This window comes from Schistocerca serialis, chromosome 2 (genome assembly GCF_023864345.2).
Source record: "Schistocerca serialis cubense isolate TAMUIC-IGC-003099 chromosome 2, iqSchSeri2.2, whole genome shotgun sequence".
Taxonomy (NCBI): Eukaryota; Metazoa; Arthropoda; class Insecta; order Orthoptera; family Acrididae; genus Schistocerca; species Schistocerca serialis.
The window spans coordinates 1,121,261,245-1,121,405,423 of record NC_064639.1 but is presented as its reverse complement, the minus strand read 5'-3'; positions in this window follow the sequence as shown (position 1 = coordinate 1,121,405,423).

Sequence of the window (144,179 nt, the reverse complement as noted above, 5' to 3'; positions counted from 1 at the left end):
CTGAATAATGACTGCTTTCAGAATTGGTCACACGCACACACTTAGAAAGTTCTGGTCCATGAAAACAACATAGGAACGACAATAATGCCAACTTACGTTTCTGAAGGTAAGATCAGCAACAATGACTCTGAAAACATGTATTATACACAAGAAATATTTTTACGATACTTTCTTTAGTATCGAAATGATTGCAAATGGTTTTGTACTTGGTTTTTCTCAGTTTTATTTAAATAGTTACTTTACGTAATTTCTTGGACAGAAGGTCCCAATAACTAAGTTCACACACCAGGTAGAATTGTTATTTACTTTACGTACTTTCAATGTAATCTACAATTCTCCACATTTACTTTAATTGTTGCACTTGGGTGATAATTTAAATTTACTTTGAGAGAAAACACTTAGTTACGCAATAATGTTTCACACAAATGGCTTCTCGGTTTCATTCTCTTTAGTATAGGAAAGGATCTCTACTTGGAAAACTTTAGGTTAAATGAGAAATTTTGCGTAAAAAAACACTTAAATGATTATTGAACAAAACACGCAAAAACTTGTGAACACAGCTCGTATGCAGAACTGTGGACGGTTAATTTCAGTAGTGTCGTCGTGAACACAATTGCTGGAGATTTAGGTGCTTCGAAGGCACGCACCGTTTTGCAGCGGCGGAGATTTTTTCTTGTCTTCGTGTCGTTGAATTATGCGACTTATACCAGCGCAAATATGAGTTTAGCTTTCCTGGGGATCTGCGTCAGTCTAAGTAATGGATGCCATTTCACATCCAGGAACCAACACTCATTGCAGACGTAATTTTATATCGCCTCTAAAGCGTTGCAAACCTGCACCTTAGCACTTCCCCTTCACTCACATCTATTAAGCAGTTAAACTTTACCTTTGTTTAAACAATACTGCGGAGTACAGCGCGCGTCAGCTTTCGTCACCTGCCTCAACAGTGTCTTGCGCCTGTCTGACCAGCTCCATTACTCCCCTTTCCTACTCTCCTACCTGCTTCCGTTATCAGCAAAAAATCTCCACCTTTTCCGTTCTCCCAGAACGTCGGTAGATCCCTACTGGTTTTCACCTATATTTAACTTTACTCCAGAGCTGGTGTTGACTGCACTCTACAAACAATTATAAATAGTTCAATAAAAGATACTTATTGTTACTTACATAACTTTATAAACATGTGTTAATTACAGATAAACATTAAGCTTCACACAGTCAAAGAATATTGTCTTCTGCAGACCCTCTTATACACCGCATACTGTACAAATCTGATTCTTTGCTTCATTAGTGCAAAGTCTCTCGACTCTAAAAAGGTCGACAGTGTTGCACTACCCCTGGCCCACGGTTTATGAAGGGTCAAAAGCGATATTAGTTCGGTTTTACAGTTACGCAATAGTAGCTGACTGTAGCTCAATTTTTAAACTCTCAATGTTGCTTGTGTGCTTGGAACTTATTGGCCTATTCTCTGTGTCTAGACCTATTCTCTGTGTCTAGTCTTACAAAGACAGCACTACCAAATTGTTCATGGGGGCGTTGTACTACCAACGTCATCAGAGCAATGGTTGCCAACAGCAAACAGCTTTAAGTGGACATAGGATGCCGAAGTTGCACGGAGACGAAGAAACTTGCAGAGAATAGGCTAGCGCGTGGAGTGCTGTTTCAGACAACAACAACAACAGCAGCAGCAACTACTACAGCAAGCAACAAAATGTTTCAAATGTATCTGAGCACTATGGGACTTAACTGCTGAGGTCATCAGTTCCCTAGAACTTAGAACTACTTAAGAGGGGTAGGACGTCAAACGGGCCGACTTGGAGCAGGAGAGGCACCACAGGACATTTTAATTTCCACTGTCTATACTTTTACAAATAAATTCATAAAACTTTGTCAGCATGAACAGGAAGGATTCAGAATTCATACTCATAGGAGTGGAACTTCGAAAACATAACGAAGTAATTTTTTGTACATCTGAAATTTCATCATTTTTTTCACATACTAATGGCAGCATTTGTTGCTATAGGTACACTTTTCTTCATATGTAAGAGAGATGGTTAGATGAATTTTGCACAGCATAGAAACCATACTTAATGGTGTATGAAACTCTAGAATTTTCCAAATCTATTAAAAACTGTGGTAAAAATTGAGGTAATTAACTACAAGATTTGTGTTTCTTCTAAACGTGAAGTTTAAAATAGAACAGATCATTCGCTTTTTCATAAATTAAATAAATTCTAGAGTTTCATAGACCTGTAAGTATGGTATGTATGCTGTGCTAAATTCATCGAAGAATCTCTCTAACTTATGAAGAAAAGTGTACCTATAGCAACAAATGCAGCCATTAGTAAGTGAAAAAATGTTGAAATTCAACACGTAAATAAAAATTATTTTGCTATGTTTTCGAACTTCCACTGCAATGGGTGTGAATCCTGAATCCTTCCTGGTGATGCTGACAAAGTTTTATGAATTTATTTGTAAAAGTATAGACAGTGGAAATTAAAATGTCCTGTGATGTCTCTCCTGCTCCAAGTCGGCCAGTTTGACGTCCTACCCCCCTTAAACCTAACTAACCTAAGGACATCACACACATCCATGCCCGAGGCAGGATTCGAACCTGCGACCGTAGCGGTCGCGCGTTTCCATACTGTAGCGCCTAGAACCGCTCGGTCACTCCGGCCGGCACAGCAGCAACAACATTTAGGGGCTTACGATAGTTTTTTTTTTTTCAAGGGAACCGTGTGTGAATGGAACAGAGCAGAAAGCGGGGAAAATTATTCCGCTCTGTGACTGCCGGTATACGTATGTGGACGCGGAAACCAGCAGCACTTTCCCCAGCTGTTGCCACTCCACGTGTTGTGTGTGAATAGACTGGAGTGCTGTCTCCGGTACGTCGCTGCACGGCACAGCCCGGAGCGCGTTGGCCCAGCCTGCGAGTCGCGCAGCGGCGTCTTTGTGCTCGCCGGCGCTGACGTCGCCCGCGGATGCCTTCAGGTTACCCGCGCAACCACTGATACCGATTTGCAATTCAAACCGTTCGCTCGTTCCTCCAGACGTAAACTTTATTCTCATACATATGTAGGTCGGCTACAGCAAAGCGTCACTTGGAACAATGCGCAGTCGATATCTTACGCGCCCAGATTCCTAGCTTTCGTGATCAACTTCAACGCACGATCCTCTCGTGTGCTGCTTATTCCCGAAAGTCGAGACCGTGAACCCTGTCTTACTTACACGAACTTAGAAGCATCTCGCCAATGTAAGAGAGGAGACTTACACGTGATACCGTGTCCTTTTATTTGCTCCATATTGAGCATAGCCGTAAATTTCTCTTACACAACGAGCCACAAATCAGCATTATCATATTCCGAAAATGCTTTACTGATTTATTTGTATACCATTACTCATGAGAATAAGACAGCCAAAGTAAATCTACCAAATAAAGCGTGATTCAGCGGCGCAGAAACACTACTTTTACAAACGTCGGGCAGTTATCAGTGAAAGTCGCGAGCTCTATCTTCTTATCTCGTGTATTCTACTGAAAATCTCGCGCTTGTACTCTTGTTAACTTTACTATTACAGAGATCGCCAAAACTTAATTTTTTTATTGGTCCTGGGCGCAACAAATAACGCACTTGGTCTTTCTGCTGCCACTGCTTGGTCTGTTGCATTCCATTATTTAACAAAAACATAAAAAAACCTATTATTCATGATGAGTGCAATGCATGTTCTGTATGGCGACTCCTGCTGTTGCTGCGGCTGCTGCTGCTTACTACAACTACATATAATTCAAGAGAAAGGGTTTGGTCAAATCTAAACTCGATAAATGATAACCCAAAATAAAAAACTATATTCTGAAAGCGATTCTTTCTCATTCAATTAACAAAACGCTAGAAGCCCTTTGAACAATCTCTTCGTTTGTAAATCTGCCTCCAGTGGCATTAAAGCAATATTACAAATTAATGACACTCTTGAGACAGACTGAAATACTTCTCAATTGAATACATAGTGAAACAATTCCCCGACAATTACAAAAGACATCAATGACAAAAAACAATACTTCAAAAATGGTTCAAATGGCTCTGAGCACTATGGGACTCAACTGCTGTGGTCATAAGTCCCCTAGAACTTAGAACTACTTAAACCTAACTAACCTAAGGACAGCACACAACACCCAGCCATCACGAGGCAGAGAAAATCCCTGACCCCGCCGGGAATCGAACGCGGGAACCCGGGCAAAAAAAAAAAAAAAAAAAAAAAAACAATACTTAATCTAACAATGGTTTCCCCTTAAGAATTCAACTCCTATCATTATCAAAATTACCGTCTGCTGCTACGCACATACACAAACCCTTTCCATTAAATTAATAAGCGCGCTGCAAATTATAAAAAATATCAACTAAATACCAAATCCTGTGCCGCTGCTGGCGGACACGGCAGTACGGCAGCTCGGCGACGACCCCTCGCCCAACACACGTGCGCACCACAGCAGGCGGGCTCCTACACTGGCTTCCAAACTGCCACTAGTTAATCCGTGCGCTGCGAGGCGCGACAACAATATCTTAGATTCCAGAGCTTGTGTATGCGCGCTGTAGCCAACCTTTACATCCTAAGAGAGTATTGCCAACTCTCAATAGAATACACAAGATAAAACACATTAAATAAAAAAAATAATTCGCTTTATCGATGTTCACCAAGCGTTACTTATTTAGCGCCACATAGCTTTTCGGCTGCTTAGGTCGTTCTCAGAAAAGAACTGATTGTTACAACCATACATAAAATGACGTTCGACTTATATTACCTGCGGGTTGAGATTTCAGTTCCCACCTGACAGTGGTATCAGAAACCGAAACCTTACTTCCAATAAATAGTATTGCTGAACATAACGGAAGTGTTTTGCTGTCGATATACTTTTACTGTTCTGACAAGCACTGACGGAGAACTCATTTAAAATACGTTTACGTAAGAAAGTAGGGGCTGCAAACGGCAACTTCTTTATAGGGAAGTAATTTTTGAAAGAAACTGCAGTAATAATGCTAGACGTCAGTTCCAAATACTTTTCGTTACTGTAACACTGACTCTTATAACTCTTCTTCGTCTTCATAAATCAAGAACGAAATGCATCTGCTAAAAGTGGAATGTGAAGTTCAGTCACGAGAGCCTTGACATTAGGCAGACAGTTTCAAAAACTACCCAAAGTTTTGCCCATATTAAATGGTGTGAAGCTGTGAAAGTATGTCGTGAGTCGTGGGTGCACAGGTCAGCGTGAAGTGCACTGCCTGCGAGAGATCAAGTCCATGTTCGACAAAGAGTTTTAACGTCTGAAGTATCAAAGCAGTGCGCACTATGACATTGTGGGAAACATTCATTCTACTCCACTACTGACAAATATGTCCACATGCCCTGCTGCTCTAACCTACTTCAGCTGGTTTACTCGCAGGTGCACTCAAGGGATGCTATTAAGTTAGGCTAGAGTTTCATCGAGTAAATGCTGCAACAAAATCCGTTCATCTATATGAAATTAGACGTCTTTAAAAAACTGCAGTAACATTTGCTGCAGAAAAATTAGGTCGTTCCTTTCAGTTAGCTCGGAAACAAAGAAGTAACAGCCGCTCAAAGTATTTCGGGGAAATCGCGTGTACTTTTCCTTGCCGCCCAGAGGCATTTCAGCTGTCTTTGAAATAAGCATATCTGTCTACCTCAGCAAACAATGAAATCCTCGCAGTGACCTAGTTGTATAAATGTCATGATAAATTCTTGTCACCTGAAGTGAATTGCCTCTTGTAACAAAGAAGTGCAAAGTACACAACTCCCAAATAACACCGAGTCTGATAGCGGAAAAGTAATACTGAGTGTAGCTTAATAAAGGTGAGTGTCAATTGTCGGAATGCACCATACGTTAATTCACGGGAAACTATATGAAACTGTTTACCTGTCTGAAGAAGACAAGTAGTGATCACAATTTATAGTCTTATGCATTCCGTATCATACTACTTTGCAGCTGAGGAGTACAATAAATCAAGAAATGTAAATTCCTAGGGCTTAAAGCATCTAAGGTAGTTACGTAATGACAATTTCGATTGGCAGACCAATAACGAAAAGTTCCGTAGGATACTAATCTCAGAATTTCGACAGTGATAAACTGATGTAGGTGTGTTCTTCTTTGCTACACTAGTGAAGAGGGTGTCACATGTTCAGTTGAGTAATAAAAAACGTACAATTCGCCCTTTCATGTGCACACATAAGCCGATTTCCGACTTTTCTGTATGTGTGTGAGAGAAAGAGAGGGGAGAGAGAGAGAGAGAGAGAGAGAGAGAGAGAGAGAGAGAGAGAGAGAGAGAACGGAAACACGTATTTCACACGGATCCGATTCCCAATCGCCAGTCGTTGTGGCCGAGCGGTTCTAGACGTTTCATTCTGGAACCGCACGACCGCTACGGTCGTAGGTTCGAATCCTGCCTCGGGCATGGATGTGTGTGATGTGCTTAGGTTAGTTAGGTTTAAGTAGTACTATGTTCTAGGGGACTGATGACCTCAGATGTTAAGTCCCATAGTGCTCAGAGCCATTTGAACCACTTGAATCCCAATTCTACATTGTAACATTCACTGCTCGTGTTATTTTCGTATAGTCTTTCACTAACTGTGTCAAAAAATGGCTCTGAGCACTGTGGGACTTAACATCTGTGGTTATCAGTCCCCTAGAACTTAGAACTACTTAAACCTAAGGACATCACACACATCCATGCCCGAGGCAGGATTCGAACCTGCGACCGTAGCGGTCACACGGTTCCAGACTGTAGCGCCTAGAACCGCACGGCCACACTGGCCGGCTTAACAGTGTCAACACTTCTGTGTAACATCATATATTGTGTGTTTTATTTTTAATTTTTTTTAAACTTTTGCGAAATCTGTGAAAAACACGTACAATATCTACACACGATGTCTGGACACGTCTCAAAGAACAGACATCAGTGGTCCTGCAGCCTTATAAGACAGTTTATCAAAGGAATAATGATTTTACATGAGTAACGAAATAAATAAAAGAGAGAGAAGTTGAAAATTTGTGCCGGTCAGGAAATCAGATTCATATTTTCCACTTTTTGCGAGCGGTCTCCTTGACCGCTTCGGCTATCCGGACACTGTCCCTGTCTGACTCAAATTTCCCTATTTACATACATGACAGAAAGAACAGACCCCACAAGTATGTAACTACTGCTAGATGACCAAAGTTCCTTTTAGTGCAAATGTACAAACAAATTCGAACTATTACAGGAATTAGCGATCGCTGCGAGAAGGGAGGATAATGGGTCGGAGCACTACGCCAGTGGCGTGAAGTAGGAGGGAGTTCTGGATCCGTCACAAACCGTATCCAGATAGCCGTGGAAGTTTGGCTCGAGGAGCCGTGCGGCGCGAACGTTCTGTTTACGTTTCTGCCGCGAAGCGCGCGCTCGGTATTTGTCTACTTCCTTCGGTCATTTCGCGACCTAGTGTTTTCACCGTTTAGGATGGCAACGCTTACAGAGAATGGATGCTGAAATTCAGTTCCAGGAGTGAATATGCTCGACCAGAAGCTCTGGAAGCAGAACGCTTTCTTCGAGACGAAATAAAGATCCCGATTGAAGTACTAGTTGGTCTACACCCGTTCATAGTGAGCAATGTTGTGTATGTCATGCTTCTCAACGACGCAGTCTGCGACAGGATCCTTCGAGAGACCAAAAACAGGCTCGAAATCTGCCACTCGGGTGGTAATGTGGGTGCTGTGGACATCTATCATGGTGGGTTCGGATTGCGAGCGATCCGAATTCTCGAATTCCCTTTTGCAGTGCCCGCTGACGGCTCTGTGTCTGCATTTTGCCCTTACGGGACGGTGCACGGACGTGTTGTGGAGAAATGGGTTAATTTCAGCACATCTTTAATGGCGGTCGTCAGATACGCATTATGCGCGTTCCATCCTATTTATACCGAGTGATCAAAAAGTCAGTATAAATTTGAAAAATTAATAAACCACGTGTGGGGCGGCGGTTGTATAAGTTCGTAATAATAATTAATCTATTGCTGTATAAATGCTTCCTTGTTTGAATGTAGAAATCAGTTTCTAGCTTTTAGAATGTTGTTATGGCTGTCTTTTGCCGTTCTCAACACTGGCTCTCTATTTACTCCGTGACCCCCAGAAAGTGATTTAATAAAACTTGGAGCCAGTAAATAGATATCCTAGTGCCCACTTTACCTGAGAATGTTCTTATAGCTGCAGCTTATAGCTCTGAGGAATTAGGAGATTGTCCGGGATTTCTAATCAAAAACGGTTTTCCAAAATAGTTGAGTATATTCTGAAATTCACTAATAAAAACACAAGTATCCCTACAACCTAACTAACAGAACAGTTCAGAGTCTAATGCGCTGATGCAACTATAAATGTCCGAATCAATTGTTAAAAAGAATGCTCGCCATAATTTGATGAAAATACTTCATCAAACGCCACGCTAAATATTTGGTAGAATGACAGTCCCGCGACGGCACGTGAAAATACGACAATACGCAAACTGAAGCTAGATAATGAAAATCATTCCAGAATTAACACTTCACATGAAATGTTTTCATGGTTCCGCATATCTCTAGTCACTTAATACGGCACCCGAGGCTGTTTGTAGCAGATACACTGATGCGACGCGACTACCGACACAGATGGCGTGTCATTCAGCGTCTGGAGAGAACTGGGGCCTTGCTTCCTCGCGCAGTGTTCTTATATACACTCCTGGAAATTGAAATAAGAACACCATGAATTCATTGTCCCAGGAAGGGGAAACTTTATTGACACATTCCTGGGGTCAGATACATCACATGATCACACTGACAGAACCACAGGCACATAGACACAGGCAACAGAGCACGCACAATGTCGGCACTAGTACAGTGTATATCCACTTTTGCAGCAATGCAAGCTGCTATTCTCCCATGGAGACGATCGTAGAGATGCTGGATGTAGTCCTGTGGAACGGCTTGCCATGCCATTTCCACCTAGCGCATCAGTTGGACCAGCGTTCGTGCTGGACGTGAAGACCGCGTGAGACGACGCTTCATCCAGTCCCAGACATGCTCAATGGGGGACAGATCCGGAGATCTTGCTGGCCAGGGTAGTTGACTTACACCTTCTAGAGCACGTTGGGTGGCACGGGATACATGCGGACGTGCATTGTCCTGTTGGAACAGCAAGTTCCCTTGCCGGTCTAGGAATGGTAGAACCATGGGTTCGATGACGGTTTGGATGTACCGTGCACTATTCAGTGTCCCCTCGACGATCACCAGTGGTGTACGGCCAGTGTAGGAGATCGCTCCCCACACCATGATGCCGGGTGTTGGCCCTGTGTGCCTCGGTCGTATGCAGTCCTGATTGTGGCGCTCACCTGCACGGCGCCAAACACGCATACGACCATCATTGGCACCAAGGCAGAGGCGACTCTCATCGCTGAAGACGTCACGTCTCCATTCGTCCCTCCATTCACGCCTGTCGCGACACCACTGGAGGCGGGCTGCACGATGTTGGGGCGTGAGCGGAAGACGGCCTAACGGTGTGCGGGACCGTAGCTCAGCTTCATGGAGACGGTTGCGAATGGTCCTCGCCGATACCCCAGGAGCAACAGTGTCCCTAATTTGCTGGGAAGTGGCGGTGCGGTCCCCTACGGCACTGCGTAGGATCCTACGGTCTTGGCCTGCATCCGTGCGTCGCTGCGGTCCGGTCCCAGGTCGACGGGCACGTGCACCTTCCGCCGACCACTGGCGACAACATCGATGTACTGTGGAGACCTCACGCCCCACGTGTTGAGCAAATCGGCGGTACGTTCACCCGGCCTCCCGCATGCCCACTATATGCCCTCGCTCAAAGTCCGTCAACTGCACATACGGTTCACGTCCACGCTGTCGCGGCATGCTACCAGTGTTAAAGACTGCGATGGAGCTCCGTATGCCACGGCAAACTGGCTAACACTGACGGCGGCGGTGCCCAAATGCTGCGCAGCTAGCGCCATTCGACGGCCAACACCGCGGTTCCTGGTGTGTCCGCTGTGCCGTGCGTGTGATCATTGCTTGTACAGCCCTCTCGCAGTGTCCGGAGCAAGTATGGTTGGTCTGACACACCGGTGTCAATGTGTTCTTTTTTCCATTTCCAGGAGTGTATAAAGCCGCGGTGCGGACGGCTGAGGGAACGCCTGATTAAATCCGCTCTCCCGACTAGCCGCTGGGCTAGTAACGCACCACTTCAAGTTACATAATAATTTATAGCTTCTTTGGCTGATGGCCGAAGAATCTCTTAATTTAAACGTGCATTCAGCACGCAGGTAAGTATTGATAATAAAATTTTGACGTGGCTAAGTTAAATACTTTAGGCGAGAGAATTAATTTAATTGCCCTGCACGCACTAGATGAGCTCTGAACTGGCCCTGTTGAGATCCGTTATCGCTATAATTTTATAGGTATTAAAAAGAAACTTTACACATCTTCATAATCATAGCGGACCTCCAACCTATTTAAATCTAAACATCCTAGCCTTATTTACTAGCCTACTTAATCTATCTTGCTTCCTTCAGTTTTGAGACGAAAACCAGAAAATCATGAATTTCCACTAAAGTCTTAATTTGTGAAATCCAAAGTACTGTTTTTATTAAATCATTATGAAAGATGAATCTAAATATAAATTTTGAAGTCTCTAGCTCTGTTCTGTTGCGCCAATGATTTTTCCAGAAAAACGTCCAAATCTCGGAAATGGCTGAAGTTATCGAACTGATATTTAACACACATTAATTTAGTATTATTTCTGACATGCTAGAAAAGTTTTAGGTTCTTTGCTTGATTTTTAAAGTATTGCGCAACATTTATGACGTCAGAGCTAGTTACAGCAGACTGGCTTGCACATAATGGAAACTGATGTGAATTTACTATAGCGTGAGTAGGCTGCTTCCCTACATCACCCTCTACTTAAATTTTTTTGTTTATGAATGTTAATGAATGAAAAAAAAATGTAATTACAAAAAGGGAAGCAAGAGTACAGTTTAACTCCCTATGAAAAATCAAAATTGAAATATAAACCTGTAGAAACATTTAAAAAAAACTGATTACCTACATTAATTATTTAAATTGTAGGCGTGTTCACTGCCTTTTAACCAATGTCATTACTCAAAATTTTAAGCAAAGTCAACGAAATATTTTGGCATACACATTGCCTTAGACAAACAAACACATATAAATTGAAAAATTATGAAAATCTTAACTACATTAAATACATTTTTACATACACAAATTCAAAGAAATAACATGATACATAAACAGATATATATATCTCTTAGCAGTCTTTTCTAAACCTGAAAGAAAAAGTTCACAAATAATTTTTACACACGTGGTTGTAGCCGCTTTGGCTGGCGTCCTACACTTCCAATCACAAGGGTAGAGGAGGGGAAGTTGCTATGGTGTGCGTCCTTCACGTTCTCTCTAAATTACATGGGGGAAAGGGGAGGGGTCACTGTGAGTTGTGTCCAAGTCACTCCACGCTTTCACGCAGCTACCAGGCTGCCATTATCTGGTTTGTCCTGTAGAACAAACAAAAAGAGTGCCTCAGACTCTGTTCACTTAAAATCTAAGGGAGGGTCACAATGAAATGGGGATATATACATTTTATCCTTCAGTATGTTGCTGGAACAAAGTTAACAGAACCTTTCTCAATTTTACTCTTACTGTTACTTAACTGTCATAAAATCGGTCAACAATTGGCTCAAAACGCCGTTAGTCACGTACTGGAGAAAATTTATGCTCCTAAGGCATACAATCATAAATCATATTTAATCTGAATTTCTTATTTGTGGGCCGGAACACTGAACCAATGCTCGGTACATTCCTGATACATTTGTATTTTAAGCACTTAACTGACTCATCTTTGATTACCTTATTCTTAGAGATAGTATGAGTATGATTAGTGGTTGTTTTCTCAGCTTCTTTGTACATGTGAGTAACTTTTGGTAACAGTACAATTGTGAGTGTTCAAAACACACTACGTTTAGTTGACTACAAAATCCACTTATTGGTCCTCTGCTGTTGCCAGTTCCACATCTGCAATTAGGTACTTACTTACTTTGAAGTGTATTTATGCGGAGCTAAAATAATGTTTTACGTCTGTCATTATGTACTTACTTACTTTGCTAGTGTATGAACTTAGGTAATACTCACTCCATTTAAATTTAAAGCATAGGAAAGCACATTTATTTCATATTCATAGTGTATTGCAGCTGATTATTTTGCTCACGTGGCAATCCATTTCCACTCGATCGGACGCTGAAACCTCAGGTAGTCTCTCTCAGACCTACCACTAAAGTGCATCAAGTAATTATGGACGAGCGTAATGCTAAATTCCTTAAACCTATAGGACACCATGAGCTACTCTGTCTCATCTAACGTAAGGGTACCTATGGTCGCATTCACGCCTCCAACTCATAACCTCAATACATGTAGGTGTATCCTGTCACACACTACACTAAAATAATGGCCAGCTCCAACCTTATAAATACTTCAGGGACGTGTCCTTCACGTCTCAACCACAAACACTGCTCAATTCTATTACACTGCCTTTCCTTGCTACACCAGGTGAGTTCATCCTTACAACTTATCTGCATATTTTTCATAACACTAAGCAATCTCTTTCTTACTATTTATTAGTTAGCTCTAATGCATACACTAGGTTTCACTACCACTTCAGATCCTGCTTGTACATGAATTCATACATCTTTTTAAATTATTGTTGGTGGATCATTTCCAATAAAACAACACTTTGTACTTACTATATTACCAAGGTACTATACATAATTGTTACTCAAGTACATTTTATATCTTAATTACGTCATACTTCTCTATTGTTTGTCACTATTAGGTTTGTCACATTACGTATTTTTTTTTCACTAATCGGTAGATAGAATGGTTACATAACTCATGGCTTGATAGCCATGACAGAAAATTTTCATGTCTGGAAAGAAGAGGTCGAAGTTTTTGAGGACAGAAAAGAGGAAGAATGAGTGAGACCTGAAAGGGAAAGAAGATCTCACACAGCTGGGACTGCACAGCTGCCACACTGTGTAGAGGTTAAAGAACAACCTCCCCCCTACAGCATTCATTGGTTTAATGCTGTCTTGTTAACCATAACGGAACATTTTATGTGTTGGAAGAAGAGGTCGAAATTTTTTGTGGATAGGAAAGATGAAGGATGAGTGAGACCTGAAAGGGAAAGAAGATCTCACACAGCTGGGACTGCACAGCTGCCACACTGTGTAGAGGTTACAGAACAACCTCCTCCCTACAGCATTCATTGGCTTATTGTTGACGTGATAATCATACCGGAAAATTTTGTGTTGGAAAGTAGAGGTCGAAATTTTTGGGGATAGGAAAGATGAAGATTGAGTGAGACCTGAAATGGGAAAGAAGATCTCACACAGCTGGGACTGCACAGCTGCCACACTGTGTAGAGGTTAAAGAACAACCTCCTCCCTACAGCATTCATTAGCTTAATGCTGTAAAGAAGAGTTAGAAATTTTAGGTGGATAGAAAAGATGAAGAGTGAGTGAGACCTGAAAAGGAAAGAAGATCTCACACAGCTGGGACTGCACAGCTGCCACACTGTGTAGAGGTTACAGAACAACCTCCTCCCTACAGCATTCATTGGTTTAATTGTTGGCTTGGTAACCATAACGGAAAATTTTAGTATGAAAGAAGGGGTCGAAATTTTTGAGGACAGGAAAGAGGAAGAATGAGTGAGACCTGAAAAGGAAAGAAGATCTCACACAGCCGGGACTGCACAGCTGCCACACTGTGTAGAGGTTAAAGAACAACCTCCTCCCTACAGTAGTCATTCACTACCTTTGACCACGCCACGTCGATCTGAAAATACTTTATGATGCCTTTTCAGAACCTGTCTCAGTTCTTCCTTCTGATTAGCTGAAATCTTATCGATTTCCTGCAATTTAGTTTCTATTTTGTCTAAGATAATTGCTTCTTCTTCTTCTTCTGTGTTCAACTTATTGTTATTAAGATTAACATCCTCGTCCCAATACCTCCTGTTTTTTCAGAACTCGTATAGGCAGCTCCCAAGTTTCATGATCAGTTACTACATGTTTATCACTAAAAGGTACTATAATTACTCCGGTTATTGGCAAGACCATTTTTAACTGGCTTCTTTCAAAGTCAACAACACTCTGATATTTTGACAAGAAATCTATGCCAATTAAAACCTCAATACTGAGATTATTTACAATTAAACATGGATGATCAATTAAATTACCACTTATGTTAAAAGGTAGCAAAGCTTCTTGCTTTACTGTTTTTGACACCTTGCCAGTAGCACCAATTAATCTTAGTCCCGATACCCTCATTACAGTAAGCTTGTCTTTACCAGGTAATGCATCAAAGAAGGACTGAGATATTGCACTCACCTCACTTCCATTGTCTAAGAGACAACGTACATTGATACCCAACATATTCACTATTATTATAGGGTGGCTTATTCTAGGTTGTACAGGTGGTTCCTCACATTCATCTAGTAGTTCCTTTTGGATTTGTCTCCAACTAAAGTGATCGACATCTGCCTTCATTACATTTAGGTCACAGGGTGTGTGGGTTTCCTGAATTACATTTTCAGCTGCCTTTTCCAGTCGGTCTATTAATTTTAAATCGAAACACCGCACGACTTCATTACATTTAGTTTGCTGAACATAACCCAAATTACTGTATTCTGAGCGATTCTGCGCCTCCAGACTGGGCATAACATTAGTTACAGCTAAACCACTCTCACCATTATCGTCGGTTTCCTTCTCAAGTGACAACTGGTCACAGCTACTGGGTTCATCGACCCCAAACAGCCTACCCTCTACATTCCCACTTACCTCCTGTCCTAAATCTATTAGTACATTGTCAACATCCTGCACAGGCACTTTAGATAAGAGCACATCATCCTCATCGTAAATATAAGCATGAATTTCTTCTGCTTCTTCACCTGACAATTTAGTATTTTGTAGCTCATCCCTACTGTTACACTGCTGCGCCTTCTCTTTCTCTTCCCACTTAGAAAGCGTCTCTAACACGGTATCTATCAAATACTGTGAGTGATCTAATATTTCTGTTGTATCCTTAGATGCTACCGACACTTCATCCACATGTTCAGTTTGAGTATTCTGATCTGTCTTACCAATTCTCTTAACTACTGGCATAGGAAAAGTAACCGCCTGGTGAGCGCCAGTGTCCTCATAGACGGGAACTAGTTTTCCTGCCTCGGCATACTACTGTTTCCTTTAGTTTCATTATAGTTAGCTGGCACAGCATTACTTTCCGTACTGTTGTTTACATGCATATTTCTGTTTGGAACAAAATTATTATCCCTTGAACGCCATTGTTGGTTCTGATAATTATTTCCCCAATTCCTACCTCTCTTAGAATGGCGAACACCTACTGTTCTGATGTTTACATTGCCATTTTGCTCGTTCCTAAAATTACTACTATTGTTATTGGCATTCCTGTTATTACGTGCTTGCTCCTCATTGGCAGCAACACGTTCTACACGTTCCAAATACTCAATGAAACGATCCAGATTGTCTCTAGGGGCTGATATAATTCTAGTTTGCCAATACCATGGCAGTTTGGCTTCAAGACCCAGTATTATCATTTCAGGTTTCAGCTTTTCCGCCAAATGTGACAAACGTGAGATCCATGACCTAGCAAACTCTTTAATTGATTCCTTGCCTGCATTGAAGCGTTTTCCACTCCAAAATTCTCTCAACACTTCATTTTGCTTATTGCTAGACCAATATTCATTAATAAAAGCTGTTTTAAATTCCGCTAATGTTTTACATTTCAACATAACATCAGCTGACCAACGCATGGCGTCACCTGCTAAATGGCTTCTAATAAATGAGATTTTCTCTCGCTCAGACCAAGTTGGTGGAATCACATCTTCAAAATCGTTCCAGAAATCTAGCGGGTGGATATTTTTATCTGGATCAAATCGCAAGAACTGCCGACACCCGATAAAAGCGGCGTTTGCAGCTACAACTTGTTGTATACTACCATTACCAGAAGTTACTGAAGCTACTTTACGTTCAATGTTAGCAATGTTAGTACTGATATTTTCTACTTTCATTTCAACATTATCTACTCTTTGCACAATATGAGTAGTATCACTTTTGATTGCATCTACGTCTGCTTGACATATGTTTACTTTTATATTAACATCTTTAAATCTATCTGAGCACAGTTCAGATTCCGCCTCGATCTTTTCTGTTAACTTGTGCTCCAGCTTCGCATCTTCCATTTGGAAGTCTTTGCGAACCTCAGCAACTTCGGATTTAACTGTTTTATACATTTCAGAAAACTGTTGAGCAACCTTTTTCTTAATATCCTCATGATTGCAATCAATTTTATAGTTCAAACTGTCTAGATCCTCTTTCAACTTATTGCAACCAGCCTTGAAGGTATCGTCCATTACCTCTAACCGCTTATTAAAACTTGTTTGGCTGGCCACAATCTCAGACTTTAATTCAGCTGTCATTCTAGCATTACTGGCTGACATTATTGCATTACTGGCAGCTATTGCTTGTAATATAACATTTAGATCAACAGCCCCAGCATCTTTGGTTTGCTCACTAGCTGGCTTTTTATCACACTCAGGCGACGAAAAACTAGCTCCAATACCAGAATCATCAAAACTAAATGAAACTTCTGATTGATTAGTCATATCTAACTGCTCCTTCTTAAACTCTACCATCTCTGATGACTGTTTCATTTTTAATTCATCAGAGAAACTATCATCCAATAAATTTACAATTTCTACTTTCTGCTTTACTACAGGGGTCTCTATTATTGAATCATTGCCCCTTCGCACACTACTGTCAGGAGACAATACTTCATATTTCACTTTAACATTACTACTTTCATGCATATTTACACTCGAACCGTTGTCTGGATTTACAGTTCCCTCAACAGACATAGGTTCTGATATAAGTTTAACCTCAGTTTCTTTTGGCGGTTCCATCGCCGACAGTCTTTTAGTGCAGGTTAGTAAAATTTTTAACAGCTTTTCACTTAACTTAGTTCCTTCTGCACGACGTATGGCGTTGCCGGCGCGGCGTACCAGGATTCCTGATGCGACGTGGCACGTTGAACTGCAGACGGCTCTCCGACGGCTGTTGTGTGTTTGCGTGGCCCGCAATTGCAGGCTCTGCGCCGGCTGCTCCAGGGGACGACTGCGGTGCGGCGAGACTGGCTTCTCGCGATGCCGGCAGCACCGCTAGACTCAGTGCCAGCTCCGTCAATCCAGATGCGTTGTTAATCCAATTGCGTCGTCCACATGCACACATAACACATTCACTGTTCTATACTCAGTTGCGTGTCGCATTTCACTCGCGAATCCGAATAGTTAAAAATCACTTTCACTTAGTTGATTTTTCCCGGCCGATGCACCATATGTGGGGCGGCGGTTGTATAAGTTTGTAATAATAATTAATCTATTGCTGTATAAATGCTTCCTTGTTTGAATGTAGAAATCAGTTTCTAGCTTTTAGAATGTTGTTATGGCTGTCTTTTGCCGTTCTCAACACTGGCTCTCTATTTACTCCGTGACCCCCAGAAAGTGATTTAATAAAACTTGGAGCCAGTAAATAGATATCCTAGTGCCCACTTTACCTGAGAATGTTCTTATAGCTGCAGCTTATAGCTCTGAGGAATTAGGAGATTGTCCGGGATTTCTAATCAAAAACGGTTTTCCAAAATAGTTGAGTATATTCTGAAATTCACTAATAAAAACACAAGTATCCCTACAACCTAACTAACAGAACAGTTCAGAGTCTAATGCGCTGATGCAACTATAAATGTCCGAATCAATTGTTAAAAAGAATGCTCGCCATAATTTGATGAAAATACTTCATCAAACGCCACGCTAAATATTTGGTAGAATGACTGTCCCGCGACGGCACGTGAAAATACGACAATACGCAAACTGAAGCTAGATAATGAAAATCATTCCAGAATTAACACTTCACATGAAATGTTTTCATGGTTCCGCATATCTCTAGTCACTTAATACGGCACCCGAGGCTGTTTGTAGCAGATACACTGATGCGACGCGACTACCGACACAGATGGCGTGTCATTCAGCGTCTGGAGAGAACTGGGGCCTTGCTTCCTCGCGCAGTGTTCTTATATATAAAGCCGCGGTGCGGACGGCTGAGGGAACGCCTGATTAAATCCGCTCTCCCGACTAGCCGCTGGGCTAGTAACGCACCACTTCAAGTTACATAATAATTTATAGCTTCTTTGGCTGATGGCCGAAGAATCTCTTAATTTAAACGTGCATTCAGCACGCAGGTAAGTATTGATAATAAAATTTTGACGTGGCTAAGTTAAATACTTTAGGCGAGAGAATTAATTTAATTGCCCTGCACGCACTAGATGAGCTCTGAACTGGCCCTGTTGAGATCCGTTATCGCTATAATTTTATAGGTATTAAAAAGAAACTTTACACATCTTCATAATCATAGCGGACCTCCAACCTATTTAAATCTAAACATCCTAGCCTTATTTACTAGCCTACTTAATCTATCTTGCTTCCTTCAGTTTTGAGACGAAAACCAGAAAATCATGAATTTCCACTAAAGTCTTAATTTGTGAAATCCAAAGTACTGTTTTTATTAAATCATTATGAAAGATGAATCTAAATATAAATTTTGAAGTCTCTAGCTCTGTTCTGTTGCGCCAATGATTTTTCCAGAAAAACGTCCAAATCTCGGAAATGGCTGAAGTTATCGAACTGATATTTAACACACATTAATTTAGTATTATTTCTGACATGCTAGAAAAGTTTTAGGTTCTTTGCTTGATTTTTAAAGTATTGCGCAACATTTATGACGTCAGAGCTAGTTACAGCAGACTGGCTTGCACATAATGGAAACTGATGTGAATTTACTATAGCGTGAGTAGGCTGCTTCCCTACACACGGAATAATGTAATAATGTGTATAGAGAGGTAAAAATTGACACACATGCTTGGAATGACATGGGGTTTTATTAGAACCGAAAAAAGTATTGCTAGACGCGTGAAAGATCTCTTGTGCGCTCAGCCGCTACTTTCATCATGCTTGGCCTCCCAGATCCCCAGACCTCAGTCCGTGCGATTATTGGCTTCGGGGTTACCTGAAGTCGCAAGTGTATCGTGATCGACTGACATCTCTAGGGATGCTGAGAGACAACATCCGACGCCAATGCCTCACCATAACTCCGGACATGCTTTACAGTGCTTTTCACAACATTATTCCTCGACTACAACTATTGTTGAGGAATGATGGGGGACATATTGAGCATTTCCTGTAAAGATCATCGTCTTTGCTTTGTTTTTCTTTGTTATGCTAATTATTGGTATTCTGATCAGGTGAAGCGCCATCTGTCGGACATTTATGGAACGTTTCTATTTTTTTAATTCTAATAAAACACCGTGTCATTCCAAGCATGTGTGTCAATTTGTAACTCTCTATCTACATTATTCCGTGATTTATTCAGTTTTCAAATTTATACTGACTTTTTGATCACCTGGTACATTGTCGGAAGCAGAGACGTTATTATTTATGTCGGACTGTCGAAGACGGGCTTAAGATGCGGCAAAGAAGGCCACGAGCAGTCCGAATGTCTGCGGAGGAGGTTACCACAATTGCCATCAGCAGACCCGATCCCTCCCCCGTTGTCGACATCTCTACGTATGACATACGTGGCACTGATCAAGAACGATGTCGGGATATTGCTTCCGCTGATAAGCCATAGCAACGCTCTGCAGATGGCTAGGACACTGCAGAGGAAAGAGGAGACTGCCACGCCCACTACAGCCCCTTCTCCTGTCTCTATAGCCATGTCGACGGATGATCAAACTTCCGGTGGAGGCATAGATGTTGGCGCCTTGATAGTGCCCAGGGCAGCGTTTGTGCAAGACTGACGGCACTGTTTGCCGTCGTGTGACATGGAGGCCAACTCACGTAAACAATGATCGCTGAAGAAGAACAAGAGAAGCTGATGACCCGACCGCACTGTCGCAGACAGATGGTGTGTCACTTCACCCAGACAATAATGGGCTGACAGAGGCCGTGGATACATGCAGTCTATAACTGCACACTCGAACGGTCACTGATGCACCCTTGCCGGCAGTAGCACCATCTCATGTTCGCTGGGCTGAACAGTGCTGCCCACCATCACCGACGCTGAGACCCTCAGAGATTCTAAAGGCTGATGCCGCCACCCGTCCATCTCTGTGGGCAGATTACGAAGACGACGATCCTGCGATTGAGGTTTTGCCGGCGCCCGAGGCCTTGGCGGCCCATGGTTAGTAAATTTCTGTTGACGTGGAAACAGATGCTTGCATAGATACTGAAGAAACACTTCATTCACCTGTTGCCGTGAGAGATGAGCAATGGAACACACACGTGCAGAAACAGCTCCAAACCAGTATATGTGGAGGGGGGCCCTTCCAAACACAAACGGAGCGTCTAAAGACACCATTAGTCTTAGCAACGCTGAAGCCAAATGACGGTACCATAGCAGAGGGACGCAGAAGTTTTGTGGAATTCCTGCTAAACAAACTCCTTCCCAATGACAAGCAACAGTCGGATGAACAGATTCATACTGGACACCGGACCTTAATGAACTCTTGCTATAAAAATGGTACTGTCATTATTTCTTTTGTGAGGACGTCGCGTTTGCTACTGCAAACTAAAGAAGGAAAAGACTTCGGGACCAGATGGTATCTATTTACAGACACTGGAAATTGTCGTTCCACAGATTGTTCCATATCTGACTGACCTACTCAACGAAGCCCTACTGCTGGGACGGGTACCTGCATTCTTATAGACATCTTGGGGGCCTTCGATAATCTCTGGTGGGTCGCAATGTTGGCAAGACTCAGAGAGACGCGGGTACCAAAGGCCCTCCATGATAGTCTCTCGGACTGCTGTAGAAACAGAGTGATTGAATGGCCAGCGGAAGTCAGAAAGGGATTGAAAGAATCAGCAAAGATTGCCTGCTGGCGTTGCTCTCCGTGGACTCAAGAGTGCAGCTAGAACACCGGTCAACACAGCTACCCACAACCATCAGCCAGCGGTGCAAACACAATAAACTTCAGATAGCTCTACACAAAATAGTTGATATACTACATAAAACTACACGAAACTGGAATACGCAGACAACGGAAGACACTATAACTTGGCGTGCAGCTCGACGAACTACTGTTCTTTGTCGAATACATCAAAAGAACGACTGACAGGGCTGCCAAGATCGCGCACAAGCTGATCAGACTCAACATAAAACACTTCAAGGTAGCAATATACACAGTGATAACTTACCATTGTGTCCTCTTTGAGTCTGTGATCTGTTTTGCACCCAGTGTATGGGCCCGTCGAGTACGTCTATTGACAAATATGAACATCGTGGGAGAGGGCGGGGAAGTGCCCTGATAAGGCAGTCAGGGGCTTCCAACTGCACGTCAGCGGAACCACTGTACATGGTGCTTGGAACGTTTCCTATCGACATAACCATTCGGTTTCGGGCTGCAATGTACTGGCTGAGGTGGTGGAGTCAGGATAAGGTAATCGAGTTTACCGGACAGGACATCACAGAGCAGTGCCAACGCCTTAAATTTTGGGTTGATTGCTAGCAAAGGGAATGGGAGTCAAGTGATAAGGGCCGCAGGGTATATCATTTCTCCCCGGACATCAGGGAACGTCTGAGCCTGAGCCGCGTGAATCCCAGCCGGGCTATGATTTGCTTTCTGACTGGTTGCTGCCCTTAGCCCACGCACTTATACGGCATAGTCGGCAGCCAGAGTGAAACTTGTACCTGTGGGGAACGTGGATCCCCAGGACACGTACTTTTTTTATTGTCACAGATACAGAACAACACAGTACGACAATGGCGTGATACCGGCAATAAGAGTCAAATACGAGTGGGAGATAATAAATAAAATCACTGATGATGTCTCAAGGACGTTACATGCTGAATAAAGACAGACACGTTCGTATAAGAGAACACTACTACACACACGAAGCACGTAAGTCAGCAGTTCCAAATCGTACACCAACGCAGACAGCAGTACCGAAACCCACACTCACTCAAGCTGCGTACGTTTTCACCAACACGAACCGCAGACAACCCTACACAATATATAGAATAATTCAACTGTATTAGGATAAACAATGTAATGCAGTCAACCCTGTGAACTTTTCTTAGCTTAGGCACAAACAGCAGGCACATCCAAGCCGCGGTTATTATATCGCTGTCGGGATGTAACACTTCTAACTTAACAACTGTTGCATAAGCAACATACTAGGTAAAATTCAAGACGCATAAAACAGGAACTGAAGGTTGACTAATAACCTCAAGAAATAACATACTTTACACTCACACACCATTGAGCTTTCCACAATGTGTATAAGAGTCAGTGTTTTTGTAAACAGTGTTGAGAAATACACAAATCAAAAGAAGTTTTGCGTCACCTCGGTTCCGAGAGTTCCACAACAGGTGGAGAAAACTGGAATAGAAATCAACATAAACATCATTTCTGCCCTTTTTCTTGCTCATGAAAACCACACATTGCATGTTGTACCACCATACAGGTTGTGATCCAGGTTGCTGTACACACCAGTACCTCTAATACCCAGTAGCACATCCTCTTGCATTGATGCACGTCTGTATTCGTCATGGCATATTATTCACAAGTGCATCAAGGCACTGTTGGTTAAAATTGCTCCACTCCTCAACGGCGATTCGGCGTGGATCCCTCAGAGTGGTTGGTGGGTCACGTCGTCCATAAACAGCCCTTTTCACTCTACCCCAAGCATGTTCGATAGAGTTCATGTCTGGAGAACATGCTGGCCACTCTAGCCGAGCGATGTCGTTACTGTGAAGGAAGTCATTCGTAAGACGTGCATGACGGAGGCGCGAATTTTTTCCATGAAGACGAATGCCTCGCCAATATGCTGCCCACATGGTTGCACTATCGGTCGGAGAATGACATTCACGTATCGTACAGCCATTACCGCGCCTTCCATGACCACCAGCGGCGTACGTCGGCCCCACATAATGCCACCCCGAAACAGCAGCGAACCTCCACCTTGCTGGACAGTGTGTCTAAGGCGTTCTGCCTGACGGGGTTGCCTTCAAACACATCTCCGACGATTGTCTGGTTGAAGGCATACGCGATACTCATCGGTGAAGAGAACGTGATGCGAATCATGGGCGGTCGATTCGGAATGTTGTTGGGCTCATCTGTACCGTGCTGCATGTGTCGTGGTTTGCAAAGATGGATCTTGCCATGGACGTCGGGAGTGAAATTGCGCATTATGCAGCCGATTGCGCACAGTTTGAGTCGTAACACGACGTCCTGTGGATGCACGAAAAGCGTTATTCAACATGGTGGCGTTGTTGTCGGGGTTCCGCCGAGCCCTAATCTGTAGGTATCAGTCATCCATTGCAGTAGTAGCCCATGGGTGGCCTGAGCGAGGCATGTCATCACACTTCCTGTCTGTCTGTATCTCCTCCATGTCCGAACAACATCGCTTTGGTTCACTCGGAGACGCCTGAACACTTCCCTTGCAGAGAGCCCTTCCTGGCACAAAGTAACAATGTGGACGCTATCGGACAGCGGTATTGACCGTCTAGGCGTGGTTGAACTACAGACAACACGAGTCGTGTACCTCTTTCCTGGTGGAATGACTGGAACAGATCGGCTGTCGGACCGCCTCCGTCTAATAGGCGCTGCACGTGCATGGTTGTTTACATCTTTCGGCATTTTAGTGACGTCACTGAACAGTCAAAGGGACTATGTCTGTGATACAATATCCACAGTCAAAGTCTATCTTCAGGGGTTCCTGGAACAGGGGTGATGTAAAACCTCTTCTGATGTGAGTATTAATCCATAATTTAAACTGTAGCGAACCGGGACTGCAAGGCTCGAAATAGTGTCGAGGATTTCAGACCAGCCTGGCACACGGGGTGCGGGACTGAGTATTACCACCTCCCGACATTGCGCTACAAGGGCATTAGGAACTTCACAAGGCTTCTGCCAGCGCGCATTAAGAGCGTCTTGCCTCAAGTACGTTGTACAGAAAATACGTCCGTGGGAGGAGTTAAAATATTCAGACGGCGCTTAGTGACTATCCGGATGTGACAGCCCTCGTCTTGGCTTTTCGCCTTGGAGATGCACTGACCACTGTGGACTTTGACCATGTTTTTGAGAGGGTGGGCTCTTGATGCCTTCCTTCCCCTCCGCCCCCCCCCCCCCTCCCACCCGCACACATCTTTATCAGTGTTACCCTGAGACTTCTCCGTGTTACATCATCCAAAGTCCCCTGTCAGCTTCGCGAACAATCCTGCGGATTGAAACGTTGTCTGTTAGGGATAACTCTGCGGGAGCAGACATTTCACCGCAGGGCATATGCGACAGATCTATCTTCCTGTCCCGATCGGGCAGTGAGGTCATGCCGGCAATGAAATATATCTCGTATTACGACACAGCAATGGGTAGTATGAACACTGACGAGTCTGTGGCGATGAAAATTGGTAAAGGCCCCTAGCAGGGCAGTGTACCGCCCCTGCAATCTATGGACACGCTTAAATGACTGGGCATTCTCTTCACCCGCGATGTCTGAAGTATGGCAGCGATTAATTATCGACCCCTTCTACAGGCGTCCGAATGGGCTTCAAGAGGCGATCGTTGCGAGCACTGGATATGGCTCAACGAGTAACCTTTATCAACACCCACGTGGGTGCCCTGATGGCACAACGACTACTGGCTGCATTTGGTTATTTTGTCACCGGTGGACATATTTTCAAGATACCGTACGACACTCCCACTCTCCAAACGCACGACGGTGGGGTGCGGCTTTTTAACGTTCGTGTTAGGGCGGCGGCACTTTATGTCAGCACAATGGTTAAGCTGTGGGCACATCGTTATAGTAATGTCACTGGTCTCCTGATTGAAGAACCGAAGCCTGCTTCCCGCCTTCCGCTCATTGGCGTTGCACATATCGCTCCAGCTCTCTCCCATATTAAGACCTTTTTCCTTGAATGCGGCTATGTGTAAATTGACTTCCCTAGCACCATCGGTGAAGGACATATTATTTAATGATAAGAAACCATGAGCGGAATGTTATGCATTGTACAGCGCGCCATCTGACGTGGCTCTTTTGGTACTACAGTACGAGCCTCCAGGTGCCTTGTCGTTAATGGGAAACTCGAGACGCTTATTCGACTGCACAATATCGATATGGTTGACTGCCCCCTCCCCGCATCTCGCCTCAAGGATACGAATGAAGATTTACAAATGTGCCAACTCATCCGCTACGTTCCCAGTGGGGCAGGATTAGGCCTGTGGCAATATTTTACAGAGGTCTAAATAAATAAGTTAAAAGTAAACTTCTTTTCATTTACGGGTCTGATAGGCTACAAATACTACCAGTAGCCTCTTTAGAACTGAAACGATTAACAGCCAAAACGAAATATCTATTCTGACAACAGAAAAACTTTTTAAATATTTAACATTTCTTTAAAGCGTTTTTCCAGACGTGGTCGCTAACAAACTCAACAACAGCGTTATTTTTCGATAACTGCAGAAAACGTACACCCCTGTTAGAGGAAAGAACTAATGTGAAACAATATATTAGTTATTTACAGTAACTGTAAGTCACAAATGCCATTTTAGCAAGAAATAGATTATGCACAACACTCAAAATGCGTTTTCAAGCGTCCAATGGTTCTGAAAGATACACCGTTTTTCACGGAAATCGGTAATGAAATTTTGGAAAGGTTGCTTTTGAACGAGCACACTATGGAAAAAAGTATATAGAAAGCACAAATTTCGTTTGCGATTGACAATATTGTACGATTAATCTAAGAAATAACAACATTATCTGCTAGTGGACGTTGAAATAACTGACTGGGGGAAATTGAAAATTTGTGCCGGACCGGGACTCGTTGCCGGGTTTATTGTTTCTCGCGAAAGGTCGCCCAGACACGCCTTTTCTTTCTTTACTTTTAGGTTTTTATCGCGAGTGGTCATCTTAACAGATTTCTTATTCTTTATATTTCCTTTTTTCCTTTTATTTTGTTTCTTTTTATTTTATCCAGGTCTCTCCACATCGAAAGCAGCGAAGCTAACCATTTTATCTTTTAATGCAGAAGAGCGGTCAGCTGGTGGAGACAGGGTGGGCAGCGGTTGAAATCCAAGACCTGGCCACGATGCCTCTCACTTCACGTCCCTGCACAGCCCCTCCGGAAACTGTCTTCTCTTTTTGTTTTATGGGACACGTGTATAACATGGCGTGCATAACAGTTATTGCCGTTTTACATCATAACCACTAAGAAAATATGTCTATTTGCTGCTCCTCTATAATAATCAATTATGCTCTAGACGGGCAATAACTAAGAAGAAGAACAACGTTAAATAATTAAGTCTCTGAGATGCTGTTACATAACTGTGTGTTTTCATTAAAATGGATGGAGCCGAACAAGAAAAGAAGGAAACCGTTTTATACGACCACAGAACAATGGAACGAAAAGAAAACGAGTAGTAGATCCCCGGCATACGGATGAGGCGGGGATGGCCTTGTCTTCTCGGTGAACATATTCGTATTGCCGTGGTCCATGTCAAATTCCGTAACAAAAGCAACATCACGTCATCTTACCCTGCCCGGTAGGTCCGAACTCCAATTGCCGGGATAGGGTGACAGGGAAATCCCTGAAAACATACCCAAACAATTGGAAACATGTTACCGGTGTCGTGCAAGTTTCATCAAAGAGTCGTGTCGCTTCTGTAGGAATGTCCAATAATCGAGCACATCCTTTCTAAAGTCTCGGAAAACATAGTCAACTGACACATCGTTTTTCCTGTCTCGGTAAATGATGGTTAACTGATAGCCTCTGAAACACGTCAGAGCGTGGTATACAGGGTTTTCATAGGACGTTTCACAGGACGTGGAGGACGCATAAATTGGCCAGCCCGTTCTCCTCATCTTACACCTCTGGACTTCTTTCTGTGGGGTACGTTAAAGGAGAATGTGTACCGTGATGTGCCTACAACTCCAGAGGATATGAAATAACGTATTGTGGCAGCCTGCGGCGACATTACACCAGAAGTACTGCGGCGTGTACGACATTCATTACGCCAGAGATTGCAATTGTGTGCAGCAAATGATGGCCACCGCATTGAACATCTATTGTCCTCACATGTCAGGACACACTCTATTCCACTCCGTAATTGAAAACGGAAACCACGTGTGTTCGTCTACCTCACCTCTCATGGTAATGTACATGTGCGTCACTGAAAAAGACCAATAAAAAGGTGTTAGCATGTGGACGTAATGTGCTGTTCCAGTCTCTTCTGTACCTAAAGTCCATCACCGTTCCCTTTGGATCCCTAAGTAATTCGGTGCACTCCGATACACACGATCGAACAGCGGAGGAGTAGTAGTCAAGCGTCAACTTTAGGTTACAATATCTCCGGATGTAAGTAACATTTTACAATGCAACAAACGGCACTGATTACGTATTTGTTTATATGTTCAGATGTGCTAACAAACCTAACGGGGTTCCATTTAAAAAAAACGTAGGTTTGTGTTAAAAAACTTACTTCCGTGCATTTTTTAATGGTTTGTATTAACCAATTACACTAGCCCCTCTCCCCACGTTCGGTCTGTGGAATCGATTCGTCAGTATTTGATGTGGTTTACGAAATATATCCATCGGTAACGTTAGGTGACTCACCCTGTATAACAGATGGAAAGTGCGTGTCACCCGTGCAGATTAACATTCCTGGGTCGATCGTGTGTGGTACATTCCGAAGATAAAATGCGAGGATCTCCTGTAGCAGCAGTCTCCTCTGACTAGCTGGAAATAGCCGTGGCTATTGTCAGACGATTGGAAGCTGCTGCAAATGAGTGCGATGTGTGGCTTACCGAAAGTAATGTAACGGTGGTACCAAAGGGACCTCAAAGTACTCTCCTTTTCTATGGCTAATGTCTCTTCTACAGGAAATACAGGATCTATCAGTACTCGTCCACTCGACTGTCGATGGCTTGTCAGTGAAAGACTTAGACATTCTACACGGGTAACGCAGGGACTAGGGGGAGAACTTAGGATACATAAATCGTACTAACTACCAAATTCAAGGTGCTGTCTTTCACAGAATTGGAAAACAAGATAGTGAGACTCACTTCACCTCTGGGCCAATGTGGTCAATCCTCTACCATAGGGAGGCCAACATAAAAGTGCTGGGGTATGGTAATCGTCGGAAGTTGAAATGCACAGCGAATAATGGTATCTCTTAGGGAAATGGCAGTAACGAACGGGAAGGAGCATCATGTGCAACTGAATGTGTATGCCTCGGGCCTCATTCATTATGCTGAAGAGTATATTCTTGCAGCCATTGAGGAAACAGGGTCAATAAATTGCAGAGTATGGCATACTTTGGGACCAGCCATGTTTTTCGTCTGGGCTCCGATGTCATACTTTGATTGTTCCAGCGACTGACAGATATGGATGCGGATATCAGCCTTCCTCATGGAATTTACGAAGCTCACAATCTGCAGCACTGACCCAAAACAGACCGTGGCGCCCTGGTTCTGAGTCAAGTGGAGGACTTGAACCAGAGACTGCGTAACTGTATGGTCCTCCTAAATGGGTCAGGTGTGCACTGCACATCGGAGGCTCAACCCAGGTAGCTGACTGTATGTGGGGTGCACACAAGGTTATTTTTATGTTAGATGACTGTCCTTCAAGTCCAGATAATGATAGCTGTGGGAGATCCGGAAGTAGCAATGTAAGAAGCAAACAAATACACTCCACAGGCGAGAGTATTATAGTTCTGGTGGTTAACTAACAAATCATTCGCAACGAAGTACCAGAGTTTGTAGCTTTCTTGAAAAGGAAGTGAAGCACTAGGTACGGAAACCTGTTAAAATCCGAAAAGTATTGCAGTTTTCGGGAAAAATTTAAGCGTATGTAGAAACGGTAGACTAATACAAACAGAAATAGATGTGTTAGTCGCAGGAGACAAAAAACTGGAGTGTAGCGAGTTAGAGACTGAAGCTGCATGCGAGTTTCTTGGGGCAGGACTCAGTGTCAGTATAAAACTGTAACTGGATCCTTCTACTGGGCACGTGACTCAGCTCCTGATGTAACTGAAAACTTTAGTGGAAATCAATGTTCACTAGTACGTAATTTCCACATTCACGCTGTCATCGTTGGAGGAGGCTTTAATCATTCAGCAATCAATTGGGATAATTATAGTTCTGTTAATGGCGAGTGTGGCAAAATATCCTGTGCAACATTACTAAATGGTTTTTCTAAAAAGTGCTGTCAGCGACCACGATAAAGTTTTAGCAAGAATGATTATCAAAGTACAAAGGGCTAATAAAACAATTAGAAAGATTTATATGTTCGGCAAACTAGATAAATAAGAAGTGGGGTCGTATCTGAAATTGGAGCTTGATACTTTCAATTGTGGATAAGAGTAGGTGGCACAACTGCGGCTCAAGCTTAAGAGAATAGTTCCCCATTGCACTGGATATTATATACCCATGAGAACAGTTCATGATTGATGGATCCTCCATGGTATACAGTGACTGTGAAGAAACTTCTAAAGGAACAGAGTACACTGCATGTAAAACAATTATTGGGCTATAGATGCAGGGTTGTTGAATGAAACGCGTTTGGCTGTGAAGGGAGCAAAGTGTGAAGCCTTCAATGACTACCACAAGCAAATTTTGTCGAGAAATCTTTCACAAAACCAAAAGGAACTCTGCTCGTATCTAAAGCCTGTTAGTAGCACTAAAGTTGGCATGTGGTCACTCAGAGAAGAGACAAAACTAAACCTGAGGGTACCAAAGCATAAGCAGAGAAACTTAATCCAGCTTTCAAATGCTCCTTTTCAATAGACTTCTTGTACCGCTGGAAAAACATCTGAGACAGGTGTTAATATTAGTGGCGCTGAGAAACAACTGGAAATGTTAAAACTGAACAGAGCTCTGGAGCCAGATGGACTCCTCCCCAGATTTCGGCTGAGTTAACCGATCTTTTATTGGATTCTTGGAACACAGCTCTTATAAGATGAGATGGAATACTTATGTTTTTTTTAATATTTCCCGCAGTTTGTCTCGATTTATTTTATCAAACTCCTTATCGTAGTCAATGAAGGCAACAACAGTTGCTAAATTGAATTCACGATGTTCTTCTAATAGTTGAGTCATGATGAAGACACCGTCTGAGCATGACCTGCCACTTCGAAAACCATGTTCGACATCACACAATACAGGTTCAGCGATTGGCAGTAGTTGTTTTGTTAAAATAATATCATCCTATTTGTAACATGAATCCAGGCTATTTCCTATCTTATAAATTGGGCGTATCTGGGCTGTATTCCATTCTTCGGGTTTATAACCACTTTGCCAGCACATATTCATAAAATTGAGTATTCTTATTTTATCATACATATGGTGCATATTTTATCTGTTCTAAATTGATTTTATCGCACCCAGAGTTTTCCTGTTCTTGCAAGACGTTATTGCATCTTGTAGTTCCTCCAACGTCATTAAGTCTACGTTTCTATCTGCTTCACACCGAACCATCTGTGAATCCTGCAAATCCATCCAGTATGTTTTACAGTATTTTAGCCAATTATATTCAGATATTGTGTTTATTTGCGGACTGTCCTTATGTTATCTGTATAACGCTTCATTATTTTGTGTGCTCAGTTTTCTCTTACTTTTACAACAAGGTTGAGGTTACGGATATGAAAGTAGCTAGGATGATTGCAGGTACTAGTAGATGGGAACAATGGAAGGAGGGTGCCCACAATGAGGAAATCAAAGAAAAACTGGGGATGAACTCTATAGATGTAGCAGTCAGGGCGAACACGCTTAGATGGTGGGGTCATGATACACGCATGGGAGAAGCAAGGTTACCCAAGAGACTCGTGGGTTCAGCGGTAGAAGGTAGGAGGAGTCGGGGCAGACCAAGGAGAAGGTACCTGGATTCGGTTAAGAATGATTTTGAAGTAATAGGTTTAACATCAGAAGAGGCACCAATGTTAGCACTGAATAGGGGATCATGGAGGAATTTCATAAGGGGGCTGTGCTCCAGACTGAACGCTGAAAGGCATAATCAGTCTTAAATGATGATGATGATGATGATGATATATATCGACGATGTAACTAAAACGATGATACAGATAATAACTAGTAAAAGATTTTAAAATAAACTATTTTCACGTTAGTACACAACTTTTTGCTGACGACCTCGTAAATGTTAGCAAGAATAAAAATGAGAAACAAGAAACTCTCTTTAATTTAAGCAAAACAGTCAGAGAACACAAACCCAAAATCTCCATCATAAAGATAGAATGAATCGTACTTTTTAGGACACCAGCCTATGTGAGGTAAGACTGACCAGCATATCGTAGAGAGTTAATGCATTTAAATATTTATGGTTCAGTATTACATAGAAGGGAAACAATGAATTTCTACGAGGCTATGGCTATACCATCACTGCTATATGGATGAACTGGACACCCAAGATGAGAGCTGAAAAGAGTATACAGACATGTGGAATGGATTTCCTTAGATACGTGGCTGGGTACATATCGATGGGTAAAAAGAGATACGATGACATCTGAGGTGAACTGAAAATGCTAAATATAATTGACAAAATAAAACAATATCAGTTATGATGGAAAGACCACATAGACCACGTGCCAGATGCAAGAGTCCCTAAAGCCATAAAAACAATAAAAACCAAAGGCAAAATACCTGTCGGAAGACCAATGAAGAGATACCCTGACCAGTTTTGAAACAGACAGAACAGACCATAAGGCCGAATCCTTCACATAGGTGATGATGATGATAGCAATGAATTTCTGAAATAAAACATATAAAGTATCTCGAACAGAATAAGCTCCTCCAAGCCGGCCAGCACTGACTGCGAAAACGTAAAGCATGTGACACCCAACTGGAACTTTTCGCACATGTGATACTAAAAGCAATGGATCAAGGCAGTCAGAAAGATGCAGTATACTTCGATTTCCGAAAATCTACTACCGCATCTAGGCTTATTATTAGAAGTACGATCATATGGGGTGTCAACCGAAAGTCGTGAATGGGTAGAGGATTTTTTAGCAGGAAGAACGCAGTTAGTTATCTTGGTGATATACAAATGTTGAAGTAACGACGGCACGGCTAAGGGAGGTGTTTTGGGACCATAGCCGTTCATATTGTACTCATATGTTTGTGACCTTGCGGACAGTACCAACAATAACTTCAGGCTTTCTGCAAACGATGCAGTTATCTACGAGATGACGAAATACTGTCTGAAAGGAGCTGCTCAAATATGTAATCTGATCTTGATAAGATTTAAAACGGTGCCAAGATTGGAAACTTTCTTTGAATGTTCAGAATTATAAAACTGTGCTGTTCACAAAACGAAAGACCATAGAATCCTATGACTGTAATATCAATGAGTCACAGCTGGAATCAGCAAAGTCACACAAATACTTGGATGCAGCAATTTAAGGGATGTGGAAGGGAACGCCCACTTAGTCTCACCCGTTGGTACGGCAAGCCGTAGGCTATGGTTCACTGGTAGAACGCTAGCGAAATGCTACCAGTCTACCATGGAGACTTGATATTTAGCACACGTTCAATGCATCATAGAATATTGCCCAAACACGTGGGGCCCATACCAAATAAGTCCAACGAGGGACATTGAACAGATACAAAGAAGGGAAACACAAATAGTCACAGGCGTCGGGTTCACGGGAGAACGTCATGAAGATGCTGAAAGAAGTTAACTGACAGGCAATGGAAGGTAGGCAGAAACTATCCCGAAATAACCTACTTAAAAGCTTTCTGGAAACACCCACGTATCTCTCCCACATGGATCTTGAAGACAGGATCTGACAGCATGTGGCACGCACAGAAGCATTTAAGCAACCATTCGTTGTACGATCCATACGAGAATAGGACATGACCCAGCCCTAATAACTGGAACAACAGGACGTACCCTTTGCCACGCACTTGACAGTCGTGTGCGGAATACAGATTTATATACAGACGTAGACGTATAAACGCTTTAATTAAACAATAGTAAGCCAAAGGAATTAGTGTACAATAAACCTAGTGTAGATATGCCCATATTTCAAATGTTACTGAGTTAAACCAACTACTGTCTCTACTTGATTAACTAACCGTTCCCATGCCATACTTCTTTATCGAAATAGATCATTTATGCATCCATCGCTGTCATTAAAAACTGTTGCTCAGAACCGTGTATGTGTCCTTGTAACGTCTGAAAAAAGTATTAAAAACTGTGAGTGGAGCACTTCACTATGAGTAATTCTTGAACTGCAACATTTCACTATGAAATATCAAATAAAGAGCAGAGGAGAATCCCACATCAAGTTTTTAGGAAATAGCTTAACAGTACACATGAAAAATATGTTTCTTCAACTTTTCAATTATTACACATTACATTTAATTCGTAGAAAAGAATGGGGAAGATCCACTCTTAAGCCAAGTTCCTGCAGATGGGACAACCAAAACTAAACAATGACTAAACATTGTGACAATAGTATGCTTTGATAGATTTCTTGATAGCTACATGTTACATGTATTGTATGGACGAGTCTTTTACCGAAGTAAAGTGGAGAGAGTCAATCTACAGGATAATTATGAGCCATATGTGTTAACATTAGTAAACACATTACTTTCTAGTTCTACTCATGCAATTGCACTTAACATATTTTCTTCTTTTGAAACAGGCTACCAGTTCTTAAACAGAAATTCGTCTATGTTACAGAAAGAGTTGTCCAGGAGAAACGATTTTAGGTTACATTTAAAATTTACTTTACTACCTGTTACACATTTTTCCTTATTGGGCAAATGATCAAAGATTTGTGTTTCTGCATATTAGACTCCTTTCTGAGGCACGAAAGCTTTAACAATGTGTTTTCTCCTCTATCGTTAAAGGTATGTACCTCACAGTTCTTCTAAACTGTGAAGAATTACTTGTGGCGAATTTAATTTAGCGTACATACGTATTTACTTAAAATGTCGACCTTATTGAAGAGGCATGTATATGACGTCAGTGGGTGAACTTCATATATTATTCTTACTGCTCGTTTTTTTCTGTCAAGAATATCGTTCTAAGTGGTGAGCTACCCCAGAAACCTAACCATAATACATTATTGAGTGAAAATACGAAAAATATGTCAGGAGTTTGATCCGCTGTTTTCCAAGATTAACAATTATACAAACAGCGGAAGTAATATTTGCTCCGTGGTAACATCAAGCACCGGCACGTCGGCCTGGAACGACACGAGAGAGAGGGCTGAGAGACGACATCAGCCAATAGAACGCTGACTAGGATGACACCACGACAGGAACAGACCGTATACCAGTAGAACACTAGGGCCGCCCCGCCAAGACTCGGCCGCACTAGAAGAGAAGCCGTGACTTGTGAACAACATTATTGACTTGCATGGAAATTGTATACATCGAAGGACATTGGTTATTTGCATGACGCCAATTGCTTGCGTCACCTCATTGTAAAAAGATAAAGTTAAGTATTGTCAATTTAATTTATTGCAATAAACTCAATTAATAAGGTTTAATTGAACTGTTGTCTAGTTATTCGAGAAGACAGCTTCCTAGGCACCCTGTATTAGACGAGTGGACTGGACACGAAAATACTGACCTGAATTGTTTGAGAATCTCAGCAATATTATCCTTCCAATTCAATCTTCCGTCAATGTGTACACCCAAAAGTCTTGAGCTTTATACCCTATTCACTGTCTATGTTCACGTGCCTGATAAATTGTTCGCATGTTTATATTTGTTGTAAAAAACTCAATATTGTGTTATTGAGGGTATTTTTTTGTCTGTCGTTGCAACTAGAAAAATGAGTGACATTTTCGCCAGATGCGTTTCGCTTTATCGAGGTAAAGCACCATCAGTGGTCTGTAATTAACTTATTTACATTTTGATTTGCTTTTAGATACAAAAACAGTTCGTTAAGGAAAGGTTGGTTTGTCCTTATGGTGATTATTCGGCTGTTTTCTCACCTACATCAGGAAATGCGGTCTGCTGGCCCATCGATGTTTTTCTGTTTTTGACACTTAATTTTCGTCTAATTTTTAGATGTTCTGCAGCACAATGCATTTCGCACACCACACTTTTATGAGCACCACTGTTTTCTGTTTCTTTTTGCGCTTCAAGCATGTGGTGTTGTTTGTGTTTTATAGTGTTGCCAACATAACAATTCCACTACTCTGTCTTTCATCTATATTATTTTTGATCTACATTCTTGTATGTGTGTAATTCCATTCAGAGACTTTTATGTGTATGTTCTGCGTATTTATGTACTGTGTAGAGCAGAGAAACAATAGCGATGTAGAGCTCTTCTTTTTTCTTTAGGGAGGGGGAATCTATGATGAGTGGACATAAGCTTATAGCAGTGTGATGGAGTGTGAGTTAGAGGAGAAGGTGAGGAGTGAGAAGGGAAATGAAACTTCTCGCTCCTCACATTCTTCTCTAACACTTACTTCATCACACTGCTATATGCTTATGTCCAATCATCATAGTTTCCACTGCCCTAAAAAAAAACCTCTGCATCGCTATTGCTTCTCTACAAAGTACATAAATACATAGAAACATAATTAAATAGAATTACACATGCAACAATCTAAATAAAAAAAAGTTGTAGGTCAAAGACAGAGTAGTGAAAGGTTATGTTGGCAACACTACAAAACGCAAACAACAACAGATATTTGAAGTACAAAAAGGAACAGAATACAGTGGTGTACATAGAAGTGTGGTGTGCGAAATGCATAGTGCTGCAGAACATATAAAAATTATACGAAAATATGAGTGTCAAAAACAGAAAAACATCGATGTGCTAGCAGACAGCATTTTCCGATGTAAGCGAGAAATCAGCCGAAAAACCACCCTAAGTATAAGACTATTCTTAACGAACTGTTTTTCGATCTAAAAAGCAAATCAGAATGCAAATAATTTAATTGCAGACCATTGGTGATGTTTTACCGCAATAAAGCGAAACGTGTATGGTGAAAAAGTCACGCATTTTTCTGGTTGCAACGGCAGACTAAAAATACCCTCAAGAATTATAAAGCAACTACGGACACTAAGGCCACACAAATGCAGAGTTCAATATTGTGTGTTTGTCAAAATTTTGGGACAGTGATGTTTGAGTGCCTGCCATAAGCTGTTTGTGTTGTGAACACGACCTCTTGCTCATCAGGTGCTCCATGGGTATGGAGATTAGACTGATGCTGAAAATCTTAATAGCCTAAAATATCAAAATTACATTGTACTTCAAATATTGTGCCAATGTTTTGTAACAATATATTTTATATTCACACTTTAGTTTTTGGGTTGTGGATATATCCTGTGCCCATTCAGAATACGAGAAAGTTGAATGTAGAACATTACTGGTTTCCACAGTTGCAGCAGAAATATCATTCCAGATCTTTTTTAAGACCTAGTCACGATTAGCGAGTGTGTACTCCACCTTCACTTGAATATGCATTCAACATGAATATTAAACAAACCTCTTCCTCCCTCTCGCTGTGAAAGCCTTGCCTTCTATTTGTCTGATGTCCAACTGATCCTCCCAGTGGCAACAGGTAGCAGAAGGAACAGGCCTAGAACTAAGTCTGACAGTTTTGTGGTGAATGTCAAAAATAAGTTTGACCTGTTGCTTCAGTTAGAAACTGATGAGCCGCAAGCAGAGGTAGGTGTAGACAGGACACAACAAACTTTCAATAGGAAATTGAAAAAGAATGTAGGAAAGTCATTGAAAAGGAAGAAAGTTTTGTTGTTAGGCAGTTCTCATGCCAGAGGTGTAGGCCAACTTCTGCAGGAGGAATTAGGACCAGAATACCAGGTCACAAATTTTTTCAAACCAAGTGCTAGTCTGGATCAGGTGACAGAGGATTTAGGTTCACTCTGTAAAGGATTTACCAGGGAAGACACCGTGGTTATTGTGGGAGGGCCAGGGAACAGCATCGACAGAGATCCTGGGTACAGTATAGAGTGTGACCTGGTAAAGATTGCGTCGGCATCGAGACACACCAATGTTGAATTTGTATCTGTCCTGAGACGCCATGACCGGCCTCATTTGAACTCTTCTGTTAGGAGAGTTAATTTGGAGTTGGAACGGCTGCTTGGGTCAGGTGCGGGGGCTCATATTGGTGTGGTTCCTGTTGATGATCTCAGTAGGTGGGACTATACCAGGCACGGCCTACATCTCAACAGGAAAGGGAAGGGGAAACTGGCTGGGGTAATAGCAGGAAATTTAAGGTGGGGAGGCACTGCCATGAATGGTAAAATACCAGTGGTTACAGGTGTTGGAGCAGCACCTTTTTTAGGATAGGTAAGACAGAAAGATGTCAAGTTCTACGAGAGGTCAGGATTGAAACAAATCTTCAGTTTAGGAAAGAAATTAAACAGCACAATTCTAGCACATTGGATCACCAATCACAGCTATCAATTATAAATTTTCACCAATCACCAGAAATTTTATCTCCACCAAGTTGTATCTCAGTCCTAGGTAACTGCATTGATGAATTAAAGTCACCCAACCCAGTTGACATAATCTGCCTCTCTGAACACCATGTGACCACTGGTATAGGAACTAGGCCTGAGCGCAATGAGAAACTCAGACAGGAGAGTACTGCAAATGTTAGAATAAGGAAAGGTTCTCAGAAAAGTATAATTAAAAATAATGTAAGTATATTTCATCAAAATATTGGGAGTTTAAAGAATAAAGTAGATGAGCTTCTGGTTTGTTTAGAAGATTTAGAAGCTGAGAATGAAATAGATGTACTATGCCTGTCTGAGCATCACATTGTTACTGATATGGATAAGGTAAATGTAAGTGGATATAAGCTCTCTGCACATGTAATGAGAGAAAATATGGAGAAAGGAGGAAATGCCATATATGTCAAAAGTTATCATTGTGCAAAAAGTATAGAAACAAAAAAGTTTTGTGTAGAGAAACATATAGAAGCATGTGCCTGTGAGCTTAAATTAAATAAAGGCACATTTATAATTGTAACTGTATATAGGTCCCCATCAGGAAATTTTCATCTATTTCTGAAAAATTTGGACTCCTTGTTGTGCTATCTGTCAGACAGGGGGAAGCAGATTATTATTTGTGGGGACTTCAATGTAGATTCTCTGAAAGAGGGTAATAGGAAAAATGACCTTTAAGTATTACTCGGTTCTTTCAATTTGACACCCGTTATTGATTTTCCTACTCGGGTGGTAAAGGATAGCAGCTCACTGATAGATAACTTCTTTATAGACCAAGATAAGTTTAACCAGATAAATGCTCAGCCTGTTGAGAATGGTCTTTCTGATCATGGTGCACAGCTAGTTACAATATATGACATAGCTCCATTCATCAATACTAAACAGTCCTCCAAAGTAGTACGTTCAGTCAATGATTTAACAATTGCAAATTTCAGGGAAAGCCTACAGCAGATAGACTGGGATGAGGTGTACCATGAACCTGATGCAAATTTAAAATATAATTTATTTCATGACATTTTTGTAAATGCATTTGAAAACTGCTTCCCCAAGAAAATAGTTAAATATACTCGTAAGAAACCTTGTAACAAACCATGGCTTACTAAGGGTATAAAAATATCTTGTAACCGGAAAAGGGAAATGTATCCGACAGCAAGAAAGAGTAGTGACCCGGAAACTATCAAAAATTATAAAAACTACTGTGTTATATTAAGAAAAGTTATTAAAAAATCCAGGAGTATGTGCATCATGTCTGAAATCAGCAACTCTGATAATAAAATTAAAACAATTTGGAATATTATTAAAAGAGAAACAGGTCAACCAAGAGCAGAGGAAGACAGTATTACCATCAAATTGAATGAAAACTTTACGAACAAAAAGTCAGAAGTTGAAAATATTTTTAATAATCATTTTCTAAATGTTGTGGATATAGTAGGATCCAGGTGTTCATTAGAAGATGCTAGGCTGTTAATGGAAGAGGCCATACCTATGCAATTTGATACAATTGAAATCTCACCCACTTCTCCCTCTGAAATTAGGAAAATAATAAACTTGCTTAAAAGCAAAAACTCACATGGAATTGATGGCATTTCCAGCAAAATACTAAAAGCTTGTTCTCAACAGATAAGTAAGATTCTCAGCCACCTGTGTAATAGCTCTCTGGAACAGGGCATTTTCCCTGATAGACTGAAATATGCTATTGTTATACCTTTGCATAAAAAGGGGGATAGATCTGATGTCAACAATTACCGTCCAATCTCCCTTCTAACAGCTTTATCCAAAATTTTTGAGAAAGTAATGTATTCAAGAGTAGCTTCACATATCTGTAAAAATGAAGTACTAACAAAATGTCAGTTTGGTTTCCAGAAAGGTTTTTCAACAGAAAATGCCATATATGCTTTCACCAGTCAAATTTTGAATGATCTGAATAACCGAACACCCCCCATTGGGATTTTTTGTGATCTCTCAAAGGCTCTTGATTGTGTAAATCATGAAATTCTGCTAGACAAGCTCAAGTATTGTGGCATGAGTGGGACAGTGCACAAATGGTTTAATTCGTACCTAACTGGAAGAGTGCAGAAAGTTGAAATAAGTAGTTCTCGTAACATGCAAAGATCAGCACATTCCTCAAACTGGGGAACTATCAAGAATGGGGTTCCACAAGGGTCAGTCTTGGGTCCTTTGTTGTTCTTATTATATATTAATGACTTGCCATTCTATATTCATGAAGAGGCAAAGTTAGTTCTCTTTGCTGATGATACAAGTATAGTAATCACGCCTGACAAACAAGAATTAACTGATGAAATTGTCAATACTGTCTTTCAGAAAATTACTAAGTGGTTCCTTGTAAACGGACTCTCACTGAATTTTGATAAGACACAGTACATACAGTTCTGTACAGTGAATGGTATGACGCCATTAATAAATATAGACCTTAATCAGAAGCATATAGCTAAGGTAGAATATTCCAAATTTTGATGAGAGATTAAATTGGAAGAAACACATTGATGATCTGCTGAAACGTTTGAGTTCAGCTACTTATGCAATAAGGGTCATTGCAAATTTTGGTGATAAACATCTTAGTAAATTAGCTTACTACGCCTATTTTCACTCATTGCTTTCATATGGCATCATATTTTGGGGTAATTCATCACTGAGGAATAAAGTATTTATTGCACAAAAGCATGTAATCAGAATAATAGCTGGAGTCCAACCAAGATCATCCTGCAGACATTTATTTAAGGATCTAGGGATATTCACAGTAGCTTCTCAGTATATATATTCTCTTATGAAATTTGTTATTAACAACCAAACCCAATTCAAAAGTAATAGCAGTGTGCATAACTACAATACTAGGAGAAAGGATGATCTTCACTATTCAAGATTAAATCTAACTTTGGCACAGAAAGGGGTGAATTATACTGGCACTGAAGTCTTTGGTCACTTACCAAATAGTATCAAAAGTCTGACAGATAACCAACAAGTATTTAAGAAGAAATTAAAAGAATTTCTGAATGACAACTCCTTCTACTCCATAGAGGAATTTTTAGATATAAATTAAGGAAAAAAAAAAAAGAAAAAAAATATTTAAAAAAATAAAAAAAAAAATAAAGTTGTTATATTAACTTAAGTATGTTGTTAAATTAACCTAATTATGTCATGTATTGGAAAATTTGACTCGTTCCACATCATTACGAAATATCGTATTCATGATCCATGGAACTAGTATTAATCTAATCTAATCTAATCTAATCTAACCTCCTCCCTATGCTCTACATTTCTTCATCTCCTCCTCAACCTCTCTTTGCCCATTTCCTCCACCCCCTTTCTCTCTCCATATATTGCCCCTCACTCTCACCATATCTTCCACCTCTCTCTCTTGCTTTCCCATCTACCCACTACATCTCTACAGTTTCCATCTGCCTCATGCCTCTACCCCTCCTCCCCTCTCTCTTTTTCATTTCTTCCTTCCCTTCACTCTATCCATCGCAATCTCTGTCCATCCCAGCCTGTCCACAGCAATACTCATCAGAAGGTGTAGGTCTAGCCAGAAAATAATTTACTGCTCCTGATGTACAAGCTACTGTGCAAAGAGGTTGATAAAGCAGGCCAATATTACTCCAACACAATACACCTGTCATCCACGGTAGCCTACAGATTGCGCCAATTAAACCGTTTCTTTCACCTGAAAGGAAGGCTGTACTGTAAAGCAAGTTGAACTGGCGGCCTGATACAGTTGCCCCCCACCATTCCTGACATGTAGGGTGACCTGTATGCCAGGGGCCGGAAAACGCGCGTTTCTGCCTGTATCACCATTCGCATTGGAGCTAGGAGGCTGCATACACTGATGTGCTGATACTTTTGAGGCCTGCTATTTCTGTGCAAAATTTTGTTGAAACCAATCCAGGTTTGGAAGGAGATCCCAGATATACATGTATACATACAAACTCCCTTACTCTGTTCTTCATTTACGTAACAGATATATCAAATTTCAGTTTGACATGAACCAGCATTTGATAAAAAGTGATATGGTATTGAATTATCAGTTGTGGGTCTCTCCTCACACACTAAGTAGCCCTCTCGATCTTCAATGTCTTTTGTATCTTGCTTAGAGAACTTACGTGTTACTGATCGGAAGTGATATATGCATTCTTCTCCATCTTAAAACCACTGTCACTTAAAACTGGAGCAAATAATTCTCTCTTTATTTTCACTGTTTGTATGTAGGCTTTAATTCTTAACTGATCCTACAAAGAACTGATGTATACTTGGATGTGGGACCTTTGGAAAAAGTACTCCAACGCTGAAATCCCCATGTTGGCCCTTTGTTTCCTCAGCCTGCCCTGCCTTATTGGAGAATGTAAACCGGTCATTAAATAAATACAAGAAAGTTTGCTGTTGCAATGGTCTTCCTAACTAGGAGGCTAATTTATAGTTGCAAGAGTTCAGGTCTAACTAAGCAACTGAACGAGGTAAACTTTAATTTTGAAAAAAATAATTTACATAGAAATTAGGTATGTTGGTTTAGCACAAGGTGACACGGAATCTTCTGAGAGGTACACACAGAGGTTCGATTATGGTTCAGCCACCAAACCCAATTATCTTATTAATCTTTTAATAAATACTACTCTTCATCATCATCATCTGCGGAACCAAACACGTTGTTGAGTGATCGTTTCATTTAGATTTCTTGATACATTGCGGTTTGTTGCGATACAAATTCATCGTGGTCTTGCACATCTTTCTACGACATGTACCTGCCTTCATTAGTTCGTGGTCTAGGTCTTTACTAAGTACTTCGAATCAGCTGGTTTCTACTAACGCCAGTCTTGTTACTTCTTGTTATTTCTCCATTGTTTTCTGGACAATGCTCAGTTTTTCGTTTTCGTATCAAACGTCCATGTGCCGCAGTACCACAAATCGTAAAAAATGATTAAAATCTCGGTTCATTAATCATTGACCCTGCCATCGTTGACAGGTAAAAGCAGAGTCGAAACCATCGGGCAGTCCATTTCGGCAGTCTGTCTCTGAGAGCTACGTATCATTCTGTCAGCCAGCACTGCACTTGATTGTTATCAGGCTGTAAAGGGGAATTATGGCCATTCTAATACTTACTTTGTACATTCTTCAACAGCCTCCTGAACGTATCGGACGTGGCTGCTGATAAATACTTTTGTTTGTAAAACTTTTGCGTTGGGCAGGAATATTGCAATCCAACACTGAAGAAGAGGCTCTTGTTTGGTTAACATCTTGATACAACCGTAAGTAAACGTTTAGTGTTCGTTAAATTATAGACTGAAATATTACTCTCGTAATTAAGATGAAAATACCATTTCCTTGGTGTTTGTGTTTTACCACTTAGACAACTTGCAAAATTCCTGTTTTTAAGGATACGATTCTATTTACACATTACTGTGAAAGTTCTTCCCCGTTTTTTTTTAAATAATATCGTTACGCTACTAACAAAAATTCCATTACCCTCCGATCTAAAACATAACATTGTCACTTATATAAGTTCGCAGCCTTTGTTTATTTCATCTCCGTGCTGTTCCTTCGCAGAGTGCACCGTTAGCCTTCAACTTCTCTGAATCCGGCGTTTCGTGATGTATTCATCGTCTGCGCATCAGAGCTGCCCTCAGTCGACAAAAAAAATTTGGAAATTTTGGAAATTTATGGTAAGTTCCTACGGGATCAACCTGCTAAGTCATCGATCCCTAGGCTTACACACTAATTAATCTAACATGAACTAACTTAGGCTAAGGACAACACACACACACACCCATGCCCGAGGGAGGACTCATACCTCGGACGGGGGGAGCTGTTCGGGCCGTGGCAAGGCGCCTAAGATTACACGGAAAGTCGACAAATATGGTAAATGTGTTTCGACACCGTTCAGAGTACACAGATTTTGCTCAGATCCGCATTCTTCTTTTAAAAGAAAAATGTTTTAGATTCTTAATTGCAGCCGGCCCGACTGGCCGAGCGGTTCTAGGCGTTACAGTCTGGAACCGCGTGACCGCTACGGTCGCAGGTTCTAATCCTGCCTCGGGCATGGATGTGTGTGATGTCCTTAGGTTAGTTAGGTTTAAGTAGTTCTAAGTTCTAGGGGAGTTATGACCTCAGAAGTTAAGTCCCATAGTGCTCAGAGCCATTTGAACTATTTTTTTTCTTAATTGCGCACTGACATACATTCGTTACTTCTTCTAAAGAGAGATAAAAAGTGGAAAAAAACAAAAGGAACGAAAATTTTTACATAATAGTTACGCGCGTCAGGAAAAATCATGACCTGATAACAGCCGTAAGTTAAAACTGATAATCACTCTGATTGAGCTCTTTCAAATTTAGACGTACAGGAAACTTTGTTTTGAAAAGTCTTCTTAGGTAACCAATAGCACTCGAATGTCGAATCATTTTTATCCTTTCTTTTGGTCATCATAATTCCATTTCATTAGCTATTAATTTTGTGATTTGTAAAGTTGATGAGTAACTGTAAGTTTTCAGAGATAATTTCTGTGATCGAAGAAATTATTTCAGACAAGGAAAACAGGACAAGGTATAATTTCATGGGTTATGGTACAACAGAAACGGCTACATTTTGGGAAGAGGTTGATGGCAGAAAAGCAGTGATTCAATGCGCTACGAGTTGTAGGTGTGAAAGACTGTTCTCGATTGAGGTAGTAGTTAAGTCAAGATCAAGTTACGCATAAACATTGTCAAGCGTCCCATTGACACGACAAAATATTGTCTTATAAAATTTTACAAATAATTGTGTTACCTTCTTGGTAGTTACATGCTAAATATTGTTTTAGGGAACTGACTTCATGGATAACGGTGTCAGAAAGCCTGGGAACCACAATTCTAAAACAACTTGTTCACTCTGCCTTGCGAAGTAGGTATCTTAAAAAAACACTCATTCGACCGATATCGAATATTTCTCCTCACTCTGGTGCCAGTAGGTACCACAAGGGATTCAATGAGAAAAGAGTGAATATTCAAGTAAGAATATGGCATATCCTCACATGTTCGTGAAGTAACTGCGAACGTGTGACGGAGATGCTGTTGCATTTCCTGTGGTAGACAGGGGCTGTGCATCACGGTGTGGTTTTCAGTTCAAATCCTGTGAGCGTACTTTCCTAGAAGAGCAACCAGTTCATTAATTTTTCTTGGTAAAGGACCATCGTAAGATCTGAGTTCACTTGGGAAGTTTACCGTTATACTCATTGTTCCAGTACACCATTCGCGATTGTAAAGGGACGAAGGGAAGTGACAGTGGAGCACAAATTACCCTCCATTACATACGGTTACGCAGGTTGTGGAATACAGATGAAGGTGCACAACATGAGTCACGCTGATTCTCCAACGCTTTTTGTGTATAAGAGAGTGTAACTGAAGTTTCATAAACTTTTTTATTCCATTTTGAAATGATAGCATTGTGTTTATGTGTACTGTAGTCTTTTTCTGGAATTTCAAAAACAAAAAAACTATAGAAAACTAAAGTTAGAGGAAATGTGAGAAAGTGTTGTAAGCTACAACATGGTCTGATGGTTCTGGCTAATATCGCTGATATCAGCAGTTTCTGGGGTCAGCGTAAGCAGCGTATCACCAGGAAGTCAAACCCGCATATTGGCCAATTTTTAGGATAGGACGTAAACTGGTCTGCAAAATTGGCAGGACAAGCCGTGAAATTGACAAATTGGTGGATGAGACAAAGACACAGGTCTACCAGTGAAAAAGAAATTGAACACTATATGCAGATGTGTACCTGTCTGCTGTGTAAATGCGTTCATTCTTGCAGAAAAAGATGTGGCAGATGTAACCACAAATTGTAAATGATTAGCTGGCTGAGGATAAGTGTAAGTCTTCCCGAGCAAGAGCCAATCACAATGGAGCCAATCATAGTTTAGCCCGTACTCAAAAGTATCCGAACCTTCTGAACTACTTATCAACCGTGCACAGTAGCTTCCGGCCAATAGCCACTGGGCTCCACTACTCTTGTGCTTTAACTCCCCATTCTAGACCTGTGCTCTGCAGTGAAAAGATTAGGGCGTATTACAAATTACTTATATTTTTCTGTGTCAGTTACATGAGTTTTGTCTCTCGTTATAGTGACAAGACAATTAGCAGCAAAGTTTAATATTGTTGCAGATATTACGAGACAGGACACTTTGACAGTATAAATTAATGACGCTAAAATATCATCTTCTGCAAACTGTGGTAAATATGAACGTAAGATACCTTGAAATTTCCGAATAAGACGTTATGGTAAAGCCCGCAAAAAATGTTAGAAACCTAGGCAAATTGTCTATGTGTGAGACAGCGTGCTATTCCTCTTAAAATGATAACAAGTATTGACGTAATTAGTAGTTGCCTTCAGAATCTGAATCTTAATTAACGCAATCAGCTGCAAAGTCTGGGAATTTTCCATAATTTGCTATAACTTCAGCTGATTTCTTACACAAATTTTCACTCTAAGCACGAGACCGAAATCATTGCTACGAAGAAACACGGCTTGCACAGCGTTCATTGCGCTTTTACATGTTTTCATTAAATATTAAAGTAAACTTGCATTTTTTGGAAGTCTTAGCCTATCCCGAGAAAAGAGCACACACATTTCTACCGATTCGATAATTGTGAAAGTATTGGCTCTGTGACCAAGTACTCTTTCAGTCCCCAACTTATCGAGGCAATGGAATATGAAATGGCAGCTGGATCCCACATTTACACACTGATGAGTAGGGGAAGAACCTACAGCTGCACAATAGATTCTACTCAGCGAAACTTGATACCTTGAGTATGCATGTGTTAACGTGCTGTACGGTTTCAAGCAAATGTCTAGCATTTTCCAAATATTGTCTCATTTATTACTCTTGGTAGTCATCTGGAAGTATCTATCTGTTACATGGTATTTTCTGCTCAGTATCTCGTTCTTCTGAGGTCTTCTATACCCAGTAAGATGTTAACAACATCATATTGGGGTTGAAGCTCTTTTTTCCATGTTTGCTTTAACAGTACGTATGTTTTTGGTTAGGGTCCGCCTTTAGCAAAACACAATTTTGTTTTTTAACCCAAAACATGTTTCACTGCAGTGGCAGCATCTTCAGTGGGTTTTTATTTTTCATCTTTTTACCATATGGTGTAGTTTTTCTGGTGTGTTCTGTTTGTACAGTGACTGTTTTGTTCGGCAGTTTGTCATCTGCAACCACTTACTTGTTGTGAAGGGGGTTCGATGCACCTTCTGCCAGACACTTAAGAGTGACAGATATGGATGTACGCCGGCCGGTGTGGCCGAGCGGTTCTAGGCGCTTCAGTTCGGAACCGCGCGACTGCTACGGTCGCAGGTTCGAACCCTGCCTCGGGCATGGATGTGTGTGATGTCCTTAGGTTAGTTAGGTTCAAGTAGTTCTACGTTCTAGGGGACTGATGACCTCAGAAGTTAAGTCCCATAGTGCTCAGAGCCATTTGAACCATATGGATGTACATGTGTAATTTATATTAATTAAGATACGAAACTAGAAGGCAGACATTAATTATGGTAGTACTGGCTACCATTTTTAGGTGGCATAGCATCGTATCACAGATACAGTTCGCCTAGAGGACTAGCATTTTTGTAGGATGTGCCATGACATTCACTGAAATGGCAAAGAATCTTACGTTAATGTCTCCGACCACTGCGCAGAGTGTATGATGTCATTAATTCTTACTGACTAAGTGTCTTACCATATAATACATGAAACCATTTTTTGAACTCTGTACATTTTTAACGCTCTCTTCTCTCTACAGCAAATAACAAAAATCACCTAATTGATATAATAATGTGATCAATTTGTTGTAACTAATGCTCCCTCCTGATCCCCTCCCTAGAGAACACAGGCCTAGAATGGAGAACAAAATGCCTCAGAGCGGTGGACCCCATTAGATATTGGCTGAGAGCAACAGTGTTTGATAAGTAATTTAGTATTTTCGGATCCTTTTGAGTACACAGATACACTGTGATTGACGTTTACTCTAGAGTGGTGGTAGGGGCGAAGGGCAGGATTAGACCTAAACTTAACGTCTGGCATTTAGTTCTTCATAATGTATGCTTACATCTTCGTAGCACACACAGTGCAAGAATGAACGCATTTAAACAGCAGGCTGATACATATCTGCATGAAGTGTTCAAATACTTTTGTGAGGTAGATGTGAATTTTGAAATGTCTTACCAGTTTGCTAATTTCATGGCCTGTCCTGCCAATCTGAAAATTTTATGGCAATTTCACGACTTATCCTGCTAGCTTGCCAATTTGACAGCCATTTGCCTGTTTCTGGATTTAATGTTCTACCAACTTGCTGATTTCACAGGCAGTTTTACCAATTTCTGGATTTGATGTCCCATTAAATTTCCAAGCCCCTACCAATTTTACAAATTTAGGTACTTCATGTCTAACCGTCTCACCAATTTTTACAACCAATACGCCAATTTTATAATTTTCCAGAATAATTGTTCCACCAGTTTGCTAATTGTAAAGTGAACACTTGTTCACCCGCTGCTTGAATACTGCTCACCGGTGTGGGATCCGTACCAGATAGGGTTGATAGAAGAGATGATCCAACGGAGAACAGCGCGTTTCGTTACAGGACCATTCAGTAATCACGAAAGTGTTACGGAGATTACAGATAAACTCCAGTGGAAGGCACTGCAAGAGAGACGCTCAGTAGCTCGGTAAGGGCTGTTGAAGTTTCGAGAACATACCTTCACCGGGGAGTCAAGCAGTATATTGCTCCCTCCTATGTATATCTCGCGAAGAGACCGTGAGGATAAAATCAGAGAGATTAGAGCCCACACAGAGGCATACTTACAATCTTTCTTTCTACTAACAACACGAGACTGGAGTGGAAGGGAGAACCGATAGAGGTACTCAAAATACACTCCGTCACACACCGTCAGGTGGCTTGCGGAGTACGGATGTAGATGTAGACGAATAGTGATTATTTCCTACCAATCTGCCAATTTCCAGTCTCCAGATCTGCCGTCACTGAGCATTCATAAGCTTTCATAGGCTCATGTGAATTAACTAAATTGATCACAATGGATGATTCTATTTAAGAAACTGGCCTGAATGAAATATGAAACTTGTTTTGGCCATCTAGTAATATATTTCACTAGTTGCATGGAAGTTACCAAATCAAACAGGATTCCAAATAAGATTAATTTATTACAAATTGCATTTAAAAAACACTGACATCAGTTTTATTATACCATCTGATTCTGGATCAGGTGCCGTGAGTACACAAGTTAAGTCGGTGTTGAACATGAATAACAACAAACTTTTGGCAAAGAATGGAGTAAAATTTGGAGCGTGGAGATTTCGTCTCGTAAATCTTCTACACAAAATATGAACTAGTCTTGTTTAGTGATTGTGTGATCACGCTAAAAAGTTGACTATCTGATGCATGTGTGCCACATCAAGAAAAAAACAGAAAGTTCCTGTCTACGAAATAATAAGATTCGATACTTTTGCTCAAATCAAACATTGCACCTACAGATAACTTCTCAGTCTCCTCAGTCATTTGCCTAAGCCAATATCTTCTTACCAAACTTTGCGTCTAACAGAGTTTAGGGCATTATATTCGGCTGAATATTACTGGTGGAGAGATCTGCCCTTAGGAGGATGCCATACCTGCTGGAGAAGAAATACAGAATTTTTGACTGCTGGGTAAGTTGTTTGCACAAGGAGGACATGTAGCGTTCTGTTCGCTCACCAGACGAACTCTCCGGTCTGTGTCTTGCGCCTTTAGGTGCACCAATCAGATTATCTTACAAAACTCTGCCCAACGGCATGACACAAGAAAACCAACAACATCCGAGTTTGCGATATAAACCTATGGAAAAACTCAGTTCTGGATCTTCACTGTGTTCCAACATTGTTATTGACTTCTCTCTCTACGCAGTCTTCTGGCTGCACGTTTTGGATTTTCTGGAAGCCAGCAGTTGGCTCCACCCATCCTTACTGTTGACCAGTAAGGACACTAACTTTTCATTAAAACGGTTGAGCTGACCCATGTGAGGACTTGGTCCTTACAGTTTCTCAGAGGCCTACAGGATACTCACACCAGTAGCTTCTGAAAAGCACTTCGTAACTTAAAAATAAATTTCTTTTGTCAAACAGTTACACCACGCAGCGCTATCTCGCTAGGCTTGGCGGGTCAGCCGAACGATTTTCCCGCTGCTTTACATTATTTACCCGGAAGCCACCGGACCACTCCTAGTGTGAAATACTGCTTGGCGACCACTCTGTCATTCACCATGGCTGTTATGCAAGACTTCGAAAACGGTGTGATTAGTGGCTCATACACTCGGTAGCATGAGACTTTCTGCTCCTTGGCTCTCAAGCCACAAAGGGTAGTTGTTCTTAAGTACTGAAACAGGATGTCACACTGCTGAGAAAAGCAACACCTTCAGACAGTGTTTTCGGGAATTCTCCATTAACGAAACACGTAAACGAAAGAAATATTGATGTGCAGGTGTGTGTGTGTGTGTGTGTGTGTGTGTGTGTGTGTGGGTCGGTGAGAGAGAGAGAGGGGGGGGGGGCGAAGCATCAGCTAGCGTTAATGGAACTTAAACCGAATGAATTAACGTGCGTTATGACAAGAAGACTCGAGATGTGTCGCCCAAGAGACATGCTATTGGCTGTCAAAGTATCTTACCTCATAGCACTTACATGTGTGATAACTCTGCAGTCAAAGCTCTTCTACTACAGTGAATGACGAGACACACGTAATAGGAACAATATAAATGATATTAATTTGTAACATGCATCCATAATGTGATCCTCTCACTACAGAGCATGGACGTCAAATGGAGAGCACAGTGCCGAAAAGCCTTGTCCTCGCCCCCCTTTCCCTGACGACTGGTGAAGAACGTGATGACATTGCAGAATGACATTGCAGAAATCAGTGCTCCCTGGAGACTGGCTGATATCATGATGACGTTAATAGGGAGGGGCAGTCAGTGACCTTGAATGATACAAGCACAACCGCCTCAGCCTGAGCATCGCAAACGCTGATTCCAGAATGTACAATTCCTTGAATATTGACAGCAAAAATCTGCTGATATCAGCAGTTTGGGCCAGAACAGACAGTGAAACCCTGCTGATGTACCTAGGAATAAATACTTCACTCAGATTTAATAGTGCTGCAATATTTTTAACAGCCAACTGTAACGTTATTATTCTACTACACACTAGCAATCGTAACTGAAATCAAATTAGGAATAAGTTTTATTAAAAACTAGTATAAAGCTAAACAATTTTGAAATATGTTCTGTTGGCAACTAACAAAAATTTCAGTTTTCAAGGCAGGGAAGTTGTTAACAGATTAAATAAACAGTACATATGTCAGTATCACGTATTTCACGGTAGAAAACCCTCTTCGGTTTCAAGGTATAAATTGGTGCATAGCCAACGACATATGGCGTAATCGTCCATCTCTTATGTTTCTAGTTTCAAAAATATACAGAATTTTACTCACCATAAAACTCTCTAAGTGAAGGAATAAAAATATCGCCCAAACAGCTTTAATGTATTCTTTCTTTCTTCCTTTTGCTTTTGCCATTTTTCCCGCGGATACGCAGGGTCGGCATGGTTAATCGGATGTGGCAGTTTGAGTTGAAGGGATGGCCGGATGCCCTTCCTGTCACCACCCCATACCCCCCCCCCCCCCCCCCCCCCCCCTAGGACGGAATCAGTGTACCCCAACTGTCTGCAACTAGTGTAATCCATGGAATAGTGCGAAAGTGTTCAGATGTCTGCGAGCCGTGTAACAGAGGCGGGACGTGGGGACCAGACCGGTATTCATCTAGGGGGATGTGAAAAACCGCCTAAAAACCACATCCAGGCTGGCCGGCACACCGGCCCTTGTCGTTAATCCACCGGGCGGATTCGATCCGGTGCAGGCGCGCCTACCCGAGTTCAGGAAGCAGTGCGTTAGCGCGCTCGGCTAACCTGGCGGGTAAACAGCTTGAATGTATTATCTAGAACGAAATAGGTAGAACTCTTAATATTTACAAAAGGTAAACAAAACGCACCCTTATGTCACACAACTACATCTAAAACCGAAGGAAACTGCTGTGGCGATATGTAGTGCGCATTCCTTTATGTGATTTTAAAATCAGTTACTAGATTCGAATAGAAACGAGGAACTTCACGTGTTCCTACGCACCCTATCCTCCACGTTCAGCAGTGTCTCGTAGGGTATACGCAAGCAGAAAAAGGAAACTAAACACACAGGAAGCCTCTATAACAAACACTTTCTACATGTAGCTGAGAAGCTCAGTACTGTCAGCTCAAGAAGTCAGTATCTTAAGCATTCAGTAAATTCCAGATCAATGCAGGTGCTTCCAGGGAAAATAGGAAAGTACTCTACTATTTTTAAAAACAAAAGATCCTCGAGGACGTTTCAAGCAAAATATTACAGGCAGTTACTTCCAATATAGCTACAGTACTCATCCACATATGTAATGCATCACTTTCACCGTACATATTTCCAGACGGACCAACATATGTCATATTAGACCCATCAATACGAAGTGAAGTACGAGAGATGTTTTCTAACTATCGATCTACGTCGGTATTAAATTCCTATTCAGAACTTTTGAACCGGGTAATATGCTTAAGATAGGTTGAGCATATTAACGAGTGTAAGAGTCTCAGCCAGTCAAAATTTAGATTCCGTAAGAGCCTCTCCACTGAACATGCCACCAACCACCCCACTGACCACATTTTAGGACATCTAAATCGCACAATACCACTAACTGAGATATTATGTGCCATGCTTAAAGCTTTTGACTATGCAAATCACAAGACTGATTTACAGAAAATGTTCATAACTTTCGAGGTACAGTAAGAACGTGTTTTACTTCATAAGTTATAGGAAGGAAAGGTTGCTATTAGATAATTTATACGGCTCTCATGATTGATCTCATTCTGAATGGGGACAAATTATTACTGATATTGTACAGAGTTCAATTCTTGGGCCGTCCATGTTCTTTCTCTATACTAGTGATCTCCCATCTTACGCTGACAAACTAGACTTAGGGCACTTGCCCGCGAAAGGCAAAGGTCCCGAGTTCGAGTCTCGGTCGGGCACACAGTTTTAATCTGCCAGGAAGTTTCATATCAGCGCACACTCCGCTGCAGAGTGAAGATCTCATTCTAGACTTAGGGCACTGTACTGATTATACAAGCATCAAAAAATCAAGCTCAATAGAAGAAGGAATAAATGAAACGCACAAAAGTATTATTTATTTGTTCTCCGTAAATGGTTACCAGTTTAGAAAAAAGAGAAAAAGTAACTCAATCAGTTTCGTACTAGGTAAAATATACCATCATCAATAACAAGTAGGGAAGGGGAAAGGAAATATGTGGAACTGCTTGTTCGAAATCCCTGTCTGCATGTATTTCTCCAAACTTGTAAGGACCTTCTCAAACCTCTGAGTTCAGCAGTATTTGCACTACGTGTAACTGGCGATACTGATTTTGAAAGTGTTAGAGAATTAACCTATTTCGAGAACTTCCATTTACTTCTCTGGGGGATTTGTCCACATAGACAAGATATTCGTCATATAGAGACATGCCGTAGTGATAATATTAAATATCCGTCTTCGAACGTCATGTAGGCAAATGTTCAAAACAAGAATTCAGCTAAACCAGCATCACAATACATATACTCCGATATGAAGTTTGTTCGAAGAAATCACGCGCAGCTTGAGAATAATAGCAGCGTTCATAAATGTAACGGAACAAAGATAACACCACATCTTCAACTTAGTGTTGCACAGAATGGAGAATTGTATGCAGTCATAAAAGTATTTGATCACTTGTCTTCCGAATTTGATGTTAGATACTACATGTTTCAAATAGAAATTGAAACGATTCTGCAACATAAAAAAATAACTAGTTACGTAAATGACGGGCCTTTAGTCATGTTTTCACAGATACAACCTTATTCGCAAAACCTGCTGACACGTTGCTCATCCCACTGAGTTATCGCGAATACGGTGGATGCAAAATGCAAAATGTAGACTCTCTACTCTGAAACTTTTTCAGCGATTTTTTCAGGCAATTAATATACGTTAAACACACGTGTAAAACTATAATGATGGAATTGATACGTAAATTCCACTGCATCCATACATTTAAAAAAAAGAATTTTTCAGAATTAATCTCAACACGTATCGCAGGCAGGTGAAATGTAATTACGTGGGAGCGAATTTAGTCCATTAAAATTTACGCTATTCACGAGACACCAGTACAGCCGCGTTTAATGAGAGGTCTTTTATTCCTGCTGAAATAACGTGTCGCATTAATTCTGTTTATATTTGAGGGATGACACCTACGTGATTTTATACCCGGGACACGTACACGCCAGTTGGACGTGCGATTGCATTCATTAAACGGCTCCAAAAACAACATAATCCGCTTATTCGCCTCTGTTCACAAGTGCTACAAAAAGTTGAGCCGTTATGGAAATTGTTTTATCCTTATTCATTGGGAGAAAGAACTGTTGAAACTTCATTTGCAATGAAAATCGTTGCATGAATTCATGCTAACTTCGGTCTCTGGTATTAAATGGCCTGAGTTTGTGCAGAAGACTTTATTGCTACATGTGGTTGAATATGATGACGTCTATCGTGAATAGATTTTAAACTTGTCACAATCTAGTAATGTTTTGAGTCAGAAGAATCAAATACCAATTATCGTTTGGTAGAAGCTAAGGGATTAACTTTTTTTTGTGAAACGTGTGGTTCATTGGACAAAGGCAAAGGTTCCACACGGTATACCCATTGAAAGAGGGTGCATTTACCACGCTTGTCGTTTATTATACTCAGTCGTTCGATTGGTACGTGTTATTTAGCTTTTCCTCTATTGTATTTAAATTCGTATTTTCAGCGCCACTTCTCCTAAAAGTCAGATTAACATATTTTAATATCTCCTGTCGATTTACTTTTTTCTCTTTATTGCTACACCCAATGTCCTGTTAGCTATTAATTGACGTCGCAGCAATGTCCTACAGAATTGTCCCTCAATCTGACAACTGTCTTCTCTATCTTTATTGACTTCTCGGCTCTTCCTAAGACGTCTAGATTTAGTGCATTACATGATTTATTTTACACAAACTATTTAAAAAATCTTTCAATTCCCACCGTCATTGTTTCATTTCCTCATATCAACCTATGAACGTTCAAAATCTTTGATCTGTGATTCCCAGAGGCCTCGATTACACTGTTGGGCAAATTAATGTATAGTGTATTTCATTAATGTTCAATACTAGAAATATGTGTTATGTATAAATGTTAGATAAACTTAATTCTGCAATAAAACCTATTTCTCATCCAATAGTTAAACGTTGTTGAAGCTAAAAAAGGTGGCAATGTGTGTAACTTCTAGCCACAGCTTAAGTCGATTTAGAAATACAGCTCTAAATTTACTGTTCTTGTCAAAAACAGGACATCTTAATCATTACGAAAAGGATTAGTACTAACCGTCTACACGGAATAACGCAGTGGACGATCAAATCAGTAGTTTCGTTATGTCAAAGAGTTTATCACAATATCTGTCCATAGATGACACAAAATGTGGATTTCAAATGATTGCTGACTCCTTTAAGCTGCTTTAAAACATAATTTCTCTTTGTAAACTACAGGCTCTTCATTTGACATCAGTATCTGTAGCTGAATGGAAGAAGAAACAGGAAAAGAATGGAATACAAAAAATATTTAGTTTTCGTCCCTGAAGAATTTCATAGATGCTTTGTGGTAAATTTATGGGGTCTTTCACTCTGTAAAACTGGGTATCCGATTCTCACCTTTCGATACCTATGGTCGTCCATCAATGAATATTACTTACCGATGAATCGATTGTTGCTATCCTGCTTGAGGATCGAGTGAGTTCGCTACAGATTGTGTATGATGTTTATAATGGAATAATAAGAATCATGCAGTGCTTTTCCTGTTGTTTTTAGATATATTTGCAGTCTTAGCTATGTACCTGTTAGATTACATTACAAACATCATTCGTCCCATGCACCCCCTACTAAAAAGCTGAGTGAGGTGAAGCTCGCCTCAAAACCCCTTCCGATTGCCCAGATTTAAGTTCTTGACGATTTTCGTAATTCAATTAAGGCAAACTGTCGCTTTACTTCCTCACCTGTCCCTAATAACCTCCTCGTTACGATGTTGTTGTTGTTGTGGTCTTCAATCCTGAGACTGGTTTGATGCAGCTCTCCATGCTACTCTATCCTGTGCGAGCTTCTTCATCTCCCAGTACTTACTGCACCCTACATCCTTCTGAATCTGGTTAGTGTTTTCATCTCTTGGTCTCCCTCTACGATTTTTGCGCTCCACGCTGCCCTCCAATGCTAAATTTGTGATCCCTTGATGCCTCGAAACATGTCCTACCAACCGGTCCATTCTTTTTGTCAAGTTGTGCCACAAACTCCTCTTCTCCAGAAGTCTATTCAATACCTCCTCATTAGTTATGTTATCTACCCATCTAATCTTCAGCATTCTTCTGTAGCACCACATTTCAAAAGCATCTATTCTCTTCTTGTCCAAACTATTTATCGTCCATGTTTCACTTCCATACGTGGCTACACTCCATACAAATATTTTCAGAAATGACTTCCTGACACTTCCGATGTTAATACTTAATCTTCCTTCTTTCCGTCCTTCGAGTTATCAACTGCAAACGCGTTATCCTCTGTATTCCTGAAAATCGTATACTCTTATGAAACGAATAAAATTTACCTTACACCCTCAGCCCTCTTACTATCGGGAAATACTGTACTTGTTTTTTCGTACACAAAATCATGTGTCCTGGAGCATAGATGCCAACCTAGCTTAGAACAGTGACGGAGTACGGCATGACTGAAAAGAGAACGTATGAAGACAAAACCTGTAATTCGGCTGCTTCACTGTGCTGAGGCTATATTCTCAATAAATCAAATGAAATCGGCTTCGAGAATCTTTATATGACAGGTGAACCAAAACCTCATATTTAAGCAAGATATGGGATAGATCCAGAATGAGATTTCCACTCTGCAGCGGAGTGTGCGATGATCTGAAACTTCCTGGCAGATTAAAACTGTGTGCCAGACCGAGACTCGAACTCGGGACCTTTGCCTTTCGCGGGCAAGTGCTCTACCAATTGAGCTACCCAAGCACGACTCTCGCCCCGTCCTCACAACTGGTACTGGGAGAAGTAAAGTTGTGAGGACGGGGCGTGAGTCGTGCTTGGGTAGCTCAGTTGGTAGAGCACTTGCCAGCGAAAAGTAAAGGTCCCGAGTTCGAGTCTCGGTCCAGAACACAGTTTAAATCTGCCAGGAAGTTTCAAGATATGGGATAGTTTTTAATTGGAGTGTTTCGTTCTCGGTTTTCCAATCTTGTTGTTTCCTCTTGGTTTTCGTGCATATTGTATGCAACCCATCTGTATCTATAGCTCCCACCTACATTTCTGAGAATTTGCAGTGTTTTACACCATTTCACCTTCAACAAAAACAAAGAGGAAACAATAAATTAGGAAACCATGAACGAAGCGATCGGGTAAAAAGGAACTGAGACGAAGTTGCAGTCTTTAGCCAGTCTGCACGTCGAAGAAGCGATGACAGATGGATGAAAGAAACATATGGGGTACCCTGACAAGAAAAAAGATCAGAAGGGTGAGACACGCGTTAAAACAACGTAAAAAGTGGAGCCCCGTACTTACATCCATCGAAACACTGGAGGCCTTCGGTTGACAATGCGGGATTTCAAATAACTACGCACTCTACGACTCAGAGTTGCAATATTAACAGTTTTGGCTGGTTTCGTTGTCTAGGGGCTTGGATACGTAGTTGGCGCATTACAGGCCAAATACTGCTGAGTCTGCAGTATACGATAAGAGTACACACATGAATCGAATGGTCGAAGGTTCCTATCGCCGGCAATTGCGAATTTTATATGAATAGACAGTTATAAATGAAAGATTGCAATTAAATAAAATCTGCAGGTACTATTCTTAACGACTTTAAATGATGAGTACGATAGTAGAAGTACTTTTGAGAATGCGGTATATTTGTGCCTAACACTTACTGGTTTCGATGGTCCAGCAATTAAATAAAACATGAGTTAAATAACAGGGAAACAATAGATTCCTATTTCACGTAATTAGTTACGAACAACAACATAGCTCGCGAGATATTTACTTCCAAACGCGTGCTACGTCTTCACTGTAGAAACCACGGAAATCTCACAAGTTCGCAAGTCGGCACTCCGAAGTATTTCTATCACTCGCGACCACGCGCAAACCTCTCCACTCTCCAAGTCCTTCCGCCGGCCCCGCGTCACTCTCGCCGTCGCCTCCCGCTCTTGCCGAGTCCTGTCCGTACTGTCCAGCACTGCACTCCTCACCCGAACTCGCTTCCATTCAGTCCCTCCATTCACGAGCGCTGTGACTGGCTAGAGCACTCGCGCCATGTCTTCATGCCAACACACCCACACAAACATAATGAAACACATTCGAAGTACTGGATTTACGTATAAATAACTTGAAATTATATCAATATTCCTATGGCTGGACCTTAAACACGCTCCAACAAACATTATTAAATACATAAACAAATTATATAAAGATGTATCAAAGGAATAGAACAAAAGGTAGGCCAGTAGCCCAATGTCTCTGTGCTTTCTATAACATAGTAAATATTTAACCAATTTCTTCATGAATAGTATACATCGGATATAAAAAAGACATAGATGAATAAATATATTTACAAGCATGCTGCTACCGTTTTTTAGGCATAAGAATGAGTAATATTATTGTTGAAGAAAGTAGGTATGAGTAACTTCAACGGACTAACATAACCTATACTTTGTCACACGTGAGTGCAATGACCCCTTGCACCTGCATATGTTAACTTTAAGGTTGGAGCTGACGGAACAGAACAAAGTATTTGCATAAATATAACAGATGACGATACACACTACTATCTTCAGGGCTTAGACTGAATGGTCTCAATAATATTACTATCAATATTCACTGTAGAATCATAAAATGGACATAGGTTGAGTATTTCTTTTACCAATTACTTTTCAAACTGACATGAAAAAAAATTCACTAGCGCATTATTTCTCACTGTCCTCTGAATAATAGACGTTACTGTTTTCATAGAAAGTGGACTTTCTGTCAATTGTTATCTATCACGAGCAGAATATACAAACTGTGGATCCTGTTACACTAATAATATATACTTTTAATACACCGGAGAAACAAGTACTTAGCAAGCATGAGTATATAACTTTCCACAATCGTACTTTTCAACTTTTACTTCAGTGACACACAAAATTGACTTATCTGTAAGATACTGACTCACCTTTTGATATTTACAACAGGCAGCACTACGATCTTTTACTAAGTAAAACTTTCATAAGCCTCAGTTTTAAGAACTTTTAATTTTGAAGTTGACAGCAAAATGTTATATTACCTGTTTGTACTACTTTATTACTTTAAACTCTATTTTTCACTTTAGTTTCTTTTTAGCAAGCCCACAAACTTTTAATAAACAGTTTTAATTGCAAAATTACTTTCAGCAAACATTATTTACTTTAGCTCACTCTTTTGCACCAATAACTTTAACTTTCTTTTTACAATGTTCAAGAGACATTAATTAGTAAAACACTAGACTTTAATGTTCTTTCAATAAGGACACTCGGTAATCACTTTAGCTTGGGAAGGATCCTAAGTGAAAAAGTGACAGAGGATAAATCAAGGTAAGTTTCCATAAATAGCCTTTTCGTTTGCCTTATAATTGAAAACAAGTAAATCATCCACATGAGCTGCTCCTTCACTGTACATTTCTACAATTCCTTGGTTCCTTTACAGTGATTGCGCAACGTGGTGACGAGTGCGTGTTGGTGGGTGGATTTGCAGGTGGAATTGCTGGACTCTGTCATTTCTTGGTGGCGATGATAGATACCAATTCCAGAATAGTTCCAGCTCTTTATCCATCCATCCGAGGCATTGGCACATTGGAAAACGGCACGAAAAGCCTCTCTCGGCACCAATACAATACACAACTTTTACACGAGAAGTTGATAGTTAGGTAGCTCGTCCCCAACTGAATCGTAATCCACCTCTTCTACCTATGACAACTACAACGTCTGCGCGCTACAAAGTTCTGTTCCACAGGGGAGACACACCACCTTTTACATATAAAATAACTAAGAACCCTAAGTGAAGGTCAGCAGTTTACATAACAGCAAACAATCACTTTAAACAAAACATATCGTTTACATATTTTTGTAGTTCTACACAAAATTATTTAAATAAAATTATTCAATTTAAAGATAACAAAAGACATTATATGAGAAAGACAAAACATATAATTTTCTCATATTATACATATTACAGAGATTACACTTCCAACACTCTAGAAGACATGAAAGTATTTAACAGAGAAAAGAATAAACACTCGCATGGTATCGATTCAATCCAACAACATTTACAGAAACTCAACGTTATAACATTAAATAAAACAAAAGGCAAATTAAATCAGTACAGCATTAGAGCTATGGTGTTAGAAGTAGACTTCTCTTAGCAAAGAATTAAGATTTTACCAGAGGTAGGCCGCTACGTATGTCCTCCTTGCTCCGTCCGTCGTGGGTTATTTTGCTGCCTAGAGAGTAGAATTGATTAACTTCATCTACTTTGTGATCACCAATATTGATGTTAAGTTTCTCGCTATTCTCATTTCCCCTACTTCTCATTACTTTCGTCTTCCTTCGATTTGCAGTGAATCCGTATTGTGTGCTCATTAGGCTGTTCATTCCAGTCAACTAATGCCGTAATTCTTCCTCACCTTCACTGAGAATAGCAATGTCTTCAGTGAATCTTACCATAGATATATTTTCACTTCAATTTTAATGTCTCTCTTGATACCTTCCTTTATTTCTGTCATTGCTTCCTTGATGTATAGACAGAACAGAAAGGGCGAATGGTTACATTTCCGACTTAGACCCTTTTTAATCCGAGCACCTCGTTCTTGGTTCTCCAGTTTCATTGTTTCTTTTTGGTGCATGTAGTGTATTACTGGCCTCTCCCTATAGCTTACCCATATTTTCCTCCTGAGTTCGAAAATCTTGCATCATTTGAAATTTGCTTTTTCCAGACCGACATATCCTATGTATATGTCTGTTTTTCTGCGGTCTTGCTTCCATTATCAACCGCAAAGTCAGAAGTGCCTCCCTGGTGCCATTACTCTTCGTAAAGCCAAAATGATAGTCATTTAACAGAACCTGCGTTTTTTCCATTCATCACTACATTATTCTGTCAGCTGCTAAGCTGACTGTGTGATAATTCTTGCAGTTGTCGTCTCTTGCTGTTTTCGGAATTATGTGAACGATGTATTTTCCGAAACTTTGATGGTATATCGCCATTCTCATACAGCCTACACTCAAACGTAAGCATTCGGTTTGTTTCCACCCACCCACATACCTCCTGACGTGTAGTGTGACCGTTACAAAAGTTGTACAGAAGTGGGCCTTTCGACACCCGTCACCACACCAACTGGTAGTGGAAAGTGGTCTTTATGACACCCGGAATCGTGACAACTGGCCGGCATCGCTGCCGTCAGCTTCGCTCGCCCAGTAGTCTGAACTTCAAAACGCAGAGTGGTGAGTGAAAGTTGTTTTGTTACCTTGTGACCGGCCTTTTTCTTCCATTGTGTAATTTGTTGGCCATGATAGATGCCGGAAACGCTCGTTTCAGTCAGGTAGTAACTCTGGTACAGCATTACGTGAACCTTTTGACCTGGTCAATGGTCGCGAAACGAGTTCGACATAAGTCACGTGTGCACTTTATGATCTTCTGCGCATGAGCTTCAGTGCATCTAGGCTGTGCTAACCAGATGTTTCACTTACATATGTAGGGATCTTTTGGCATTGGACGGTAATGAGTCTAGATGAGCTATGATTCGCCGTGAGAATTAGAGTAACTGTTTTCGTACTTTCTACAATCGGAGGCGCGCACGGAAAATCGGGTTACATCTCAAATGTAAAAGTTTAGAGATGAGTGTTGCCATCTGTTGCTGGGTACGGGAAGTATCAAAACTAACACTGGCTCCACCCCTGATACTTGAAAATATCAGTTAGTGGTGAGACCAATGTCAGTTTCGTTTGTTCCCGTATCCAGCAATCAATGGCAACACTTATCTCTTAAGTTTTTGCATTTGAGGTTTAGTCCATTTTTCCGCGCATGTCTTCTATTTGAACTTGGTTTCTGCTTCTCTCGTATATTTGGTTTTTGAGGCTGTAGCAGAGTATGCAGTATGCTGATGGAAACACGCTCTACTAATACGAGTGAGTCTCTAGCTACTGCCACGGAACAGAGTGTTAGATTACAAGCTGCACGTGGTCAGTAGAAGGGGAATCAGAAAATTACCGAAATCAGGCAAAAACTCTGCTGGCCGACGAGGAACAGATACCGGGACACGTTCAGGAAGTTAAGGCCACACTGAGTGTACTCTCTTCTGTTATCGATCCTGCTATATAGCAAATTTAAAAATTCGTTTTTCTGGCAAGGAAACAGAACAAATAACTGTATTTCTCAAGAGGTTTCAACTTCAGCCAAGCCGGGTGGTTGGTCTGACAAATTACGCTTTCTTATCACCTACTTACAACTGACTGGCGAATCTAAAGTATGTTTCGTTTATAATGAAACCATGAGGGATGCACAAGCATTCGAACAGTTGGCTGGGATGTTACGGCAGAGGCCCCAGAAAACTAAAGGTCCTCGCTTCTTAAGGGAAAAACAAAATGCTTTAACTAAGAAGCGCAAGAATTCGGTTGAGTCGTAAGACTCAACCATCAGATGTATGAGCTGACACGAAATGAAGAACTGAATGTGGTGTTATGCCGAGAAACTGAAAATGGGTTCTTGATGTGTTTTTACTTGGAATCCACGCCGAAATGTCGCATAGGGCTAGAATGGAGAATCCTTCGGACCTCGCAGATAGAGGATAGCGAACAAGGGTAGTGGTGACAGTCCTGTGTTTACCAAGGCTTGGTCCGTAAAGCTGACCGTCCTTCACACCTGCCATCACATGAGATCCTAGTAGAGTGGTCTGATGCCATGCGTAAACAGTAAGAACTAGTATTATTTATCGTAATACATGTTATCAGATTATAGTCATTGAGATTAAATTTAAATTTTAAGGAATTAGTTAGTCTCTCAACCGGTAGGGGTAAAACCCAATGGGACTCGGGGCAAGTAAGGCTAGCATCCTGCTTCCCTGGTACTATAAATATGATGCTGGCAACAATCAGAGCAAAGTACCTCGGACCTATGGAGGTGATGGAGTCCCACCTCTAACTGACAAACCAGGGACTCCTAAGATACGACTTGGCAAACAAATGGTAATGAGATGGGGAGCTATTAATATCAATTGGGGGTACTCTGGGAAGAAGGTAGAGCTGGCAGAGGCTGCAAATAAGATGGGGCTGGACGTTATAGCTGTTAGTGACTTTCGGGTAAGGGGTGAGAAAGAAGAGAAAGTGGGAGAATACAAGGTCTACCTGTCAGGAGTCAAAGCAGGAATAGCACAATGGGGTGTAGGGCTTTACATCAGGAAAGAAATGGAACCAAGCGTAGTTGCAATAAGGTATGTAAACGAACGACTGATGTGGATACATTTGACAGTATATAGCAAGAAAATTAGGATTGTGTCAGTATATTCGCATTGTGAAGGGCAGATCAAGATAATATGGATAGTTTTTATGATGCACTCAGTGATGTAGTTGTTAGAGTAAAGGACAAGGACAGTGTTCTGCTCATGGGTGATTTTAACGCCAGGATTGGAAATCGAACAGAAGGGTATGAAAAGGTTATGGGTAAATTTGGAGAGGATATGGAGGCCAACAGGAACGGGAAACAACTCTTGGATTTCTGTGCCAGTATGGGCTTAGTAATCACAAACTCCTTTTTTAAACATAAGAACATTCACCGGTATACTTGGGAAGGCAGGGGAACCAGATCTGTCATTGACTATATAATAACAGATCAGGAATTCAGGAAGGCTGTGAGGGACACACGTGTATTCAGGGGATTCTTTGATGACACTGATCATTATTTATTCTGCATTGAAATTGGGATTGTGAGGCCGAAAGTGCAGGAGGTCAGGTCCATATGTAGGAGGATAAGAGTGGAGAAACTTCAGGATAAGGAAATCAGGCACAAGTACATAACAGCGATCTCAGAAAGGTACCAGTTAGTTGAATGTAGTCAATTACAGTCATTGGAAAAGGAATGGACAAGGTACAGGGACACAGTACTAGAAGTGGCTAAAGAATGTCTTGGAACAGTAGTGTGTAACAGTAGGATGAAGCAAACAGCTTGATGGAATGACAGAGTTAAGGCAGCCTGTAAAAGGAAAAAGAAGGCGTATCAAAAAGGCTACACACTAGAACTCAGGTAGACAGAGAGAGTTATGTTGAAGAAAGAAACAAAGCCAAACAGATCATTGCAGCATCCAAGAAGAAATCTTGGGACGACTTTGGAAACAGGTTGGAGACTATGGGTCAAGCTGCTGGAAAACCATTCTGAAGTGTAATTAGCAGTCTTTGAAAGGGAGGTAAGAAGGAAATGACAAGTATTTTGGACAGGTCAGGAAAACTGCTGGTAAATCCTGTGGATGCCTTGGGCAGATGGAGGGAATATTTTGAAGAGTTGCTGAATGTAGGAGAAAATACGATCAGTAATGTTTCAGAACGGGATATGAATGATGATGGAAACAACATCACATTTGAGGAAGTGGAGAAAATGGTCAATAGATTGCAGTGCAACAAAGCAGCTGCGGTGGATGAAATTAAGTCGGAACTCATCAAATACAGTGGAATGTCAGGTCTTAAATGGCTACACAGGATAATTGAAATGGCCTGGGAGTCGGGACAGGTTCCATCAGACTGGACAAAAGCAGTAATCACACTAATCTTTAAACACGGAAACAGAAAAGATTGTAACAACTACAGAGGTATCTCTTTAATCAGCGTTGTGGGTAAAATCTTCTCAGGTATTGTTGAAAGGAAAGTGCGAGTATTAGTTGAGGACCAATTGGATGAAAATCAGTGTGAGTTTAGGCCTCTTAGAGGTTGTCAGGACCAGATCTTTAGCTTACGGCAAATAATGGAGAAGTGTTATGAGTGGAACAGGGAATTGTATCTATGCTTTATAGATCTAGAAAAGGCATATGACCGGGTTCCTTGGAGGAAGTTATTGTGTGTTCTACCAGATTATAGAATAGGAGGCAAACTTTTGCAAGCAATTAAAGGTCTTTATATGGATAGTCAGGCACCAGTTAGAGTTGATGGTAAATTGAGTTCATGGTTCAGAGTAGTTTCAGGGGTAAGACAAGGCTGCAACCTGTCTCCACTGTTGTTCATATTATTTATGGATCATATGTTGAAAACAATAGACTGGCTGGGTGAGATTAAGATATGTGAACACAATATAAGCAGTCTTGCATATGCAGATGACTTAGTTGTGATGGCAGATTCGATTGAAAGTTTGCAGAGCAATATTTCAGAGCTAGATCAGAAATGTAACGACTATGGTATGAAGATTAGCATCTCCAAAACGAAAGTAATGTCAGTGGGAAAGAAATATAAACGGATTGAGTGCCAAATAGGAGGAACAAAGTTAGAACAGGTGGACGGTTTCAAGTACTTAGGATGCATATTCTCACAGGATGGCAACATAGTGAAAGAACTGGAAGCGAGGTGTAGCAAAGCTAATGCAGTGAGCGCTCAGCTACGATCTACTCTCTTCTGCAAGAAAGAAGTCGGTACCAAGACTAAGTTATCTGTGCACCGTTCAATCTTTCGACCAACTTTGTTGTATGGGAGTGAAAGCTGGGTGGATTCAGGTTACCTTATCAACAAGGTTGAGGTTACGGATATGAAAGTAGCTAGGATGACTGCAGGTACTAGTAGATGGGAACAATGACAGGAGGGTGTCCACAATGAGGAAATCAAAGAAAAACTGGGAATGAACTCTATAGATGTAGCAGTCAGGGCGAACAGGCTTAGATGGTGGGGTCATGTTACACGCATAGGAGAAGCAAGGTTACCCAAGAGACTCATGGGTTCAGCAGTGGAGGGTAGGAGGAGTCGGGGCAGACCAAGGAGAAGGTACCTGGATTCGATTAAGAATGATTTTGAGGTAATAGGTTTAACATCAGAAGAGGCACCGATGTTAGCACTGAATAGGGGATCATGGAGGAATTTTATAAAGGGGCTATGCTCCGGACTGAACGCTGAAAGGCATAATCAGTCTTAAATGATGATGATGATGATGATGATGATGAGGAACAGAGTGATAATGAGCAGTAAAGCCCACTCTCGTTATCTATAAAACAATAATTGCTAAATGTAAACCATTGTAAAGATAACCTATGTACATGAAGTCGTTGTAAGGTGACACCAATTCAAATTTGGAGACGAATTTTTGATGGGAGGATGTTGCACCGCAACTCTGATGCCTAGTGCCGTTATAAATATTCGAAGCTGTTTCCAGACACAGACGGTAAAGGAACCGAGTTCGATTCACAGCGTGTGCCACACTCGTAAACTAGAGCGCTCGAATTGTGCCGACCAACTCTCAAAAAGAAATTTGGCACAAAGTAAGAACTTCATCTCTCCACCCTGCCCCTACCGGCGTGTGACAGTCCTGAGTGACAGACGTGGAATGACTACGCCCACCTCCAGTGAAGCGCCAAACTAACTGCCATCTAATGTCTGCTGGCTGGACACCTGAGTGCATCCCTCAGGATGTACGTGTATCATCTTGCTGGCCACATGCTGTGTTTGCTGAGGGAGGCCTGGACTTCCACCTTCATGACACCCGCTGTCCGGAATGTCAAAGCGCGCATCCACCTCCGAGAGTGTTGAGGCCTATCGTGTACACAAAGGAGCGCCTGCAGTCCTGCTCGCCGGCGCCAGCTTCCGCACCCCGCGCCGCCTCGGTGTTAGGCTGTGTGCCTGACCTGCCGCAATCGCTACGTGAGCCGCCGGAGTGCTGTGTCTATCATTCCTCGGCAACGCCTGATTGAGTAGGCAAGCCGTCCTCCTTTTTTTCACGTAATACAGTATTCATTACAGCAACCACGTTAGTAAAAATGTTCTTACAGATGCAGTTTCTTCACTGGCGCCTTCTGACGTCAGACTGGTAAATCTGCAACCCTCAGAGTTTAGCATCCAACACCGGCAACGCCACGGCCTCATCTGTCCACTGAAGTTCTGGTCTGTGGGGCGACAGATACATTTCCATGGTATATTTTAGCTCTCTTTCCCCTTTGCTCTAAACTGATAAGTCTGAAAATCTTAATGTCTTATATCTCTTACATCGGGCCATACTAATATCTGTATGTAGTCTGACAGACATTGTGTCAGCAGCTATTATATTTATGTGTAATAATTATAATACCTTCACCTGCGCGTATTAGATTCGGTTTATTTGCGACTAATTTCGGTATTACAGTCCATCAGCTTCAGGTCTCCAGATACGGTCCAGAAATCGTGTATCATACTGCACCAAAGTCACGATCGTTATATCTATATTTACCTTCGTAACTGATGAAATATTAACTATACTAGAGTTAACCAATCTTCGTTTCATATGTACATATGACAACTATAGTATTAAAACTGTATAGCTATCAACTATATAGTCTCTCAACTGTAACACAATTATAACAATTGTTGGAAAATTAAACACAGTATACTGTAGGCAGATAGAGTTGATCAACAGCGTCTAAAACCTACTGTCTATAATAACCTTAGGTGGAGGACTGCATTCCCCTTGTGTCAGCCATATAAACTCAGGGGTGGCTGGATGCCCTTCCTGCTGCCCCCCTGTAACGCCCCCCCCCCCCCCCTAGGGACAGAATCAGTATACCCCAGCTGTCTGCATCCAGTGTAAATCATTAAATAGTGCGACCATGTTTCAAATATCTGCGAGTCGTGTAACTGAGGTGGGACGTGGGGACTAGCCCAATAGTCACCTATTGGGGCGTGGAAAACTGTCTAAAAACCACTTCAAGGCTGGACGGCACACCGGTCCTTGTCGTTAATCCGCCAGGCGGATTCTATCTGGGGCCAAGTCCAGTAAGCAGCACGTGAGCACTCTCGGCTAGCCTGGCGGGTCCTTAGGGCTATAGGTAACTGTCTGTAGTTAAATAATTCTTAGACATGATACATTATCCCTCATTACACGAGATGACTTCCGACTCCAAAGTTTCATATCAGCGCACACTCCGCTGCAGAGTGAAAATCTCATTCTGGAAACATTCCCCAGGCTGTGGCTAAGCCATGTCTCCGCAATATCCTTTCTTTCAGGAGTGCTAGTTCTGCAAGGTTCGCAGGAGAGCTTCTGTAAAGTGTGGAAGGTAGGAGACGAGGTACTGGCAGAAGTAAAGCTGTGAGTACCGGGCGTGAGTCGTGCTTCGGTAGCTCAGATGGTAGAGCACTTGCCCGCGAAAGGCAAAGGTCCCGAGTTCGAGTCTCGGTCGGGCACACAGTTTTAATCTGCCAGGAAGTTTCATATCAGCGCACACTCCGCAGCAGAGTGAAAATCTCATTCTGGAAACATCCCCCAGGCTGTGGCTAAGCCATGTCTCCGCAATATCCTTTCTTTCAGGAGTGCTAGTTCTGCAAGGTTCGCAGGAGAGCTTCTGTAAAGTTTGGAAGGTAGGAGACGAGGTACTGGCAGAAGTAAAGCTGTGAGTACCGGGCGTGAGTCGTGCTTCGGTAGCTCAGATGGTAGAGCACTTGCCCGCGAAAGGCAAAGGTCCCGAGTTCGAGTCTCGGTCGGGCACACAGTTTTAATCTGCCAGGAAGTTTCAAAACGAGGATAATGGAATGTAGTCGAATTAAGTCGGGTGATGCTGAGGGTATTAGATTAGGAAATTAGACACTTAAAGTACTAAAGGAGTTTTGCTATTTGGGGAACAAAATAACTGATGATGGTCGAAGTAGAGATTATAAAAAATGTAGACTGGCAATGGCAAGGAAAGCGTTTCTGAAGAAGGGGAATTTGTTAACATCGAGTATAGATTTGTCAGGAAGTCGTTTCTGAAAGTATTTGTATGGAGTGTAATCATGTGTGGAAGGAAACATGGACGATAAATAGTTTGGACAAGAAGAGAATAGAAGCTTTCGAAATGTGGTGCTACAGAAGAATGCTGAAGATTAGATGGGTAGATCACATAACAAACGAGCAGGTATTGAACAGAATTGAGGAGAAGAGGAGTTTGTGGCACAACTTGACTAGAAGAAGGGACCGGTTGGTAGGACATGTTCTGAGGCATCAAGGGATCACAAATTTAGCATTGGATGGCAGCGTGGACGGTAAAAATCGTAGAGGGAGACCAAGAGATGAATACACTAAGCAGATTCAGAAGGATGTAGGTTGCAGTAGGTAATGGGAGATGAAGGAGCTTACACAGGATAGAGCAGCATGGAGAGCTGCATCAAACCAGTCTCAGGACTGAAAACCAGAACAACAACAATTTACAAACAAGAGGACGGTTTGTTGATAGTGAGCTGGCTTCCTGGCCGACGCCTTTGTGAACCACGTAGAACCTGAGTTTTTCAAAGGATGGTCTCCTATTAGCAAGCAGATGATCCCATATAAAAGAGATATTGATGATATTTTCATTGTCTTCAAGTGTAACGAAGATTATATAAACCTTTTCACTGAACAGTATAAGCGCCTGCATCCAAAACAATATTTACGCACGAAGTCATGAACTCCGAGGGGATCTTAATCTATTTAGATCTTCCTTTGCTACCCATAGAAAATCGGATTATCTTCGGTATCTTAAGTAAAGCAATCACCAGTGTGTCTGCTACACTTTCCACCTCCTGTCATCTTAGACGCTACAGGTTTAGTTATTTTAGAGCTGCCGCTGTAAGAATTTGTGAGCTCCCCCTTTCTGACGAAGCTATTAGAAAAGATTTGAATAATCTGTGTTATGTACAACAGACAAAATGGATACAGCCCATCGTTGGTACACCACTTACATTCCATAAGCAAAAATGCCTTGCAAACAAACACAGGCCATTGCTCCTCCTCCCCCTCCCCCCCGCCCCCTTCCGAAGTATGTGTTGCGTTTCCGTTTTTAGACCCATTTTCTTATAATTTAGCAAATTTATTTAACCAACAACGCAGTAATCATTTATTGTTGAAATCAGTGGTTCATAAAATTACACGCCCAGAATGTCCGACTGAAAATATCGAACAGAAGGGCAGGTCATTTATTGTTAGATTCAGCAAATACATGTTAAAGAAAAAAGGACAAATTAAAAATTATTCATCTTTCGCCGAACATCTAAGAGCTTTATGGCATCAGTCCCCTAATTCGGAAAATCTTATAGTCCTACACGTAGAAAATAAAGGGCGAAAAATGAATTTGCTTGAGGAATTCGAAAAAGAAGCGTTAGAACACCTTGTGTATAGGTTTAATTGCATTTAAGTCTTAAACAGTAATGGCTTAGGGACTAGTATCTGGTGGGCGCCTTTGGTTCAAAATTGCAGAAGGTGTATTGAATTTGCTTATGGAGGAAGAAGTTAATGTTAGACTCCTGCCACTTGGCTTAACAATTTTTGTTTCGGTTATTTGAACGTTAGACCTTGTGCTAGGAAAGGAGCTTCTAAACAAAATATCGGTTTATATAGATGACTTATTAATTGCTGTAAAGAACTGGAAATAAATATGATGAAATACTGGAATAATGAGATACAGGAACAATGTTTCTATATTTCAAGAGAACAATATTGTCGCAAACCTAGACAAAACAAGAAATTAAATGTGTGAGACACATCATATTGGCTGTTGGCATCTGACTAGATCCCAATAAATTAGAAGCAATCAGGAGTTTCCTGTAGCCCAAGAACTACACTGAAGAGCCAAAGAAAATGATACACCTGTCTAATTTCGTGTAGGGCCCCCGTGAGCAAGCAGAAGTGCCGCAACACGACGTGGCATGGACTCCACTAATCTCTGAAGTAGTGCTGGAGGGAACTGACACCCCGAATCATGCAGAGCTGTCCAAAAATCCATAAGAGTACGAGGGGGAGGAGATCTCTTATGAAATTCACGTTGCAAGGCATCCCAGATATGCTAAAAATGTTTATGTCTTGGGGTTTGGTGGCCAGCAGAAGTATTTAAACCCAGAAGAGTGTTCCTGGAGCAACACTGTAGGAGTTGTGGAGGTGTGTAGTGTCACATTGTCTTGCTGGAATTGTCCAAGTTGGTCGGAATGCACAATGGACATGAAAGGATGCAGGTGATCAGACGGGATGCTTAGACATGTGTCACTTGTCGAAGTCATATCCAGACATATCAGGAGTCCAATATCACTCCAACTGCACACGCCCCATACCATTTCAGAGCCTCCACGAGCTTGAAAAGTCCCCTGCTGACATATAGGGTCAATGGATTCATGATGTTGTCTCCAGACCCGTACACGTCCATCCTCTCGATACAATTTGAAACGAGACTCGTCGGACCAGGCAACATGTTTCCAATCATCCGCAGTCCATTTGTGTCGTGCAGTCATCAAGGATACACGGGTGGGCCTTGGGCTGCCAAAGCCCATATCGATGATGTTTCGTTGAATGGTCCGCACGCTGACTGTTGCTAATGGCCCATCACTGAAATCTTCAGCAATTTGCTGAAGGCTTCCACTTCAGTCACTTTGAACGAGGTTCTGTTAGTAATCGGTGGTCTCTTGTTGCAGGATCTTTTTCCGGCCGCAGCGATGTGGGAGACTTGATATATTACCGCATTCCTGATATTCACGGTACAGTCGCGAAATGGTCGTACGGGAAAATCCCCAGTTCATCGCTACCTCGGAGATGCTGTGTCCCATCGCTCGTCCGTCGACTATAACACCACGTTCAAACCCACTTAAATCTTGATAACCTGCCATTGTAGCAGCAGTAACCGATCTAACGGCTGAGCCAGAGACTTGTTTTCTTATATAGGCTTTGCCTTATACAGGCGTTGCCTTCCGCAGCGCAGTATTCTGCCTGTTTACATATCTGTGTATTTAAATGCGAATGTCTATAAAAGTCTCTTTGGAGCTCCAGTGTGGAAGCTAATTAAAGACCTTTACAGTTCTGTCGCAATTTTATGGGTCATTACTACCTAAAATGGCGTTTTACTGGAGTTAATGAAGTAAACAGTCGCTAGGATATGTACTAATAAATGTGTGCAGGAATTTCAGATAATCAAAGAGGGGCTATGCAAAAGTGTCGATTTGGCACCTCCTCATTGGAATTTACCTATTTTTCTCAAAATTAACGTAAACATAGGCGATTTCTTTGAAATAAGGGTACAATGGAAAGAGAGACTATCATTTTTCCCACTGTCATACTGATTATGTAGGAAAGAAAATTCGCAATAATGGAAAAGGAACTCTGGCAATAGTATGTGCTTTAAGAAGTTTTGAGGAAGTCAGATAATACTATGTTACACATGTAGCAATACTTTACCGTAGAGCAAAGCCTAATAAATAGCGGTGGAAAGTGTACTGACCGGAACATTCAGTTGAAACACTAGTCCAATTCGTGTAGTTTAGCTACGTGCATTTTGCTGCAGAGAAATACAGTGACAAACTTGAAGAGAGCCCCTTTTAACAACTTGGAGAAAAAAGTGTGAAAAATTTTGGAATCCTGTCGCATCTGTCACAAAACTATGACGTTAGCACGAACAGTTAGCTGGAAATTCAAAGCATTATAGTAACAAAAGTATTTTAAAGGGTCCCCGTTATGTGATACGGCTCCCCTTCAACAACACAGAGGGGGAACAAGTGCATATTTGTAGTTTGGGAAATGTTGTCCAAGTATGCGAAATTATGAAACTTCCTGGCAGATTAAAACTGTGTGCCCGACCGAGACTCGAACTCGGGACCTTTGCCTTTCGCGGGCAAGTGCTCTACCAGAAGAGCTTCTGTAAAGTTTGGAAGGTAGGAGACGAGATACTGGCAGAAGTAAAGCTGTGAGTACCGGGCGTGAGTCGTGCTTCGGTAGCTCAGATGGTAGAGCACTTGCCCGCGAAAGGCAAAGCTCCCGAGTTCGAGCCTCGGTCGGGCACACAGTTTTAATCTGCCAGGAAGTTTCATATCAGCGCACACTCCGCTGCAGAGTGAAAATCTCATTCTGGAAACATCCTCCAGGCTGTGGCTAAGCCATGTCTCCGCAGTATCCTATCTTTCAGGAGTGCTAGTTCTGCAAGGTTCGCAGGAGAGCTTCTGTAAAGTTTGGAAGTTAGGAGACGAGGTACTGGCAGAAGGAAAGCTGTGAGTACCAGGCGTGAGTCGTGCTTCGGTAGCTCAGATGGTAGAGCACTTGCCCGCGAAAGGCAAAGGTCCCGCGTTCGAGTCTCGGTCGGGCACACAGTTTTAATCTGCCAGGAAGTTTCAAAACGAGGATAATGGAATGTAGTCGAATTAAGTCGGGTGATGCTGAGGGTATTAGATTAGGAAATGAGACACTTAAAGTAGTAAAGGAGTTTTGCTATTTGGGGAACAAAATAACTGATGATGGTCGAAGTAGAGATGATAAAAAATGTAGACTGGCAATGGCAAGGAAAGCGTTTCTGAAGAAGGGGAATTTGTTAACATCGAGTATAGATTTAAGTGTCAGGAAGTCGTTTCTGAAAGTATTTGTATGGAGTGTAATCATGTGTGGAAGTGAAACATGGACGATAAATAGTTTGGACAAGAAGAGAATAGAAGCTTTCGAAATGTGGTGCTACAGAAGAATGCTGAAGATTAGATGGGTAGATCACATAACAAACGAGCAGGTATTGAACAGAATTGAGGAGAAGAGGAGTTTGTGGCACAACTTGACTAGAAGAAGGGACCGGTTGGTAGGACATGTTCTGAGGCATCAAGGGATCACAAATTTAGCATTGGATGGCAGCGTGGACGGTAAAAATCGTAGAGGGAGACCAAGAGATGAATACACTAAGCAGATTCAGAAGGATGTAGGTTGCAGTAGGTAATGGGAGATGAAGGAGCTTACACAGGATAGAGCAGCATGGAGAGCTGCATCAAACCAGTCTCAGGACTGAAAACCAGAACAACAACAATTTACAAACAAGAGGACGGTTTGTTGATAGTGAGCTGGCTTCCTGGCCGACGCCTTTGTGAACCACGTAGAACCTGAGTTTTTCAAAGGATGGTCTCCTATTAGCAAGCAGATGATCCCATATAAAAGAGATATTGATGATATTTTCATTGTCTTCAAGTGTAACGAAGATTATATAAACCTTTTCACTGAACAGTATAAGCGCCTGCATCCAAAACAATATTTACGCACGAAGTCATGAACTCCGAGGGGATCTTAATCTATTTAGATCTTCCTTTGCTACCCATAGAAAATCGGCTTGTCTTCGGTATCTTAAGTAAAGCAATCACCAGTGCGTCTGCTACACTTTCCACCTCCTGTCATCTTAGACGCTACAGGTTTAGCTATTTTCGAGCTGCCGCTGTAAGAATTTGTGAGCTCCCCCTTTCTGACGAAGCTATTAGAAAAGATTTGAATAATCTGTGTTATGTACAACAGACAAAATGGATACAGCCCATCGTTGGTACACCACTTACATTCCAAAAGCAAAAATGCCTTGCAAACAAACACAGGCCATTGCTCCTCCTCCCCCTCCCCCCCCCCCTCCCCCCCGCCCCCTTCCGAAGTATGTGTTGCGTTTCCGTTTTTAGACCCATTTTCTTATAATTTAGCAAATTGATTTAACCAACAACGCAGTAATCATTTATTGTTGAAATCAGTGGTTCGTAAAATTACACGCCCAGAATGTCCGACTGAAAATATCGAACAGAAGGGCAGGTCATTTATTGTTAGATTCAGCAAATACATGTTAAAGAAAAAAGGATAAGTTAAAAATTATTCATCTTTCGCCGAACATCTAAGAGCTTTATGGCATCAGTCCCCTAATTCGGAAAATCTTACAGTCCTACACGTAGAAAATAAAGGGCGAAAAATGAATTTGCTTGAGGAATTCGAAAAAGAAGCGTTAGAACACCTTGTGTATAGGTTTAATTGCATTTAAGTCTTAAACAGTATTGGCTTAGAGACTAGTATCTGGTGGGCGCCTTTTCAAAACTGCAGAAGGTGTATTGAATTTGCTTATGGAGGAAGAAGTTAATGTTAGACTCCTGCCACTTGGCTTAACAATTTTAGTTTCGGTTATTTGAACGTTAGACCTTGTACTAGGAAAGGAGCTTCTAAACAAAATATCGGTTTATATAGATGACTTATTAATTGCTGTAAAGAACTGGAAATAAATATGATGAAATACTGGAATAATGAGATACAGGAGCAATGTTTCTATATTTCAAGAGAACAATATCGTCGCAAACCTAGACAAAACAAAAAATTAAATGTGTGAGTCACATGATATTAGCTGTTGGCATCTGACTAGATCCCAATAAATTAGAAGCAATCGGGAGTTTCCTGTAGCCTAAGAACTACACTGAAGAGCCAAAGAAAATGATACACCTGTCTAATTTCGTGTAGGGCCCCCGTGAGCAAGCAGAAGTGCCGCAACACGACGTGGCATGGACTCCACTAATCTCTGAAGTAGTGCTGGAGGAAACTGACAAACCGAATCATGCAGAGCTGTCCAAAAATCTATAAGAGTACGAGGGGGAGGAGATCTCTTATGAACTTCACGTTGCAAGGCATCCCAGATATGCTAAAAATGTTTATGTCTTGGGGGTTTGGTGGCCAGCAGAAGTATTTAAACTCAGAAGAGTGGAGCAACACTGTGGGAGTTGTGGAGGTGTGTAGTGTCACATTGTCTTGCTGGAATTGTCCAAGTTGGTCGGAATGTACAATGGACATGAAAGGATGCAGGTGATCAGACGGGATGCTTACACATGTGTCACTTGTCGAAGTCATATCCGGACATATCAGGAGTCCAATATCACTCCAACTGCACACGCCCCATACCATTTCAGAGCCTCCACGAGCTTGAAAAGTCCCCTGCTGACATATAGGGTCAATGGATTCATGATGTTGTCTCCAGACCCGTACACGTCCATCCTCTCGATACAATTTGAAACGAGACTCGTCGGACCAGGCAACATGTTTCCAATCATCCGCAGTCCATTTGTGTCGTGCAGTCATCAAGGATACACGGGTGGGCCTTCGCCTGCCAAAGCCCATATCGATGATGTTTCGTTGAATGGTCCGCACGCTGACTGTTGCTAATGGCCCATCACTGAAATCTTCAGCAATTTGCTGGTGTCCACTTCAGTCACTTTGAACGAGGTTCTGTTAAGAAATCGGTGGTCTCTTGTTGCAGGATCTTTTTCCGGCCGCAGCGATGTGGGAGATTTGATATTTTACCGCATTCCTGATATTCACGGTACAGTCGCGAAATGGTCGTACGGGAAAATCCCCAGTTCATCGCTACCTCGGAGATGCTGTGTTCCATCGCTCGTCGGCCGACTATAACACCACGTTCAAACTCACTTAAATCTTGATAACCTGCCATTGTAGCAGCAGTAACCGATCTAACGGCTGAGCCAGACACTTGTTTACTTATATAGGCTTTGCCTTATACAGGCGTTGCCTCCCGCAGCGCAGTATTCTGCCTGTTCACATATCTGTGTATTTAAATGCGAATGTCTATAAAAATCTCTTTGGAGCTCCAGTGTGGAAGGTAATTAAAGACCTTTACAGTTCTGTCGCAATTTTATGGGTCATTACTACCTAAAATGGCGTTTTACTGGAGTTAATGAAGTAAACAGTCGCTTGGATATGTACTAATGAATGTGTGCAGGAATTTCAGAAAATCAAAGAGGGCTATGCAAAAGTGTCGATTTGGCACCTCCTCATTGGAATTTACCTATTTTTCTCAAAATTAACGTAAACATAGGCGATTTCTTTGAAATAAGGGTGCAATGGAAAGAGAGACTATCATTTTTTCCACTGTCATACTGATTATGTAGGAAAGAAAATTCTCAATAATGGAAAAGGAACTCTGGCAATAGTATGAGCTTTAAGAAGTTTTGAGGAAGTCAGATAATACTATGTTACACATGTAGCAATACTTTACCGTAGAGCAAAGCCTAATAAACAGTGGTGGAAAATGTACTGACCGGAACATTCAGTTGAAACACTAGTCCAATTCGTGTAGTTTAGCTACGTGCATTTTGCTGCGGAGAAATGCAGTGGCAAACTTGAAAGAGAGCCTCTTTTTACAACTTGGAGAAAAAAGTGTGAAAAATTTTGGAATCCTGTCGCATCTGTCACAAAACTATGATGTTAGCACGAACAGTAAGCTGGAAATTCAAAGCATAATAGTAACAAACGTATTTTAAAGGGTCCCCATTATGTGATACGGCTCCCCTTCAACAACACAGAGGGGGAACAAGTGCATATTTGTAGTTTGGGAAATGTTGTCCAAGTATGTGAAATTATATTTACTAACGAGACGGATGGAAAGAGAGATTTCCGAAAAATTCAAGAAAGAGTGCATTACGAAAGTCAGAAAACCAGAGATGATTATGATACACAGTTTAAATCAGAGTGCTGTAATAACATGCCATGAGAACTGATCCAGTCACTGGAAAGGATCACGAGTGAATTGAATAGGCTGTTTGAAACTTATTAAAATTGCTTCAACAAACATCGTAGAGATGCACAAATAGTTGAGATCATGAATGAAAATAGCACTGAAACACCAGCACATGAATTGCTAACTGGTGGGATGGTACTCAGCGTCATTCAGTAGTTTATACATTTGCTGAATAGAAGTGATATATCATTTCTTGAAGAATGAGAACTAGCATTACATTAGATTACATTAGTACTTGTTCCATAGATCTTGAATATGATATCTCGTAATGATGTGGAATGTGACAGTTTAACCTAAGATTTCTTTATCGTATATATATATATATGTGTGTGTGTTGTCACGTAGAAGTCGGTGTAATTAGATGAATGACGAACACTAACTTCACTTAACGAACGTTTATTCAGCTCTCGTACATACAAGAGCGCAGAGCGAACTGCCTCCGATCAGAACACGCACAGTATATATACAGCTACAGAACATTCCAGTACAATGATGCTTGACATTTGGGGATACTTCTAGAGTGTACTCGAACCGAATATACACCACTGGCCATTAAAATTGCTACAAAAAGAAGAAATGCAGATGATAAACCGGTACTCATTGGACAAACATACTAGAACTGACGTGTGATTTCATTTTCACGCAATTTGGGAGCAAAGATCCTGAGAAATCAGTACCCAGAAAAACCACCTCTGGCCGTAATAACGGCCTTGATACGCCTGGGCATTACGTCAGACAGAGCTCGGATGGCGTGTACAGGTACAGAAGCCCATGCAGCTTCAACACGATACCACAGTTCATCAAGAGTAGTTACTGGCATACTGTGACGAGCCAATTACTCGGACACGATTGACCAGACGTTTTCGGAATGGAGAATGTGCTGGCAAGGGCAGCAATCGAACATTTTCTGCATCCAGAAAGGCCAGTACAGGACCTGCAACATGCGGTCCCGCATTATCCTGCTGAAATGTAGGGTTTCGCAGGGATCGAATGAACGGTAGAGCCACGGGTCGTCACACATCTGAAATGTAACGTCCACTGTTCAAAGTGCCGTCAATGCGAACAAGAGGTGACCGAGACGTATAACCATTGGCACCCAATACCATCACGCCAGGTGATATGTCAGTATGGCGATGGCGAATACATGCCGAATACATTCCCCCAATGTGCATTCACCGCGTTGTCCCCAAACACGGATGCGACCATCATGGTGGTGTAAACAGAACCTGGATTCATCCGAGAAAATGACGTTTTGCCATTCGTGCACCCAGGTTCGTCGTTGAGTACACCATCGCAAGGGCTCCTGTTTGTGATGCAGCATCAAGAGTAAGCGCAGCCATGGTCTCCGAACTGATAGTCCATGCTGCTGCAAACATCGTCGAAGTGTTCGTGAAGATGGTTGTTGTCTTGCAAACGTCCCCATCTGTTGGCTCAGGGATCGAGACGTGGCTGCACGATCAGTTACAGCCATGCAGCTAAGACGCCTGTCATGTCGACTGCTAGTGATACAAGGCCATTGTAATCCGGCACGGAGTTCCGTATTACCCTCCTGAACCCATCGATTCCATATTCCGCTAACAGTCGTTTGATTTCGACAAACGCGAGCAGCAATGTCGGGATACGATAAATCGTAGTCGCGATAGGCTACAATCCGACCTTTATCAAAGTCGGAAACGTGATGGTACGCATATCTCCTTCTTACACGAGTCATCACAACGTTCACCAGGCAACTCCCGTCAACTGCTATTTGTTTATGAGAAATCAATTGGAAACTTTCCTCATGTCAGCACATTTTAGGTGTCGCCACCGGCGCCAACCTTGTGTGAATGGTCTGTAAAGCCAATGATTTTCATATCACAGCATCTTCTTCCTGTCGGTGAAATTTCGTGTTTGTAGCACGTAATCGTCGTGATGTAGCAATTTTAATGGCCAGTAGTGTGGAAGTCGAACAACCAGGTGAGTTTTGAACTCAGGACCCTCCTAGCAACAGTTTAGTATCATAACCACTACACCACGGTGGTACTCAGCTTATGCTGCGACATTGCTCCCTCCTCAAGTGAACAGCGTCTCGGTGTTACGTCCTCCTAGTCCGGGAACGAATCATCGGTCCTGCATACTCCGACGCCCGATGACTGATGCTCGCCCTGGTGGTGATCTTCTTAGAACTTCGTTAAAATTGCGCTTGTTGCCTGTCGCTGGAGCTTCGAATTTACCATGGATTGCTGGATACTTGTAGGCTTCATGCGAAGGACGTGGACCGTATCTCTGATCTTTCGTCGTGTTATGTTGTGGTCGAAATATTTTGCTTTATACGTAACATCAGACATCTGTCTTACAACCTTATAAGGTCCAAAGTAGCGCCTGAGGAGCTTCTCAGACAGACCAATCTTCCCAACAGGAGTGAAGATCCAGACGAGGTCACCAGGCTGTAGGCGCTTCAGTCTGGAACCCCGAGACCGCTATGGTCGCAGGTTTGAATCCTGCCTCTTGCATGGATGTGTGTGATGTCCATAGGTTAGTTAGGTTTAAGTAGGTCTAAGTTCTAGGGGACTGATGACCTCAGATGTTAAGTCCCATAGTGCTCAGAGCATTTTGAACCGTTTTTTTCACCAGGCTGGTAAACAACCGGGCGGTGGCTCGCGTCATACCTTCGACGATCGGTTTCTTGAGCTTGCAGCGTGCGCATTCGAGCTAACTGCCGAGCTTCCTCAGCTCTGTTCAAATAACTTACGAGTTTGCCGCCGGGTGACGTCGTCGAACACCGCCGATATTTCGACAGGAGCACACCCTGCCATTCTCAAGGCACAAATGCAGGGAAGAAATAATGTGCAAGCAAATTTAATACCTCGGTTCACAGAAGAGAAACAAGGAAGACACCACACACAGAACAAGTGTCAACACAACCAAAGATAACCAACATCAGAAATATCGACAGTTGCTATTAATCAACAGGTGAGGTAGCACTAATTCTGTCCCTCTGTTTTTTGTTGAGAGACAGAGCCGGATTCCAAGCAGCATTTAAACAAAATCCACCATCTCTGTTAATAAGGTTGCTTGACAGTCTGATTTCAACAGCTTCCTTAATAACACTATCCCAATAGCTGGACGTGCAAGTCAGAATCTCCGTGTTGTTGTATTCCATAGGATGACTGGTGTCAAGGCAATGTTCTGCAATAGCGGATTTGCTCTGCTATTGTAAGCGTGTGTATCGCTTATGTTCAATACACCGGTGTTCCACAGTCCTGATTGTCTGACCAATATATGACATGCCACAACTGCAAGGAATGCGATAGACCCCAGCCTTATGCAAACCAAGATAATCTTTTACGGATGCCAACAGGACCTTAATCTTAGAAGGTGGTCAAAAAACACATTTCACATCATATTTCCGCTAAGTATGGCGAATCCTGTTGGAAATGATTACTGCGTAAGGCAAAAAGGCCGTAGACTTAGGTGCCACTTCGTTGCTATCGTCACTCACCCGTTGCACAGAAGGCTGAAGGCGCAACGCACGTTCGATCTGCCTCTCACTATAACCATTCTGACGAAGGGTAACTTCGAGATGTTTCAAACTTTCAGGGTCGGAGATAACGTGGGCCCTGTGAACCAAGGCGCGAAGTACTCCTTGACGCTGAGCTGGATGGTGACAACTATCAGCTCGCAGATACAAATCAGTGTGGGTGGGCTTTCTATAAACAGAATGTCCCAACGCACCATTAGTCTTCCTTTTGACCAACATATCAAGGAAGGGAAGGCATCCATTCTTTTCCACCTCAATAGTGAACTGAATATTCGGGTGGATTGAATTCAGATGTTCCAAACACCGGTTTAAATTCTCAGTACCATGAGGCCACACAACAAAAGTATCGTCTACATATCTGAAAAATCACGCAGGTTTCAAGGTCGCTGACTCCAATGCACGTTTCTCAAAGTCCTCCATAAACAAATTGGCCACAATAGGTGACAACGGGCTTCCCATTGCAACTCCATCAGTCTGTTCGTAGTACTGACCGTTGAATAAAAAGTAAGTTGAAGTCAGCACATGTCGAAACAAATTTGTTAATTCGACACCAAAGTTAACCTTAATTAGTTGCAGCGAATCAGTGTCTGACCACTTATACCCACACGAATGGTACATCTTCCTGTAGGTTTTACATATTTCTCATTAGCCATCTTCAGCAGAGATGTTTTGCTGTCGACGAATATGGTTTTCTGCAACTGGCGACTGTACATCTCTGAAATCACTGAATATGATGCTCCAGAGTCCACAAGAGCTTGGGCTGGTCGGCCATCCATGAGGATATCGACGTAGTTTGGTATCATTTTTGTAGTGATCGACGGCGGAGGATTTTTCTCTTCAGGGGCCTCACTTCCAAGGAAGGTCGCACCCTTTAGTTTTCCAGGTTGCAGCGGCTAGGTGATCGGCTGGAGCCTCTAAACGGCGATGAAGGCCTTGGTCGATGTGTTGGAAGCGTCCTCTCCAGCGGATAGCTTGCGGCGATGGTGACCTACGTCGTCCTGCACCCACATCTTCTTGTTCATTTTCGTCGTCCCGGAGACGGCGTCGGCTAAGATCGGTTTGCTGTCTTCTGGCGCGGGCGTCTTCAATCATCCGCCGCCTTTCTCGACGGTAGTGCAACACAAGCCCCGGTCGTCCGCAGTGTCAACACACTGGTTGGTTATCCTGGGTCCTCCAGACGTCAGTCTTCTTTGGTGCCCAAACAGGTTCCTCATGCAGCAATGTAGGAACGTAACTTAGCCTGGATCTCGACTTTTTCACTGTTTTAAATTGAAATGAAGGACGAGAGATTGGATTCAACGTCTCTTCCACTTCCTCCCTTATGACCTCTTGAAGCATCTCGGTTTTTTGCTCGTTGTGCAATCCAAGTGCCTTCTCAACTTCCTTTCTCACTCTCAGACGAAGAAAACTTGTGAAATCAGTTGTTTCCTCCATCACAGAAAACGATACGACGTTTGGATGCCGCTCAAACCTCTTGCGTGTAATTCTTTTTTGATGCATTGTCTCGACATACTGGCACCGTTTTATGTAGTCGTCTGTTGTCGAAACTTCCTTCAGGAGTAGTGCTTGATACATGTCCTCTGCAACACCGGTCATGAGTTGTGCAACCCTGTCTTCCTCCTTCATTCTGGGATCCACTATTTTACAAAATGGTTCAAATGGCTCTGAGCATAATGGGACTTAACATCTAAGGCCAGCAGTCCCCTAGACTTAGAACTACTTAAACCTAACTAACCTAAGGGCATCACACACATCCAATTCCGCGGCAGGATTCGAACCTGGGACCGTAGGAGCAGCGCGGTTCCGGACTGAATTTCTCCTCGTTGTTCTCATACCATTGCTTCGCATTGTCCTCTAAGTAGAGAAATACGTTAACCAAACACACGGTGTAATCCCATTTGTTAAATCTGGATATACATTCATATACCTTCAGCCACTTTTTTCGATCTTGGCCATTGTCACCAGAGAACCAGGAAGTATGCCTCAAGTGGTGGCACACCGTTGATATCATCGTAACGTTCTCTTCCTCTTCTGTCTCCGGTAGATTGCGATCTGTTGCATATGGCTCGAACTCGGGTTTCTCGACACGTAAACAGCGGCTCTGTCGTGGCCTGATGGGAGCCACTGTGTCATCGATAATGTGCGCTATCACAAGTTCCAATACCCGGCGTCTCCACCAGAATAATGTCACGTAGAAGACGGTGTCATTAGATGAATGACGAACACTATCTTCACTTTTATATATATTTTTTTCAATGGGTGAATATTTACATACGATGTAGCAATCTAATATTCATCTATCGAATAGAAGGGGCTGTCATTCACAAATTCTTTTAAAATGCTGGTGGTACTGTGTGTTTCGTGAGTTCCTTAAATAACTGCTTACAAGGTGATTTTGGGTGGGATCCAGCTATTATTCTGATTACATACTTGTGTGCAATGAATACTTTTCTCTTAATGATTAATTTCCCCAAAATATAATGCCATATGAAATCAGTGAATGAAATTAGGCACAGTAGGCCAATTTTCTGATATGTTTTTCACCAAAATTTGAGATAAATCTAACAGTATAAGTAGTTGAACCTAAATGTTTCAGCAGATCATCAATGTGTTCCTTCCAATTCGATTTCTTCCCAATGGACACAACAGGGTAATTTTGAATAATCTGCCTCAACAACACACTTCTGTTCCAAGTCTATGCCATTTACTGTACAGACCTGTATATACTGTGTTTTCTCAAAGTTTAGTGAGAGTCAACTTGCAGAGGAATGCCTAATAATTTTCTGAAAGACATTATTTACAGTTTCCTCAGCTAATTCTTGTTTATTAGGTGTGATTACTATACATGCATCATCAGTGGAGAGAACTAGCTTTGAATCTTCGTGAATATAGAGTGGCAATTCATTCATATTTATTAAGAACAATATAGGACTCAAGACTGAACCCTATGGGACACCATTCTTGAAACCTGGCCAGTTAGAGAACTCTGCTCTTTTTGCACCCCACCTGTATTCCTAATGTCAACCCTCTGCATTCTTAATGTTAAATATACTATTTCTGAACTAATTTACTTATGTGTTGGTTAATATTCATTTGTAAAAACAGAATGAACGTAAATTTCAGAGAGTACACTAAATGTTATTATTGGTTTATGGGTAAATTAAGAGTTAAAATATTTTATGTACACTATTGATGCTGCAATACATTGTGTTTACGAATTCATTGTTTTATTTATGTTATCCAGACTCGAATATATTATATTTGCCAACTGTAATGTTAGAATTGTTCATGAAAATGGTATTAATCGCAATGCGGACTCTCAGTCTGCGTGCGTGTAGTGGAAGTAAAACAATCGCACATGTAACGGGGGGTTAAGTCATTTCCGCACTGCCCCAGTCAACCACAATACTTAACCTTATCTAGTAGAATTAAATGATTTTTCACAGTCAAAATCCATTGAGAGATTACAATGAATCCTATCGGGTATGTTTAGTTTTTCACAGCATTTAATGCTTGATCAGCGAGAGCATATTTACCAATTTCTGTTGAAAAGCCTTTGCAAAAACCAAACTGACATTTTATTTGTACTTCATTTATACAAATATGTGGAGCTACTCATGAATACATTAGTTTATTCTGGATAAAGCTGTCAGGAGTGAGATTAGGCGGTAGTTGTTAGCATCAGGCCTATCCCTTTTGTTATGCAATGGTTTAACAATAGCATATTTCAGTCCATTCAGAAAAATGCCCTGTTTCACTGAGCTACTACATACGTGGCTGACAATCCTACTAATATGTTGGGAATATGCTTTTAGTACTGTATTGGAAATGCCATCAATTTCATGTAAGCTTTTACTTTTGAGTGAATTTATTATTTTTCTAATAGCAGTAGGAGAGGTGGTTTAAATTTCAAATTTATAGGTGTAGCCTCTTCCAAATACAGCCATGCATTTGCTAATGAAATCGCATTTTTGCTGCAACACTTAAGAAATTATTGTTAAAATATTTTCTACTTCTGAATTTTTTGTTTACACATTTTTCACTGACTTTGAAATAAAAAAAACACAGTCTTCCTGTGCTCTTGTCTGCCCTGTTTCTCTTTTAACAACATTCGAATTTGTTTTAATTTTATTATCGAAGGTGCTAACCTCAGAAATAATGCACATACTTCTGGATTTTAATAACTTTCCTTAATACAGTGCAGCAGTTTTTATAATGTTTGATTGGTTCTGGATCATTACTCCTTCTAGGTATAAAATAAATATCCCTTTTCTTGTTTACAAGATATTTTTATCCCTTCAGTACTCCATCGCTTTTTAGATGGTTTCTTACAGTTATGTTTCACTTTTTTCTTGGGGAACTGTTTCCAATCATACTCATAAGGGTATCACGAAATCGATTAAAACTTATTTTCGCATTAGGTTCCCTGCACACCTCTTCCCAGTCTATATGTTGAAAGCTTTCTCAAAAATTTGCAATTGCTAAAGCATTAAATGAACACACTCGTTTGGAGGACTGTTTTGTATTACTGTATATGTCATATATTGTAACTAACTATGCATCATGCTCATAAAGACCATTCTTAACTGGAAAATTTTTTATTTGATTAAATTAGTCTTGGACTATAAAAATATTATCAGTGTGTTGCTTTCTTGTACTACCTTAGTAGGAAAATCAATAACTGGTGTGAAATTGAAAGAACCAAGTAATACTTCAAAATTGCGCATTCTATCAGACTCTATCAGAAGATCTACATTGAAATCCCAACACACAATAATTTGCTTCTCACTCTCTGACACATAGCATAACAAAGAATACAAATTTCTCAGAAATAGATGAAAATACAGCTCTATACCGAGCTATAATTTATTATAAAAGTACCATTACTTAGTTTAAGTTCACAGACACATGCTTCTACATGTTCCTCTACACAAAATCTTTTTCGCTCCTAATTTTTCACACTACGATAAATTTTAACATACGTTTTCACTCTTCCTCTCTCTGTAGTCTCTCTATTTACATGTGCAGGAAACTTACATCCAGCTGCATTTACCTATTCCATACCTGTGGCTAGCAACGAAAATATCATGATGAAATAACGAAGCAATGAAGTAATAGTAATTTACAGATGTGTAAATGGAACATACGACAGCTAGTAGGTTATCTCATGGTCATCTTAAAGTAAAGGTTGTTGTAAGTACCAACAATAGTATGCTGTTTTAATGAGAGTTTAGTGGACAACATGAGTTCCTCGAGAATGTAATGTGCAGATGTTTGTAGTCAATAGATAGTACTGCCAATGATGTTTATGGTATACTTAGGAGATTTATTAGTCAACATGTAAATTGGTCAAATAAAGGAGTTGTGATTTTGGAGACTTTTGAGTCAGCCAATTAGTTAAGGGAGACTGAGTTACTGAAGTATAACATGATGTGATTTCTGTCAAAGTTTGTTGATATATTCGGGAGCAGGTACACAGCTGATTAGTTTGAGATACATCTTAGCAATGTCAAGAATATAGATGAGACACAAAATAATATACAAAATTTAAATGATGTTAAGGCCACATATTGATTAGAAGAAGTATCATACATTTAGCGTAATGCATGTTTGCATTAAAGAAAGGATAATGTAGGTGACAGAATATTTGCCTAGTCTCATGAGATGTAATGCATATTACAGGCAAAGGATCTTTATTGTAACTTAAAAATGATGGCATAGAGATTAGAATGTTTTGAAATATTCGTATTTTATAATAGGTAAAAAATTTTGAGTTGCAAACATTGATCCACATTTTTGAAACACAGGTTTGGAATAATAATTGTGGGTGACAGATAACACTTCAGCAAAACAGAATGTATATATGACTGTTTAGTGAGGGTAGTGACATATTTTGTCTGAACTTTTCTTTGCATCTAATGCAAGCATTCTGTCAGTGATTACTTGTCCTACAGACAAGTGTTCTCTCACAAACTGTGAATCACATTTGCACTTTCATACAATTTTTGAGATAACTATCTATTGTCAAAGCAAAACATATACACACTATATATTAAATGTATGCTGAAACTCAATAATGTATTGTCTCAGTAATGTAAAGTACGAAAAAATTTCTGAAAAAAAGACATTTAACATTTAGTAAAATTTGAATATTGTGAAGCTTTTCTGAAGGTATTTGCATGAAGGGTATGCTTGTACAGACGTGAAACATGGACGATAAGCACTTGAGACAAGAAGAGAATAGAAACTTTTCAATGTGGTGCTATAGAATAACTCTGAAGATTTGATGAGTGGCTCACGTAAATAATGAAGAGATATTAAGTAGAATTTGAGAAAGAAACTGAATTGGTGCAAAAGATGACTAAAACTAGAGATCTAGTGATCAAGGGGTGAATACAGTAAATCGATTCAATACATGTAGGTTACAATAGTTATTGCAGTATTTAGTTGGAGATGAAGAGGCTTGCACAGGAAAGAGGAGCATGGGGAACTTTATTCAAAATGGTCTTCAGACTGATGACCACAACAACAGTACATGGAAGAGAGAGTAAGACTACGTCGAAGTGGCAAGAGGTGACGAGTACGTATTTTTATCGGAGCCTAGACAGTGGTAATATATTTCTAGAACTGCACATAGATATTAAATTAAACTGTCGATCTATAGAGCGATCGACTGTCAGCATGGTGCATTGGTATGTGCCCCGCCCCCCCTCCTGCCCCCTACAGCACGCCATCAGAGAATTCCATGTTCAACAATCTTCCAGCCTTGCCGAAGCGTAGCCTGACACACGAGGTCGTCTGACAGTGATTTAGTTAAGAGATGAAAAAATTAAAGTTGAAAGCTGTGCCACAATTAGCTCAGTAGAAGGAAAAAACTGGAGTGGAAACTAAGAAGCAGATGGCGAAGCAAGCTTAAAACTTTGGAAAACTGATATGTTCATTAACAGTGTTAGACGAACAGCAAGTTTTAGACGTTGGGCGAGAACTTCACAATCCTGGGACAACGGATGTAGGTCGGTCAAGTGTGCCTTCACTTGGAGTTACTTGGAATGATTTAGGGAAAGTAGGATTAGGTAAGACAGTGTTCACTGGGAGGAGCCGTGCAAAAAACACGACGCGCGACGAAGAACTGGCCACAAACTGATATTCCGTGTACTCAGTTGGACAGTAACTACGCCTTGCAGCCAGGCGCGTAAACAGTATACGCAGATGTCAGTATTTTTTTGAGAGAGGCCGCGTAGTTGAGCAAAGAGGTGGTTGTGGTCAACGGCGAATCGATCGACATTTGAATAGGAGCGATGCCACTATTCTATGATGTTCGAAGGAATGGGTGACCCATGACGGAACACAGCGTCAAGAAGCGAGTGGTCCACCTAGAGAGACGATAGAATGAGAGGACCGATCATTCGTGAGAGAGGCACTCAGAGCCCCAGATTCTGTGACAAAAAGGACCATTACTAGGCGGCTCACAGAAAGGAGGCAGAGCTCACGGCGCCCCTGCGTCGGCACATCCAGCCTGGAATCTCATTGACTCGAATAGTATTGTCTTCGGTGATGTATACCGCTTCGAACAAGCTCCGATAACCAACAAAGACGTGTCTGGAGACACCCCAGGCAGCGGTCGGTCACCAACCTCACTGTTGTTTACCATACAGCGCGACAACAAGGAGTGATGGTCTTGGGTACCTTTCCGTTTCATAGCAGACCCCTTTCCTTGTCATCCGCTGCACCCTTACAGCACAGCGGTATGTGGACGGTATTTTAAACCCCGTTTGTTTGCCCTTCATGCCAATCCATCCTGGGCTTAGATTTCAGCAAGATAATGCCCGCCATCACACGCAGTTTCTCCTGCTTATCCTCGTGCTTGCCAAACCCTGTCTTGGCCAGCAAGGTCACCAGATCTGTCCCCAATCTACGTCTACATCTACACCCATACTCCGCAAGCCACCTGACGGTGTGTGGCGCAGGGTACCTTGTACCTATATCGATTCTCCTTTCTATTCCATTCTCATATTATTCGTGGAAAGAAAGATTATCGTTATGCATCTGTGTGGGCTCCAATCTCTCTGATTTTATCCTCATGGTCTCTTCGCGAGATATATCTAGAAGGGAACAATATATTTCTTGACTTCTCGGTGAAGATATGTTCTCGTAACTTCAACAAAAGCCCATACCGAGCTACTGAGCGTCTCTCCTGCAAACTCTTCCACTGGAGTTTATCTATCATCTCCGCAACGCTTTCGCGATTACTAAATGATCCTGTAACGAAGCGCGCTGCTCTCCGTTGGATCTTCTCTATCTCTTCTATCAACCCTATCTGGCACAGATCCCACACCGGTGAACAGTATTCAAGCAGTGGGCGAACAAATGTACTGTAACCTACTTCCTTTGTTTTCGGACTGCATTTCCTCAGGATTCTTCCAATGAATCTCACTCTGGCATCTGCTTTACCGACTATCAACTTTATATGATCATTCCATTTTAAATCACTCCTAATGCCTACTCCCAGATAAGTTATGGAATTAACTGCTTCCAGTTGCTGACCTGCTATATTGTAGCTAAATGATAAAGAATCTTTCTTTCTATGTATTCGCAGCATATTACACTTGTCTTCATTGAGATTCAATTGCCATTCCCTGCACCATGCGTCAATATGTTGCAGATCGTCCTGCATTTCAGTACAATTTTCCGTTGTTGCAACCTCTCGATATACTACAGCGTCATCCGCAAAAAGCCTCAGTGAACTTACGATGTTATCCACAAGGTCATTTATATGTATTGTGAATAGCAACGGTCCTACGACACTCCCCTGCGCTACACCTAAAATCACTCTTACTTCGGAAGACTTCTCTCCATTGAGAATGACATGCTGCGTTCTGTTATCTAGGAACTCTTCAATCCAATCACACAATTGGTCTGATAGTCCGTACGCCCTTACTTTGTTCATTAAACGACTGTGGGGAACTGTATCAAACTACTTACGGAAATCAAGAAACGCGTCATCTACCTGTGAACCCGTGTCTATGGCCCTCTGAGTCTCGTGGACGAATAGCGCGACCTAGGTTTCACACGATCGTCTTTTTCGAAACCCATGCTGATTCCTACAGAGCAGATTTCTAGTCTCCAGAAAAGTCATTATACTCGAACATAATACGTGTTCCAAAATTCTACAACTATTCGACGTTAGAGATATAGGTCTATAGTTCTGCACATCTGATCGACGTCCCTTCTTGAAGACTGGATGACCTGTGCCCTTTTCCAATCTTTTTGAAGTGTACGCACTTCTAGAGACCTACGATACACTGCTGCAAGAAGGGGGGCAAGTTCCTTCGTGTACTCTGTGTAAAATCGAACTGGTATGTCCATACACATCCAATCAGCAACAGGTTTTGACGATCTAAGTTGCCAATTGCACTGTATCTCTCAGGAGGTCACCCATCAACTCAATCCATGCGAAGCATAACGACTGCTTCAATAAAGGCCAGACGTTGACCATGGCGCTACTGACGTGCTCAGCTTGTGAAGCTCTCTCTCCTGAGTAAATCATCAAAGCTTTCTGAAATGTAACAATTTTTTTGGCTGTAGATCTACATCACAGCTACCGTCTTCCATCCCATTCGCATAATTTCTTCCGGGTGTTGCGGCGGCGCGGTTCTCTCCGTCCCTTTTACGACGGACCTGCTCCTACCTGTGAACATCGTCTCAGCAGATCATCAGAAGGAAAGCCGAGTGAAACCTACTGTACTTCGACATGAACCAGGCTGCAATGTAAGTCACTAATCTACGTTTCGGGAGAACCATGAAATGCAAGGTTGGAAATTTCGTCCTCAATTAATATATTCTGGAACTTAGGTGAACAATTATCACTGCCAAGCCCGTGCTGGTCTTAACACAGTCACTCACAATCCCTTTCACTCATGTTAGCAAGTTTATGGTGTTGCATTTCCTGGAAACGTAATAGCTACAAAAATACTGATTGTTTTTGTTTGAGAATGGCCGCCAAATATTAAGTCTGTCGGCACCAAATGGAGTCACAGTTTTTAGCCACCGACCTGCTCAATACTCCACGCGGAATATATGTCTTTTCTCGTCACAAAATTCATTTAAAAATTCCGAAATTTCTACACACACATCGGAATAATTATTCCGTCACTTTCCAACACTTTTGATGTATGAAACACTGCTAGATCCGGCAACTTATCGTTTCCATCGGAACTACAACTACACACGTCCGAACTGTTTCATGGCTAAGCTCTCACACTTCTCTAGAATACTCTGTCTTGACTACCTGCAGAGAAAAGGCACGCGAAGAATATTGCTTTACCATTGGTCAGTTCACTCAACAGCCAACAGCAAAACAACATTCTCCCGCGTCATTCCGCGCTTTTCATCCATAACCAGTCGCAAAATAGTAAACCTAATGACTGCACATTTTACCGACGTAATTATCTAATATGCTGAAGTTTTGTTTATATATGAAGTTATTTACTATTGTTATTTCTACCTGAATTAACTTTCCCTTTACCATAAACTTACATTACAAATCTATTACACAAAAATCCCCTTTGTTCATATCCATACTTCTTCGAAATGTTCCCACACTACATCCCACGACATAACTCGTTAAACAATTATCTTCATATTAACGTTAAACAACAGTCACGCATCATTCATACCGTTAAAACACATTTATAACATTTTACATACACAAAAAGACATAATAACAGTTTATGAAAATACTAGAACGGTTTATGAAAAACATTCTATTACTTTAGTGCCGTCTACTGGGCAGACCGAAACTAAATCAGTCCCCTATCCAATACTGTCCTCTATCGGCTGATACATAAACTACGTGCGCATCCAGTCTCGTGTCACCATTTGTCACTATCCAGCTCTGAGACACATCTCCCACTTAACCGCCTCCAAGGCAGGATCGTTATAGGGCGCTACGCCTCAGTGTGTCTATTCTGTTGTCTTAAACTGTATTTTATGGTGCCCAACAGTGGAGGCACTAATGCGTCAAATGGAGAGTTCCAAGAGACGTAGTTTAGTTATAGTGGAGCTGCTTCAGAGTAGGTAGCTGGTGGTGAAGCTAAACACTGCAGCATCCGCCGCTCTCTGCAGCCCGCCAGAAATGGCGGCAGAAGGTGGGTGTAAAAGCCCCGGCGGCGCAGGATGGACCCGGCAGCTTGCTGGGCCCCATAGCCTGCTTCGGCACATTGCGGCCCGCACTCGGGCCCGGCAGTTCCCCGTAATGAGCCCTGCGGGCCACGGCTCCCGCGGGAGTCGGCGCACGCAAATAACGCCCGTAACGGCGCTGCAGCCCGGCAGCTGCACGTGCCGGCCGGCAGAGGCGCGCTCTTTCACCTGACGCCTCTCCCAGGACGCACAGCCACCTCGACCCGGCAAGTCACGTTTGAGGCTCCGTTCCTCTCTGTATTCCGCGTCATTGTGATGGATCTACATTCCCACATGAACAACCTGGCAGTATGAATCGATGATCGTATCTCACTGTCGCCGAGGACCTGTTTTACTACAAAAAGATTTTAAGACCTGAAGATGACAGCACAGTCTGCCCGAAACGGCTGTCTTAAAAAAAAAAAAAAAAAAAAAAACAAAAAAAAAACTTAATGCTATCTTGGCTGCTGAATGGTTTTTACCAACTTAACACATTAAATTTCGTACGAAAACGTACTGTTAATTTTTTTTCTGTATGACAATTTTTTCCTCATAGCAAGCATAAGAATTCGAAAATATGTCGCATGGTATTCGAAGGCTTTGCAGCTAAATAAAATGCAGACGTAAGGGCAGGTGAATCACCCAGTACGTTACGTTGTATATACACTACTGGCCATTAGAATTTGTAAGTAGGCTGTTTAGGTTTTTTTATTGGTAACGCACCCTCTGTATGAAAATCACTGGCTGTGCTGTGTGCAGTCTGTGGCTGCTTTGCATTGTTGTAATACTCGCCATTGTAGTGTTGGGCAGCGGCAGCTGGATGTGAACAGCGCGTAGCGTTGCGCAGTTGGAGGTGAGCCGCCAGCAGTGGTGGATGTGGGGAGAGAGATGGCGGAGTTTTGAAATTTGTCATGAACTGCTATATTTATATATGATGATATCAAGGTAAATACATTGTTTGTTCTCTATTAATATCTTTCATTTGCTAACTATCCCTATCAGTAGTTAGTGCCTTCCATAGTTTGAATCTTTTATTTAGCTGGCAATAGTGGCGCTCGCTGTATTGCAGTAGCTTGAGCAGCGAAGATTTTTGTGAGGTAAGTGATTTGTGAAAGGTATAGTTTAATGTTAGTCAGGGCCATTCTTTTGTAGGGAGTTTTGAAAGTCAGATTGCGTTGCGCTAACAAAATATTGTGTGTCAGTTTAAGCACAGTCATGTATAATTGTTCAAAGGGGAGGTTTCATATGTCGACCCTTAGCCGAGGATACCGCACTTGAATTTTCTAATTTTTTTCTTGTAGTTTGTGTAATTAGTGTAGCTATTGTTTATTGCTAGCGCGTAATTGTAGAGAGAATCTCCTTTGTAGTTGCAGTCTTTCATTGTTGTACAGTAAAACAGTTTTGGCATGCATGTAGATTTGCACCAAGTATTTCGCAGCTGCAATTAACTCGATATTATTTTCAGTGCTATGTTAATGTGTTCTCTTAATTTTGATCTTCAAATTGTGTTTTTCTGTGTTGTCGTGTGAAATACTGTGACAATAATGGCGTGTGACAAACGTAATACTAGGCTCCAAAGTAAACTGAGAAATGACAGTGAAGACGAAAGCAGTGTGTTAGCGCCGCAGAGTAAGGAATTAACAGACGTTCAAAGTAGTATTTTGGTAACTGTGCATAGGGAAATGGAGCGGGCTGCAAACAATGGCGTAGACAGTGAAACAGGTAGTGAACAGGGAAGCATTATCGATCGATCGCTCAGCAACAGCTCGCCTCAGGAATCCGAAATGACAGGACACAATTTCGCAAATACTGTAGATTCAGGTTTTGGGTCATCACCGTTTTCTCAAATAAGTCAAGACACATTTTCTGCTTGTCAAAATGTGAATGTTGCCGGTGCAAATGCACTGCCGAAAAGCGTAGAGAAACAGATTCCAGACACTAATACATTATTATTGCAATTAATGCAACAAATGGAACAAAATCAGAGACAAATGGGACAAAATCTTAAAAAGTTAGACACAGTGGAACAAAATCTTAAAAAGTTAGACACAATGGAACAAAATCAGAGACAAACACAGCAAAAGCTTCAAAAGCTAGACACAATGGAACAACACCAGAGACAAACACAGCAACAGTTAGACGTAATGGAACAAAATCTTCACACCACGCTTGAAGAAACACGTGAAGATTTAACTACTGAGTTACATAACATCGAATCGAAATGTCAAAAAGTCTGTAATGACGTAGAAACACAAATTTGTGAGCATTTCCAACCTATTTTTTCGCGTCATGAAAATGCATTACAGAATCATGAAGGAGCCATAAAAGAACTGCAAACTATTGTTCATGAAAATCACAACACCTTGCGAGCTAAAATTGACTCAGTTGCATCTACCGATTCGGTTACGCAACTTGCAAAAACTCAAGAAAACTTAAAGGACACAGTAGATACGATTTCAACACAAATGGACACTCTGAAACTTGGTTCAGAAAAACACACTGAGGAAATAAGTACACTATCGGAGAAAGTAGCCGAACTTTCGGATCAGGTCACTAATCTATCTACGAAGGTAGATGATAATCTGAATGACACAGAAAAGTGCAAACAAATTAGGAAATTCAAACAAAATCAGAATCAGATTAATACGCAACACCAAAGAGAAATCCGGGAAGTACAAGGTCAGCTGACACAGGTAATACAAGAATTACGTATTCCAGAGGATACTCGCGCCCCAATACGGGAAGAGGGACACAGAAATACGGAACAGCCACAAAATAATAACACAGGGCATTTCGGAAGTTATGAAAGAAATTGGCAATGTGCACCGAATTTTGAGATGGAACGGCCGACACGACCTAACAATGACCGATATGCGACTCGCCGACATGATGATTTTGACTATAAGCTGTTCTTTACTACACGTAAATTCAAAACATTTAAGAATTCTGGCAACGACATTCATCCACAAGCATGGCTCCATCAATTCTCGCATTGTTTTCCTCCCAACTGGTCATTAGAACACAGATTAGAATTTATGTGTGGCTACTTGGAGAATGAACCAGCTGTAAGAATGCGATCGGTAATTCACGATTGCCACAGTGAAGGAGAGTTTTACCATGCCTTCCTCTCAGCATATTGGTCTCAAGCCACACAAGACCGAGTAAAACATAGCATCATAATGATGAAACGCTTCGAACAATCTGAATTTTCCAGTCTTATGAAATATTTTGAAGACATGTTGCATAAGAATCAGTATCTTTCAAACCCATACAGCCCCTCAGAACTCATCCGCATTTGCTTAATCAAACTGCCTGAACATTTACGACATATTATTTTGGCAGGACGTTGCAAAGACGACATTGAAGCATTTCAGGGACTCTTACAAGAATTAGAAATTGACACTGACAATCGCGGAATGCGAAACCAGGAACACAACAATTACAGGTCACATCCGTCGCAATTCCGCGATGAAAGAAGTAATAACTTGACACGACAAGGCTATTCTCACAACACAAATCGTGACCAAAACAGACACCACCCATATGACAACCACTCGCAGAGTAATAATAGTTACAGAGAAAGATCGCATTTCCGTAGTAATGAATATGACAGAGATAACCACAGAAACAGACAATATGGGAACCAAAACAATTATTACCGAGGGAGGCAGAATAACTTTAGACGCAACGGACCTGCGCGCAGTTACGATTCAGTGAGAAATTCTCCACCATGTGACCGACAAGAAAGAAATTATGAAATCTACCGACATGACGACAGACGATATAATCATAACGACAGACCTGAATTTCATCAGAACTGGCGGGATTCAAACAGAGCAGGGCACATTCGACAACGTGAATTTGTAGAAGCTAGGTCTCCTAATCCCAATAACGACGCACGCCAACAAAGAAACAGACAATGACTCGCACCACAGGCAGCCACCTGCGCCGGCTGGCTCAGGGAAAAATAACACAGACGCTAACTTTGAGAAAAGATTTAGCATTCCTTACCGACGTATTCAACATGATAATTGCATTCAAATCAAACTGTGAGTACTATGACGAGTAAAGGATAGCACCACACTTCACATGTAAAACCGTTTATTTAAGGATAATCTGCTTTTTAACTTTTGTCTTTGCCATAAAACTTTTCACTTCACATTTCTAGTATGCTTTGTCAGACTTAAGAAACTGTTAACATGCAACAATGTTTGAAGTTAAAAATACAGTCTAGAACCTAGGGAACATTTTTAAACAGAAATTACGATTTCATTGTTATAGTGAACAGACAACACAGTGTTGTATTTGTACATCCTTGCTTGTTAGTTGCACGATTGTGTAACGACTATGAGGCTCACATACTTAGAACATATACCAGCACTGCTAATGAGATTTTAATGCAACATTTTGGTTTACTTGAAAATACATTCTGGGTTTAAAGTACTTTCTGTGAGATACCAGAGGACACAGTGGTTAGTTTATGTGACAGCTACACGATGTTATCACGACGCTACTAATGAGTGACAATTTACAATGTTGCTTTTGCAGTGTATCTGTTTTATATCTGCACAGTTTTTCTGAATTCTTCTGGAAAGTAAAACAGGTTTTAGTAGTAACTTTTGTAGTATAGCTACAATGAGACAGGGTTTTCTGTAGCACAACAATACGTTACAGTACAGTACTTTCTTCATCACAACAATAAGCGTAATAACTACGATATCTATACACAAAGCATTTCACTTTTGTTTATCATGAGGTAAGTACATTGACTTCTGCAGAACTTAGCTTTCGGAGGAAAATAACTACGACACTTCCACAGAGATTATCTTACAACAAGATGCACATTTAGCGCTACAGGACCCGCATTTCAGTGATTCATTTTGTACTTAAACCATTTATTTTTCAAGATCTTTGAATTACAAAGATAGTTTTCTGTGATACATTTCATTCCATTGCTGTAATCTATAACACCTGAGGGTATAATTACATTAATCCTCAGAGGGGAACATGCTTACTTTGTGTATCATGTGTTTGGCAAGCATAAGGAGCCCTAGCTAATATGGTATTTGCTTATACAACTTTACACATCGGTACCATATTTCTCTAACACACAAATTACACAGCTATCTGATCATTTAACTGAGAGATAAACATTTTTTTACTACATCAGTGACACATGTTTACGCAATACACAGTTGGGTAACTTCACACTTATGAAACTGTATTTTGTCTGTACTTTGTAAACTGTTCATATTTTTTCGGAACCATTGTGATACTATGAGAGCTTTGAATGATATATTTGGTAAGGGAGCATGATTTTAAAGTATGTTTGAGGTAGATGACACTATTGAAATGAGCAGAGAATTTTTTTTAGGTTTTGAAATTATTGGAGGAAGCTATGACGATTTTGAGAATTGACTGAGATGTTATGATATTATTACGACGACGATGTGTACTATGCTGTTGAGATATGTTTATGATCAATAAGATGATGCTACATATATGAGGAATAAGAAATATGTTGGAAACCAAGAATCGTATTTTAAGAGTTATGAAATGTGCGTAAATGCGTGACTGTATCACAATGCTGACAAATATTTTATTTGGACACTTATATTTATAGGATTTTCTTTCTACAGATTTGCAACGCTAATTCTTGACCTGTGAAATATTTTTATGTGAGACTGTCACTGTAGCGGAAACTGCTGTCGTAAATATTTCCGTAAGAAAGTTAAGTGACCACCTGCACGTGCGTCGTCGGCACACCGCTGTGTCAGACACCTGGAGAACAAGCCATTAGGGTGTGCCTTTCCGGAAGCACAGGTAGAAAAAAAAAAAAGGGGGGCGGCCATTATCCTCGCTATTGACATTTCCGTGTTGAAAGCATACTGCGGAGCTCGTAATTTATGATATTTACTAAAATGCCTAATGAAATGATTAGAAACATTTTACATCTATTGTCTTTGTAGTTAAGAGATTGCTCATTTTGTTTAATATCTGGTTTCCAGCTGTGTTGCAGCATTGGTTTTATAAAATAAACTTAAACACATCTGCTAATGTGAACACTTTCTGTCAACAGATTTATTAAATAAGTATTTTCTGATCCACATTCTTCGAAAAAGGAGCTCTTGGAATGGAGAGAACAATAAGAAGGGACTAATAACAGTAACTGCATCTATAATTTTCTTTTCAAGTACATGGTAATATTTCTTTTACAATAAGTTGTTGTGGTGCACCACTTTAATTACTTAGACATTAAGATGTGATTATACATTTCCCTTATCTGCATTGTTATCTTTAGTGTACTATTTTTTCTGCTTGAGCTTTGTCATTTTTAGATATAAGCTGCTGTTTGCCAGGCATAGTGCTACTGAACTTTAATTTGTGTTACTCTGCTAAGCCAGATTTATTTTTTTGTTTGCTGCGCATTGCCTCATATTAGTTGTAATGTTGAATTGCTTGGTAATTTAGATTTACTGTAGCTTGCTTTGCGATTTTCCATTTTTTTCATTGCTGTTTATATTAATTGTTTTATGTGCTGCTGCATTGCCTCGTCCCTTAGTTTAGCATCTGAGCTCAGTAGATTTAAGTTAGCTTAAGAGGGGGTAGACTATATAAGAAACTGACTATGGAGAATAGGTGAAGAATGCATTACGAAGTTATATGAAAAAGATTTGGGCCCAAATGAGTATTGTACAATCAGAAATAATTATTTTGAAAGAAATATGAACAGAATACAGAAAGCAGGCTCAGATAGGACTTTTTGGGAATAATGATGAACAAAGGGAGATCTCCATGCAAAATACTGCAGTAAAACAAACCCTGTCCTTTTCCTTTTGTGTTATCCCACTATATGTTTGTGTACCCTTGTGTATTTGTTTTCTTCCTGTCTCTGTGTACTGTTTCATAGAACTTTTTTCTCTTCTAATACTAAGTTACATTCACTATGATGAGGAATACTGTTATCTTCAAATACAATTGGCATTAATAATGTGTTATTTACTTTGTAAAGATGTTTAGACATTATTTATTCTGTTTTGTGTTAATGCTCATGTGTGAAGTTGATGTTTCGAAACTTATTCTGATCTTTTATGTATGTACTCATGTCATAATTCCTGTAACACTGACGTATATGTCTATTTCTATTCTTTTGTAACGCCTGTTTTACTACAAATGTTATCTGTATTGTTATGTTCTTTAATGATGTATTTTGTACCTTTGTAATTGTATTCTCATGTTATAAAATTGTAATTGACACCAGTTCATCTTATTATTAACTTGTAAGTTACATTTCACTTCACACATTTCTGTTGGTCATAGTATATGGACAATATGTGAGAAGTAGGGACTGTTAGTGTTTGCACGTGTGTTAATAATTCAGCAAGGGACTGGATAACAGCATTGCTGGTTCTAAGGACAATTTCAAAAACTTTGTGAGTGCACAAGTGGTGGTTTAGGGACTTGCTATATTATCTGCAAGACTCTTCAATGGTGATTGTGCACCTGCACAGTCACAACAGATGGCTGTTGGTTATCTCTACAAGGACTACAGTGGGTCTACATCTTTGATGATCCATCAATACCATTATTTCTACAAGGACTGCAGTGGGTCTGCACCTCTGGTGGCCACCAATACCACAATCTCTACCAGGACTACAGTGGGTCTGCTCTGTGATGACCTACCTACCAATACTCTTCAAAATTACGACTGACTCTGCTGTGGGTTTGCTCTGTTGTGGCCTATTATCTGTCAGCATGTCAAGAGTCAGCACTGTCTTTCCGTTGGAAGGACAACGCTACTTCTTCAAGACTGCATGGAAATCCACTACTTCCGTGTGCATTTTCTTTTACTGCTCAGACTTTAAGAAAAACTCTGCATTTTTACTGTGATGAACAATCTGGACTGTCTTTATGGACTGTGAGAAATTTTTAGCTTTTGACCAACATTGTATCAATAAGTGTGTGCATTTGATTTCTTTGTTATTGTAATTATGAAAAAATTTTTTCGAATCTGTATTGGCCACTGCCCAATCCAATTTGCAAAATTTTTTGTGGGGAGCATGGGGGCTATGTAAGTAGGCTGTTTAGGTTTTTTTATTGGTAACGCCACCTCTGTATGAAAATCACTGGCTGTGCTGTGTGCAGTCTGTGGCTGCTTTGCATTGTTGTAATACTCGCCATTGTAGTGTTGGGCAGCGGCAGCTGGATGTGAACAGCGCGTAGCGTTGCGCAGTTGGAGGTGAGCCGCCAGCAGTGGTGGATGTGGGGAGAGAGATGGCGGAGTTTTGAAATTTGTCATGAACTGCTATATTTATATATGATGATATCAAGGTAAATACATTGTTTGTTCTCTATTAATATCTTTCTTTTGCTGACTGTGCCTATCAGTAGTTAGTGCCTTCCATAGTTTGAATCTTTTATTTAGCTGGCAGTAGTGGCGCTCGCTGTATTGCAGTAGCTTGAGCAGCGAAGATTTTTGTGAGGTAAGTGATTTGTGAAAGGTATAGGTTAATGTTAGTCAGGGCCATTCTTTTGTAGGGAGTTTTGAAAGTCAGATTGCGTTGCGCTAACAAAATATTGTGTGTCAGTTTAAGCACAGTCATGTACAATTGTTCAAAGGGGACGTTTCAAATTGATACACTACGATGATGACGTGCTACAGTCGCGAAATTTAACCGACAGGAGGAAGATGCTGTGAGATGCAAATGATTAACTTTTCAGAGCATTCACAGAAGGTTGGCGCCGGTGGTGACACCTACAACGTGCTGACATGAGGAAAGTTTCCACCCGATTTTTCATACAAAAACAGCAGTTGATTGGTGTTGCCTGGTGAAACGTTGTTGTGATGCCTCGTGTAAGGAGGAGAAATGCGTACCATCACGTTTCCGACTTTGATAAAGGTCGGATCGCAGCCTATCGCGGTTGCGGTTTATCGTATCGCGACGTTGCTGCTCGCGTTGCTCGAAATGCAATGACTGTTAGCAGAACATGGAATCGGTGGGTTCAGGAGGGTAATACGGAACACCGTGCTGGATACCAACGGTCTTGTATCACTAGCAGTCGAGATGACAGGCATCTTATCCCCATGGCTGAAACGGATCGTGCAGCCACGTCTCGATGCCTGAGTCAATACGTGGGAACGTTAGCACGAACAGTTCGTTGACGTTTGCAACAGCATTGAGTATCAACTCGGAGACCATGACTGCGATTACTCTTGGCGCTGCATCACAGACAGGAGTGCCTGCTATGGTGTACTCAACGACGAACCTGGATGCACGAATGGCAAAACATCATTTTTACGGATGAATCCAGTCATGATACGCGCTGTGTTTACATGGAATGGACCGAGTACTCTGGCCGGCCGTGGTGGCCAAGCGGTTCTAGGTGCTTCAGTGCGGAACCGCGCGACTGCTACGGTCGGAGGTTCGAATCCTGCCTCGGGCATGGATGTGTGTCTCCGGCTTGAAAATGAAATATCTCTAAAATCAACGTTGATAGATGAGTGAACAAAAGGTATATTTGTGGCGTCACCGCCAGACACCACACTTGCTAGGTGGTAGCCTTTAAATCGGCCGCTGCCCGTTAGTATACGTCGGACCCGCGTGTCGCCACTGTCAGTGATTGCAGACCGAGCGCCACCACACGGCAGGTCTAGAGAGACTGACTAGCACTCGCCCCAGTTGTACAGCCGACGTTCATAGCAATGGTTCACTGACAATTACGCTCTCATTTGCCGAGACGATAGTTAGCATAGCCTTCAGCTACGTCATTTGCTACGACCTAGCAAGGCGCCACAGCATTTGATAATTAATATTGTGAAACATGTACAGTAACGAAAGATGTTCTACAATTATGGATTAAAGTTAAGTATTACATCAACTACGTACTTTATTTGCTACTATTAATTCCCTTAACTGTTCCAGACCTCACTCCAGTCTGCGTAAGCTTAAACGCGTGTATTTCGGCCTCCTCTAGCAACACGGTGTTGGCTCTTCTGCCAACACTTCAATATTTATTGTGAAAGCTTTAAGAATTTTATACAGAATCATACCGAAGTTTTGAAATACTTCGAAAAGCCGCTAAAAGATGGTGCCATACTCTGTGCAGCTCGTACGGAGCAGCGTGCGTAGTTAAACCCGTCTTTGCTGTCACATCGTTTCGAAATATCCGCCACTCGGATGACGGAGCAAACGAACAATAAAATTTGCCGTTACCTCCTGTAGGGTCTCAACGGAAATGGATTCAGGTGGCACACAGTCCGCCGTTTCATATTCATGCGGTGTGGTGGGATGGCGTCAGTAGGCAGTGTCTTCCAATGTTCCCCACAAAAAGTATTCATAAACAGACAGATCTGGTTAATATGGAGGCCAGACTATACCTGCGCCAGCAAATTCGCAATAACACACCGTAATGACTTTCTACCCGAAGAAGATGAAGCACCTCTTGCATGGACTACTCGGTGCCTCGTCGATCCTACATTGCTAGCTGTGTGGCGACGAATTAACACAACATTGCTACGTAATATTCACTAGTGACCTTTCTCGAATGAAAAAAGGGATAGTATTGCCTCTACCGCAACCTAAATTGAGTTTCCGGAACGCCAGGATCGCCAATGCAGATTGTAGTCGGCCACCGTGTTGTCCGTGGTGAGAGGTAATGCCTGAAATGTGGTGTGCCGAACCGAGACTCAAACTCGCGACCAGTCTTTCGCAGGCAAGTGCTCTATCTACTGAGATACCTAAGCACGATTGACGGCTAGACTTCAAACCTTTACTCACGGCAGTACCTCGACTCGGTCTGCCACTCAGTTTTCATCTGCCACTAAATTTCATTTCAGCGCCTACTCCTGTGCAGAGCGAAAATTTCGTTCTGGAAACATGGTCAGGTTTGTTTATTCAGGACTCTATTCATGTGGAAGAGTACTCCATCTGTGAACGATATGCAGACGACATAAAATGCTTCATTATCGAACTCTGATTCACAAATTCAATCTCTGTCGCACAGCTTGCAGAGGTACGACCTCGTGGATTTGGATTTTGAATACATAGTTGTGTGGGTTCTGTCTCAGTATTTTCTGCGTGATAAAACACTTCAAACAAGTCCCTGCATCAATTCTTCCCAAGGTTTTCCGTGGATTTTGCTGACTAATTTCGGAAACAGTAGCATCGTTCTCAGGAGTAGGTACAGTTCGGCTGGGGCCAACATTCCTCGCTGGATCATCAGCCACGTTGCCAGTCCACAGTAACTTGGCGAAGAGCTTCCGAATAGTTTTCATACTGGAACCTTTTAGAATATTAAATCGTGTTTGAAAATGCGCCATTTTGCCACCGACTTTGTTCCATCTAAATCTACGTGACTACTCTGCAATTCACAATAAAGTCCCTGGCAGAGGTTCAATGAACCACCTTCAAGCTGTCTCTCTAACGCTCCACTCTCGAACGGCGCGCTGGAAAAACGAGCACTTAAATTTTTCTGTGTGAGCCCTGATTTCTCTTATTATATCATAGTGATCATTTCATCCTATGTAGGTGGGTGCCAACAGAATGTTTTCGCAGTCGGCCGAGAAAACGGGTGATTTAAATTTCATGAGAAGATCCCGTCGAAACGAAAAACGCCTTTGTTTTAATGATTGCCACTCCAATTCACGTATCATGTCTGTGGCACTATCTCCCCTCTTTCGCGATAATACAAAGCGAGCTGCCCTTCTTTGTACTTTTTCGATGTTATCCGTCAATCCCACCTAATGCGGATCGCACACCGCCCAGCAGTACTCCAGAATAGGGCGGACAAGCGTAGTGTAAGCAGTCTCTCTACTAGACTTGTTGCACCTTCTAAGTGTTCTGCCAATGAATCGCAGTCTTTGGTTTGCTCTACCCACAATATTATCTATGTGATCGTTCCATTTTATGTTATTTAAAATAGTAATCCCTAAGTATTTAGTTGAATTTACAGATTTCAGGTTTGCGTCACTTATCGCGTAATCGAAATTTAGCAGATTTCTTTTCTACTCGTGTGAATAGCTCCACACTTTTCTTTATTCAGAGTCAATTGTCACTTTTTGCACCATACAGATATCTTATCTAAATCATTTTGCAAATCGTTTTGGTCATCTGATGACTTTACGAGACGGTAAATGACAGCATGATCTGCAAACAATCTAACACGACTACTCAGATTGCCTCCTATGTCGTTAATATAGATCAGGAACAATAGAGGGCCTGTAACACTTCCTTGGGGAACGCTGGACTTTACTCCTCTTTCACTCGATGACTTTCCGTCTATTACTACGAACTGACCTCTCTGACAGGAAGTCACGAATCCAGTAGCACAACTGAGGCGATACTCCGTAGGCAATCAGTTTTGTCAGAAGACCGGTGTCGCAAGCCTTCTGGAAATCAAAAAATGTGGAATTGACACCCGCTATCGATAGCATTCATTACTTCATGAGTATAAAGAGCTAGGTGTGTTTCACCAGAACGATATTTTCTGAATTCGTGCTATGTGTCAATAAATCGTTTTCTTCGGGGTAATTCATAATGTTCGAATACAGTATGTGTTCCAAAACACTACTGCAAATCGACGTTAATGATATGGGCCTGTAATTCAGCGGATTACTCTTACTTCCCTTTTTGGGTATTGAAGTGAGTTGAGCAATTTTCCAGTCTTTAGGTACGGATCTTTCTGTGAGCGAGCGGTTGTATATAATTGCTAAATACGGAGCTATTGTATCAGCATACTCAGAGGAACCTGACCGGTATACAACCTGGACCGGAGGCTTTGGCTTTATCAACTGATTTAAGCTGCTTTGTTACACCGAGAGGACATCTACTTCTATGTTTTTCATTTTGGCAGTTGTTATTGATTGGAATTCAGGAATATTTACTTCGTCTTCTTTGGTGATTGAGTTTCGGAAAACCGTGTTTAGTAACTCTGCTTTTGGTGGCACTGTTATGAGTGACTGCACCGTTGTTATCACGCAGTGAAGGTATTGATTGCGTCTGGCCACTGTTGTGCTTCATGTATGAGCAGAGTTCAAATGGTTCAAATGGCTCTGAGACTATTTGACTTAATTGCTGAGATCATCAGTCCCCTAGAACTTAGAACTACTTAAAGCTAACTAACCTAAGGACATCACACACATCCATGCCGGAGGCAGGATTCGAACCTGCGATAGTAGCGGTCGCGCGGTTCCACACTGTAGAGCCCAGAACCGCTCGGCCACTCGGCCGGCTATGAGCAGAGTCTCTTTGAGTTTTCTGCCAGATTTCGTGACAGAATTTCGATGTGAAAATTATGAAAAGCATATCGCATTGAAATACAAGCTATATTTCGAACTTATGCAAAATTTTGCCAGTCCTGCGGATTTTGCGTTCTTTTAAATTTGGCATGCTTTTTTTCGCTACTTCTGCAACAGCGATCTGACCCGTTTTGTGTACCATTGGGGATCAGTACCAGCCTGTGGTATTATAGTACCAGAAAAGAACTTTATTCTGTGGAATACATTATTACAATCTCTTCTTTCAGTATGCTAACTCCCTTTAACGTTTCGGCGGTGGAAATGATTCCTCAGAGTAGCGGCGCACCATTTATAAGCACTAGTATAGCGATAAGCGGCATCTGTTAGCAGTTTTTCAAAATATTTCGAAACCTCTGTATACTTTCTGTATGAAATTCTTTCAGCTTTGACGATAAACGTACTGTTTGTTGCATTCCTCTATTAAACTTAGGTTTCGAGATATTTAATTTTGAAGTCAGGGACTCCTTCTACTTCCCAGTGGCATGTGGAGTGTAGATGTTAACGTAAATGCACAGTGTACTGATATTCCTGAACAGATGCAATGTACTATGTGGAGATGCCACTCTGTCTTGTAAATGAGTGAGTAATTAGGTGCTCGCGAGCATTTAATTGCTATGTCGCTTACCTGCTGTTAGGTTCGAATCCTCGTCGTTTTACTGAAAAGTGAATTTCTTGTTGTTTCAGCGTATCTGGAGACGGCCAACTTGCTCACTCACTCTTTATGCAAAGCTGGGAGCTGTTTGTATTTAGATTGCTCTCACGTAGCCTGCTGCGCCCCCTGTTACTTTCCCGCCCTGCAGTTCCGGTAACGAATGTGGAGGATCAGCCGTATTATCGGCTGTAAAGAAACTGGAATTGCTGCTGCTCTTCCATTGCTGTGTTGTAGTTTGCATTTGTTTTAGGATTTTCTTGGCGGAAACGTTTAGACTCTACGCCTGACATGGCAGACTGAGGCATACTCTGGCAAGAAAAATGCACGGTATTTTAAGAAGTTAGTAAACTGTGGGGTAAAAATGTTGCGACATAACCTGGAATACGAAACAGTAACAGTCTAATTGATGCTCTCAGCTTTTTGTGGTCATGAGTTAATTATTTAGTTTCACAGTTCTATATGCATTTTTCAGTCTGCATCATAAGTGAGTAGAGATGTTAGATAGTGATATCTTCAGTGCTTCCCTGTTCTTAAAAATCGTTATGTTTTATGTAGCGCAATGCATGTCAAAATTTTGCCACCTATAGCACAGCTAAAATAAGGTAAGGTGTAGTTGTACGACTCGTTATAGAAAACAAATGGGCACTTTTGACAGTAACGATTTCAATCAGTGATGCACAAGCTAACTTGCTGAACTAATTTTAGAAAGTTGTTCTTCTTCAGAATCGAATATACCCTAAATTCTCTCAGCATTATTTTTTTAAACACACATTGCTGTAAGAATAAATGGAGCCATTAATTTCGGGCAGTGGCATGACTTTTAAGGAAATATTGAAATCGGTGACAGTATTTACGGAGGTATTCCATTAAACCTGAAGACGTTAGGTTGTTTCGTTACGTGATGTAGGTAACCGAACACTTGAGAACAGATTTTGGTTTTATCAGTTTAGATACAGCCTCATAATAAAGTTAAGTGAAAATCTATTTGTGTCAGGGGGCTACCTTTTGTAGTGTGGCGATGCTGAAGAGGATTCCAATGAACTTGAACGAGTATTGAGGTACGTTGAGTGTCTCTTGATGAAGAAGTGTGTTAGGTTAAGAAAAACCTAACAGGCGTGGGTGCAGTCGCAAATTATGGATAACGTTTGCACTTTTCCGTTGACGAAGGCCATTAGCCAATGATTTCTCCTTCGGAGTTGGAGCGCACTAGGTCAGTGTAAAGCGCACTTGATCGATAGTAGTTAAACGACTTTGTAATGAAATATTAATACACTGCTGACCACTAAAATTGCTACACCACGAAGATGACGTGCTACAGACGCGAAATTTAACAACAGGAAGAAGACGCTGTGATATGTAAATGATTAGCTTTTCAGAGCATTCGCGCAAGGTTGGTGCCGGTGGCGACACCTACAACGTGCTGACATGAGGAAAGTTACCAACCGATTTCTCATACACAAACAGCAGTTGACCGGCGTAGCCTGGGGAAACGTTGTTGTGATGCCTCGTGTAAAGAGGAGAAATGCGTACCATCACGTTTCCGACTTTGATAAAGAACGGACTGTAGCCCATCGCGATTGCGGTCTACCGTATCTCGACATTACTGCTCGCGTTGGTCGAGATCCAATGACTGTTAGCAGAATATGGAATCGCTGGGTTCAGGAGGGTAATACGGAACGCCATGCTGGATCCCAATGGCCTCGTATCACTAGCAGTCGAGATGACAGGCATCTTATCCGCATGGCTGTAACGGATCGTACAGCCACGTCTCGATCCCTGAGTCAACAGATGTGGACGTTTGCAAGACAACAACCATTGCACGAACACTTCGACGACGTTTGCAGCAACATGGACTATCAGCTCGGAGACCATGGCTGCGGTTATCCCTGACGCTGCATCACAGACTGGAGCGTTTCCGATGGTGTACTCATCGACAAACCTGGGTGCAAACGTCACTTTTTCGGATGGTTCAAATGGCTCTGAGCACTATGGGACTCAAATGCTGTGGTCATAAATCCCCTAGAACTTAGAACTACTTAAACCTAAGTAACCTAAGGACATCACACACATCCATTCCCGAGGCAGGATTCGAACCTGCGACCGTAGCGGTCGTGTGGTTCCAGACTGTAGCGCCTTTAATCGCTCGGCCACTCCGGCCGGCTTTTTCGGATGAATCCAGGTCCTGCTTATAGCATCACGAGGATCGCATCCGTGTTTGGAGACATCGCGGTGAACGCACATTGGAAGCGTGTATTCGTCATTGCCATATTGGCGTTATCACCCGGCGTGATGGTATAGGGTGCCATTGGTTACACGTCTCAGTAACCTCTTGTTCACATTGACGGAACTTTGAACAGTGAACGTTACATTTCAGAAGTTTTACGGGCCGTGGCTCTACCCTTCATTCGATCCCTGCGAAGTCCCTGCGGTAGCATTCTCGCTTCCCGCACCCGGGTTCCCGGGTTCGATTCCCGGCGGGGTCAGGGATTTTCTCTGCTTCGTGATGATTGGGTGTTGTGTGCTGTCCTTAGGTTAGTTAGGTTTAAGTAGTTCTAAGTTCTAGGGGACTGATGACCATAGATGTTAAGTCCCATAGTGCTCAGAGCCATTTGAACCTGCGAAACCCTACATTTCAGCAGGATAATGCACGACCGCATGTTGCAAGTCCTGTACGGACCTTTCTGGATACAGAAAATGTTCGACTGCTGCCATGACCAGCACATTCTCCAGATCTCTCGCCAATTGAAAACGTCTGGTCAATGGTGGCCGAGCAACTGGCTCGTGACAATACGACAGTCACTACTCTTGATGAACTGTGGTATCGTGTTGAAGGTGCATGGGCAGCTGTAACTGTACACGCCATCCAAGCTCTGTTTGATTCAATGCCCAGGCGTATCAAGGCCGTTATTACGACCAGAGGGGGCTGTTCTGAGTACTGATTTCTCAGGTTCTACGCACCCAAACTGCGTGAAAATGTAATCACATGTCCGTTGTCGTATAATATGTTTGTCCATTGAATACCCGTTTATCATCTGCATTTTTTCTTGGCGTAGCAATTTTAAAGGGCAGTAGTGTAGATTAAATAAATCCTGTTTGTAAAAAGAAAATTATTCCTCTTGTTTTATGATGACGGAGGTGAGTAGGAATTTGTATCATAGATGAGGAGACTGTGTGGGTATTCCAGTGAATGGAACTGCGGCCCTCTCGGAGTTCACGGTGATGCACAGCAGAGAATAGTACACACCAACAAACTGCGTAGCTCGCCTGTGTGGTAGCATCAAGACTGGCGATCTTCGCTGACCGTGGTAGCGCTATGAAGTAGGGCTCATCCACATTAGCGGCTGAATTGTTCTTCCAATCTATGTCGACTCATCGTGGTTAAAATTTTTTAACTGATGGAAAGACATCCCTTCAGCGATCTACTTAGTATTGCCGAGAAGGGAACCGGACAACACTACGTTATGAATGACCAGTTTTTTGCAAATCAGCTGCATTTACTTCCGTTCAGAGGAATAAAGTTATCTAATACAGAATCGCCTTTAAACGCAGCCACAGTCGACACAGTATCTGCCAATCTCTTCTGAGCGAAAGTACATAACCGTTCTGGTATACTGGTCTTCCACTTATTGTTTCCCTTGCTCACACACAACTCTTCTCCTATATTCCTACGTGGCGCCACCTTCTTTAAGACATCCTGTATGATTTATTAAAGGTTGTAAAACAAGAACACTGTTTTTTCTATTAATTTTTGTTAATTTCAAACTATTTTTCGGCTTATAGGGCCACCGTGTATGATGTATTCTTAACATCTCTGGAAGTAGTGACCAGCGGACCTAACATATTACAGCTCTTAAACCGCTGCGCGTGATTCCTTATTCCAATGGAACTTAAATTTCCCAGTTTTTCATTCCACTAAATGTTTTGTTTCTGGTAGGCAGAAGGGTGTAGCTCGTTAGCGCGGCTTCAGTAGCAGGCTCTATTTACCTGTGATTATGAGAAACCTGAAGAACAGCGGTATGTGGAGAACGTATGCACGGCGTCGGGAAACTAAAGAGGCAGCAAATGGAAATATTTATAATGTGGTGTTGCAGAAGGATACAAAAACAGTGTAAGAGCTTGGATAAAGTACAAAGTGATATGTTTTCATGCAAAATCAATAAACGGCGTACCTTTTAAACACAGTACTCCTTCTAGTCATTATTAGTTTCCAACATGTAATTCGTCTTCGGGTCACTAAACTGCAGTTACATAACGAATATTTTGAGATTTTGCACTGTCAAGAAGCCCTACAGCAGGCTGTTCCAACCGAGCTCCAGGGAGCCGGAGCGCTCCGGAGCGCTCACTGCTGCAGCTCGGAGCCCGCGTAGAGGGAGAAAGCGAACTCACTGCCCCCTGGCCGCACGCAGCCGCAACTGGCGCAATAATCGGTGTTCAATGACAGCTATGACTAGCCGCGGGAGCCCTGTACCTCTATTGGAGGATACCTTTCTATTCATTGAGAGGGATGGTCGTCCGCAGTGTCTTGTATGTCATAAAGTATTTAATTCTGCGAAGAGGTACAATATACAACGACATTATACACGTCTTCACGCAGCGCACTACGATCAGGTAGAAGGCGCTGCACGCAGAGAACTAGTAGCCAGGCTTGAGAACGACATACCAGGAGACCTAAGTTTAAAATCGGTTTCGTAATACAGAGGGTATCAAAACATGCAACATAGTTCGTGTTCTGTAATGCTTTTATAATTTTCAGGTGAATGAGAGAGGAGAAAACACTACTGAATCTGCAATTCGAGCAAGCTACAAGGTCGCTCAAATCATTGCGACGAGTGGCAAGCCGTTTTCGGTGGGACCACTCGGAAAATCGTGCATGGTAGCAGTTGCAGGCTATTGAAGGGGTTTGCCTGTCGAAGCAAATAATGTGTCGTCGAATCCTGGTCATGGCAGCGGATTTAGAGACACAGCTCAGGAAAAAGGCGGAGAGCTCTGTTGCATTTTCGCTAGCGCTTGACGAAAGCACTGACATATCGGACTGTGCTCAGCTTGCAGTCTTTGTGCGTGGTGTCGACATGGAGCTGCAAGTAACTGAAGAACTCTTGGATGTGGTACCACTCGATTACACCGCAACAGGACGTGACATTTTTGAAGCTGTTTGTAAATCAGTGGACAATATGAATTTGCCGTGGGATAAGCTCCATTCTGTAGCGACAGACGGTGCACCACAAATGATCGGGCGTCACCAAGGTTTTGCTTCTCGTTTGAAAAATAAACTCAGGGACGAATTCGAGAAAGACTCTTCAGTGTTTTATTCACCAAGAGGCACTGTGTGCTGAAACAGTACAGCTAGATGGCGTAATGAAAGATGTCGTGAAGTGTGTGAATTTTGTGCGGCGTCACGGTATGAATCATCGCCAATTCGAAGGAATCCTGAAAGATATGGCAGCGGAGTATGGGGATATACCTTAGCACAGTACAGTTCGTTGGCTGAGTCGGGGAAAAGTTCTTCATGTTTTCTTTGTCATTCGTGAGGAAATATCCCTTTTTCTCGAAATGAAAGGGGATGAAATGCGTTGTCTGAAAGATATAAAATGGATATCAGACCTGGCGTTCCAAGCTGACATAACTATGCATCTCAATCACGTAAATCTGTCATTGCAGGGCAAAGGGCAGCTAATCGACCAGATCAAAGCGTTCATGCAAAAGTTACGTTTATTTGAGAGGCAGATGAGTATTGGACATTTAACGTTCTTCAATCGTCTTGCTTCTTTAAAACTACGTGAAGGTACTACCTTCGGTGATTACCAAGCAAACTTAAAGCAGCTCATCACGTCGTTCGAAACACTATTCCGAGATCTCACTAGTTTGGAAATGGAACTTAAAGTGTTCAGCAATCCTTTTTCAATTTCCCCCGATGACTTGTCATCGTCACCTCAATTGGAGATTATTGATTTGCAAAATTCAACTTTGTTGAAAGAAAGATACTACAACACGTTGGATTCGTCACGATGGTATAGTTCATAAGAGCAAAAAACATTTCCCAAGATTCACAACAATCCCGCTCAGATGATGTGCATGTTTGGATCTAGGTACTGTTGTGAGCAGCTTGTCTCAGCAATGAAAGGAGTAAAAAGTAAGGAACGATCGTTTCTTCAGGATGTAACACTGAAGGTTATCCTCCGCATTAACACTGCGAACACTTTGATGCCTGACATTTCCGAGCATGAGGTTGTCGATCTTGTAAGACGCAGCTGGCACATGAAAACGCTTGCCTTGCCGCCTGCCTCAGCCAGCCGTGCCACGTTCCGGCGTGCCGGCCCACTTGACTGGTCACCGAGAGAGAGACGGCTCCCTGGAGCAGGGAGCGCTCCACGGCTCACAACGGAGCCCACGAGCTGGAACAGCCTGCCCTACAGAGACAAAATTCAAGTTGGAAGTCGAAATAGAAATGAAAATCGATTATAAATATAAATTAAAAACAGTAAGTGTATGGCCTATGTACTACGATGAAAATATCGGAGATAGTTCCTGAAACTAACATTTGTATGCAGCACATAGATGTGTATTATTAGTATTTATAGTGTGAAATATTTGTATTTATTATATTCTGCAGCCCCATCCGGGCCAGCCAAATTTGGTCATGACACAAGCCAGTGCTTAATATACAAAACGATGATTAGAAAATTTATGAACGTAGAGAAATTAATTATTAATAAAACACGAGAATTGATTATGAGGATGAAGAAATAGAAAACGCATTACAGAGAAGAGCTCTCGACCACTGTGGAAACTCCTCTACAGAATCAGAGTGCCCACAGCTTAGATTTGTAGACTTTGGACTTTTCATTGAATTTCTTTCAGTTCTACTAAACAAACAAGCGCATGGTGGAGCATTTGTACAGGGGTGACAGTGCTAGAATTCCGAGCCCGAATGTGGCTTATCGGTGGTTCCTCACATCCCGCTAAGTGAATACATAACTGGTTTCCATATTCGGCTTGAGATACATGCTAACAGACTGGATACACTGCTTCCGTCCTGGCTGGAAGGAAGGAGCGGTGGCGAGGGTTAAACCGAGGGGGGGGGGGGGGAGGGGGGATAGGAGACTCACGAAATTAGCTGTTTGGTCTGCTCAGCATCAGCAGCAGTGTGACCGAACTTCTCTGGCCAGATCAAGGAGAGGCCAAGACGTTCGGATCACAGTTTCACTTCAAACATTGCACACTTTTAATATTACATTAGGACAACATAATGTGCAAATAGTATGGTTTGCTATTTTGCCAATTTAGCGAAAATCACAAAAGAAGTTTTACGCGTCAGTGACGTACCGGTGCGTATATATATATATATATGACCGGTATATTTGAAACGGCAATAAAAACTAAACGAGCAGCGATAGAAATACACCATTTGTTGCAATATGCTTGGGACAACAGTACATTTTCAGGCGGACAAACTTTCGAAATTACAGTAGTTACAATTTTCAACAACAGATGGCGCTGCAAGTGATGTGAAAGATATAGAAGACAATGCAGTCTGTGGGTGCGCCATACTGTACGTCGTCTTTCTGCTGTAAGCGTGTGCTGTTCACAACGTGCAAGTGTGCTGTAGACAACATGGTTTATTCCTTAGAACAGAGGATTTTTCTGGTGTTGGAATTCCTGCGCCTAGAACACAGTGTTGTTGCAACAAGACGAAGTTTTCAACGGAGGTTTAATGTAACCAAAGGACCGAAAAGCGATACAATAAAGGATCTGTTTGAAAAATTTCAACGGACTGGGAACGTGACGGATGAACGTGCTGGAAAGGTAGGGCGACCGCGTACGACAACCTCAGAGGGCAACGTGCAGCTAGTGCAGCAGGTGATCCAACAGCGGCCTCGGGTTTCCGTTCGCCGTGTTGCAGCTGCGGTCCAAATGACGCCAACGTTCACGTATCGTCTCATGTGCCAGAGTTTACACCTCTATCCATACAAAATTCAAACGCGGCAACCACTCAGCGCCGCTACCATTGCTGCACGAGAGACATGCGCTAACGATATAGTGCACAGGACTGATGACGGCGATATGCATGTGGGCAGCATTTGGTTTACTGACGAAGCTTATTTTTACCTGGACGGCTTCGTCAATAAACAGATCTGGCGCATATGGGGAACCGAAAAGCCCCATGTTGCAGTCCCATCGTCCCTGCATCCTCAAAAAGTATTGGTCTGGGCCGCCTTTCCTTCCAAAGGAATCATTGGCCCATTTTTCAGATCCGAAACGATTACTGCATCACGCTATCTGGACATTCTTCGTGAATTTGTGGCGGTACAAACTGCCTTAGACGACACTGCGAACACCTCGTGGTTTATGCAAGATGGTGCCCGGCCACATCGCACGGCCGACGTCTTTAATTTCCTGAATGAATATTTGGATGATCGTGTGATTGCTTTGGGCTATCCGAAACATACAGGAGGCGGCGTGGATTGGCCTCCCTATTCGCCAGGCATGAACCCCTGTGACTTCTTTCTGTGGGGACACTTGAAAGACCAGGTGTACCGCCAGAATCCAGAAACAATTGAACAGCTGAAGCAGTACATCTCATCTGCATGTGAAGCCATTCCGCCAGACACGTTGTCAAAGGTTTCGGGTAATTTCATTCAGAGACTACTCCATATTATTGCTACGCATGGTGGATATGTGGAAAATATCGTACTATAGAGTTTCCCAGACCGCAGCGCCATCTGTTGTTGAAAATGGTAACTACTGTAATTTCGAAAGTTTGTCTGCCTGAAAATGTACTGTTGTCCCAAGCATATTGCAACAAACGGTGTATTTCTATCGCTGCTCGTTTAGTTTTTATTGCCGTTTCAAATATGCCGGTCATTTTTGAAACACCCTATATATATATATATATATATATATATATATATATATATATATATATATATATATATATATATATATATATATATATATATATAGGGTGAGTCACCTAACGTTACCGCTGGATATATTTCGTAAACCACATCAAATACTGACGAACCGATTCCACAGACCGAACGTGAGGAGAGGGGCTAGTGTAATTGTTTAATACAAACCATACAAAAATGCACGGAAGTAAGTTTTTAACACAAACCTTCGTTTTTTTAAATGGAACCACGTTAGTTTTGTTAGCACATCTGAACATACAAACAAATACGTAATCAGTGCCGTTTGTTGCATTGTAAAATGTTAATTTCATCCGGAGATATTGTAACCTAAAGTTGACGCTTGAAACCACCGACGTTCAGTTGCGTGTTGTAACAATCACGGGCCACGGTCGGCGAGCAGCATCTGCAGGGACATGTTTACGATGACTACCGTGTTTACGAGTGTGGCTGTAGTGCACTGTTGTGGTTTGGTCTAGCTGTCGCAGTGTCCGCATGTGGCGCTTGCTGCTATTGTTATTCTGCATTCGTCTCCGCACGCAGATCAACTGTAGTACACCGTGTTACCAGACGTCTGTGATAGTGTAGTGTTGTAGGAACTGTGACCATGGTGTATTCGAACTCTGAAAAGGCGGAGATGATACTCATCAATGGCGAGTGTCGACGAAATGCAGCTGAAGCCTGCAGGGTGTATGCAGAACGGTACCCGGACAGAGAACATCCGACGTGCCGCACATTGCAAAACATCTACCGCCAACTTTATGCAACAGGTATGGTCGTAGCACGCAAACGGGTCCGTAACAGGCCCGTCACAGGAGAAGCGGGTGCAGTTGGTGTGTTAGCTGCTGTTGCCATGAACCCACACATGAGTACACGGGACATTGCGAGAGCCGGTGGACTGAGTCAAAGTAGTGTCATGCGCAAACTGCATCGTCACCGCTTTCACATGTTTCATGTGTCGCTACATCAGCAATTACATGGTGATGACTTTAATCATCGAGTGCAATTCTGTCAATGGGCATTAACAGAGAATGCGTTGCAGTTCTACCTGTTTACCGATGAAGCGGGTTTCACAAACCACGGGGCAGTGAATCTACGGAACATGCATTACTGGTCCGTGGACAATCCTCGCTAGCTCAGACAGGTAGAGCGACAGCGACCGTGGACTGTAAATGTATGGTGCGGAATCATTGGCGGCCACCTCATTGGTCCTCACTTCATTGCAGGGACCCAAACAGCTGCAACATACATCGCGTTTCTACAGAATGATCTGCCAACGTTGCCCGAAAATGTCCCACTGGAAACGCGTCGACGTATGTGGTATCAGCATGATGGTGCACCTGCACATTCCGCAATTAACACTAGGCTGACCCTTGACAGGATGTTCGACGGGCGTTTCATAGGACGTGGAGGACGCATAAATTGGCCAGCCCGTTCTCCTGATCTTACACCTCTGGACTTCTTTCTGTGTGGTACGTTAAAGGAGAATGTGTACCGTGATGTGCCTACAACCCCAGAGGATATGAAACAACGTATTGTGGCAGCCTGCGGCGACATTATACCAGATGTATTGCGGCGTGTACGACATTCATTACGCCAGAGATTGCAATTGTGTGCAGCAAATGATGGCCACCACATTGAACATCTATTGGCCTGACATGTCGGGACACACTCTATTCCACTCCGTAATTGAAAACGGAAACCACGTGTGTACGTGTACCTCACCCCTCATGGTAATGTGCATGTGCGTCAGTGAAAAATACCAATAAAAAGGTGTTAGCATGTGGACGTAATGTGCTGTTCCAGTCTCTTCTGTACTTAAGGTCCATCACCGTTCCCTTTGGATCTCTACGTAATTCGGTGCTCTCCGATACACACGATCGAACAGCGGAGGAGCGGTACTCAAGCGTCAACTTTAGGTTACAATATCTCCGGCTGTAATTAACATTTTACAATGCAACAAACGGCACTGTTTACGTATTTGTTTATATGTTCAGATGTGCTAACAAAACTAACGGGGTTCCATTTAAAAAAACGTAGGTTTGTGTTAAAAAACATACTTCCGTACATTTTTTTATGGTTTGTATTAACCAGTTACACTAGCCCCTCTCCTCACGTTCGGTCTGTGGAATCGATTCGTCAGTATTTGATGTGGTTTACGAAATACATTCAGCAGTAATGTTAGGTGACTCACCCTGTGTATATATTATAATCTCTGTCAATGGCCGTGAGGCGAGCGTTTAAGGTGGGCAATACGTGCATAGCGGCACCGATTCCAGCGGATGGCCTCTTTTCCTTTTTATATTTCTTTTAATTCTAGTCGTATTTTTTCTTACATATTACATTTGAAAGGAAAAGACACGTCCAGGTGTGTGTATTTTTATTGAATTTCCAATGTTATTTGACTGTTTACAAATTTTTTTTATTACAACAAATATTAAGCGATTTGAATCTCTGTAGACAAGTTGAAAACTTCAACAAACGCCTTCACTCCTCTTCGTAGTTGATGGACAACGAATGAGGAATTGCTTCTGGTGCGGATGCTATTAAGACACAATTAATCGTACATCGCCAATTTTCAGCACCGATATTTACGAAAATATTACGCTAAACATGGTTGCTAACGTTTAAATGAAAATTATGTCACGACTAGTAACCCTGCTATCGTTGTCTCTCTTTATGAAAGAAACATTTAACAGTTCAAAACTGCTAACAAGTAGACATCTATCGTATGCATTTGAATATTCATGTTTAGTTACCCGATGTTTTACGCATCGTTTCAGAGTAAATCAGGTTGTTCGCATAGCAGCAGGCCATGAGAAACATAAAACATTTTACAAAGTTTCTAATAACTGGCTGTCAGTCTCAAAAATACCTCACTAATTATGTTGGTAATTAATTAAACTGCGTGCCGGTGACAGAGGATAATTATTTTCACAGAAGGACGGTCAAAGGTAAGGACGTGAACGGCACAGCCGGCAGAACAACGACGTCATTGATGTGCGCCTAACGGAGTTGGCTGCTCGGAGTCGGTGACAAAGGCGGCAATTATAAAAGCTCTCTCTGCCCCACTTCGCGTCCCCAGCGACGCCTTATCCCGCCCCGGCGGGTAAGACGCTAATTTCATCAATTATGCGCCAGGCTGCGGCCAGGTGTAGACCCGCTGCAGTATTTGACAAATGCTGAATCTCCTCCTTCCATTCAGCACTGGGAACTGAGGTGCATGACGCTGTACAAGCAAACCTGACTCCTGACTTCCCGAAGAGATGCAGCGGCACTGGTATCTTACGCACTCGAAGACCATATCTGACGTAGTGTTGTAGCAGCGTAATTAAATTACAGAAAATGAGTAATAAAGAACCGTTATTTAATGATTATAAAGAATCCGCCTCGATTGCTAAAGGAAATCGGATGTTCATCTAGGTTTCGGCACGGATAACCACGCCTTCTTCGAAACACACTAAAAGTACAAACTGCCTAAAGAGCGATGATCCAACATTAATACAGAACGCCCAAAAGGGCAAAAGACTCGCATAAAATGTATAATAAATGGTACTTGTGTACCATGTCAATAGCTGTACTTAGCTTAAACCTCAGAATGCTTCCTCACCCAAGCCAATGTCCGGTGGGCCGATAGCTCTCAGGTAAACTGAGGTGCCCCGGTAGCTACGCTGTGAGAATGTCGGAAAGGAACAGGCGTGCGCAAATTGAGAAACCATCTTCTTCCATGTGATTGGCGTAAAATGTGTTACGAAAGTGATCCGATGACCGGGTCAAAGGCGCAGCAAGTTAATGCGTGTGTATATATAATGTCCTAGCTCGAGGACGATTTTATAGAACTATAGAACGTGGATAGACTGAAACTATGTGTATGGGATAGCAAATTCCACGGATGGTCAAAGCGCATGCACCCAGGACAGACAAAATACCATCAGCTAGATGCAGGCTAAAAATATGGGGAACGAATAACCCACTTTTCAATTACTTGGTGTCGGTGATAGTATTTGATGACTACGCTTGGATAAGCGTGTAAAGATACTATATTAAGTTCTAAGCGGTATTGACCAGAAAAGGGTCAAATTAGTATGACACGCTTGATGTAATTGCATGAAAGGACGTACAACTTCGCCTTCATCGCCCATAATATCTCGTGACCGACAGAGGTCATTTTGAATAGTGCTATCGTATATGTACCAAAATAGTGTAAAAAGAACCTAAAGCTAAATTAGCTTCTTAAATTCAGGAACTTGAGTACTGAACCATGAAGCTTAATCAAGTGAGGTCTATGAACGCATATAGTGCGGAACAGACAAACTACCTTTATGTTGTAATAGCTGTTGACGTGGAAGGTCAAATACTATCATCGACCCCAAGTAACTGAAAAATGGGTTATTCATCCTCCATATTTTTTGCCTGCATCTAGCTGATGGTATTTTGTCTGTCCTGCGTGCATGCGTTTTGGCCGTTCGTCGAGTTTGCTATCCCAAGTATATAGTTTCAGCCTATCCACGTTCTATAGTTCCAGAAAATCATCCTCGAGCTAGGACATTACACATACACACCCGTTAACTCCCTGCGCCTTTTGACCCTGTCATCGGATCTCTCTCGTAACACATTTTATGCCAGCCACATGAAAGAAGACGATTTCTCAATTTGCACATGCTCGTTGCTTTCTGACATTCTCACAGCCAAGCTGCCGGCGCCACTTCAGTTTACCTGACAGCCCGTGGCCCACCGAACATGGGCTGAGGCGAGGAAGTACAGCTATTGACATGGTACACAAGTACCGTTTACTTTACATTTTATGCGAGTCTTTTGCCCTTATGGGCGTTCTATATTGATGTTGGACCATGCCTCTTTAGGCAGTTTGTAGTGTGTTCCGAAGAAGGCGTAGTTATCCGCTCCGAAACCTAGGTCGACATCCGGTATCTATTTGCAATCCAGGCGGATTCTTTATAATGATTAAATTATTCACGATTGCTGACGCGCTGCAGTGTTAAAAGTTCTCAGATGTTACTTAATTATATAAATTAGAGTACACGTCTACATTTAATTGTGTTGAACTGTAAATTGTGATATCTGTGGATATACTCCTACAATACGAACTAGTTTCCGATTGCAGCAAAATTAAACCGACTTCCTACAGGGTACATTTTTTATACAGAGCTATTCTCTACTTTTATAAGTTTCGCTAACCAGTTATGACTGTACATTGCATATCTCATTTTGTCTAAGAGGCTATGACGTATGAATTTTTCGTCGGGTCCTGTGTAGAAATTCGGTCGCCGTGCAGTTATTTGTACTTAGTTTCCTTGTTACAGAATTCTCTTTCTGTAAGGCCCTTTTCGGAGCCACTTGAAATAATATCTGATGCGAATTTTTCTCTTTTGTAACTCACTTATTCTTTCACTTCATAAAGTATACACTTTTTAACATTAACTTAAAAAAAGAACGCACAACTTCACTTATAGATAATGCGAGGTGACGTTGCCTCCCATCTCCATACTGCCCCACTAACTGACAACTCACGACTGACAGTCCGTGACGTCTGCCCGGTCTCAACAGCAACAACAAGAAGAGCTCAACTCAGAGATACACCTCTCTTATTCAAGGACTACTCGTAACTCGTTCTTAACCCATGACAGCACTGCTTTCTCTGGAGTCGTCACTCTACATATGCATCTACATCTACATCCATACTTCGCAAGCCACCTGACGGTGTGTGGCGGAGGCTACCTTGAGTACCTCTATGGTTCTACCTTCTATTGCACTCTCGTATTGTTCGTGGAATGAAAGATTGTCGGTATGCCTCTGTGTGCTCTCTAGTCTCTCTGATTTTATCCTCATGATCTCTTCGCGAGATATACGTAGGAGGGAGCAATATACTGCTTGACTCCTCGGTGAAGGTATGTTCTCGAAACTTCAACAAAAGCCCTTACCGAGTTACTGAGTGTCTCTCTTGAAGAGTCTTCCACTGGAGTTTATCTATTATCTCCGTAAAGCTTTCGCGATTACTAAATGATCCTGTAACGAAACGCGCTGCTCTCCGTTAGATCTTCTCTATCTGGTACGGATCCCAAACCGGTGAGCAGTATTCAAGCAGTGATCGAACAAGTGTACTGTAACATACTTCCTTTGTTTTCGGACTGCATTCCCTTAGAATTCTTCCAATGAATCTCAAACTGGCATATGCTTTACTGACGATTAATTTTATGTGGTCATTCCATTTTAATTCACTCCTAATGCCTACGCCCGGATAATTTATGGAATTAACTGCTTCCAGTTGCTGACCTGCTATATTGTAAATAAATGATAAAGGATCTTTCTTTCTATGTATTCCAGCACATTACACTTGTCTACATTGAGATTCAATTGCCATTCCCTGCACCATGCGTCAACTCGTTGCAGATCCTCCAGCATTTCAGTACAATTTTCCATTGTTACAACCTCTCGATATACTAGAGCATCATCAGCAAAAAGCCTCAGTGAACTTCCGATGTTATCCACAAGGTCATTTATATATATTGTGAAAGCAACGGTCCTGTGACACTCTTCTACGGCACACCTGAAATCACTCTTACTTCGGAAGACTTCTCTCCGTTGAAAATGACATGCTGCGTTCTGTTATCTAGGAACTCTTCAATGCAATCACACAATTGGTCTGATAGTCCATATGCTCTTACTTTGTTCATTAAACGACTGTGGGGAACTGTATCGAACGCCTTGCGGAAGTCAAGAAACACGGCATCTACTCTCAAGTTGAATCTATCTGTATACTATTTCATATTCTTTAATGTAATTAAATTTCATTGTGAAAATAAAAGTAATTAAAGGAAGAATTGCGCAGATAGTTTTTCCTTCAGTTCCAGATAATTATTATCACTGCGAGCTAAAGTCCTACTTCAGTGTATGCCATCGACAAAGGAAGAGAAGATCCTATATCACCTGATTCTGAAGACAATGGGTAACACATGCACTTTCATGCTAGTTAACCCGAAGTCTGCACCTAGTCGAAGACAGACTTTATGAAAAACCAGCTTATAGTAGAATTAGAAAGATTATAACTTGAATACAGCAATCAGCCCAAGTATGGTACAGATTGTTTGTACCCATTTAAGCACTGCCGATCTAGGATTTTTAAAAGTCAGCAGTTAATTTATTCTTACAAGCTTTCGTGCTGTGCCTCAACTTTGTTTTCGGAAGTTATTTTGTGCTGTGGAGTATGTTTCTGAGCAACACTTCACTTGATTGTTTATATTGCACATTCGATTTCATCGTTCTGCACCTCAGTCGGTTAAAAATGGAACCTGCATAAGATCACCTCGTTGTCCGTCTGTCTATCTGTTCGACTGTTAAAATTCGTTATTCTCAGGAAACGGTGCAAAATGGTTCTGAGCGCTATGGGACTTAACATCTGAGGTCATCAGTCCCCTAGAACTTAGAACTACTTAAACCTAACTAGCCTAAGGACATCACACACATCGATTCCAGAGGCTGGATTCGAACCTGCGATCGAAGCGGTCGCGCGGTTCCAGACTGAAGCGCCTAGAACCGCTCGGCCAGTGCGGCCGGCAGGAACAGGTAAAGGACTCAAGTTGAAATATATGTCAGACAGTAAAGCCTATCCTCCCTTAACAGTGTGGAACATAGGACCAGTATATCTGTAGAAATGCAGCATCTTTACATTCCAAATTCTTTAACTTGTTTGGACTTGTGTTTTGCAAAATGCGCTGTAGAATGAAAAGCGCAATATGTACATACACATGTTTCCTTACACTGTGCTCCAAAACCATGTCTTTACAACTGGAAACAGTAAATTATTTTTCGATTTGTTTTAGTTTTGCAAACTTCTTTTCACAATGTGCCTGTTTGCAATATGCCATTGGACCGGAAATAACCTAAACCCCCCCAAAAAATCAATATAGACTAACAAAGCAGATGAAGATGAGCATTCAGGACTTGAAATACATCGCGGATTGAAATAAAATCACGATTGGGACTGAAGGCTGTTGTTATTTAATTTAAGAAAGTAATACAGTGAGGGAAGAAACACTGCCGGCAATGGAGAAAGTTAATTGACACATTGAAACTTCTTAGTCAATGCAGTCAAAAGATAAGGCAATTTGTGTCATATTTGATAATCGGTACAATTGGCGTGATGTGGTATAATGTGGGTCGCCACGTAAATAGTTCCGCCTCGAGCACCTAGCTGGAATATTGTTAGTTTATCGCCTCACCACAGCGTCACTTCGCATCTCGTTTGTATCTTCGTATGTGCCGTATCGTTGTTTGTCCGCAGAATTTAGTTGTTGTGCGTGTCCGTCAGCAGCGGCGTAGTCCGCTCGTAATGTTCGCTTTTGGTTCCAAGTGTGTTCCAAGAGAAGTTACAGTCAGCTTCAGTTTGGGTAAAGCCACGCGTTCCGTGCAGCCAGGATATTTGGAGATCCATGATTAGTTCGTTGATACACGTCATGTAACATCTAATCAGGTTCATACTGCCTATTTGGATTCAGGTAACTACGTCTGTAGCCGGCCGAAGTGGCCGTGTGGTTAAAAGCGCTGCAGTCTGGAACCGCAGGACCGCTACGGTCGCAGGTTCGAATCCTGCCTCGGGCATGGATGTTTGTGATGTCCTTAGGTTAGTTAGGTTTAACTAGTTCTAAGTTCTAGGGGACTAATGACCTCAGCAGTTGAGTCCCATAGTGCTCAGAGCCATTTGAACCATTTGAACTACGTCTGTTTCGTAAATTGTTTGGATCCACTGCAGGTTAACAGCTAGCTTTTGCGTCGTGGCTCTGAAGTCTCTTTTAAGCATCGTGATGGTTCCATAAGTATGGTGCTTCTCGTTAACGCGGAACTGGATTATATCAATACCCGAGTGTTCAGTCTCCCACTGGATGATGACAGCAGTTATCTTAAGGAGACTTTGCTATCTTATGGTGATGTGAGGAGTACACGACGCGAACGCTGGTCCACTCAACACCGGTCGCAAATTTACGTCGGAATCTCTTCAGTGGAGTTGATAGTCAAACGTAACATTGCTTCCCATCTGCAGGTCTGTGGTTACCGCATTCATACAACGTATAGTGGACAAGTGGGGACATGCTTTCTCTGCAGTGAAAGTGGACACCTTAGATCTAATTACCCGCAGCGGATATTTATGTTGAAGTCATCATTTGAACAGCGTCGGAAACTGACTTTACCTGATCTCGTTTCTACTGCTCATGAGGTTGGTGCCACGTCTTACCCGGGTGCAATGGAACAACGGAGGGATGCGCACTTTAATGCTCGCGACTTCCCGCCTTTACCCTCGCAACACGGTCCTGAAATGGTTGTTGCAAGGCTGGCAGTGTTCGGAGCGCTATATGAGAGACGTACGAACAATGATAGGGAGTTCCATACGTCTTCTCCATACCCACCACTTCCTGAAGTAACAGCGTCAGTTATGTACATTGAAGTGCAGTGTCCTGCATTCCTGATGAGGTTTATAGTGCAGAAACAGCTACTAATGTCTCTGGTGTTTCTCCCATTATTCCCTCGGCGGTTGAGGTAACTCCTCCGGTACCACCCAACGGTCGTGAAGTCGTCGAGACTTCTGGTGTTCCAATGATCCAACAGCAGTAAATTTATCTGTCCCTAAAATTGTTTCCTTGATACCACCCATTCCGGTGACGTCGGAGCGACTAATTGTAATTACTCCAGTGGATGTGATTGGTGACCATGAAATCCTCCTGTCGGCCCCGACGTTGTGATGCCTGACTCCTCTCTTCTATGTCGATGTGAATTGCAAGGACTTCTTCCCACTGAGCTGGCATCTGGGTCTCCTTGTTGCTGACCTACTTTGCTTAAAGTTTGAGAACAGCCTATTTTACCGATTGCCGATGCTGTACTGCCTCGTATTCACTGTAGGAAACGCGTTCAACCTGAGCCGGTGGTGGTTCGTAAAAAGGAGAAACATATAGATTCCAGGGGCGGGGAAGACGTGGTTTACTTGTTACGTAAACGTCCGCAGAATATTCTGATAGGTGGTGATTTAGCTATGTGTTGCGTCCTGTAGATCGGTCTGTAGGTAATTGCAATATTTAGTCCGTTCCTTGAAACTGCAAGATGTTTGGGTCTTAAATATGCGACTCCTGCCAAATAAACCTATTTTACTGCAACTTCTATAAATGGGCTTGACAGATTTTATTTACCTGGTAGGATGCATGATAGGATTTTGCCCGTCGATGTCTTTCCCACCAGTTTCGTTAATCACTGTGCAGTGACTGTTACTTTAAATCACACGTAACAGTCCCGGCAATTGTAGCGCACTTGGAGCATCCGTCTCTCGATAAGGTGATCCAGAAAATGTCCTTTCAACTACGCGATACGCCTGTATTTTGGAGTGGTGGGTTCAAATGGCAAAGCCAAAGCTCAGATAAATGTTGTGTACTACATCAATTCCATGTTCGGCTGTATGAGGTATCCGTTATTGTCCATAGGTCCTCCGATTTATTTGTTCATTCTCTGGATGGTAGACTTACACCTGCTCATAATGCTGCGTTTTTAGAAGTTTTCAGTGTGACGACGTCTATGACCGTATTGTCATGTCGCCTTCTCGCAAATTGCCGGGCTTGGATGGTCTGCCCAAGGAGTTTTTCGTGCGTTTTTGGCCTTTGACGCGTACATGTACATCCACATGGTTACTCTGCAAATCACAGTTAAGTGCGTGGTAGAGGGTTTATCGAATCACTCCGAAACCTGACTAGGTCACTTTTTTTTCGCTCTGGAAACCGTGAGATTGCGTCATCGATTCTCTACCGGAAGCCAGATTTTTCAGTATTCGTTTTAAAGTACTCTTCATCTGTCAATGATGTGAGAAGTCAGAAACAATCACTGCTTCGGATTACACTATAACTGCTCGTCCCCTTTCCCCGGCTGGATACCGGGTGCATTATGGATACCCAAGTCGCCAGAGTACGTCCAATAGAAAGACTTGCCAGACTATTACGCCACACGAAATTATCATCGTCTATATACAGAATTAAGCTAGAACGAATATCTCAGAGCGCCATTCCTGCTCGTAGGGTCGTGATTCCGTTTTCGATATGATTCACTAATAACTGATATTATAAACACCATTTTAAGGTTAACGGCAACAACACAGTACTTTCAACATTTACAAAACATGGCTTGGCGTCATGCCAGTATGCCCCAGAGTCTTTGAAGAATCAAATCACCGAGTATAGCGCAGCTTCAAACGTGTGATCACAAATGAGTTAATGTCTGAAACATTTGATGTCAAGTATAGGTTTGGCATTAGGCTTAAAACTTGTTGGAAGTATTTTGTAAGTGCTCTCATTAAGAGCAGTGGATGAGTAGAGTCTGGGCAATTTGCGAATCATTCCAAGCGAAAGCCAGTTTTTCCAGCATCTCAGTATTTACGACGTCATATCTCCTGAACCATGCGTCGTTCAGTAATAGAGTGTTGCAGAAACCTTCAGTGATATAGGTAGATACTGTCTGCAAAATATATTGCCAAATATAGCTAGGGTGTAAATAAATAATAAATGAAATTTAATTCTTGATTATGAAATTTAAATGCGCCTCGTTTTAAGTACACACTAATTTTTCGTCCATATAAATGTTAATAACGAGATATCTCCAGAATTATGTACCATACATTAGTATAGTTTTGAGATGAATTCAGTGGTATATGTGGACACTGTCTGCAAACTGTGGCCGGCCGCTGTGGCCGAGCGGTTCTAGGCGCTTCAGTCCGGAACCGCGCTGCTGCTGCGGTCTCAGGTTCGAATCTTGCCTCGGACATGGATGTGTGTGATCTCCTTAGGTTAGTTAGGTTTAGGTAGTTCAAAGTCTAGGGGACTGATGACCTCAGATGTTCAGTCCCATAGTGCTTAGATCCATTTGAACCCTTTTGCAAGCAGTGCTGGGAATAGAGTCAGTAACAAGTAAGTGGTAGATTTAAACGTTGTGTTAGATGCCCAAGTTTTATTTCACAAACAGCAAATAGAAATAAGCAATAAACTTCCTTTCTTTCGTAGCTTTGTCGGAGCAAAATGTTGTGAGAGCGACAGAAAGTTGTGGCAACGAAAAAAAGTATCGTGAACCTCTAAATTCATTCTCAATTACAGAATGAGTAAAGTCCATGTACTTGCGTGGCGTAATTTTCAATGACCAAAGACAAACACACTGTCAATTACATGAAATATTAAAATAATTTTTGCACCCCTGTAATCTGCAACTGGTTGTCGGAATCCTGGCCCTGGGATAGTCGCTTAGTAATATAGACTAGTAAAACGTACAGGATGTAACTGGTATAAGTGCAGATACTATTGATGACTGATGACGGTGTACTGAACAACACTACATCAGAATTTACGTCATTTGCAGCCACTACAAGTGGTATGATTTTAGGTCGATTAGTATCTCCAGGCACGTGTGGCAAGAGCAAGCCATTAATACATATTTTCCCTCGGCAGCAGGTAAGGTATTGAAGATAGATGGCTAGTCTATATCGACATGTGTAGCTCACTTAGTGGTGCAGTACGATCATCCAGAAAACGTTAGGCGCAAAGTTTGTGTGAAGGCTGATGCACAGAAAAAGCAATCAACACACTGTTGTATGTACATATTAAGCTGCCACATGTAAAAAATCACACACTGTTTGGGTAAAAGGGCAGATACAGTTGAACACAAGACCACTGAAGGAATTAGTTTTCTTGACATGACTATCTCCACTTCTTCCAGAATTTCCTGGACATTCTGAAACCAAAACAACAAAAACGACAATAATAACAGATATTCATCTTGCTGATTAAATATTTTTCTCTTTGTCAAGTACGAACTACGACATTCTGTAATTTATAAAAATTTTTAATTACATAGTAAATAATCACTATATTTGTTAACCTTTGTATAACTGTTAACCCATATTAAAAGTATGTTGTGAATATAAAACACAGCTGGAGCAAAATTTACTGAAATATTATATCTGTACCAGAAATATTTGTAGTGTAATACCATGTGTCTCTTGCCAAAGACTATGAAGCAGTAAAATGTAACATCTGTCATATCCATATTCCTTGTAGAAACATTCAGTGTCTACTTTCTGTGAATCAGTGTAAAACCAAGTGCAGCTAAATACTGTGTGTATTTGAGTACACAGCTTAATAATGTGCATTATAGGGAGACGTTTGGTATGAATACAAGAAGGCAGTGGGCTGTAAGTACCTTAAATATAAGAAACTTTTCGTTTCGTGAACTTTTCGTCGCCGATTGCTAAATTTCCATCATTTCCTCCAGCAGCATGAGCACTACATACAGGATAATGTTCTTGTAACGACTCCATCTCACGATGCGCCTGTAGTGGTTCGAAAACATGTTTATGGTTGAATAAATCGTATCAAGAAAACTATAAAAAGGGGCTAGTCGCAAATTTATTTTCAGATAAATCACCTTAGCCCTTTCGCTGCTACATGCGACCTCTTTGCATTCCGTGCTGAGGTTGCTTCTGTTATCGCTGTACTGCTCGCCAAATGATGGTGCTTGTGCTGAGAGAAAACGTTACGGCTGATATGAAATACTTATCATCCGATTTTCCGAAAACTATCGGATGAAAAAAATTGATTTTTGCACGTCTTACAGTCTGATATCATCACTCGATAAAGAACTGAATTTCTTTTAGTTGTCGTCCTACTTACTGCGCTGCCTCAAATTATGTAAAATATTTCCACCGAGCGAGGTGGTGCAGTGGGTAGCAAACTGGAATCGCATTCGGCAGGACGGCGGTTCAATCCCGCGTCCGGCCATCCATATTTAGGTTTCCCGTGATTTCGCTAAATCGCTCCAGGCAAATGCCGGGATGGTTCCTTTCAAAGGGCACGGTCGACTTCCTTCCCCGTCCTTCCTTAATTCCATGAGACCGATGACCTCTCTGTTTGGTCTTCTCCCCCAAACAACCCAACACAACCGAAAACATTTCCTGTGCTGAGCGACGGTATTCCAGCCTATATCAAACACCTATCGTCCGATTTTTCGAAAACTGCTGGGTGAAAAATTTTAGTTTTCACATCGCCGAGTCTGACATCTGCACTCTATGAGGAAATGAATTCGTTTTCGTTGTCCGTCATACTTACAGCGCTGCATCAAATTAAGTGAAACATTGCAGTAAAGTTCACACAGGTAAAAACGTATTCCGTGAATTTTGTGTATGGTTGATTTTACTTATACATTGCACTAGATGAAATGTAGATAAGGTATCAAAATTCAATTTCAAATTGAGACCAGAGCGATATCTCATTTAGTTCTCCAGTTTTCGGGTTTTGTATCCGAAGGACGGTAGCGCGCGACGGGCCCTTGACGTCGTTGAACATCTCACACCGTGTCACAATACCTATCGTCATATCGCATAAGCGATTCAAGATATCGAAACGAGATTTTCTGAAAACGATAGCATGCCATGAAGCATGTTGTTGCGTGATAAATACTCGAAACTTGGAAGTAGCTCTTCCGCAGCAGTGAGAGGCCGGCGGTTCAGGACGCATTCAGACGTTCATACCACAGTAGGAAAATTAAAGCGGCGCGCGTGTTTATGTCCACAACACCTGGGGAACAGCACAGCAGGTAATGTATACACGGTCACAGCAGCGAAAGGGTTATCCGGATGTATGACGTGCTGACATGGACAAAGAGATGGATGCAGCATCTGTAATGCACACAAATGAAAGCAAGAGCGTATTGTGTAAAACACTTTGCAATTATACAGACGTATGTAACCTTAGGAATTTAATCAAGAAGTAAAATACGAAACACACAGCGGAGTGCGCCAGACGTTTTCCTTGTAAGAAGACCAGCGGGGTCCTGGCCACTGACGCACGGCATGTCTGGTAGAGGCGAGGGAGCCAGCCAGCCCGAGACGCCGGCGTGGGCAGCGGCACGCGCTTCCATGTGGCGGCGTGCAGCGGTGTCCGTCGCTGTGATGGATGGCCCGGAAGCGGGTCGGCCGAATATGTTACCGCGTGAGCTCAGCCACATGATTAATAAGCCTAAGAACTGGGACGTGTTGCCTCCACGAACAAAAATGTGTTTGCGCGGCGGCCCCGTATTTGGGTGGGCGACTTATCAAGTACTGACGCGCAACGGGATCTCGCGTGCCGCGGGCGGCTCAGCCCGATAGGTCTGCCTGCCCGCTACCTTCCCACTGCACTCGCGTCCTTCTCAGATGTTATATCTTTGCCTTGGATGCCACATCTCTGTCCTCTGCAGATAAATCTTATAATTACTCCTTAATAAAAGCAAAACGAATTCTTGCGTCCTTTGATATAGACCGCAACAGTGTAAAGCTGTTAGCAAAAGAGGTGCATTACTGCATTCGACAGTGTAATGGTACTTTAATTACGTAACCATTACGGCACCTCACCTCAACCTCTCGATACCAGCAATATCCTACTGTGTTTCTGCAAAGTAGTTAACATATTTTTGAGACAACATTCAGGTTTGATTTCATTATTGTAGAGGTACTTTGATACATCGATATGTTTATGTTGCAATGATATTATTCTTATGTGTGTTCTTTCTTCTGTCACTATGATCTTTGCCGTACTTGTAACTCTGATTTTTTGGTGCGTAAGCGGTTATTAGGGAGAGTCAAGCCTAGGTCGTCATGTTGAAAAGACGCAAATTGTGGTCAGTTTATAGAATGTGAGCTTTAACAATGAGGATGATATTTTCAAGTACGTTTTATAATGTGATGTTTTGTGTGTTAGGTGATACTGCAAAAAAAGTAATAAAAAAGAAGTGTAACTTAAATTCGGAGTGCTGATTATTTTTTTTTTTTTTTTACATCACCATTGTGCTAACTTTCAAAGGTTTAATCTTCAAGAATGGTTTGTGAAACACATGTATAAAACTTTTGAATATCGCAGAATAACACCTAGGCCTCTTTGCATCCCAGCTTGGAATCATCACTACCTAGACTTTCGACGATTGAGCCATGAGTTCACAACGAGACCAGTGTGGGAAACAAGAAAAGATGAGTGCCTAGTTTGTCCATTATTTCATGAAATGACTTTATTAACTGTGCTCTAAAGACACCTGCCACAGAATATAACTTTGTTGTTGCCCGAAAATGCAGTATTTAGCAGCGTGAGCAATCATAATTAACTTTTGACCTTTGTTGTGGTAGGGTTGTTAGAACAGTCAAAAAAATTTCTGCACCTATCGCTCTTTATATTTCAAATACGAAAAATTTGGTGATGATGTTGAATCCAACTGCATATTATCGGCACAGAATGACTTGACCACTTAGGAAACTACTTTTAATAAACAGAACAAAACATAGCTGAGAAGCATAGTCCACATGATTGGTTAAATTACTATAGTTGTTGCTGATGCATTCTCGTTTTTGTTGTAAGGTGCCGTCAAAATGACGCTTCGACGAAGGATTAAGATGCTGATGGATATAGAAGGAACGAGGAGGGCGTTATTTTTTAATGGTCTCAAACGAGTTTGGCTGGGAAAGCAACTGTCTTTAACTCCAGAAAAATAATGAACATTTTTACTCTAATTATGGTTCAAATGGCTCTGAGCACTATGGGACTTAACATCTGAGGTCATCAGTCCCCTAGAACTGCTTAAACCTAACTAATATAAGGACATCACACACAACCATGCCCGAGGCAGGATTCGAAACTGCGACCGTAGCGGTCGCACAGTTCCAGACTGAAGCGCCTAGAACTGTCGGCCACAGCGGCCGGCCTCTAATTATGCTTTCTTGTTACTCGCCAAGATAATTAATGTCTTGATAACGTCTTCCACCATCAGTTGACATTGCAGGAAAATGTCGACCAAGTTCTTCGAAGAAAGTTGTCGAGCTTTAAAAACACACTATGACGCAAAGTGCACCATTTAGCAACTTTTATTATTCCAGAAAAGCATTAAATGCCACAAACGCGTAACTGTTGAGAGTCTTCTCTATTTCTGGTTTATACACGCAGCCTCAGTTCTTAACAGCATCGAAATAAGGCTGTTCTTTTTTTTTTTTTTTTTTTTTTTTTGCTTTTAATCAGGTGAAAGTTGTTCTCTTAGTATATTCATTCTCTTTGGTGGTGAAGCTACCGGTGCTACTCACTCTTAATCTGTTTCATATTTTTCGCTGTATTTTTTCCGTCTTTTCTGGCAAGATGTACTATTTGACATTTTGGCAATCTGGCAATCTCTTACACGTTATTATTGCTTAAGACACTCAACTTCAACTTAACACATTGTGTATTACCTCAAGCACTATCACTTTCACTTTAATTTATTTCACTTTGTATAGTTTTCAGTTTCCGTTGCCACTGTAATCCGTTTCCAAAAGCATACTAACGCATACCTCTTGCCATTGCTTATGTGTACCTTTCTGAATAGGAATGTAAGCTCACCACAACAGGATAATGCCACATTAGAGAACAATATCGCACATCCAGGAACATTCTGGACCATTCTCGAACATAATACAACGTTCTAGAACGCTCTGGAGGATTCTATAGCATTCAGGATGTTTCTCCAACATTCTTGAAGCGTATAGAAGGAACATTACGGCCAGTTTCGACCACTTCATCACTTTATTCCCAGTTGCTTCACCGACTTTTCGTAAGAAATCCATTGGTTGGATGCCTTGTTTTTATGTTCGAACTCATACCTTGCATTTCCAAACCGAAACGTTCTTAGTGTTGGGGAGTGGCGGGCTGTCATAACATATAACCCCCACGGGGCTGCCTGGTTGCGTCGCGGAGTTTTAGCCCCACACATTGACAAACCACATTTATATACATTGACTTCAGTACTTCTGTTATTTATTTTCGTTCGCTATGCTTGAATGTTTCGGAATATACTCTGCAGAATGGAATAATCAGCTAATTAATCGAGCCATCTAGAGTTCCAGACAATAATGACAGGGAACGAGTTTGTCCCCAGACTGTTTACCATAATTAATCCTTATAAACGAATAATAGCATATCTGGTTTAGTCTATTGTTTCTATGTATTTGTCACAACTTCTTTAGCCTAAATTAAGGAATTAGGTTTGTTCTCTTTTGGCGATATATGTTATAAGAATGTAAAGCAAAATTAAACTATCGGGCAAAACAAGGAACGAAGGCGACATATTTTTTCAATTAACCTCACTGCCTATCTCCAGCTGGAAACACAATAGCGTTAGCGGCTACTAGGCAGGAAACTTCACCAATAATAACACAAGGAATTCAATGATTAATAATAAGAAGTGTAAGACGGCTAATTAATTTCGCCAACTCCAAACACTCCACTCGTTGCTCTTCATCTCAGCCACCCTGCGAGCAGCAACGCGCGAACAAATGGCGTGATCTCAAAATAGTGGAGGGTTCACTTCTGGGTTAATGTTCAGTCAACTCAAACGTCCTGGGTCTGACGGACAACTATGTTGTGGCTCTTGCAAGAACAGCCCCTCGATCCGGCAATGCCTGAGTGCCACCAGCGGTCCCAGCATGTTCCATGTTGCCTGACCTCACTGCGGCTCCATTGCAACTGAACCACCGACACACTCCGAGCCGGAAAAGGCTTGACATGCATCGAAAGATAGTGCTACCGTACTAGATATCGATAACCGCTGCTGCTGCCAATCATGGACAAACAACACTAGCAAACGTAATGGTGCCACTAAACACAAGAAGAAAACGAGACGCCACTATCCCTATTACACGATGCCAACCTGCCAATGGCACCAACGTGAGGCACAACACGGCTCAGACATCTGCGCTGACGTCACATACTACCCATAGGTCGCGACGACCATGGCGGGCATCCAACCCGGATTACTCCCGTACACACGGGCCGTTCGGCCGCTTCAGGGGCATAACACTGAGGGGGCCAGAAGCGACGGTAGAGGGTGACCGCATCAACAAATGGAGCAGGGTTACGACTGTCGCCCATGGAGGAGCTCCGCCGCACGATGTCCGTCAACTGGTGTGGTGCAATATGTTCTCAAGAACAGGGTGAGGGCCGACGTGGTTGGAAATGTTGCGTCCGCCTTTGTTAACTGTTGTTTAAATATGTGGACAAGCCTCGTCGCTGCGCCATTGGAGGAAGGGTGGAAAGGCAGGCTATGGATATGTTTGATACTGAGGCCAGACAGAAGTCCTGGAATTGGTGGCCATTATCAGAGACCAATGTGTGAGGCAGGCCCTCAATGGAGGAAACCTGGGCCAGAGCCATGGGTGTGCCCTCTGCGGTGGTGGATGCCATGCACATGACATATGGGTATTTGGAGTAGGCATCAACTATAAGTAACCACATGAACCCAAAAAACGAGCCTGCAAAATAGAGATAGATGTGATCCCAGGGCAGGTGAGGCACAGGCGAGGATGTGAATGACTGAGGGGTGCTTGCCTGGTGACACACAGTGACCCCACGGGCCAGGTAGTCAATATCGCCATCGACGCTGGGCCAATACACGCGCTGGCGAGCCAAAACTTTCATGCAGGACATACCCTAATATCAACAGTGTAACAAACTGAGCATGTGGTGTCAAAAATCTGGAGGGATGACCTACCGATGGGCATCCAACTCCATGGCCGATACAAGGATATCATTGACCACAAAGAGGCTGTGGTACAGGTGGCGCCAGGGGCTGAAGTTGGTCTGCATCCGATAGGATGGCCAACCTTGAACAACACAGAGGAGAACCTGTCGCAAGATACGGTCTCAGAGTGTAGCCACGGCAATGTGAGCAGCCATAAGAGGCAGACTGTCCAGCGCATCCTGGCAGGCGGAATAAATGTGAAAGCAAAGGACCTCCTGTTGGTCAAACGCAGGATCGGGGCCTGCTGGGAGACATGACAAAGCGTCCGCCTTAGCATGGTGGGCAGTGGGCTTATACCAGATGGTGTAAGTGTAATTCCGTAAAAATAACGCCCTGTGGTGGAGATGTTGAGCCATACTGTGTGGAATGTGAGAGTGGGGTCAAAAAAGCGTAACTAAGGGTTTACGGTCCGTCAGGAGGGTGAAAGGATTGATGTGAAATTTTTGGATGGCGAACACTATCGACAGGGCCTCCTTTTCAATCTGGGAGTAGTTCCGTTGTGCTGGGGTTAACGTTTTGGATGCATAAGTAATGGGCTGTTCTGGGCCATCGGCATTCAGATGTGTGAGGACTGCCCCAATGCCATATGCCGACATATCAGCCGCCACAAGCAAGGGGTGGTCTGGAGAGAAGGGAGTTAGGCAAGGGGCCGAGTTCAGCATCGTATTTAAACGGAGAAAAGCCTGGTCACAGGGCAGGAGTCCTATCAAAAATCACACCTTTGCCATGCAAGTGGTTGAGGCAGCTTGGGATAATAAGTAGTAAGTAACTTTGCCCAATAACACCTGGAGTTCAGATTAGTCCGTGGGCCTCAATGCCCGTGACATTGTGATCCAAATGGCAAATGCCATCTTTGCTCATCCAGTGGTCTAATTATTCTGGTTGAAAACAAAAAAAAAAAAAAAAAAAAAAAAAAAAAAAAAAACACTTGTCCAGCCAACAGTGTAAACCTGCAGATTGCAGAGCGTGAGATAAGGCGCTGAGGCTGTGCAAATGGTCCCGGTGGGAAGGCCTGGTGACCAAGATGTCATCCAGATAATCCACGCAAGCTGGAATAGGCTGTGTAAGCAGCTCCAGGAACCGTTGAAAAATTGACGGCGCATGTCATAGGCTCCAGGACGCCAGCAGCCTGGAGCCAATCAAGTTCCTGCTTGACTGATAGCTTTATGGTCACCGGAATGGGCCTGGCTCGGGAAAAGCGAGGCTGCACTTCTGGCCGAAGTGTGATGTGCTCCAGAAAACGTGGAGCGCAGCTGAGTTCCGTTGCAAACAATGACGCAAAAGCCGAGCACAGATCGTACAAGTCCTGAAAAGGAACAGCCGTGGAAATGACCTTAACGCCATTGGAAATTGAAAAGCCAAACATTTGAAACACATCCAGACCAAAAATATTTTAGGCCGACGGATGGTCAACGACAAATAGGCTAAGGAGCCAGGGATTATGTTTGTATGTCGCCTGGACGACGAACTGCCCAGGAAGGGGAATGGAACTGTTGCCATAGGCAACCAAACGCCGAGAGGGAGGTGACAACACAGGGGAGCCCACGCGGGTATATGTCGCAGGGAGACGGTGGCTCCAGTGTCGACCTGAAAACTAACATCTCCAGTAAATAGGCGGAGAGTGAGGAATAGCTGCCATGCTGATGGGTCCTCCAGCGGGACGACCGATTGCAGATCATGTACTGTATCCTGAGGCCCAGTACGGGCAGTACGAGAGCGGGTCGAGCGACTACGAAAAACAGATCGGATGTGTCCCTCCTTCTTACACAGTATGCACGTTTTCCAGTGGTGGAGGCAATCATACAAGATGTGCGGCAAAGCACTGCGGGCAAGATATAAGTGGGCCGCGCGGAAGGCGACGAGGGGCTGTAACCTCCCCCTCGCTTATCGGCCTTAATGACAGTGAAAAATTAAACCGCGTGTACCTAATTGAAATTTGGGAAAAGCAATCGTCACCGAAGTTAATCTGTCGGTAAAGAGGGAGGAAAGGGTTACATCTAAATGAAAGGAAAAATGCAAATGAAACTGGTGGAAATTAATTTTGAAAAGGGGTAAAGTTAATAAAGAAAGTAAATGTGCGGCCCTTACGTTAACAATTAACTAGCGGTAATTAGATATTTGAGATTTGGGGGAAATTATGGTCGCCAGTCCTAAGGACAATTACTATAGTAACTGAAAAAGAAAGGTTATTACACATATAATTAGCACTAGAAGCGTGGCAAACTCAAGGTTGACACGTGTAGTGTGAAAACTGAAAATTTGTCAGAAGTAATAAATTCCGCTACACTCTGACTTAATTTAGCAAAAGAATTAATAAAACCGGAAAATCTAAAGTTAATTTAGTGACTGAAGTTAATAGTGAGCTTTCTTTCTGAAGCACATCGAAATTCAGTAAAATACGGTTAGTGTTGGGCTACCTCAACAATCATTTCAAAAGCTACTTGAATCTACGCAATTTAGAAATAAGAGATTTAACTTTGAACTTGAATTAAATGATTCTGAACAATTAACAATAGTAAAATTTAGTACGTACCAAGCTGAGCTGCAGTCACAGGTAACTAAAGTACGGTAACTAAACTCGCACTCTTAATTTGTGCTTGTGCAGTCTAAATATTGTAGCCAGCTATGAATACCTTAACTGAACTTTGAAATTAAAGCAGTGAAATCGAATGATGCTGGCGTTCGAATTTCAACGACACTCGGGTTCATTTCGGAAAAGGAAGGGACCCTGCTTGGCAATGCAATTGGGACAATGACCAACAAAGGTTCATGCTAAGTTGCTGTAATTCTGTGATGCAACAATTTTACAAGTTTGAAAAGCTGAGGTCTGCCATACAGTTCTAAAACTTTACGTGCTTCCAGTCTTCCTTGTTGGTTGATTGAAGGTTTGAAGCCGTCGATCGAGGAGGTGGCGACAGTCACTCATTGTCGGCCGTCGCTGTTGCAGAAGCTGGATGTTGGCGCGCCTTCTTCTCGACACGGTCACCAGACGAAACGGGCTCTTGATGTGCGCCAGCTAATACTTACCGTCCGCGACACCATGTCAGAAACTATCATCGCAAGTCGAGCGCAATTACATGCTACCAAACCCCTAACGCGCGGCAACTCGTGGGAGCTTCACACAACACACCTGCTCCACTGCACCACCCCAGCCAGACTCTCCCTCTCTCTGCTCTCCCCGCGCTCCACCCGGCAGAGTTAACACTACCAAAGATCCTACACACTTTGGTTCCCCACACGACCTATCGATGTATTCGTTCGATAGCACAGTTTTCCCTAGGCCAGACCCAGCGTATAAATACAAATAATATTCACAAAAAAAATCAACATAAATGCATTAATATATATATATACAAACAGTAAAACAATTACAATATATAAAGAGACAGAAATGTCATATCTTGAGGTAACAAAACAAGGAAAAAATGTAGTACAATAGATGGAAATAGGAGGATATGCATTTCCGCCGTTACAGGGCTACCGGAGGCTCTGATGCCATAGAGACGTCACACAAAGAGGAGTCCCAATGGCGCTGGCCTCTGTTGGCCAGGCCACGATCTCTGTCACTTGCGACCGCTCCATGAGACCCTCGTTAGCCGCCTGAGCAATTTCTAATGAGTGGGCAATGTGGAGAATCTCTTCCAATGAGGGATTATCGAGTTTCAGCGCCGTAGTGCGGACCTCAAGATCAGGAGCCAGCTGAACCACCACATCCCGTGTCAGGGAGTCGGCATACGAAGCCTTACACTGCTGATTGGTGCTTGTAAAATCGCATCGACGGCTGTGGCCCTGCAAGTCTGTGACCCAGGAACGATATGATTGATCAAGCTGTTTATGGCAATTGTGGAAATTCAGCCGAGAGGTGACCACATGGTAGCACTGTGAATAATAGTTTGTCAGCAAAAGGCATATCTCCTGAAAAGAGAGCCACAGGATCGGACAAGATTGCCAACTTGTGCAGAAGAAATAATGTGTCTGGGGAGACCCAAGACAAAAACAACGACCGCTGCCAGGGGTCATCTGTGACTTGAAATGCCGTGAAATGATGTTTCAGCTGATGTAAGTATGTTTCTAGTCTTGTTTAGCGTCATTAAATGGTGGGAACAACGGTGGGCAACGGAAAGCATCAGAAACCCGAGGACTCGGAAGCTGTTGTGGTAATGCCTCCTTGGCATCGACTTTGTCTGTTAGCAGCCGCATCGTCTTTTGTAGGATGTCTAACTGGAGCTGCTGCTGCTGCATAACCTGCTGCTGTTGTTCCAGAAGACAGACTAACTTAGCCTCCATGATAACAACTACTACCGTTTACCTCGTCGCCAAAATGTTGTAACCACGACAGGAATGGTTGCCGGGTTGCCGCTAAGAAAAACGCGGCGGGGCCGAATGGGAGCGGCCCGCGAGCAAACAAGACGGATGAACGGGAATTGGACAAGCACGACGGCGGACAACCGAGCAAGACACCAAGATCAACAACAAAGTATTAAGAAATGGGGTCACAAGAGCTAACCTCACGAAATTAAAACAACGTCCACTCGTAAACGGGAAGTAAGCACACGCATCGTAAACACGATGTATTTTTTTTTTCTTTATTGATTTTCAATTCCCCCCGAAGGGGACGGGCTGGCAGCAGCTTACTACGCTGCTCAACAGCCTACAGACTTTTTTTAAATAAAGGAAGAAGAAAGAAACAAGGTAAAACAGGCGATTAAATGGTGATTTAAAGTGTAAAATGGCGTAAAAAAGCGGAAAGTTAAAACAGAAAGCAAAAGGGGTTGGCAATGTAGATAAAATACACAGGAATCAGACAAGTAACATAGTAGACACACAATTAAAAACCACGGCGACACTCTGGTTTCTGTTCGCAAGAGATAAAAGGCACACCCAGCAACAGTATGATGGCCGTTCGCAACAAGTCCCAAAAAGCACAACACGGAACACTCACTGTAAAACACTCACTGTAGAACATCACTGGAGAACACTGCACGAAAGTGGCAGCACAAAGATGACACTCCCGAGCCAAAGGAAGATGGGGAGGGGGGGGGAACCTGCAGGAGGGGGAAAAACAAGGAGGGAGGAGAGGGAAAAAAAACGAAAAGGGGGGGAACCAAGGAGGGAGAGGACTATTAAAGGGGGAGAAGGGGAGATGCAAGACGGAATGAGAGGAGGGAAATGTAAAAGGATGTGGGGGAGAAAAGGGGGCAAAGAGAGGGGAGGTGGGGAAGGAAGAGGATGGAAGGCGGGGAGAGGGAGCCCGGGAAAAGGACAGAGGAAAGGAGGGGGAGTGAGGATCAGAGTTGATAGGAGGGATAAATGGAGGGAGAGAGGACATCATCCGGGAGGGGGAGTTGATGGAAGCCACCTTGGGAAAGGAGATGTAGGGTGTAGAGATGGAGGGTAGCGGGGACACAATGGTGAAGACGTGGCAGGGGGCGGGGATCGGAGAGGAGAGGAGCAACCGCGGGGTGAGGGGCTTCAAGACAGCGGGAGGTTTAGAGGATGCGGATATATTCGAGGAATAGGAGCAGATGGGGGAAAGGAATGAGATCATAGAGGATCCGCATGGGGGATGGGAGGCGTATACGGAAGGTGAGGCAGAGTGCATGACGCTCAAGGATCTGGAGGTACTTATAGAATTTGGGGGGGGGGGCAGATATCCAGGCAGGACTGGCATAACAGAGGATGGGACGGATTAAGGATTTGTAGGTGTGGAGGATGGTAGATGGGTGCAACACCCATGTCCGGCTGGAGAGGAGTTTGAGGAGTCGGAGGCAGTTGTAGGCTTTGGATTGGATGGAGCGGAGATGAGAGATCCAGGTGAGGTGACGGTCAATGGTGAGGCCAAGGTAGGTGAGGGTGGGGGTGAGGCGGACAGGACGGGCGCAGACAGTAAGGGAGAAATCCAGGAGCCGGAAGGAGCGAGTGGTACGACCTATGGTGATTGCCTGGGTCTTCGAAGGGTTGAGTTTCAGGAGCCACTGGTTACACCATGCTGCAAAAAGGTCAAGGTGATTCTGGAGAAGGCGTTGGGACCGTTGGAGGGTAGGAGTGAGGGCGAGGAATGTGGTGTCATCAGCATATTGCAAGAGGTGTACTGGAGGGTGGGGGGTTGGGGCATATCTGCCGTGTACAAGAGGTAGAGGAGAGGGGAGAGGACAGAGCCCTGGGGCACACCTTCAGAGGGGTAGAGGGTGTAGGAAGTGGCATTATGGATGGTAACATAGGAGGGGCGGTGGGAGAGGAAGGAGGCCACCAGACGGATGTAGTTGATAGGAAGGGCGTAGGTTTGGAGCTTAAACAGAAGACCGGGATGCCAGACACAGTCGTAGGCCTTTTCGAGGTCAAGGGAGACAAAAATGGCTGAGCGACGGGAGTTAAGCTGGAGGAAGAGGAGATGAGTGAGGCGGAGGAGTTGGTCATCAGCAGAGAAGGAAGGTCGAAAGCCACATTGGGTGTTTTGGAGGAGGTGGTGTTGGCGGAGGTGGTGATGGATGCACCGGGAAAGGATGGATTCAAAGAGCTTACTGAACACCGATGTGAGACAGATAGGACGATAGGAAGAGGCATCAGATGGAGGCTTGTTGGGTTTGGAGAACATCAGGATATGGGAGGTTTTCCACAGGTCGGGATAGAAGCCAGTGGCAAGGATGACATTGTAGAGGGTGGCAAGGATTGAAAGGAACGAGGGAGGGCAGTGTTTTAGGTGGCTGTAGGTAACGCAGTCGTGGCCGGGAGCAGTGTTGTGTTTGGTGTGGAGTGTGAGGCTGAAGTCCTGGGTAGTGATGGGAGTGTTGAGTTCAGATGGTGATGTGTGGCCCAAGTACTGGAAGCTAGGAGCAAGGGGAGGAACAGAGGTATTCGTACAGTCCATGACACCAGGGAAGAAGGAATAATCAAAGTGGGGATCATCTGGGATGGAAAAAACATCAGAGAGGTGGGAGGCAAAGTGGTTGGCCTTACTGAGGTTGTCAGGAAAGAGACGGTCATTATGGAGGAGAGGGTACTGGGGGGTGGGGCGGTTCCCAGTAAGGCGGTGGAAAGCAGACCAATACTTGGAAGAGTTTATGGGGAGCGTGGTGTTGAATTGTGTACATGTCTGGCGCCAGGCACGGCGTTTCTTCGCAGTAAGCAGGTTGCGGATGTGACGTTGTAATTGCCGGTGGCGGGTAAGTGTATGCCAGTCACGAGTGCGGAGAAAAGAGCGGTAGAGGCGGCGGGACTCTCGAAGGAGAAGGACGGCCTGTGGAGGCAGGGCAGGGCGGTGAGGGTGGATGGCTTTGGTGGGGATATGGGTGGCGACGGCGTCAGACAAGGTCTGGTGCAGGAAGGCAGCAGCACGAGAGATGTCATCAGGAGATTGGAGGGTAAGGTCGTGGCCGTCAACCTGGGTGTGAATGGAGTCCCGGTAGGCATCCCAGTTGGCACGGGAGTAACCATGGACAAGTTTAGGAGGGACGTCAGGGCGGGGACCGTTGCGGGGATGGCGACCATTAGAGATAGTGAGGAGAACAGGAGCATGGTCACTGCCAACCTCGCTGAGTGAGGTGAAGACGCCTAAATACACGACAGGGCATGTCTCTATTGGCCACTGGGACCACGTGCTCCACAGTGGCGCCCTCACGCTAGACTAGGGGTTCGGAGCACGCGCAGTCACGGCGTACAGCGCGAATGCTGCAGAGACCTCTAGTGGTCATCGAGTTCCATGCCGTCTGGGGCGGATTCGAAACCTGTGGCGCTCGGTACCAGAGTCTGCAGTCTCACAGATCCTACACACCAACTTGAATTTCTTGTCATTTGCTTCTGTGAATACAAAAATTACGATGGAAAGTTTTCTATGTTTTTTATCTTAACTGATTGTAAGTCTTCCAAAGCCGTGACCAAATCTGGCTGTAATAATGGAGAATTGGCTTCTCTTGCCCAACATACGGTAACAAAAATAGTCGTCAGACTAAGGATTTCGGTCTGTGATGACTATCTTCAGATCTGTTTATAACGTAATATAAACAAGCGAGAGTGTGCACCATCAGAAGATATAAGTGATGCAAGAATCATGACTATGCTACTCTGGCGTAATTATATACTGGTATATTATAAACAAATCTGAAGATGGTCGTCACAGACAGAAAGCAATAGTCTGACTACAGTTTTTATGATCACAGACGAGGAAACGAATTCTACACTTACTATATTACTGTTTCCATTCGCGAATATGGGTGGACCAGACAACGAGAATGAAACCCAGAGAATGACTGAGAGTGGGTAATTCCCAACAAGTTTCAGATTCACAACAACTTTCAGTTTTAAATTGTCGATAGGTGATTTTCTGATGAAGGTAGATTGGCCGCCATCATCTAAAATGCAGCTCGTCAATCTACTTACGCCTGTGGGCCCTGTTATATACTCGCACACCATCTGGAGGTAAGTGCATCGTAAACATCTGGTATTCACATTGCCCGCTGAACTATGTTCGGCTGAAGAAGCCGATGAAATAAAATGTTCTGATTTGCTGTAGAATGACGTGTGATGGCTTTTCTTGCAAAAGAGACAAAATGCTTTTCCTTTGTTTTTGCAGTCATTTACTGTGTGGCTATGTTTGAGGCAAAGAGAGCACCAGTAGTTAGAATCTTATGGCAGTCATGAAAAACTTTCACCTTGTCGCCGTCTTGTACTTAGGGATCACGCTGCTCGCAAAACACACATGAGGCTTCTACCATTCGGACGGATTTGTCTGCTGTATGTACTGACTTAGTACTTAAATAGAGAGCTGTTGTAGACGGTTAAGTGTTAGTTAATCTGCAATTTTCCACTCAAATATTTTGAGCCGTCAGTGTTCCATCCACCTCTTCTGAAAGGAATTCCATCAGGTTCAGGACGTTCCCTTCTGACAATTATTGTACCCTCTTCGAATGAACTATCCAGCACCGACGTAAAAGCGCGAAAAATGAAACTAAAACTCTACCGTAAGCTTCTACGGTCTCCCCTAGTGTCTGTATAACTTGAATGCGCTTATTACGTTAAACAAATGTTAAGATCTTCTGAGCAGTCAGATGTTACAGGCGTGACGTTTTCCTGATACACGAGATGCACGTGGCTAATTCTATTTCTGTCACCATATGGTGTTTGTAAAATTTCTTTTTTTTTTGTTCATAAGTAAGTGTAGTTACAGTGATGCCTTAACAAACGCTTGGGTTCCCCCTCCAGGTATCGTCGAAGAAATATATGTTTGTTGGCAGTTGACAAGTCTTGGTCTGTATTGATAGAGGATTCTACATGTTCCCAGAACAAGTCCATTGTTCAGTGTCACCTGATAACGGCTCTAGCTTGATGGACGTTAGTCATACACTGCGACTGCACAATTGCGTAGAATCCCCGTTAAGTCGTCCTTCCGGCCGTGCACCAGGAAGTCTTCGTACTGCGTTTTACCTTTAGAATAACCCGCTTGACACAGTCTGTATAATCTTCACACGCTAAGGCATCGGCATCGTATTCTACGTCGTGTAGTAAGTCTTGGATAGTATAGTCCAGGTTAATTGAACTATAAAAGTTTCGTGCAATCGACTGGTAACGTATTCTATTTAATTGTGGGACGTGAAGTAGTGAAAGAAATTTATTTTATTAATGAAGCGTGAAGCGTCAGATTTCTGCGTTCCTCGTTTTCGTTTCTGCATAGAAAAGCAGTCGATGGTTTCAAAATTTGTGCCCCTGTTTAGTCATAAATG